The sequence below is a fragment of the Pteronotus mesoamericanus genome, unplaced genomic scaffold (assembly GCF_021234165.1).
Source record: "Pteronotus mesoamericanus isolate MK-2021 breed Mesoamerican mustached bat unplaced genomic scaffold, CSHL_Meso_final contig_169, whole genome shotgun sequence".
NCBI classification, from domain to species: Eukaryota; Metazoa; Chordata; class Mammalia; order Chiroptera; family Mormoopidae; genus Pteronotus; species Pteronotus mesoamericanus.
In genome coordinates, this window is record NW_026555068.1 from 10777394 (window position 1) to 10921572 (window position 144179).

At 41.0% G+C, this 144179-nt stretch overlaps 3 protein-coding genes and 1 non-coding gene across 4 annotated transcripts; 2 read left to right on the plus strand and 2 right to left on the minus strand.

Moving 5' to 3' along the window:
* Window positions 1-17098: 17098 nt before the first annotated feature.
* Window positions 17099-17203, minus strand: LOC129064933 (small nucleolar RNA U13). The gene has a single exon (XR_008528544.1). It is a non-coding gene; the product is annotated as a small nucleolar RNA U13 (small nucleolar RNA).
* A 331-nt stretch (window positions 17204-17534) lies between these two features.
* TTI2 (TELO2 interacting protein 2) lies at window positions 17535-25467 on the plus strand. The gene is made up of 7 exons (XM_054566049.1): window positions 17535-18569; window positions 20218-20404; window positions 20955-21047; window positions 22394-22581; window positions 22660-22803; window positions 24192-24354; window positions 25253-25467. The coding sequence occupies exons 1-7, from the start codon at window positions 17923-17925 to the stop codon at window positions 25355-25357; spliced, it is 1527 nt and encodes a 508-aa protein (XP_054422024.1). The 5' UTR covers window positions 17535-17922; the 3' UTR covers window positions 25358-25467.
* On the minus strand, window positions 25446-34520 carry MAK16 (MAK16 homolog). The gene is made up of 10 exons (XM_054566050.1): window positions 34438-34520; window positions 32209-32258; window positions 32008-32117; window positions 31837-31901; window positions 31500-31651; window positions 30724-30778; window positions 27718-27792; window positions 26913-27026; window positions 26178-26243; window positions 25446-26038 (listed from the first exon to the last, which is right to left on the minus strand). The coding sequence occupies exons 1-10, from the start codon at window positions 34450-34452 to the stop codon at window positions 25844-25846; spliced, it is 897 nt and encodes a 298-aa protein (XP_054422025.1). The 5' UTR covers window positions 34453-34520; the 3' UTR covers window positions 25446-25843.
* A 6007-nt stretch (window positions 34521-40527) lies between these two features.
* FUT10 (fucosyltransferase 10) lies at window positions 40528-105852 on the plus strand. Its single transcript, XM_054566051.1, has 5 exons — window positions 40528-40624; window positions 47688-48038; window positions 50390-50684; window positions 94809-95644; window positions 105360-105852. Exons 2-5 carry the CDS (start codon window positions 47958-47960, stop codon window positions 105582-105584), a joined length of 1437 nt encoding a protein of 478 aa, XP_054422026.1. The 5' UTR covers window positions 40528-40624; window positions 47688-47957; the 3' UTR covers window positions 105585-105852.
* The last annotated feature ends 38327 nt before the right edge of the window (window positions 105853-144179 follow it).

A 144179-nucleotide genomic window follows, 5' to 3' on the forward strand; every position in this document is an offset into this window, starting at 1 on the left:
ATGCACCCACAGGAGTCAGGCCCATGGTGCGGGTGATACTCTCACCCCTGCAACTGCTGTGGAAGCTCTCAGCACAGTTGGTGCCCATGCCGGACGGACCTGAGGTGCCGCTGGGGCACTTGTCTTGGGGGATCCTTTGCCTGAGGATGTGCCTATTTTTGCCACCTCCTTCATACTTTCAGAGCTAATTCCTACCTTCCTTAAAGCCGCCATACCCCTGGCCAGCTATCAACCCTATAGGGCCTGGCCTTTTCCTCACTGCGGCCCTGCTTCTTCATCTAGTCCTGCAGCTGGCTTTCGTGTGGGGCGGGAAATGCCTTTCCTAAACGAAGAGCCCTCCCTCTAGTTCCGGCTGAGGTGGGGAAAGGAGCGGGCTGCAGGTTCACTTCAACATCTATGTGCTCCTCCCTTACCTCCCTTTCAGGGACAACTCCTCAGCGTTGGCATGTGGGCTCTGCAATGTTTGCACTAAAATGTCTGCAGATTTGAGCATTGTCCGGAGTTGGAACGACAGGGTAAAATGCCTTTTGGTGCTCCAATCCAGCTAGGCAGCGTGGCACTACCAAGCACAGAGAAGGGAAAACTAGGTGTTTTTTTGTTTTGTTTTTTGCCTGCTCAGATGTGAACTGCCAGTAGCCAATCATGAGCTAAATAGTCCCAAGTTCCAAGTTCATCGTCATCGGTGTGGACTTGTTTCTCAGATCAGCGTTCCTAGAGCAGCTGCCACCTGGCCCAGGCACTGTGCCAGACATGGCGAGACAGGAAAATCTTTGCCTGGGGAAAGGGTGCGGGCACACAGTTTTGGGTAAGCAAGCTCAATGTGGCAGAGGGATCCTCAGCTCAACTGGTGTGGAAATGGCAGCAGGCGTATCTGCGGGGAGGTGATACCTGAGCTGCGTTTTGAGTGACAGAGACAAAAGGACTCTGGGATTAACGGGCCTGTGGTATGTCACCACAGAATGCACACGATTCAGTGGGAAGTCGGGGGCAGAGGCTGGGGTGAGCCAGTCCTGTGTGCTGCCAGACACCTGGGACTTGGGCAGAATCTTGAGGTTTCTTTGAGTCAGGCTTTTAAAAGGTGTGGGCGTCATTTGGGAGTGAAGCCAATGCCTTTCTCTGCACAAAGTATTCATGGGCAGCTACAGTATGCCTGGTACTATCCCCATTAGTGAAAAAGAATTTGCCCTGGAAACGTGTTTCAAAAGGGAAAAAAACTGAAGGAAGCTAGGTGATAATCATATGTACCAAGATTCCAGCTATCTATGGCTAATAGTCATCAATCAAAAGCTAATGAGCACCTGGCCACCAGCTTTTTTCACAAAATAAAATTTGCTTTCCTTTCTATAAATGCCCCTCTGAGTATGAGATTAGGAAAAGAGTGTTGACAAAAACAAATAAATGGTTTACTTCTAATTACACAGATAAGCATCAAGATCAAGGCACGAACACAGATTGTACAGATTGAGGTTCAGTGTCGGCTTCGCTGACCCATAATAGCTTTGGAGGCAGATTGAGCTGTTGGGCAGATGCAGCCATGGCAGACAAAAACCCCAGAAAATTGTCAAATGACTATGTTTGCCATTATCTAGGACCATAGGTTTAAAAAAAAAACACCCAAAACTCCACAGTGGGTTACTTCTTTTAAAGAAACTTATGTGGATGAACCATTTACAAAGTTGGTGATGGAAGTGAAGGGGAGAAACCCCGAGCAGAATTGGAAAATCACTGACTTTGATAGGCTGGGACAATGGGTGCCTTGAAGAATTGTGCCCTCCCACCCCCTTTCCCATCCATTTTTCCATTCTAGCTCGAAGTCACCCATTCCTCACGGAGCTTTTCCCATTCTCACTAGGGCCTGTTAAGCTTCTCCAGCTTCGCTACAATTTACCCCTTGAGCTAAAGCCAACCTCTGCCCTCCATTCTACCACCCTCTTCTGGCTGGCTGGCATCATATCTCAGATAACTTTGGCCATATTACTCATTTATAGGTGACTCTTCTGTTAAAACCATGTGCACAAATTCAGAGCAACAGATGCCATCAAATAGGAAACAAGGACAAAGTGATGACCAGTGGTGCAGGCTTATACAACAAATGCCATTCATGAAAACAAATGAAGCTTGTTTGCCGTGGCTTAGACCATCAAATAGAATTGGATTCTTACAGATACTCTATTTTTTTTTTAAAAAAAATCATGCCTATGTAATTCCTCTTCTAATAAACCAGCATACTGTATAGACAAGGCATGACCAATGTCACCTTGTGCCTTGGCATGGCTTCTGATTCTGTCCCTATGTAACAATCTCAACAACCAACAATTCTGTAGGTGAAGGGGAAACTTGGCAGCATCAGGAGGCACCCGAGTGCAGTTCAATACCTCCTGAGCATTTCAGAGTCCTCATTGCCTCCCCACCGATGCTATGCCACGGCACATTTTTCTTGTTCATCTTCTTGTCTTTCTCATTCCTTTCTCCTCCCTCTTAACTTTTTTACCCTCTTTTTCTTCATCCTAGCCTACTCTCTAATATGACTGAGAGCACCAAGACCATCCCAGAACCTTCCTGATGGGTTGTGATCGTCATGAATGGTTCAACAGATGCCCTGATTACTAAGGGTTTCTATCCAAAAAATGCTGTGAGCTCCCCCGAAGGACCAACTCTGAGTTTCTAAGTGAGAAGGTGGCTGATGTCATCAAAGACAGGAGTAGAATACACAGTGACTTTGAGACATTAAATACCAAACGCAATGTGAGCAAGGCGAATAAATCTTAACCCAAAAGAAGGAAAACCAGATTTGCTTCAGTGTGGGAGAAATTGATCTGGAAGCATAGCGGATGCTTCAGCGGATGGCTTCAGTCAGAAAAAAATCCAAACAGGTCCAAAATACAATAGCGTGACTCCACCTAGCCAGAGAGTCATCCTCTGCCTTCTTCAGCATTGACCAATATCTGTCGAACTATTTTACTCAGATTTTACATCTGCAGAAAAAAAGGCAAACTATAAAAAGTCTCTGGAGTCTTTTAAATCTAGATGATTGAGCCCTGGCTGGTGTGGCTCTGAGGCGTGTGTGTTGGCTCACGAACCAAAGGGCCGCTGGTTTGATTCCTGTTTGGGGCATATGCCTGGCTTGTGGGCTGGGTCCCCAGTGGGGGACCCATGAGAGGCAAACACACAGTGATGCTTCTCTCCCTTTTTTTCTCTCTCCCTTCCCCTCTCTCTAAAAATAAATAAATAAAATCTTTAAAAAAAATTTGGATGATCAAGTCCAACAGACAAACAACTTAGAGGTGGTCTTCAATCTTATGTTTTAAGCATGAATCTCCACGACAAACTCAGACATTCCAGAAATGTGTTGTTTTCTTCCCTTTAAATTGCCCTTGTTCCTTGAACCACCAACTCTCTCCCCTTCCACAGCTTTCTTTCCTCTCAATACTTGAGGAGTCTCCGAGTAACCGAGATCAACCCTCTCCCCCCATCCCTCTGTATACTCCACTTAACCACTGAGCTGCTTGTTCTCTGGGCCCCCTGAGGCTCCGCATCGATCACCCCACTGAGCTTGGTGTGCAAGAAGCTCGGTTAGGGGTCCAGGGCTCAGGCTGTCCAGATCCCACACAGTTGTCTCTGCTGACACCATCTAAGAGTGCTACCCGGAAGCTAAGTTACAGGTCCCCACTCACCTTGGAACCTGCCACCTTTATTCCTTTCAGGTTGAAGAGTTAGTAGAGTGAACCACATACATTCTACACTGAACATTTTGCTCTATTTATGTTATCCCCCATCTATCCATCCAGCCGTCATCAATGTATTTTTCAATGCATTTCAAAGCTTCAGATACCAGTACACTTCTTTTGTGGAATTTTACAGCTAACATCTTGTTTTGCAAGTGAATTGAGAATGACCAGAAATCTGCCTTGAATACGAAGGTAAGCATTTTCTGATACCTTGCTGATAAATTTTGAAAAATAGCTCTGACTTCTGGGTGGTTTTAGAAAAAACTCAGATATGAAATCATTTTACATTTAAAATGTGGTGATGGTGGTAAAGAGTTCTTCATTGCCTCCAGTAACTTCTCACCTTGCTAAATTATATGTTGTGTACCAAGGCAGAGAGAGAGAGAGAGAGACAGAGACAGAGACAGAGAGAGCCACCAGGTGTAGGACGTCCCACCTTTGCCGCACATACTAACATTTCTTGCACAATTAGCCATGGAATATTCTCATGTTGGACTTTTTTCACACCCTAAATTTAGCAAGCTAGAATTATCTTTTAAGAACCACTTTAAGTAACCCTTTTGAAAGAAAAAGTGCCCACAGAAGGAAACCTGAATTTCTCTGTGGTTAGAATGCAATGCCCTCAACTTAATTATTCTGCAAAGAAGCGAATTCTTCCTTCATTAGATGTTGAGAATAAAGCAAAGACAGTAATCCAGGAAATTCATTACACCTTGTAAGATCAAAAGCTAATATTCTGACTGAGACACAGGTGCTGCATTACACACATCCCTGCTTTATGCATTGTGACGATTGTGAACATTGAATTGCATAATTGCCTAAGGTGCCAGGCAGATTTCATGATTTGAAAGAATGGTATGTTGAGTCTTTAAGTGAGATCTAAGGACTTGTTCACTTTTTACTTTTTAACTTATAAAAAACTCAGTTTTTATTAAAGTGAGACATTCCCGTAGAATACAGTTGAAGCCATTTCTTTAAACTGACTTAAAAAGAGAAATGCATGAAGCTAGCTAACACCAATGAAGAAACAGCAGTTTTGAACGATATTTGTTCATAATTGTTAGTTTTAAAAAAGGGGAAGAGCTCAGTACTTGAAAAAGGTTGGTTAGAGAGTCAATGAAGAACTGTGGCCGTGTTTTAGGAAATTACGGTTACTCTCTCTTCTGCTCCTCATTTTGAGGTTAATTTGTATAGTGGAGTAAACATAACTAGCACTGGAATTCAAAGAATGGATCTGGAGCCCAGCTCTGCCTCTAATTAGCTGGGAGACTCTGGCCTTGTGCTTTAGTCTCTTTATGCCTCACTTTTCTCCTCTCTAAAATGGAGATGCAGTGACTACCTCAGAGTGTGGTTTTTTTTAAAAAAAAAAAAAAATCATCAATACATGAAAGAATGTTTTTAAAAGATTCAAAATGATAAGCAATATAAGCCATTTGTGTTTCTTAAGTCATAGAGATTTAGTCCTTCCCCCTAAATAAGAGGGCTAAGTGAATAGTCCATAAGTAAAGCATGTGTATTTCCCCTAATTGTCCTAATTAATACCGTGTCCTTTATTGAACATACATTGTCACTGGTGCTGCACTCAGAATTTGATTTGCTTTACTTCATTGGGCATAGCTCGTATCCACTGAATATGCTATTTGTGTGGAAGTCTGATATGGATAATTGTACATAGAGTCAAATACTGAGGAAAATCAATACGTAGTTCTAACTTTTCATATTTATTCATTGGCCAATGTGTGTTGAGTTCCTGCTAACTGCCAGCTGCTGGCCAATGAACAAAAACCAAAATGGCCCCTATTCCCAAGATATTTATGGTCTAATGGGATAGAGAGATACAAACATAACATATATGTGTGCCAAGAAGGAAAAAGTATGCAGTACCTGCCTAAATTAAACTTGGGATGATAAGAAGATAGAGGCGAGAAAGGCCTTTCTGAGTAAGAGACATTGAAGTTGAGACCAGAAGGACATGCGTCGGGGAAAGATCAGACAGATGTGCATGTGTGGGAACTTTGAGGCAAAGTAGAGCTTGGACTGTTAGAGAGGAAATCCAGTGTGGCTGGAGCCTGTTGAGAGAGGGACAAGGGGGGATTAAAGGGACCCAGGGGTCAGACCGTGTTGGGCCTAGTAGCCACAGTAAGGAGTTTTAATTTATGATAATGGGGTTGAAGAAGGGAAGTGACATTGTGCAAGTTAAGTGTTTAATGGAGATGGGATGGTGGACAAGAAGGGAAGCAAGAGGCCAGTTAGAAGGCTACTGGATTGGTATTGGCGAAGAGGACTGGGGTAGAGATTGTAATAGTGGCAGCAAGGAAAAATTGGTGAATTCAAGATATTTTGGGGAGAGAAAATCAGCAGGACTTGTTAATGATTTGCATGTGGGGAAGGAGGGAAGCGCAAGAATGTCAGTCAGATTTCTGGCTAAAGGACTTGGTAGATGGAATTCAGTAAGAAACGTTACTCAATAAGAATGAAAATTATAGAAGAAAAGCTTTGGGAGCTTTTTGAAGATTGAAATTTCAGTTCAGAGATATAAAATTTACTCATAAGACATACATAAGGAGATCTTAGATAGGAATTGGAATGTCTGAGTCTGACGCCCAGCCATGGGTGTGGGCGGGAGGCCCACACTGAGGGGTGAACATATAGATGGTATCGAAGGCTGTGGGAAGCATGAGATCACCTCCAGAGGGAAGGCTGGCCGTGAGACAGGATCCATGGCACGTCCTGAGGAATGACAGCTTTTCAGGACCAGGTGAAAGCAGAAGATGTGGGAAAGGAGGAAGAGTGACAGAGGCGGAAGGACAACCAGGAGGGGTGAGCTCGCCACAAGTAAGAGAAGAAGGTTTTAGGGAGCGAAAGATCAAAAGTCAGACCGTTCAGCCCTGGCTGGTGTGGTTCAGTGGACTGAGCGCTGGCCTGCAAAGCGAAAGACCACTGATTCAATTCCCAGTCGGGGCACAGGCCTGGGTTGCGGGCCAGGTCCCCAGTTAGGGTCATGAAAGAAGCAGCCAATCAATGTATCTCTCACACATTGATGTTTTTCTCCCTCTCTTTCTCCCTTCCTTCCCCTCTCTCAAAAAATAAATAAACAATCTAAAAAAGAGAAGATCAAGTAAGAGGGATATGAATGTGTCCACTGAATTTAGCAGTTGAGGGGCTATTGGTGGCCTGAGAATGGGCAGTTTTGCTGGTTGGTGGGTTGGAGGCAGAGTTGTGTTGAAAAGTGAATGAGAAGAAGCCATTCCTAAAAGACTGAAAAGAAAAATAAGTGAATCATCTAACTGTATATCAAGTTGGTGACATAGCCATAAAAATTTTTTTAAGTGACTTGATATATAGAATTTGATTGTAACTATCAGATGTAGTCTAAAGATCAAAAAAAAAAAAAGCAAAGAAATCTTACATTGTTGCTATTTTCGTACATTTATGTGTATATTCAGGGCAAAGCAAATAACTAATAATGTTAATGTTATTAGAGAATAATATTTTCGGTGAAAAACAAGAGATATTTGTGTCATATTTAAAAAGTAGAAGCCTGGAATCTTCCATTTAAATTGCAAATATCAATATGAATTCATTATTTATTTTCTATTTCTAAAGGACTTTTTTTTTCCCTAGATGTGTCTGCTAAGCCTGGACACCTAAAATTAATAAAAACCCAGAAGCAATGGCATCCCACTGTTTGGACTTCAGCCTTTAAATAACATTTTCCCTTAGAAGGAACCAGGGCTCTTTGGAAAAATGGTTGATTCAATCCTGTCATTCTAGAAAGCAAGGAGGAATTCCAAGACTACTGAGTCCTGTCAAAAAAACATAGGAGCCCAAATGAAAAGATTCCTATTGGGCTATGCATGTGTTGGGGCGAGGAATATGTACAAACCCCCTGTATCTTCCACAGAATTTTGCTGTACATCCAAAATGGCTCTAAAAAATAAAGTGTATTTAAAAAAATTTTTTTAGACTCCCTCTGGCAAAAGATAGGACACACCCTGGCTGGTACAGCTCGGTAGGTTGAGTGCCGGCCTGCAAACTGAAAGGTTGTCTGTTCGATTTCCAGTCAGGGCACATGCCTGGTTTGCGGGCCAGGTCCCCAGTTAGGGGCATGCAAGAGGAAACCGATAGATGTTATCTCTTACACATCAGTTTCTTTTCCTCTCTCCCTCCCTTCCCCTCTGTCTAAAAAAATAAATAAAATCTTTAAAAAACCCAAAAGATAGGGCAATCTGGGTATGAAAAGAATAATGACAATAAAATAAAACTCATCAAAACTATAAAATTCTTTGAGATCTAAGAACAACAAAATAGGTATTCATTGAAGGCTGCTAGGATGCTAAGCTCATCATTCTAAAAATTGGTAAAGAGGAAGGATCAAGCACTTAATGCACTTTTCCTGTACACGCTGTATTTCAGCGTGATCGAATAACTAGGTAAATTCTATTTAAAGCAAAGTCCCAGGTAAAACATGCAAAGGAAAATAACAGAATTACAACATTGTCATTTCGTAACCCTTAATGAACTACAAGAATTAAGCAATGATCACCTATGGCTGCTAAGTCACTATGGGAAAAGTTGACAGGTAACTTTATATCAGATAAATCTCTCTTCTCATCAGTAAAAGTGGGACTTTCAGTGCCTCCTGTGATACAGCCAGAAGTACACAGCCCCCACCTTTAAGCGAGAAGGATCCTGAATTGAATCCCACCTCTAGATCTAACTAGCTATTTACAGGAAACAGGGGAAATAAAGGAACAAATTAAATGACATCAAGAGGAAGCAATCTGCCAAATCCAGAGTTGCAGTCGTTTTACAGCACAAATGGCCTTGTTTCCTCAATGCATTTTTAAAAAAGGGACGACTATTATAAAGTTTTAAAAACTTGTGAGATATAACCAGGTGCAAACTTTCCATAATAATAATAAGAAAAAGTACTAAGTGATACTAAGTGAGTGACAGTGGAGGAACTGAGAACAACATGTACGGGATTTGTTGTTTTGTGTTTCGTTTTAAGACATTTTACTGAGCAGAGAAATGGAGTGGTTGCTGAGAAGGCATATGGCATCAGACAGAGCATTTTAATGATGGAATAGAGTGAGGGTTTTGGAGCACTAATGGGAGTAATTGAGTAGAGAGCATGGAAGGAAATGCCATTGGAATGAGGTCCCAAGGGAAAGCTTCAGCAGCACCCACACCCCTTGTGAAAGGAGCAGTCCAAGATGCGCTTGGATCATAGACCACCTTAATAAAAACATGCTTGTGGCAAATTAAACTGATGGCCCAGACATGGAAAGGAAACTAAGCGAACTTAGAATTTTAGGAGGGAGAAAGGCATATTGGCATTGCGCTAGAATTAGTACCACAGTTAAAGCTGACTCAAATTTTCAACATTGCTCTGAGTTTTAAAAAATTTTGATGGATATTATGTATTTGTGAGAGTCTTTTGTGTATAGCTCTCTTTATGTTGTGACAAGTGATTTTGGCTCATTAAGGACCACTCGGTGCTTGTTCCACACATCTTAAAAACATGTGAACCTTCAAAATAATTAGTATTCTCTCTAGCCCTAACCAGTCTTCATAATAAATGTTTAAAATGTTGTCACTTCATATGTAAATGAATGTAGTGGTTGCCTCATTCTCCACAGGCATTCAAGGGTTGTAAATATTGTGCTATCGTTTTTCCATTTGGCCCGTAATCAGAAAAGTAGCTCTGTTGCAAGCAGTAATTATCTTACAGTGTGTTTCGAAATCCTATTATTAACCACATTTAGACCATATGAACCTTGAAAGACTAGTTGGCATACTGTCATGCTGTAATCACATCAGTTGTTACTCTCATTAGGGTGAAGAATAGCAAACACTTCTTTATTACTTTCTCTCACTTTTGCTTTTCCTTGTGAAGAGGTTTTCAACACAAATTGTTAATCATATGGTCTTTGGAAAACTGAGAGGCACTGCTAAACGTTTAGCCACAGAATCTCTGGAATTTATTGCATTCTTCCATTTCTCCTAGAGGAAATTCTTTACAATTTAATCTCATTATACATAACCACACTCATACATAATTTTACATAGGTGCACATACAATTGGATATAGGCTTTATAAAAAGGGGTGGTCATTTTTCCCTTTCCATTCTTTTTGTTTTGCTTGGCTCCTCCATCTTCCTCTCTTCCTCCTTTTCCCACATCAGCACCCAGGGTCATCTCTGCTGAGAAGCTGGGGCAACCTCCCACATTCTCTTTTTGCTTAAGTATTTTTAGACCTACACATATGTATGTATTTATATACACAGGCATCCATTTCTTAAAGCATCGCCTTATAAACAGGACATCATAGCATCTCTTGCATCTCACATTCACTATGGAACAGCACCTGGTGGAAACTGTTCCTGTCCTTGGCTTTAGCTCCAATTCTTTTAGTAGATGGCTGGACAATTCCCCAGTGTGGGTATGCCATTGATGAAGCTTCAGTTTGTTTAGGTTTTTGCCCGATGAATGGTCACACAGTGAACCTCTTTGTTTACTCTGGTGGTCTTGAACCCACATCCTTACATGTGGTTATTTGTATTTCATAAGTTCCTCAGGAGTAGCGCTGCCACTAAATTCATTTATTTTTTTTAAGAGGTATTGTCAGAGTGCTTTCCAAATACTGGAGGAAGATGCCCTGGCTTGGTGGTTCAGTTTGTTGGAGTGTTGTCCCATACATCAAGAGGTTGTGGGTTCGATTTCCGATCAGGGCACACACCTAGATTGCAGATTCAATGCTCAGTCAGGGCATGTAGGGGAGGCAACAGATCAATATTTCTCTCACATCCATGTTTCTCTCACATTGATGTTTCTCTCTCTTTCTCTCCCTTCCTCTCTCTTTAAAGTCAATAAACATATCCTTGGGTGAGGATTTAAAAAAAAAAACTAGAAGAATATAAAGTCAAGACAAGAAAGATGAACGTGAAAAAAAATGCTTCCTCCCTGAACTCAAATTGTATAGATTGAATATAGGGGACAGAGTAGTATAAATACCAACCCAGTTGACATTGTTATGAGTTCTCCTAAAGATTGTGGACTTCCCTAGGTCACTGCCTCAGCCTCCGTGGAGGGGGGCATTCGCAAGGTGTACATTGAATGACACTATCGGACTGTGTACCTGGAGAGATTAGAAAGGAATGGTAAAGCTATGAAGAGCACTGGTTTGGGGAGTCGAAGGGACTAGCTTTCAGTTGCAGTTTTACCACTTTCTGTTGTGAGACCTTGGGCAAGTCATCAGCTTTTCACGCTTCAGTTTCCTCATCTGCAGTGTGGAGAAAAGGACACCAGTCTGCGAGGGTGGCTGCGAGCTGAGTGCTTGGAACGCACTAGGAGGAACAGATTATGTCTCAGGCGCCTTCATTATAACCTTTTCCCACAGCTGCCTACCGCTGCATCCCCCAGCAGATGAAAACCTGTTGAAGGCAGGGACTGTATTGAATTCATCTCTGCATCATTACGTACCCAAACTCTAATTTGGTTTTCCCTTCTCCCATCTCAGGGTCCTTTGCTCAGTCAAATCAGCATTGACTAAAAATAAGAGCAATAACAAGAATTTGTTACTAAGGAAAGTTTTGGACTTAAATTAAAACAGTAATACGATAAAGAACAACCGTGGTCCACTACTCGGATTCAACACTGCCAACAGTTGATAATCTTTTCCATACATTTCACAATCACTCCTTTACAGCACCCCTACCATTGAGTATTTAAAAGTGAATTCCAGATATTATTAATTTGTGTATTTCTTTTTTTTAAAAGATTTTATTTATTTATTTTCAGAGAGAGGAGAAAGAGAGGGAGAGAAGCAGCGATGTGCAGGAGAAACATCAATGGGTTGCCTCTCGCACTCCCCAAACTGGGGATCTGGCCTGCAACTCAGGCACATGCTCTGACCGGGAACCAAACCAGCAATATTTTGGTCCACAGTCCAGTGCTCAATCCACTGAGCCACACCAGCCAGGGCAATAATTGTGTATTTCTAACAGAGGTTCTCAAAGTGTGAGCTGGAGAACCCTCAGGGGTTTCTGAGACCCTATCAGGAGGTTTGCCAAGTCAAAATTATTTTTTATAATAATAGTAATATGTTGCTTGTCTTTTTCACTCTCATTTTTGTATGAATGTATAGTGGAGTTTTTCAACACAGACTGAATACTACAGCAGGTCTGAGAATCCAGCTGTCTCCTACTGAAGCAGATGTGAAAGAGAGTTGCAAATTTTTGCAAATCTGTTTACAAAAGTGTAAAACAATGTCCCTCTCTTTGGTTTTTTTTTGTTTGTTTGAAGAAATAGTTATTTTTCATAAAAATAAGTACTAACATTTAATAGGTTTATTGTTGCTATTTTTAAAAGAATTAAATGGATACTTTAAAAGTTTGTCAGTTTTAATTTCTAATATCAAAAATCTATCTCACACGAAGCAAAGCTCTTCGAGGTCCTCACTCCTTTCCTAAACTAGTTTTTAAGTTGAGATTTAATTCACATACCATAGGATTGATCATTTTAAAGTATATAATTCAGTAGGTTTTAGTACATTTACAAGGTTGGGTAATCATCACCAGCTGCTAATACCAGAACATTTTTATCACTCTAAATGGAAAGTCCAACCCGTTAGCTGTCATTTCCAATTCACCTTTGCCCCACTCCCTGACAACACTGATCTAGTTTCTGACTCTAATTTGTCTATTGTGGACATTTTACATAAATGGGATCATTTGTGTCTGGCTTATTTCATTTACCATAATATCTTTAAAGTTTATCCAACATCAGCCCTGGTTGGTGTGGCTCAGTGGACTAAGCGCTGGCTTGAGAACCAAAGGGTTGCTAAGTTCGATTCCCAATCGGGGGACATGTCTTGGTTGAGGGCCAGGTTCCCAGTAGTGGGTGTGTGAGAGGCAACCACACATTATTGTTCCTCTCCCTCTTTCTCTCTCCCTTCCCCTCTTTCTAAAAATAAATAAATAAAGTATTTTAAAAAGTTCATTGAATATTATAACATCTATGAGAACCCCATTCCTTTTTGTGGATAAATAGTAGTCCATTGTACCTGTATACCCCATTTTGTTTCTCCATTAATCAGTTGATAGACTTTTCTGTTATTTCTACTTTGGGCTATTATGATAATGGTGCTGTGGACATTTGTGTCCAAGTTTTTGTATGAATACATGCTTTTAGTTTTCTTGGCTCTATCCCTAGGAATAGACTTGCCGGGTCATGTGTATAACTCTATGTTACTCTATGTTTAACTTTTTGACACACTGTCACACTGTTTTCCACAGAGGCTGCACCATTTTACATTTGAATCACCAATGTATAAGCATTCCAATTTCTTCATAACCCTGCCAAAATTTATTTTCAGTGTTCTTGATTCTAGCCATCCTTGTGAAGTATGAGTCAGTAATTTCGAAGAGTGTAAAAGATTCCGAGACTAATATGATTGAGAGTTGTTTTTCTAACAAACAGCTTTAAAAACCCTTTTTAAAAAAAGACCCAAGTTCACAGATACAGAGGAGAGATTGGTGGTTGCCAGAGGTAGGGTGGAGTAGGGGGGAGTAGCCAAAATCAGTGAAGGTAGTAAAAATGTACAAATGTCCAGTTATAAAACAAGTATGTCATGGGGATATAAAGTACCACATGGTGAATATTGTTAACAACACTGTATTGTATATTTAAAGATTGCTAAAAAGTAGATCTTAAAACATCATATCACAAGAACAAAATTGTAACCGTGTGGTGGTGGATATCAACTAGACTTACTGTGGTGATTTTCACAATATATACAAATATATCATTATGTCATACACTTGAAACTATTATAATGTAAAAAGCCATAAACATAATAACATTAACAATAATTCCACAAAGTTGTGTAATACCAGGGTAATCAAGTTTACCTGGAACAGACCCAATTTATCTCTCTGTACCAGCATAACTATTCATGTCTCCTTTAACTCTCAACATGGCCTGTGTAGATGACAAATTATATAAAAGCTGTACTTATTTGAATCTGTATTCAAATTTCCCCCGTTGACTTAAATATATATATTTTACAATTTATCTATTGAAAATGAGATCCAACATTGTGCTTGAGGTGTCTTAAAATACTTTTACTCTATATCAGTTCTTCCTCTACTCCGTTTCTTTCATGATAGTTATTTATTGAAGAAACTTGGTAATTTGTGAGATTTCCCACATCCTTAGCTTGGCTGATTATACTTAGTTTTGGTATCGTTTAGTTTGTTTCTTGGCCCTCCATATTTCTTCCCCTTCGGTAATTAGATCTAGATGTTTGATTAGATTTAGGTTCAAATTTTGTGCAAGAATATTTCATAGATGGTATGCACTTCTTATTGTATTCCATCAGGACACACACGGTTGTCTCGCTTTAGTGCTGTTAAGGTATTTGATGGGTTCAGATCGTGTTAGTTCAGTCCCGCCAGCATGAAGTTTTCCATCAACATTCTATCGTAGTTTTAACAGAGCCATAGATGATTGTTGTCTCCTCTCGGTGCTTAACTAGAAATTGTGAATACTGACTTTCTAATTCTACCAGTTCTGTTGCATTTGTTACCTGGGCACCCTCTTGTGCACCCTAGAGCAGAATAAATGCTTGATTTTTCTTTCTCATTGACCAGTTTTGTAAATAAAGAGTTGGTTACTTAGCTGAATGATGAGAGATTTTTTCAAGTATTACTATGAATTCATGGATTTGTATATATTTAATATATTTCTATCCATGAGTCATCATTCTTTTTTTTAAAACTCAAATTGTTCCATCTTTGGCCAAATGGTGCCCCTTCATCTTTGATCTTGGGTTCTTCTGACATAACCTCAGTAGTATCTGATAGCTATCTTGCTTTCTGGCAACATAAAATTACATGCAATTCTTGCCCCAGTTCTGAAATCAATCATTTCCTAAAGAAGCCCTGGTTCCTCTTAGTGGTTAATGGCAGTCAGGTTATGAATTTGAACATGTAGCCCTTGGACTGTCATTGCTTTTGCCATTTCAGATTTTCTATTACAGAATTTATATCTAACTTTATTGATTTGATACTTGCATCTCTTTTTTATACTTGTATCTTTTAACCTTTTACTGAAGACCTTGGTTTCTAAGAATATTAAGATACTTATTTGCTACTTTATATACATATATGTAAAATAGACATAAAATATACAATGGCATCTAAATAACCATACCAGTATTATTACCAACAAATATTATATCTAAATGCAGTTTGGTCTCTTTGCCCTTCTTTTTTTGTCCTTAGGATGTGTCCTAATAAGGATATACAGTGAAAATAATGAGTTAAAGTCAGATTCTGACTGTTCCATGAGGTTATAGGAGTAACTCCATGTATACTTGAATGGCTTTTTTTTTCCTCTTAGAAAATGCTTTGTTACTTTCTTTTAAAATTATGGAAAACATACACATGATTCCAAAGACAAACTATAAAGCATGGTTAACAATAAATGAAGTTAACCATTTCTATTAGTTTGTAATTCACACTTCCATTGCTGCTTCTTTAAAATGTAAGCAAATGCACACATCTTTCTAAGAAGAAAGGCAACATATACATGGTCTCAGCCTTGCTTTTTTCCACTTAATATGTACTAGAGTTCCATGGACTTCCACAGAGATGGTCTTCATTCCTTTGTACAGCTGCACAGACCTGCATTGTGTGGATGCATCATGGTTTAGTCAGCCAATCCTGTTGTAAGGACATGTGGGGTTGAACGAACATTTATTGCGTGACTTACATTGTGCCAGGCACTGAGGATAAGTAAATGGTCTCAGGCCTCAGAAAACTTTGTCCGTAGCAGGGGAGACCTCTGCAACACAAGTACTTTGCTCATGAGTGAGTGAGAGCCCCCGGAACAGGGAAGGCAGGCTCCCCCGTGGGAGGGATGCAGTAACTTTTCTGTGGATTGGCATCTTGTTAGTACACGGCCCTTAGTGTGGGAGAATCCCCGTGAGAAGAAATGATTTGTAATGCTTGCAATTGCTTAGAAAATCATGAGTGCTTCCATTTGGTCAGAAAAGGCAAGGCCAAGTGAGAGAGGAAGAGGAGTCCAAACCACAAAAATCCCCCGAAAAGAGGAAAGGCAAGTTAACAATACAGAAGCTGTGGTTTAATAAGCGCTAACACTTGTATAGAATTTACCCCTGTCTAGGGAGTGCTAAGCAGTTTACATATATATTTAACTACTTTATTTCCCATAACAAGCCTAAGAAGTAGGGACTATTACTCCTCACTTTTTATAAATTAAGGCATAGAGAGGTCACACAGTGAGGGAGAAAGGGAGCAAGGAGGGAATCGCAGGTAGGACACGTGGAAGCGGCGCCCTCTCCAAGGCGGGACTGGAGTATACCCGCCACAACCACTCCCTGGAGAGGAGAACCTACTCGCGACACCTCCCTCCTTACACACACCCCCACATCCCGCCGGGCTTTCTCTGGACTTGGGGACTCGGAGGCTGGAGGAATCCCAAAGCCAGGAGGCAACCTGCGGGGTGCATGGCGTTTGCTGCGCCCGCCCAGCAGCGCGTCCAAGCGGCGGCAGCCCCCCAACCCTCACCCTCTACCCCTACCCTCTACGGCTACCAAGCCGGCTCTCCGACCCCTCCCGGTGTCCGACGCCTGTCTAGCCGTGCTCCCGCCCACGCCTTGGCTCCTTTGCCAACCCAGACTCCTCCTGTGTAGCTTCAAATAAGAAACTATATAAAATCACGGGCAAACTTCCAAGACTGTCCAGGTACTGTAACCGGCCCCTGGGTCATCTGGACACAATTTCACCCTCAGAGAACCCACAGCAGGAGGACAAGCCATGCCGACGCAGTAGGAGACCCACTCGGACAAAGGAGTCGCACGGAGCCATGGCACTCTTCCCCATTCAAAACCGCACCAAAACCTTTTTGCAGGGCAAAGCTGCTCCCCGGGTCTCCGGCGGCTGCAGGCGCCGCCTGCCGTCCAGACCCAGCACCACGCGCAGCTGCCCGCGGGCACGTGGCGCCCACCCCCGGCGGAGCTGCCCCGAAACAGGCTTCGTGGCCCAGACCACCCGGCTTAAGTCTGGGAGGACGGCGCGGGAGTCAGACGCGTTTCCACCTTGGGACAGGACCAAGGCTCTCGTCCTCCCAAAGCCAATCGGCGTTCACTTCAAAGAACTAATTGCAAAAATGGGACTAATTTTACGTAAAAACCAGCCGTCACTTGTGAAGAATTTTAGCTCACTATTAACTAAGAAAACAGGAACAATGTTCTGACAATTTTGATGATAATAAGAAAACACAAAAACTCCAGTTCCTATGAAACCGAAAGCTTATATGATATGGATCCTCTGAGTTCACGTCAGACGGGTAATGTGCCAACGTCGTAACAAGGTTTAGTGGGAGGCACAAGTCACACAAAAGCGTGAAGACCCAATCATCACACTTATGAACTACAAAAGGATCGAAAAAAGAAAATGGCTAAGGATCCTCGGATATGATCCACTTACTTCTGAGATAGGGTGACAAGTATAGTCCACATGTATCAGTATTGACACACAAAATCCTGTATGTATTTAAAGTATCACTGAGAGTTTGGGATTTTTCTCTTGTTTCTACCTAGTAAGTGGAAACAGAAACAAAATTAGCGAGCGGATTATTCTCTATGCAAATTTTTGCCATAGCTCCACCCTTTAATAAATTCTGAATCGTTATTGCTTTACGACAGTAGGTCGTGAAATGGCGAATCGTTGACGCAGTATTAGCGGAAGCTATGCTTGTGCTTTGCGGCAACGACGTTAGCTAGGTCCGTATCCTGATAGGCTCAGAGTGTGTAGGAAGCACTTAGGTAGCAGTAGTGGTTTTCGTATCATGTTTTAGGGGTCGTTCCTTAAACTTGTTTTGTTTTGTTCTGAGGCTTCAGGTAGGCAAGAATAATTTCTCTACCTCGCTGTTGGGAGTCTGAGATTGTGTTACTACTCCCAGAGAAGTCCCTTTCCCTTTCCCGCATCTTTCCTTTATGCACACCTTACTCTTAGGCTGGTTAGACTCGCCCTCCTTTCGCCTAGATGTGTCGCCGTTTCAGTTGCTTTTAGTCCTGCTCTTTGGGAGAAGTCCAGCGTCCAGTGATCTTTCCTGCCCTCGTTAGCGGATCCCCTCCCGCCGTCACTTGCAGCAGTCAGGAATGGAGCCTGACAGCTCTCCGGAGTCCCCATCGCCGGAGGGCTCTTCCTCGCCTGGAGAGTGCCCTTCTTCCGCCCTCGGACCGGCCTTCTCCCAGATTTTGCACCATCTTACCAGCCAGGGGCCCCGGCGGAGCGAGGCCAGAAATGCAGCTCTTCAAGACCTCAGTGTTCTCGTAGAAGCCACAGAGTGCGATAAGTTATTTGAGGGGAATGGCGCGTCGCTCGGTGGAACGCCCGAGATGCTGGGGAAGGTGGCGAAAGCCCTGGAGAAGTATGCAGCCCCAACCAAGGAGCAGGAACGTGGAGGGGATGGTTTCTCTGCAGTGGCAGAGAAGGCGGCGGCCGTTGGGTTACTGTTTATGAAGCTGTTGAGGAAAGTTGAGTCTGCCAAGAATTCTTTGGTTTGCTTTTCATGGAAGACAGTCCTACGACGTTTGGCTGGACCCATCTATATTTTTGCCGTCACACACAACCTGGAGCAACCATGGACCAGGCCAGCATCTCAGGACGTTGCTGGAGAGGTGCTCGTCTTGTTGCTTCAAGTTGCTGAGTGTGGTTCTGTGGCAGGATTTCTCCACGGAGAAAATGAAGACGAGAAAGGGAGGTTTACTATGATAATGGGGCTTCTCAAGCCCGATTTGAATAAGTGAGTAACCCTGCCACCGATTTGAGATCAGCCCGTTTTAGATTGCTGGAGCTCAAAGGAACCTTGGTTTCTTCATCAGTAAGATGGAAGTATTTATTATAATAGCAGATCTCTTAAGGCCAAGAAAGGTTGTGACTTGCTGTAAACGGCATAACTAGATAGTGGTAAATTTGACAGGAGCACCCAGGTCTTCAGACTCCGTTTTCTACGGCTCTTTCCAGTCGTCAGGACGACTGCCCTGGAAACTGGCAGTTCTGTCTCATTTATGTAGACTTAACTTTCTAAAGCTGGGTGGGGATGGGAGTTTGGAGAGGATTGAAACTTACGGTTTGAACTTAAACTTAGGGATGTTGAAACTCACCGCTAGTAGATAGGGATAGTTGTTAGATACGGAAGCAGTGTTTGTGATGAAAATAAAACCTTTATCTTTTTCGGGATGAAAATGAAAGCTTTAGATTGTTATTAGATGAAGTATTCTTTGTGAGTTTTCACTCGTATGTTAGTATTTGTGATGAGGGACATTTGATTCAACCAAAAGGTCTTTGAAATTTGGTCCTGTCCCAAACCTCCACGAAGACATTTGGCTCATGCCAACCCATCTACCTAATCCCATGTGTCATGACCAGTAAGACTATCCAGTCAAGAAGGGTTGTTATTGGCAATACAGTCACAATTATTGGAACAAGAAAACATGATAATATTTTATGTGTTAATCCTGTAAACCAGGAGTATAAATAAATGTTACAGGCCCTTAGAACCCAGGGACATTTCCTAAACATGGACATTGTTGACAGGACCAAATGTCAAGGACCATTTATTGGGATCAAATGTGCTTATAGATGTTTTGGACAGGACCAGATTTCAAGGACCTTTTGGCGTAGACTGATTATCTCCATGGATGTTTCTGATAGGACCAAATGCCCTGCAAAAGTACCTGTCACACTGTAGTAATATTAAAAAAAAAAAAGTGCACATAACTTATTTTACTAGCAGCTTGGAACTAAAAGGTTTAGTTTTGAGGCCGATGGTGCCTCCTTTTATTGCTTCTGAGTAAGGCCAGGTCAGATTCTCTTCAGATCCTCTCTCTGAACCTCAGTTTTATTATTTGTAATATATAGGTAATATTTAGGTAAAGATAACTTTACCTGTTGCAGTTGTTTTGAAGATTAGTTGAGTAATTTGTGTACACTAATAAGCTACGAATACTGTTCAAATATTGGTTCATTTGTTCCCTTATAATAATGATAGTGTGAAGACATTTCTATTACTCATCTCTCCCTTCTCAAAACAATGATAATAAATAGTAATAATATGAAGACATTTCTATTACCCATGTCTCCCTTCTCAGCATACCTTCACTATGACCACCTCCACCATCACCGCAGATCCTTTACATTGCTGGGGTTATGAATCACTACTTCTCATTGGATAAGCTTTACATCCAGAGCTCTGGGGGAGTATTAAATGTATTTAGTGTAACATCTGTAAGTTATTTGGATCCAAATCTTAAAATGTATGTTGTAATATCAGGAGTTACCTTATGTGGGATGTATTTTTTCCAAAGACAAGGAAATACTGTGTTTAGCTGAATTTTCCTTGCTAGTTACCACCATGTCACTTTATTTAATTTGGTTTCACATTCCTGTAGGGAATCCTGGAAGAATAACCCTGCCACCAAACATGTTTTCTCATGGACTCTGCAACAGGTCACTCGACCCTGGCTGAACCAACATCTAGAAAGGATACTTCCCCCATCATTGCTCATCTCAGATGACTATCAGACTGAGAACAAAGTCCTGGGTGTACACTGCCTCCATCACATTGTGCTTAACGTGGTAAACAACCTCTGCTCTATCATCTGTATTGATGGGGTAGACTGAGTCATATGGCTGTGTCCCATTCATGATATTCCCATTTTATTATTGCCTATGTTTAATATGTTTTATGAACTGGCTTTCTATTAATGCTGTCAGATAACTACAGTCACTTATTTATTTATATTTTTTCTCTTTATATTTATTCCATCTGCCAACCTAGTAAAAGTTATATCACATAGGTAATATATGTATAAAAAACATGGGCTATTATTATGCACATAAAACATAGGCCATTGCCAAACTGAATAGCCAGGCTTTGATTAATTAACAGTTGACTTTCAAGGAACAAAAAAATCAAACTGAGAGGGATTATACCCAAATGTGCAATCTATTACTTGAGGAAGTTTGCTTGTTTCTTAAACTGTGTATCATAGAGCTTTTAAAATATATATAGAAGTAGAGAGGGGTACAATAAATTTCATATGGCCATAACTCAATTTTTAAAATTATCCACATTGGCCACCGTTGGCTAACTTTCCTTTGATTTGGGTCATTTGTTTGATTGCAGCCTGCTGCTGATTTGCTCCAGTATAACAGGGCCCAGGTCCTGTACCACGCCCTTTACAACCATCTGTACACACCGGAGCACCAACTCATTCAGGTAATCACAAGATCTGTGGATAACTGGCAGTCTGAATTTTCAAATCTGAGAACAAGGTGGCACTACATGAATAAGAATAGTTGAGATGTTGTCTTCTTGGAGAGTGCGGATGCTAACTAGAAGCCATTGCCAAGCTGAAAATGGTGGTAAGCAATGACTAATGAAAATACCTCAATACCAAGCAAGCATCCACGTTCTTGAGGAGCCACAGAAAAGCCAGTGTTTTGCCTTCACCTGGGTCCGTTACATATCACTTGGAGGCAGCTTTATGTCAGAAAAAGTTCTATTTTTAAGTGCCCTTCCTTCTGTGCTTCTTTATTATCAACACACATTAAAACCTTGTATGTTGGATATGTTAGTGTCATTTACTCTTTCATCCAATAGACACTGAGGACCTACTGTGTGCCAGTAACCATTGTAGGTTCCAACAGTGAATGAATCATACAAGGTTTCTGGCTTTAAGAAGCCCTTTGGGAGATACTTATGTAAATATATGGATATTTATACATAGGTCTACAGTACAGAGTGATACATCTGTTAAAAGAGGTTTGTGTGAAGTGCAGTGGTTGTCCAGCAATAGGGAACTCACCAGGTTTGGTGGTGGTGGGTGGTTTTAGGGGGAATCCAGAGGAGGTGGTATTTACTTATGAAGGATAAATACAAGTTCCTTAGGAGGGGGGAACAATATTCTCAAGACACAAGAAACAAGTTATATAAAATTAGAGGTAGAAATAACCATGTTTCTTATTTTATGACTACCCACCCATAACCCCTCACCTTGCCACCTTTTTAAAAATACTGTTTTAGGCATTGAGAATCCAGGTACTAACAGAAAGGTTAGGACTCTTGAAATTGTGTTTAAGAAGAAAAAAACACTACCAAATACAAGAAAACCAGAGCCCAGGAGAGCTAGAAGGGATTGCCTAGACAAACTGAAACTTCAGACAGGGTGGTTCAATTGGATACAAATGAGGACCACCTTACATTCTCTTTAGGAGCAGTTTTAAGTACAGGTTTGGTAATGTGTAAGCACATTGCTTGGATTTAGTAATTCAGTGACAATAGACTCAGACTCTTAAAATTGGGGTTAAAGTCCCAGCTCTGTCTTTTTCCCATTTTACAGCTTAGAGCACAGTGGGGAGAAGGTATTAACTTATTTGAGACTGTCAGATGGCGATAATGTAAAAAAAAAAAAAAAGAATATAAATATGCACTTACTGTATTACTAGTATGTTGGAATTCTATGACAGGGCCCCCAAAAATAGGTGAATAAAGTTGCTAGAAACCTCAGTGAGTGCTGTGAAGGCAAACGGATGACGGTAGTTCTTTCCGTTACTTTCTCCTAGGCTGTGCTGCTCTGTCTGTTGGACTTATTTCCGGTCCTAGAGAAAGCCCTGCGCTGGAAGGGAGATGCCGCTCGACCCACCACACACTGTGATGAGGTCCTGCAGCTGATCCTGACCCACATGGAGCCAGAGCACCGCATTCTCTTACGCAGGACCTATGCAAGAAACCTTCCAGCTTTTGTGAAGAGGCGAGTGCCCGGGCTGCTGGTCTGGCCAGATTCCTTGGCTTCATCTCTACAGTATCACGGTTTCTCTTTTGTTTGTAGATTGGGGATCCTAGCTGTCCGGCACTTGAAGAGGCTGGAGCGAGTCATCCTTGGTTATCTGGAGGTTTATGATGGGCCGGAGGAGGAGGCTAGATTGAAGATGCTGGAAACCCTGAAACTTCTCGTGCAGTATACTTGGCCAAGGTATGCCAGCCAGCCAGTGTGTGGTAAGCAGGGCAAAACCAAGAGTTCTCTTCAGAACTGTCCCAGATGTACATGCAGTACAAGGTATTAAGGCCATGCCATGTATTTGAATACTTCCCATTTTACACGCCTGTTGAATTTTGAACTGAGAAAATGGCATTTGAAAGATAAAATACACCCACTGTTGTTTCAGGTGTCTGTCTCTATAGATGAATAATGAACATTAAATTTTAAAAGGCCATTTAGAAGTTCCGTATACGAGACATGCCTAAATTTGTTCCTCCCAATGTGTTTTACATCTGGTTGAGACCAGAGCACTTCATACCACATGACTGAACAGTGATCAGGAGAGTATTAATTGAGGATGTGCGTGCTTAGAAAGCATTCCAACTCTGAAGAATAGTGGACTAAAATAGAAGGAATAGGTGGATAAGTGAAACCAAATCAAGTTAATGCTGTCAGGCTTTTAGACAGCAGAGACCAGCATTCCAAGAAGGGACGGACAAGCAAATGTAGGGTTAGGTTAGATGAGTGTGCTGCCCTCTAGGGGACAGGGCCTGGGAAACAGCAGGTGATGTACTGGATGGCGACACGTGGAAGGCTAAGCAGTACCGATCACAGCAAACCGCTTAGTAATTCTCAGATCAAGGTAGGGGATGTAAGCTTTTGTTATAGTTCTGTCCAGAAGTACAGTTTACTTCACTTATTTTCACACTACAAGTTAAAATTACTTTCCAGTTTCCACGAAGGCTTTTTAGTTTTTATTGTGGTTAAAAAAGGTACTGTTTTAAAACACAGTTCAGTGGCATTAAGTACATCCCCAATTTTGTGCAACCATCACTACTACTCACTTCTAGAACTTTTTGTTTTAATCAAGAACCTTTTTAAAAACCTAGTAATAATATGGGGCGCAACTGTTGGTAAGCTGGATCTGGAATTAAATGACAGAAAATGCAAATTGACGCTTAAGTCCCAGAAGCCACATTTATTTCCCTCATGCGATTTTTGACTTCCTGGCCTGAGACTCCTTAAAAGTTAAAGGATTATGGGCCAGTTCCTATTCTCTGGCCAAAAGTGTAGGGGAAATCCCAGGTTTCCCCTTTCCGGAGCGGCTGTTTCCTTACAGAGAGGAACCAGGCTTCAGGAGGGAAACAGGTTTTCCTAGGCAGGCCAATGTGTGTTATCAGGGCAGTATGTTGAGAAAAGTAATGGGGCTTGAAGCTAAATCTGGAGTCTGGCCTCTAGTTCTGCTTCCAGCACTGTGTTCTCACATATTTGACCTCAGTTCCTTCATTTGTGAAATGAGGGCTTTACACTAGTTGATCTTTGAAGACTCCATTTTAACACCCAGAGATTTAGAATATGAACATCTTTCTTCTTGATTCCAGAGTTCCCTGTAGACTTGTGGTCCTACTGAAGGCTCTCTTGAAACTGGTATGTGATGTGGCAAGGGATCGAAGCCTTACACCTGAGCCTGTTAAGAGCGCCCTGTTAGAGGAGGCCACAGCCTGCCTGATTCTCCTGGACCACTGCTCTCTGGGACAAGTGAAGGTAAGGGACAGTCTGCAACTTGGTTTCAGTTAGGCCTCATTATCCTTGAGAGATTCAGACAATTGATTGTAATTTATTACTCACCTGCCTGTCCAAGTCTGTAAATGAAAGTGGAGGGGTGAGGTTCCACCTTGGGAACTCTCTAGCCTTCAACAGAATTTGAGCACAGGTATTCAGAACCGTACAGACCAAAAGGCAGGGTTAGAAAATATCTCTGGTGCTAGGACAAAGAATGGGCAAAAAGATCATGAGCAAGAGTTTAAGTTCTGTTCCTCTCATTCAATTTTTTTAAAAAAGGTGAAATAATGGGCTATTAGCCACCAAGAAATAAAAATATAGGTAGAGTAATTCAGATCCCAGAAATGTTTCCCATTTTTCAGGGGAAACTGCTTTTCCATATTCTCATTTATCTGCATGGGAATTCTTTGGTTTCATATTCCACAAAAGTTAATTTCTCAAAGCCATTAACATATAATAGCTATGTGCATGTTTCTATGTTTCATAAACTATTGCCTCACTTCTTACTCCATTTAGAAATCTTCAATTGCAAAGATGTAAGGCAGCCATTAAAAATTCATACCCTGAAAATATTGATAGTCTAATTTGTTGTTTTATTAGTCTGTTTGGATTAAACTTCACGTTGGCGCTTTGATCTCAGGCAAGTCTCAAAGCCTAGATCCAATCTAATTCGCCTTGGCTGGTATTAAGCTGCTTCTTCAACGTCCAGCAGGACATTGCCAAGTGTGCCAACAGTTTTTACAGTTACACTTGTTCTGTGAATTGCCCCCTTAGTGTCATCCATTTTTTCCTTTTTTGAGCATGGTACCAAGAAAAAAGAACCAAGGTGAAAGGGAAGAAAATAACAAAAATCAAAGTCTTGTCTGGTTTCATGTTTCAGGGTCTCCTGGCCAAAATTCTCCAAAGCTGTGACGACAGCAAGGTGGTGAACTGTATCAGAAAAGTGCAGCAGGTTTCTGAAGGTGCACCCCACAATGGAAGTTAAGATTTGTATTATTTTCCTAAAGAGGAGAGGACTTTCTTCCTATGTAAATGGAACTATTTAAGGAAAAAAGTATTTTTATACTGGACATTATTCTTTAGATCTTCTTTTTCCTTCTTTCCTTTTATTCCAATAGAATTATGGAAAGAACAAGAAAAACTGAAGTCTGGACATTTCTGAATTAAAGTTGGGGGCAGTCACCAAGGGTGGGCATTTAAAATTTAGAAGTATTTACAGCCACAAACTCACGTTAAGCTTCTTGGGCACAAAGTGTCCCTTCAACACATGCCAAAGCTACAAAAATACTCTGTTTACAACTTTTCATCCACTCTCTCCCAAATTTCTTGCCCCACAGAAGTGGTATAAATATAAAAAAAAACAAACATTGTGTTGAATACAACATAAAGAATAAGAGCTGGAGGTGTGTATGTGGTGAGGATAAAGTTCAAAATGTTCAGTTCTGTTATATAAATCATGAATGAATGGAAATCACGTGGCTTTGGCCTTGGCCACTGGCTCTGTCTCCTGCTCATACTCTATTTCCACATACGCTCGCTTTCTCAGCAAAGGCCCTTTCACGGGTGTTTTGCCTTTGCGTTTGGCGTCACGGGCCTTTTCTTCTTCCTCACTGGAGGACTTATCATCCTGATCTTCATCGCTGCCAGCATCCAGTTTATCCATTTCCTAGCGTGGGGAGGGAAAACATTAAGAGAAGTTGCTACATTCATTCCCCAAATTCCACTGTCATCTCTACTTAGAACAAACCAGAGAACTTGTCCGGCCCCCTGCGTTTGGAAAGCCGCCCTTTGCCCATCGGTCTCACCTCAAAATCACTTATGTCACTCTCATCCACCTCATCGTCTTCCACAAACTCTCTTTTTCCCACGTCCTAAAGTAAAACATAATTGTGAACTTCAAAATATATCATGAACATTCATCTTAGACATCCAGTTTATTCTTTGATACATACGTAAGTACTTAACACAACCAGAATGAGAATCTACTTATTAGGCAACTAAAATCTACCTGTTCCCAAGTTTAATACTTCTGAAATCAGTAGGTAAGATTTACAAACAATTCTTTATACGTTCAAGTAAAATTATTAATTTCAAATAATCAAAAAATAGTTTTAGGTAAAGTATGCCTCTGTACCTATGTGAGTATACTGTATGATTAAATACCTGCTTGCCAAATCTACCCTTTTCCTAAAAACACTTATCACTCAAGTACCTCTATGTTAACAGTAAGATTAAATCCTGGTAAATTTCTGTCAGTTCCTTAATGGTCCACTCTACCAGCTGATGAGGATTCTTCACTTGTCATCTTGCCAGAAAGAATGTCAGCGTGCTCACCAGTAAGATTAAAACTGTCAGTGCACGGACCCTGGAGAGCACCACAGCCACTGCTGAACCAGAATTAGTCTCACGACAGAAAAGTCGGATCAGTGATTACTTTTGGTTAGGGGACTGAAAAGGACATCCTGTCTCTTAATTACATTAAAATAAATCTAGTCCTATAGGTTACTGCTTGACAAAGCAAAAACACAGACAAGGCTTACTTCCTCCTCATCGTCTTCATCTTTTTCCTCCGCATCTGAAGAGTCACTCTCTGCCTCCTGCTGTTCCAGGGCCTTGTCGAAGGCATGAATGGGGAAGTTGTAGATGTCGCCATACTGAAGAACATAAACAGATTGGCTTTTACCATATTTGCATCCCACACTTGGAAGTCCACTGTCTGACAAGCATGTAATTTTTTTCTCAGTGAAATGAGAATACTCAATTTGATGAGTAATGTTTTTATACTGTCATCAAGGGTAGAGCTGGCAGTGTCTTTAAAAAGCCCATTTTAACATTAAAATAATCAAACTGGTAAATTCAATGAAGGATGGAAGCAGATCACTTAAAACAGAGTAGTCTATAAAGCCCTTGGATTAGAACAAGTGTAATTTTCCTGACAAAGGGGGAAATAATATGGAAAAAGGAATTTTTATTCATGTTTCTATGTCATTTTAAAAAGAGAATAAAAGTTAATTTTGAAGAATCTTAAAAAAGGAGAATAGGCAGGAGGATAAAAATTGTATGGCTTTTACAAAGAGATCTGGGGCTGTGAGTCTGGGAACAGGATTGGGAGAAATGGCAAAAGGGAAAGGTCTCATACTAACTGGAGTATCAAGGACAACCAAAGCATTCTATGTGCTTGCACCAATGAACTTCAGTGAAGAAGCCAGGGCATATATTATCCCAGGAATAAAATCAAGGTGAACATCTAGCATGTTGAAAAATAAAACCCATTTCCCACTATTTCCACATTTCCTAGTACCACCTAAAAAATGAAATTTCTACCCCAAGTTCTAGCTCTCTCACCGTATCTTGTTTAAGTCTCTCCAGCAATTCCTTTTCAATGGCATTGTCCAACTGAGCAGCTATTAATGCCTTTTCCTGTAAGAGAGCAAAACCCATTTACTTCATTAGTACTCATTTTTCAGCCTGTACAAGAAACTATCAAAGGCTTTATCAGAAAGATGTAATCACTTTTCCCAGTTGCTATTATGGGGCTTCTTTTTTTACACACACAAAAAAGATTTCTTTATTTTTAGAGAGAGGGGAAGGGAGGGACAAAGAGAAAGGAAGAAACACTGATTGGTTGCCTCTCGCACGCCCCCAACCAGGGATCTGGCTCACAACCCAGGCCTGTGCCCTGACCAGGAATCTAACCTGCGACCTTTTGGTTCTCAGGAGGACGCCCAACCCACTGAACCACACCAAACAGGGCATTACAGGGGCTTCTGTCTCTCCAACCAGACATACTTCTTCTTTACCTCAAATCTTCTTAGGAATCTTTCAATTAAAAAACTTTCTAGAATTTCATATATAGCCCTCTAAATTCTAACAACGCTTTTGGTAGATATACAAAGCAGGTAGGTCTACATACATTTAAGTGTCTTAGAAAATTAGCAACCTGAAGCAGACAAAGGGAACAGAGAACTTCACTCATTTACATTTTCTAAAGCCGTGTTAGATCCCATGTGATAGAAAAACAGGTTTAAAAAAATCTCTTCCTTCAATGATCTCTCATAGGAAATGATACGTGGTGCATCAACCTGTTACCACCCACAATCGAGACATAAAAATCTAACTTCAATCTACCTTTCTAGCCTAAGATTGTATATTAACTTGATAGTAAAATCACAGAGGATTTCAAAGTTTACATCCTGAAGCTATGTTAGAATGATGAACAGTGTGGTAAGTCACAGTGCAGGAAGACTGGGGCACATGGGTCAGTTAAGTCTCTTGTGATGTTCTGTATTATTCTCTAAAGAGGGTGCCTGCACCTCAAGAGTAAGCCACTAATATGAGAAAGAAAGTATTCAAAACAAGTGTTCCTTTTTATGCGTACTGACATTGGTGCCTTGACTCGGTCCATAAAGCAAAGAATTGTGTGTCAAATACAGTGAACAAGATATTCTGAGGGAAAAATACTGCACAAAGGGTTTGAAAGTGATGATCTCACTCCTTTATTCCGATTGGTTACGTGGATTTACAGACTGTTTGCAGTAAGATAAGGAGTAGTTATGAAGGTATGCTGATTACTTAATGGTTTGGTACCTAAAAAAAGTTGTAGAGCACTGGCCAGGAAACTCAATTATAGCATTGTCCTGATATACCAAAGTTGCAGGTTTGATCCCTGGTCAAGGCACAAATACGAATCAACAAATGAATGCATGAATAGGTGGAAGAACAAATCGATGTCTCTCTCTCTAAAATCAGTAAGTTAGGAAAAAAGAAGTTGTAGAACTTAAAGATGGCGGTCAGTAGTATGTAACATAGCAGGAGTTTTAAAAAGTAAATACACAAATTAAAAAAAAAAACTCATCTGTTCTTACAAGAGAAAGAGAATATGCTACCAGTGATTTTAAAAGAAAAAAAAAGTTCTGTGGATAAAACATCTTGAAAACGATTCCATTTGTATGTGTCAGTGCTGAAAACATCTTCTATAGAAATTTCAATCATAACTTTAAAAATTTAAAGATATTAATTTTCCAACCCATTTAAAAATCTTCCAAATCCACATTTTCCAGAGGGCTTTAAAATTATTTCTTAGAAATAGAAAATTTTAATTTATTCTGCAAGGTTTGCATTAACACCTGTTTTAATAATTGGTGGCAGAGAATGAAAAAAAAGAGCAAGTACTTAATGCAAACAATCCACAATGCACTTCTCTAAGTACCCCTGACATACCTATCAATTATGAGCCCTTAAAGACAATTTATACTCAGCTACGAACCAGACCAGCACAATTACTTATACCTATAAGTCAAAGTATACATGTATATAACATTTTTAAGTGATATACTGGAGAGTGTATGCTCAAAATTTTATTCATGGGGTGAGTGATCAAAAAGTTTTTAGACCAGTGATAAAATAGATTTGAGATACAGAACTCTGTGATTAATGGAAGCAAAAGCATCACAATTACTGTACTTTGCTGTGTATAATGTGCACTTTTTTGCCCAAATTTTTTAGGGAAAAGTAAGTTTGTGCATTATATACATGGGCATAATGATTACATACCATGTGTATAACCATCCCATGTAAAATGCACACAAAAACGTGGGTGCGCCTTCTACACAGCAAAATACGGCATTCAAGTTTTTCTTGACAGGATATCACAAGTGATCAGGTACATGTCTACTGCTAGAAGGGAGGTAAGCAAATCAAATACCTAAAATGAATGAATATTTGAACTTGCCAGGAAAAGCTAATTCCTGGGTCTTGAAAAGTGTAAGAAGGTTCAGCTTGAGTGAAAAACCAGCAAGGCAGAGGAGCAGGCTGCTCTCTGCAACAAAGGCTGGTGTTTCCGGACTAGATTTTCCATGAATAGCCCACCATTAACATCACTATTCAACTCCGGTCCTAAAGCTGCCTAGGTTACTTCAAAGAAATAGATAATTCCAATCAGTTCCTTAAATTCCATCTAATGTGAAGGAACAGTCTTATATTTCACTGCGTAACTACTAGTGTATTTGATTAGAATGCTCAAACCCTGCTGAGGGTAAAATATAATATGGGCAACATAACAAAATTCTGAAACATTTGACTTCAAGAATTTTAGACCAGGAGTTGTGGATCTCTAAGGTATTCTACTTGTCCTCCATTACATATATCCTCAAAGCACCCACATTGTAACCTGCCCTGAAAGTCATAATCTTAATATGGAATATCAGCGATTTTATGCAACTAATATTGTTATCCATTAGTGAACCATTATCCAGGGCCTCAAGAGTTCATAGACAATAGTGACTACATCTTTTTCGTGAGCCCTACCCTCAGTGAAAATAAAGATGCTATGAATATCAAACAGTAAGTTACCTCTCTTCTTTTTTCCCTCCGCTCCACCTTTTTACTCAAAGGAACAAGTTTCTTCCTAGGGGAAACAAAGCATGTTATCAGGAAACCCAAATACATATGCTATGTGTTTCTTTAAAAAAATGAGAAGGAAAAAAGGATTGGAATTCATTTTGTAGGGTTCAGCTCAGTTCAGCAAATTTTCTAGATAAATGTAGTGCTATAAAAAAAAAAAATCAGACATTTTTACATATACTTTATTGTGGCTGCTTTTGTTTGCTTTACGCATTCTGAGACTCCAGAGGACATTCTCTATGCTAACAATGCTTCAGTGAACTAAGAAAAGGGAATTTTCCGTAGAAGACTGACTTCTTTAGTATCCTCCACAGGTCACAATTCAATTAAGTATGGATTTCAAATTACTTTTAAAAATTAGTTTTCATTGAATTCAGAGTTAAGTCCTTCCATTCCTGGTTATTCACATTTTTTAGGTCGTTTTTAAATCCCTAATTTTAAGACTGCCTCGGGGAGCTATAAACAAAATTTTCTCAAGCTGATTTTCAGAGAGGGTGGGGACAATCAAGTTGTATTATATATACTGTTTTTAAAATCCTGCAAAATCAAAGGGCACACCTTTCATCTGAAGTAAAGTTTCTTCTTAGCACCTCACAAAAGAGTCCCCAAAGTTGAATCTGATAGAAAGCATTACTAGCGGTTTCATAATCTCTCAATTTTATAACATGATTCATAAGGAAATAGATTTAGAAAGAAAGGAAGAAAGAAAGAATCTGAATACTTACTGTCGTTTCAGTGTAAGTTTTCGGATTCTAATTAGGTACTGGGTGATCTTGGTGAATCTCTGCTTACACTTGTGTCGAATGAAACGGGGCCAGTAAATCAGATTTTCATCTATTTGCTCCAGTGCTTTCTCATAGTTTTTATGAAGACGGACCTATCAAACAGAGAAAGAAACCTTGAAGGGCGAGGGTAAATGATTAGGTCTCCACTGTTAACAATACTACGGACCTAATGAGGACGGCTTCAAAGGTTCAATCTAAATATAGTCAAGGAAGAGAGGAAAACATGGCATTTTGCTCTTGATTAATGGGTATTGTAATTTTATGTTACACGCCTTACCCGTTCCCAAAGACGCCTAGGAAAAGCTGCTCTTTCTATAACCTTCATATACAAGTAGCACTGTCCTGCAGGATAAAGTAAATATCTTTAATATTATTGGGAGGGACCTAAGAATATCCTCTGAAAAGCTGTTGAGTAGTTCTCCTGGAATCTGAAAGCGGGGGGCATTACCTTTCTCTTCTTTGATAGTAGCATACTGACTGTTTGCCAAGGGACACGATGACCGATTACACAGTCCAGTCAGACTATATTCATTTCTGCAAAAGCCCTGGGTCTTGGTTCTAGAATGAGAGGAACAGCAAGCATTTTTAAGATGGATTACCAAGAGGGCACCTAAAGGAATATTTGTCCAAGTTCCAAATCTAGACTCACCTTATTTTGAAGGAACAAAATTGCCTGTTTCCCAGCGTATCCCAGATAACCTGCAGGACAAAATATAAACCCATTTCAGTTGCTCAGACCCAACAGGTGGCACATGAGCCCAAGAGGCAATGCTTGAGGGCAGTGCCCTGCTTTACTGAGGAAAGGCGTCTCTAACAAACGAGAGGAGGAAGAAGCGCTTTGTAAAAGTCTGACTTCTTTTCTACACAAACGACAGATTTTTATAGAAAAGTAAATACAAATTAGCAATGACCATAACCCCATTCCTCAGAAATACAATTTCATTAGTATTTATAAATATTTTCAAGTTTTTCTATAAGTGTGTACATTCCAAGAACTAGTATGCCTACATGTATGTTTTCAACAAAATGAGGTCATATTATGTATTTTGTAACTTTCCCTTTCTACTTAAAATGTTCACTATCCATTGTAAAAAGATGCACAGTACTAGACTATTTGGATATATGTACCAGAATTTTATCTCACTGAGGGCAAGGGAAATCACCTATGCTATCCTCCACAAACGGCTTCTTTATTCATTCATCATTTATTGCACACTTAATTAATGTGAGGCACTGACACACAGGAGGCACTCACGCATTTGTTGAATGAAGGCAGGCAGAGTCCTTAAAGAATGTCATCTGTCTAGGTAGGCAGGGAGAAAGATACATACAAAGAGCAGTCTAAGTACAAAGAGGCCTGTAAGAGTATGAGAGCCGCTGAGTGCTTAAAGGAAAAAGCATAAACGTAAAAGAATGGAACAACATTTCTGCAATTTTACAGGATGTGTTTGGCAGGGGATGTTAGGGAACAGGTCAGAGGAAATGAAACTGGAAAAGGAGCTCAGTCTGGTTGGTGGCTTTAAATATCACCGCTAAACTGATGACTCCTAAATTGTTATTTCTTGGTCAAATTTCTCACCTGAGCACCAGACTTGTATTTACACCCAGCCGCCTCCTTGGCACCTACACTTGGCTGTCTAATAGGCATCATATACATTAACACGTCGAAATAGAGTTCTCAATTCCACGCCTCTCAAAAGAATACTGGGCTCCTTCTCCAGTCGTTCCCGCCTCCAGAATAAAACCACCACTGAACTAGTTGTTCAAATCCAAAAATCCCTGATTTGTCCTTTTTCTTTTTCATTTACCCCATCACCAAGTCGTCAATTAAAATGATAAATCATCTCAAATTTATCCATTTCCTTTCATATCCACCATGACTACCTTAGTTGAAGCTACTTTTATTATATTCTACTTTCCTTGTGTTCACTCTTGCTCTCCTTCAAAAACCTTTCACACAACTACAGACCTTCCTCACATGTAAATCACATGTCACTTCCCACTGAATCCCCTAAAACCCTGACAGGACCCCACATGACCTCGGTGTCCTTGGAATATATCCCTCCTCTCCAACCTCCAGATCTTGGTACTTTACTTTCCTACTACCTAGACTGACTGCTTTCCTTCCTCTCCTTGGGGGCAGTTCATTCTCATTCTTTTGATCTCAGCTCGATCGTCTTCCATTCAGAGAAACCTTCCCTGATCAGGTGGTCTGTCCTAATTACTCTCCATCACCTCTGATCTTTCTTTCTAATATTATTATACAGTGCAATTGCTTTTATTTGTTCACTTGTTCACTGTCTCTCCCACCAGAGTGTCCAGGAGAGCAGGTCTTTTGTCTGGCTTATTGACAACCCAATCTCTAGTAATTACTACAACGCACGCAACAGAGTAAGCACTTAAATGTTTCTCCTACAGGTTATTAAATGAATAAATCTAGGATGCTTCTAAAATTATGATCTCGGCACAAAGTGGGACAAATGTAAAGAAAAATCTAAACAGAGGAAAAGCAGACTGAAAGTTGTGTGCGTATGGATGAAAAGGAGACTTAATTTGTCGTCTAAACTTGGCCGTATCTCCCTCCAGCCCCCAACCCCACCTCCACGTCCCCAAAGACCACACGCAGAGTCCGTCACGGCTAGTCACCAGGGACTGGATAAGCCGGCCCCCTGGACCAAGGTGGCGGGTTTTAGGCCCCTTAATCCGTTGGAGGCCCAGGGTAGACACGTGAGAGCTCCAGGCAACCAAAACCGGGGTTCTGGAAGCCTTGCTTTATGAGCCACATGAGGCAAATGGGCCGCCTGAGCACGCGGCTGAGTCCCCATGAGAGCGAGACAACCTGCATAAACCCCGAGTGGCACAGCAACGGGAGACTCACATCATCGGACTGCATGGTGTCGGCATTCCAGCGTGCGAACCTAGATCCCGGAAGCAGCCATGCTTCTTCCGGCAAATCACTTCCGGAACGCTTAGTCTCACCTATCGCGAGAGCTCCGATTTTTCAGACTTGCACACAGCGCCGCCTGGCGGCCTAACTTATGCGCACGCTTTTACGTCCCCCACTACGTCAGGAGCGACAGCGGTGGCCCGCTCACAGCGTTGGTCTTGTCCCGGGCGCACCTAGAAACTGCAAACGTGGCCGACGGTCCGGTGCAACCTCGCGCAGCAGTCGGCCGTCTCTGGAACGCGGAGGCGGACAGCTCCCGGCTCTCCCTAGTCCAACGCGCAGTTTATGACCGCGCAGGCCACCGGGCCTTCTGCCGCCCGACACTGCTCTCGGCAAAGGCGCGGAGTACCCCCTTAGTGCTCACCGTCAATGTTGCGTTGTGTTTACTCCTTCGTCCAATACGTGGATTTCAACCTCGGTTCTCTTTAGAGACTCTCCCTCCCGCGCTTACCTATCCCTACCTCACCTCGCAGACACTCGTGTTTTGGGGCAGCTTTGGGTCCTGACTTTTGAAATTCATGGGTCAGATAATATTTCACATTTTTTGTTAAGGAATAACTTTACCCCCAGCTTTTTCATTTTGGCAGCGGAAAGAAAACCCTTTACGAGTTCATACTGTTTTACAAAAGAAAGGCCTTTTAATACCAAGGATAAGGAAAGCATAATCTCAGAATAAGAATGAGCCCTTACTTTGCCTACCGGATAAAATAATTAATTGTATCATAAATAATATAATTTTGCTGCATGCAGGAGAAAACTGAAGTAGAACCACCCTCTTTCAAAACGTTGTTTTAGCACTGGTTTTTGGAGACATTATCAAAACAAAGCAACTGCCATCTACTAAATACCTTTGGGCAAGTCACTTAACCTTTAATCAAACTTTTTCATTTGAATAACGGGGGTATGTGAGGACTAGAGTTATGTTAAATGCATAGTTTACATTGATTCATAACAAATCATGATTGTTCTCATTAGCCTCGGGCCCTAGACAAGGCTAGTTTTGAGACCAAGGTAAAGTCATGCATACACAAGCCTTTCCATGTCAGAAAAATCAAATTTAAAACAATGTGGAAGAAATAGAAAGCTGGACAGTCACCGCCTGAACCACACCACTTTCCCTGAATTGTTTCAAGGAGGGGAAGTGCAGCATTTTTTCAGTCTGATTGGGGGTAATAACTCTTTCCCTGCTCACCACCAACAGGTGAGTCCTGTGACTAATCCCTTTTTTTTTTTTTTTTTTTAATTTGAGGTATAACCGACACGCAACAGGGGTGTCCAACCCATGGCCCACAGGCCCCTTGCGGACCAGGATGGCTATGAATGTGGCCCAACACAAAGTCATAATTTTACTTAAAACATTAAGAAATTTTTCTGTGATTACATTTCACAATATATTTAATGTGTGGCCCAAGACAGCTCCTCTTCTTCCAGTGTGGCCCAGAGACGCCAAAAGGTTGGACATACAACTTTATATTAGTTTCAGGGGTATAGCAGGAGTCAATATTTGCATTATTACAAAAGGTTTGCCACAGTAAGTCTAGCTAACATCCATTGCCAGACATAGTTATTCATAATTTTTTTCTTATGAGAACTTTTAAGATTTACTCTCTTAGCACCTTGAAATATACAATACAATATTAACTGTAGTCACCATGCTGTACATTATATTTCCATGATTTATTTATTCTATAGCTAGAAATTTGTACCTTTTGACCTCTTCCCCCATTTTGCGCTTGCCCCATCTCTTCTCTCTTTGTTGGCTCTTTGTTCTTTGTTGTTGTTTTTTAGATTCCACAAGTAACTGAGATCATCTGGTATTTGTCTCCCTCTGTGTGACATACCGCTTAGTATAATGCCCCCGAGCTCCATCCATGTTGTCACAGATGGCAAGATGTCATTATTTTTTTATGGCTGAGTAATATTCCATTTGCTTTATTCATTCATTCAAAGAAGCTTGGAGGCCCAGAAGCATTTTTATAATTAGAACAATTTTAGTCCTTTCTAGTTAAGTGGGGAGGACTTCCACCACGTACAGTTTTAAAACCTTTGTGATCTTTCTGTAGGGAATCTCAGTTCATTCCGCTGGACAAAAACAATTTTTTTCCAGAAAAACTTCTCTTCAGCCTTAATGTTGGCCACTTTGGGTGTATCATGCTGCTAGCTATGAAAAGACATCTTTATGATTACTACTGGCTCTTTCGTATGGCTGAAAAGGTTTACTAGGTAACTTCCTAACTCTTTTAGAGGACTTACCTAAGGATCTTCCAGCCTCACCTTGAGGATCTCCTACTTGTTGGGGAGACTGGAGATAAGAACCAGTTTTATTTTCCAATCTGCTAAATTTTGATTCCTTTATATTCCCCCTAATTCCTCCCAATAAAGTGGTCTTTTCTTCCTCCTTGAACTGATTTCTTTCTCTCAATACCTTATAATATGAGCTAAAAGGTGCAAACTGACACTTTTAGCATTCTGCCTAGAAATTATTTTATCCAGATGCACAAGTTCATGTGCTATGTTTTATATCTTCCAAATTACTATAGGTGATACTTCTATGAAATGTTTCACTACTACCTAAGATGTGTCATATTTTTATCTGGTTTGCTATAGCAGCTCTCAATCTGCTTTTTCAGTCCTTGCCTACTACCTGGTTCCAAGGCCAGTGCTACATGTTGTAGATTTTTTAAATTAATTCATTTTTTCACAGAAGCAGCCCAGTTCCAATACTAATTTCCGTATCATTAGCTATTGCTGTGTAACACACCTCTCTGAAACTCAGTGGTTAAGAAAATAAGCATTTATAATTGTTCATGTCTTTACAAGTCAACTGGGGAGTTCTGCCGACCTCCGCCAGACTGGGCTGGTCAGGCCTGGGCTTGCTTGCCCGTCTGTGGTCAGCTGGGAGGGTGGCTGTCGGCTCACTTGTCTAGGGTGGCCTCACATATTTTACAATTGAGTGACTATTGGCTGGAGCAATAGGAGTGTCTCTCCGGGTGTTTTGCTCATTGTGCATCATGGGATTGGTCCATTGTTATACAGCAGGATTCCAATAAAAGCCGTGGAAGCTCGCAAGGCCTCTTGAGACCTAAGCTCAGGACTCACACCCTATCACTTCATGGTGACCAAAGCAAGTCACAAAGGCAGCCTGGATTCAGGGGTAAGGGAACAAACTCCACGTCCTAATGTGGAGCTTCAAAGACACCATTGTAAAAGGAGTAGATACAGAGGCGGATGGAAAATTAGCACCATTTCTATAATCAATGTATATAATTTGAGCAACTACTTATCATACAGTTTGGGGTTTTGTTTTTAACTAAATCCCTTTGTTGAATCATAGGTTATCAGCTGGGGGACACTTAGGAATTATCAGGTCCTATCTGATCTTGTGCATATAAGGAATTTTACAACATCCACAGTAAGTAGCCATTCTGTTCCTGATTAAAAAAAAAAATTCTAGTGTCAGAGAAACTATTATTCTTGCTTTCTGTCTTCACACGTGTAATCAGACAAATGTACATCAACACATGGAGCAATTCCTTCTCAGGGAGACCCAGAAACTGTCACAATGTCTTCCAAAGTGGTGTACATTTCACATTCCCACCAGCAGTGAATGAGAGCCTCCATCATTCCACCCTTATCAGCATTTGGGGTTGTCTTGTCACAAGTGGGCACAGGTAACCAGGTTCTTGGTGATCGCGGACAAAAAATTGAACCAAACACACAGAGTTTATAGCAGAAAGCGAGAAAAAGCAGATTTATTAAGCCACACAGAACATGGGAGCAGGCCAGCTCTGAGCAGAGTGGAGCAGAGAAGAAAAGAGAAGAGCGGAGCAGCAGCAGCAGCAGCAGCAGCAGCAGCAGGGGCAGCAGGAGCTGGGCAAAGGCTGGACTCAGGGGCTAGAGGACTTGTATTCCTTAGGGTAGGTCTCTCTTTCCTTGATTGGCTACTGGGAAAGGTCCCACAATGCTAATTCATTATAATGAAGCAGGGGTCAGGTAGCATCTTCTGTGCGGGTACATTCCTGATTCACTAGGATTCAATGCTTCTCCAGATGCAGAAACTACCAGACTTAGGACAGGGTCTCCGCCCTTTATCCATGTTCTTTATCTCCTGGGGCACCTCTGGAGTTTCCTCCTTCCTGACTATCTCCTGCCTCATTGTTACATATTTTGACCACTGTAATAGGTGTGTAGTGGCATCTCAGGGTTGTTTTATTATTTTTTTCAGGCTTGTTTTAATTGGCATCTTTTCATGAGCTTATTTGTCATCTTTATATCTTCTTTGGTGGAGTGTCCTGGTCTTTTGCTCATTTTTTAAAATTGGGTTGTTTGCTTCCTTACTGTTGAGTTTTAAGAGTTCTTTGTATGTTTTGGTTAATAGGCCTTTATCAGATGTTTCTTTTGCAAGTGTTTTGTTCCAGTATGTGGCCTTTAGTCTCATTCTCTTGACCTTTATTCCTTTAGTGTCCATGGGGTCAGTAGTGATGGCCTCTCTTTTATATCTGCTATTAGTAATTTGTGTCTTCTCACTGTTTTATGGGTTAGCCTAGCTAAGGGTTTATCAATTTTATTAATTTTTTCAAAGAATGAGCTTTTGGTTTCATTGATTTTTTATAATTCCCTGCTTTCAATTTTATTGATTTCTGCTCTAATTTTTAGTATTTCTTCTCTTCTACTTGCCTTGGGTTTAATTTTGTCCTTTTTCTCTAGTTTCCAACAGTGGAGGCTTCGAATATTGATTTTAGATCTGTCTTCTTTTCTAACATTCAGTGCTATAATTTTCCCTCTAAGTACTGTTTTACTGCATCCCCCAAGTCTTAATAGACTCTATTTTCATTTTTATTTCACCCAAAATATTTTTTGATTTCTTTTGAGAATTCCTCTCTGATTTGTTTAATCTCCAAGTATTTTGGAATATTCTAAAATATTCTCAATATTTGGGGATATTTCTGTTATTGACTTAATTAGTTTAATTCTGTTGTAGTCTGAGTGTATTTTGTATGATGTCTATTTTTTAAAATTTGTTAAGGTGTGTATTATGGTCTAGTGTACCTGCCTTTTAATGTACATATGCGTGTATGTTTATTAGGCAAACACCCAGGAGTGGGATCTGTGGGCCATAAAGCTTGCATCTGTTCAGCTCTGTTAGATACTGGTCTACAGCTTTCCAGAGTGGCTGTAACAATTCCGCTCCAGCCACGAGAGTTCCCTTTGCTCCATCACTTTGCCTTCCTTTGTATTGTAAATTTTAAGATTTGTAGCCATTTTGATGGGTGCTTAGCAGTATAGCATTGTCTTGTTAATTTGCATTTCCCTGGTGACTAAGGAAATTAAGTATCTTTTCTTTACTAGCTCTTCAGATTCCTTCTTGGTGAAGTGCTATGTAAGTCTTTGGCCCCTTCCTGTTTTTCCTTGGATTCTTTTTTATTGCATTGTAGAACTTCTTGATATATTCTGGATGTGAATTCTTTTTTAGATATATATGGGTCCTGGAGTCAGGGCCTCCTCCCGTTTTGAACCGTAGATGGTTTGCTTGCCCTGAGTCCAGTCCCAGCCACTCTAGGGTCTTGAATTACTTCCCTAGCTTTATTACCTCCTGTCTAGATTCGGGCAAAATAATTTTAATTGGGTCACCTGCATTTGGAACTCAGTTTGAAGTCAGTTTAACTTCACCAGTAAACAAAACCCAAGCGATCATCGCGCTCAGTCCACTGAACGCTGGTACTGACTAAAGGCCCCCAGGCCTCTCCTTGGCTTAGGAGGGCCTCCGTTTTCCTTAGCAGGTGACTTTGAACGTGCACGGTCTTAGCTGAGTTTAAGAAACAGAAAGTGTCCTGTGACTTGCTTTACAATAGGGTCTCAGGAGCCTCCCAGGAACTTTGAAGAAGGGTCGTGCTGAAGGGCAGACCATGGAGTCCCCGGGGCCAAGGCCCCACTTGCTTTTAAAGAGGAGGCGTCCGTGAAAACCCGGACCCGGGACTGCTGGGCCTGGATGCGCCGGGAGGTCTCCCGCCTTCCCCAAATCTCCTTTCCGCGTCTTCGCCTGAGCTCCGGGGTTGCAAACAGAAAGTGGAAAACCCGGGCTGCAGTGGGCAGAGCGCGCCTCCTGCACCGCGAAGAGGTGAGTGTGAGCACCCCACTGGGTCGCGCTGGAGTGGTGGCTTGGCGGGGGCAGGGTCTTGGTGCCCAAAACCAAAGAGAGACTTTTCTGGTGCCCTGGGAAGCTGGGACGCCGCCCGCGGGACTCACAGCAGAAGGAGACCTCCTGGTGCCCGGAGGGAGTGTGTGTAAGAGGAAGGCGGAGTTGTGTGCTCAAAAACGAACCACGTCTGTCTTGGGAAACCTTGGGCAGCACTTTGCAGAGACACTGCCTGCGATTTAAACCTAATCTGGCTGCTGAAAAAGCCTGGTGGGAGGCAGGCGACTCGCAGGAGCCCCCGCTGGAGGCCAGAGAGCCCGCAGTTCCCACTCCTGGGAACGAAGGTTTTCTGGTACCGCCCATTCGCCACGCAGGAACTTCCAGCCCCTCCACCGTGTGCTGTGGAATGCTTCCCCCCACGTCCTCCCTGAGAATCACTTGTTGCTAGAATTGTGTGAAGGAGCGATTCTGACTGTCAGGCTGTGCAGGGAGTGTATTGTGCACTTAATACAGAGAAGGCCCAGGGAGAGCCCGCAGAACAGCAGGCTTTGCTTATCTACGTGCGAGCCGTTTCCTGGGTATTTTTGTATGCAATTAGTGCCTCAGAGTTGACCTCATTTTGTGTAAGAGAGAGAAATAACATTAGTGTGATTTTAAAACATTTCTGGGGATCTTTGAATGATTCTTCAATATATGGCAAATATCAGGCAAAATGACTTCTTAACACCAACAGCCTGCTCCCTGCTCAGGGCCACAGCTCCCTGAAATAGCTAGGGAGGGTGTTCTGTAAGTTGTGACTTGCATTGTTAATTTCATGCAGGGAATGCGTTATAGACACTCTGCCTGGGTGCAGTGTTGAATGTGACAAGTTGGTCCTCAGGACCTCATTCCCCTTATGCGTCCTTCTCCCAAGACGAAGCTCATGCCCTGTCTGGGGCTTGCTAGTGATGATGTCACACTACATGCAGCTAGGGCGTTACTGCTCTGTGGTCCCCTGTGGTCTCTCAGACGGAGGCTTTGCGCTGGCGCCTGGCCCTCTGCACTGAATCAGCAGCCCAGGTATTTGCACACTGAAGGGGCAGAGCCACCCCTCTGGACGCCGCCCTAGCCTCAGTTCCAGAACTTTCCCCTTTGGTCTGCAAGCCAGAGGCCATAGCATCAGAGGGTCATTAAGGGCCCGTTCATTTTTTAAATTTCTGTAGTCCCTGTTCATTTGCTGCTTCCTGCTAGATGGCAGTACTCAACAGAGAATTAAATACACAGTCTCAACCGTTCCTGTTATGGCTCGTCTTTTATTCATCATTTTAAAACAAGTAGTACGTTTTCAAGTTTTGTCTTACAAACAGGGCTTTTGAAAAAAATTCAAATTATGGTTAAATTCAGGAAATAAACAGTTTGGACACACAGTATCATGTTATTGATATATGTATAAGTATTGTTCATTATGCAGATATTTCAACACATATTTAAATGCTTACTAAATTTGAAATGTAAAGAGTTGATTTAAGTAAGGAATGTACTACCTAATTCAATTACCAGCATTCTACAATAAACATTTGGTATAGTTCCTGAACATGGGTTTTTAAAAATTAAAAAAAAATTAGCTCTTTATTTACAGTGTTATTCAGATATTTATTTCTTTGAGAATAAAATTTGAGTTTCGAAGAGTTAATGTTGAATTATTAAAAAAAGGAGCATGAAGATCAAGTAATCCTAAACTTGTTATATGGAAGTATTTCTTGTTTTAGATTTCCAGAAATCTTAGTTTATGTTGACACGAATTGTTTTGATTAGTGTCTCTTTACTTGATCAGTCTTCCTTCTATGGAGAGTTTCGCTCCTGGACACCATATATGGGATCAGAGAGCTTAAATTCGGGGTGAAACCTCCGAGGATCATCTGGTCCAGCCCTTTGCCTTCAGGCATGTGAAGCATTAGCCACATTTTGTCGGTGTTATTTAACCAGTTCCTCATTTGTGACTACATAAATGATCAAAGCAGATGAGAGATTTTAATTTAGCTCTGCCGGGTCAGAAAATCGTTACAGGGTGACCAACAAGCCTGTATCAGAGAAGGAACAGTAACTAAGCAGATCTTACAAGGAAAAAGAAGAGAAGAGTCCTGTCCTTAAGAAGCTGGCGCAGTTCTTCCTGTGATAGCGAATCTCCTGTCTTGTGCCCCTACCTGGTTTAAACAACCTATTCCTTTTGAATACTTCTATTTGGGGCTTTATATCCGTCATTTTTTGTTTGTTTGTTTTAATATGGGTATATATTTTAATTTAGTTTCTGTATTAAATAGACCAACTAAGTGCAATTGTGTTAGTAATGCATAATTTGAGTGTCTTGCTCTCTAGAATTTAAGAATGGCGCCACCACCTTCCATGCAATAGAAATGTGAAGGTGTTTGGGCTACAACTTCTGTGCCCCCATGAATCGCCCCTGTCCCTCCATAATCACCTGTCTAGATTCACGTGGCTTCCTCTCTCATTATTCTCTATTTGTCTTGCCTGAAACTGTACTTTGCTGAATAGGACTATCTTCCCAGATAGAAATCTGCAACCCAAAGCACTCTTTACATAAAAATAAATGCTCAGCAAAATGTAAAGTCCATTAAAAAAGAGTGAGAAACACATGAACACAAATAAATGTTAATAAAGAAAATTGGGTGAAAGTGGAAACTTGGGGATCATCACACGTGTTTGTCAGATGCCCAAGGGACAGTTGCAGCACCAAGGAAGTATGCAAATTAACAGACTAGGTCAGTTTTCTAATGTTCAACTGTTATTTTACATGCGCCCAATAAAGCAACTTTGGAAAGTGCCCTAAAATTCCCCAGCTTCCTGCGTCTGTCCACTGCCGTAATAGAAAAGGCACGCAATGATATGGATCTAGATTTCCTGGTTTGGCATCGGGGAGGAGTACGGCTTCCCGAAGTGGGCAGCCTGGAAAGCCTTGGAGACCAGGTGGGACAGAGAAAGAGGTGGGGGCCAGAGCCCAGAACGGGAAGCTACATTCCAAGACCTGCAGGAACAAAACCCTTGTGTGGTGGAGAAAGAGATAAGGAAGCTCGAGAAGTGGGGTTGGGCCAGGTAGTGTTGTTTTCTAAACTAATGGGATTTGTCTGTAGCTTGAAATCTTTGAGGAGCCATGGAAGGATTTTAGTAAGAGGAGAGCGAGTCAATCTACATTCCAGAAACAACTCTCGGGCTAAGTGGAGAGTGCAAGGGGTCAGACGGGTGGGAACACAAACGATCGGACTTTTGGCGTAACGGGGTAGGAAAGAAGGAGCGTTGATGAGGACAGGTGGAATTGAAGGGCGGTAGTTCAAAAGCGCCCGGGGAGTTGTCCAAAGACCTTTCCCTGAAGCCCGTGGCGTCATCCGTCTTCCCCACGCAGCCCCCATTTGAATGGTGTTCTGAGGATTTATACACTATAAAATGAAAGCACGTTTTGGGGGGTCAAACCTACTTGAGCAATTATACTTGAGTTCGAATAATTTAAGTTGGGTAGTCAGATACATTCCTTTTAAAGACTCCCTGGGAGAACCTTAGGCTCAGTTAAGGCAGTGGCTTATTAACCCAATCAGTGACTAGAGCAGAGAGATCAAAGGAATCTTCTGGGAGCTTTGTGCCTCCTGCCCCACCCTTTTCCCCTGCTGGACACACAGACTATCATAGTAGGAAACCCCCTTCTATCATCCAGGGTTGGTTTCTCATTTTACACTCAGGTGCAGGGCAGAATCATCGCAGTCTCATTCAGAAACCTTCAACCTACGCCGTGGACTGGCCCTGCGTGGCTGCACTTTGAAGCTGGGTAGCCTCAGGCTGCTCATTTGCTTTAAGATACTCAGTCTCTCTTTTGTCCATTTTAGTTCAAACTGGAGTTTGAAGTTTGGAGACATTTGAAATTTTTTCAGGGTGAAAGTGTTGCTGGTTTGGGTGGAATAGCACTTGTAGGAGTGCAAGGTAGTCACGCTCAGCTCCTGATCCCTGTCTGGGCAGCAGATGGCCAGCCCCAGGCAGCGCACACCAGCTGCGCGATGCATCTTAGGAGCTCAGCTCCAGGGTCAAGAGGGTTGGTTAGTGAGAATCCATTTCACATGTCATCTACACGGTTGTCTGAACACACACACACATGGCTCCATCCTGGAAAGGAGTTGTCTGGGGCACCCTCTTGGAGGACTCAGATTCCGCCTGCAGGCAGCGCGGAAACAGAAGGGAGCTTTCCTCTTGGAGTCCCACTGCACTGGAGCTTGGTGGCCTTCACGGTGCTCTCTGCAAGCCCATCTGTCCCAGCAGTTGGAGGACTGCTGACTTGATGACAAGCTCCTGGGTAATGAATACCACATATTAGATTGAGATGCCCCAAGGCCTGGTTAATGGCTGCATGCTGTCCGTCATGACACCGTCTACACTAGCCGGCACTGTGCTTTAGTAGTGGGTATCGAACCACGGCTTGGCCCCTGAGACCCCAGGCGTTGAGAATATAAACTCAACTGAGCTTCTGTGGATGGAAAGGAATTTCTAACTTTAAATTCTTTTGTTATATTTTGTGCAGCCGTGTAAAGACTTTAAAAGCCCCTAGGATAGGCCTGAGCTGTGTGGTAGCTGTAAAAATATCCTAACCTATGTCCTCACATTTTCTCTCCAACTTTTGTTTTCCTGTATTCCCGACTCTCACACTCCGAACAAGCTGACCGTGTTTTTCCTGTTTCTTTCTTTTCCACCGCTCTTGCAGCCAAATGACCTGATTTCTAGCCCCACTTCCACCTTTAAAAACTGTATCTTGGACAAATCACTTAAACTTGCTGAGGCTTGGTTTCCTTATTTGTGGGAACTGAGAATAATATCTGCCTTGCCTACTTTACAAAATGGCTCTCAAGATTGAGGGGAGTGATACATCTAAAAATCTTTAAAAAATCATACCGTTTTATAGCCATTTAAGGTGGTAATAGCCTCTCATTACCTAATCTGGGTTACATTAATTGTAGCTATAATAAATTGGTTTTGCGTATAAAAATATTAATGTGATCTTTCTGTTCTGCAAGGGAAATAATGCAAGTTAGGGGCCATGCTAATCTTCTCTGTGTTTGTCCACTTTTAGAATATATGCTGCCAAAGCAAGCACAAAATAATGATAGTGAACAGTTATTGTTTACTAAGAAGAAACATAGGCTTAGGGAGACTTAGTAACTGGTCCAAATTTATGTTAATGTAAAATGACAGTCAGGACTGAATCCAAGGATCCAGCTCCACATTTTGTGCAGTTAATAGCTGATAGGGGCCTACGGAGTAGGAGAGGTGCTTTTAGGTTTTTACAGATTCTTATTACTTTTTTCCCTGGCCGACAGAACTATTCTATACAAGCTTTTGTTTTTTGGTTTTTTTTCTTCTGTGATTTAAAAGATAACCTGTGAATATTGGCATTACCTGGTAGGAATTTTATAGTTTTAAGTGTTGAAAAATATAAAAAAAATACATGAACTTTAGAGTCTGACTGGTTTCTAAAGTACTTAACAAAGTTACTGTCTTGTGCAAGTTACTTCCTTCAAACTTAGTTTTCTCACCCTTAAAAGTGAGGATAGTAATTGCTACTTCATGGGGCTGTTGGCAGGATTGAATAAGCTCACATATGCCAAGTACTTAGAAAGGGACTCCCTTCTCATAATAGATCAATCAACAGATATTAGTGACTTCTTTTTATTTTTTTGTTGGCAAAGTGAGTATTTCTCTTTTTGATATTCCAGTTGATCAGACAGCAACACACTTTATGTGAATTCAACTTCATTTTCCACATAAAGATATAATAAAAATTATAATAATATTTAAACATAAGATAGCAAAGAATTATTGGATATTTATGTACCAGACTCTGAAACAAGTGTTTTATCATTCTTATCTCATATAATTGCCACGGTAACTCTTGGGTTAGGTAGCATTATTATCTACATTTTGGAAATTCAGTTATGGAGCAGCTAGGTTGAACCAGCCGGGATTTGAATCCCTGCAGACCTACCATAGAGCTCATTCTCTTAGTCACTGTGGATTGCAGGAATTCCATGGACCAAAGAAGAAAAATGTACATTTCGTGATTTCTGAGACTAAGAGTCATTTTGTTGCTGAAAGAAAAAAATATCCTGGACCTAAAAGCAAATCAAGGTAGATCCTTAGGAGAATACACCTTTAAGACCAGGGTTTTTAACCTGAATTTGACATCATTTTTAGATTCCTAATTATATCTGTAATTCTCTATGAGAGATACACAGTCAGATCTTAGAATCAGATCTTTAGAGTACTTTAAAGCAATGCTCTACACTCTAAGATCGATCCTTGCTCTGGTCTCAACTCCAAATTTATTCAAGGCTTTTAACTTTAGAGAATCCCTAGAATAAAAGGTGTTCTGTGGGACTTAGTTCATTTTTAAAAGTTTCGAAAAGATTATCCATTTCAGATAGATGAAAATCTCATTTGAAAACTTCCAGAGAATTACATTGCCCACATAACCCGCTGCTTTATTACACTTGCCATAAAGACTAAACAAAGGAAACAATAATCGCAATTCTTTATGTTGTGGCTAAAATCATTTTGCTTGGGAGGAGTTGGGGCCAGTGAGTCATTATCTATCGTTGATCAAAGTCTGAACCTTTTATTTATTTATTTTCCCCTAATTTTTACAGGAGTAGGTGGATAGTCCTTAGTCCTGGTGATTTTACTCCACTTCTCTACTTTGAAAGCTAGACAGAAGGAAGTGACTACGTGTAAATGACTCCTGGAATTCAGTCTTCTGGTGGCAGAGAAAATTAAGTGGAAACAGAATTTTAGACTCGAGACCTGATTGTGGATCTGTCACTCTGCTCCGATGGGCTGTATGACCTCGAGCAAGTCACTTCACCCCTCTGGGTTTGGTTTCCTTCTCTATGAGTGAGGACTACGTGATCTCAACGGTTCCTGTTAGTTGGAAAGTTTTGTGTTTGTACATAGTAACCCTGAAAGATTACATTTATTAAGTCTGCACTATGGCTGAAAGACTTTTCATTTACTACAGAGTTTTTGATGCCTTCTGGTCTGAAGAATCTCCAGCTGCTCTGATGATAGCATAAGGAGACTGCATGCTGTTCCCTCTCAATGCCAAGCCAGGCCCGCTCGGTCCCTCGGATCCCAGTCCTTCATGGAGACCAGGTCTCAGCAGGCATGGCAGTGGAGGAAGCTGGCACCCAGATGGTTGCTCTGCATGAAACTGTCTCAGGCTACGGGCCGCCCCGACAACACCTGGTAACCAGGCTCGCCCTCTGCCAGTCACCCAGGGCCGGGCAGCATGGTGCGCATTCAGAGGAGGAAGCTTCTGGCATCTTGCCTGTGCATCACAGCTACCGTTTTTCTGCTCGTCACACTCCAGGTACCAAGGATTTGGGTAGTGCGTGTTGCTTCCTGGGTATTTGCCACCGTTCCTGCCCCTCCCTGTTCTCTCCAAGTACTTTACTTTTTGCTTTATCTCTCAGGATCAGGGATTTTCTGTCTAAGGCACTGGAAATTCTTTTTCAACAGATGAAAGTGAGGGTTAGTGAGTGGATGTGTCAGGGAGAAACAAGATCAGTGATTAGGGGGTCCGTTTGTGACTCTTGTAGGACCTTGGTGTCAGAGGAAAGCAGTGCTCGGTCTGTCTTATTGGGGCAAAATTAGATGGCTTCCTCAAAGTCCCCTCCTGTGATCACTTCTGAAAGGTGGCATTCCTGAGGAAGCAGTGACTATTATGAGAACAAGGTAGTCTGTTCTGCGGAACACAAACATCTGCACAAATAAATTTCTCATTCCTGACATATGGTACTACACCAGTGATTTTCAACCTTTTACATTTCATGGCACACATAAACTCATTACTAAAGTTATGTGGCACACCAAAAAAAAAATAAAAAAATAAAAAAAATATATTTTGCTGATCTGACAAAATCAAAATCATAGGTATAATTTTGGTTGATTTACAAAAAAATAATAATAGTAATTACCTACTCCTTTTGCTCCGAAGTGACTTTTAAAAAAATCAGGTGCCTATACTTGTATATAAGGATTTCTGGTACCAAGAATTAACCAATCAGTTGCAACCTTATTATGCTGTGACGTGACCCATCAGGTGCAACTCTGTTCTATGGCCTATATATTTATCATTCCAGACAGGACATTCACATTGGTGGCTATTGTTGTGTTGGCTGTTGTCTCTTTTCTAAAATAAGTTTTTATTTATTTACTTTTATAGAGAGGGGGAAAAAAGGGAGAGAGAGGAGGAGAGAAACCTCAGTGTTCAAGACATACATCATTTGGTTGCCTCTCGCATGCCCCCAACCGGGGACATGGCCTGCAACCCAGGCATGTGCCCTGACTGGGAATTGAACTGACCACCTTTTGGTTTGCAGGCTGGCACTCAATCCACTGAGCCACACCAGCCAGGGCTGTCATTTTTTATTTGACAAGCTAAGAGAAAAGATTTAGTGTCCTTGACTAAACAGCCAGGTGTTGCACATTTTAAAAATTCTTGCAGCACACCAGTTGAAAATCACTGTATTAGACAAAGGACTGTATCAAGTAGGATGACCTAAAACATTTCTTGAGTCTTCCCGATTATTTCATTTAGTCAGATACATTGATCTTCATTTGCTGATTTCAATTTAAAGTAAAAATTACACAGTATTATTAAAAGTACAGATATGAATTCATATATATTTAGCACCCATTCATGTCCATTTCATAAGCTAAAGGACTTTTAAAGATCATTTGTGGATGTGACTAGTTCAGGTGTGGGGCTGATGGAAATGGAGCGGCTCTCTGGGCTTTCTCACTATAGAGGGTCCACCTCCCTTTCTGATTAGGACTGAAAGAGATACAGATAAGAGACAGCCTGGCTCTTTGCTTCTACCACTTGCTGCTGCCGGACCAGGGTTCTGGTCAGAGGAGAAACTTGACTCCCTTCTTGTCTATCTTGGAGGTACTAGGTAGGACCTGCTTGAGCAGGAGAGGCTGGAGTTTCCTGCTTTTTTCTATGGGAAGTTATGAGAGAACTTTGACCTTATCCGATATTAACTTTAGTACTTTTCCCAGTTATAAGAAATGCCTGTGTCTAAGCTGAGAGCATTTTTTTTTTAATGTTAGAATAAATTGCCATGTATTTGGTATGCATATCATTTCCAAGCTTCTGGAATATGAGAAGAGGAATGGTTACTAGAGCTAAAGCTTCATCTGGATCTTGGTTTCAGTTTGTCACTGATAGGATGGTTTGGACTGTTTCCCAGTCTGCACTGATATATTGTCTGCTTCAGTGTTCAGAGATGCAGCAATGCTATTTTTTTTAAAAAAACACTGAAAATGAAAATATATGATCGAGGTCTGTCTGGAAAAACTCCAGCTGTTGTTAATATAACAAGAATGGTTTGTGTGACATCAGTGTAACCTGGCAGCCAAGGAGGGTGGACTGGAATGCACATACGTGAACAATGACGACTTCACTGTACTTGTCAGTGGGGGCCGTTGAGTGCGCTTGTGTACTGTGTGTCCGTCACAGCGATAATGGCTGAGTGCAACGACTGTCCTCCAGAACAGTATAATTCATGTGCATTGTTTTAAATTGCTAAGTGTGTGGTAATTTGTTTCAGCAGCAACAGCAACTTGAAAAGAGGCCTAAAATCATCAAGATGAATAGGAGATGTAGAAAAGGAAATGAAACTGTTTAACTCTGGTAATAATTGTCTTTTCTTTCAGGTGGTGGTTGAGCTGGGAAAATTTGAAAGGAAGACGTTTAAAAATTCCAATTTGCGAGAGGGGCACGCAAAAATGGGGGAAGAGCCTACGCATGTCTACCCGTTCCCTAGAAAAGAAGCTCTGACCCTGAAGAGGAAAAAACAGCTGGAAACCGATGGCTACCCCATCATGCTCTGGTGGTCCCCACTGACGGGGGAGACTGGAAGGCTGGGCCAGTGTGGAGCAGACGCTTGTTTCTTCACCATCAACCGGACCTACTTACATCATCACATGACCAAAGCGTTCCTCTTCTATGGTAGGTAGGGCTTTTGCCCTCTCCCTTTGTTTGCTGACATCCTTCTCTAAAGCTGAATTACTGCTTACTTACCAAGGAAGAGATGGTGGACCCCCCTTGAAAACACTTGAGCATACCTGATTTCCTTGGCATTTACTCTGTGGGAGGCCTGAGCATTTAGCAAATATGAAAAATAAATAAAAGGGGGCGTTGGCCGGTCTACTGGTATTTATAGGGGAGAAGAGATGTTTCTTCTCACCTTTTCACAGTTGGGTTCTATGTTTACTGAATTTGGTATTGAGGGAATTGGGTTGATGATATTGCTGATATCAATTCAGAATGCCCCAGGATAATTTGCCAGGAGATTTTGATTACCATAACAGATGTTCATTTGGGCATAAGCCAAACACAAATTTTTTTAATGTCATTAGATTAATCAGAAATAAAAAGATTGCCCAGCATCAGCTTTCAAGAGCAAGTTGGTATTCATTCCTTCTTGAGGCAGATTGTATGTCATGCTGGGATTGAAGGGCACCCAAACCCAGCGAGGTAGAGTTAGTAAGATGCAAGTAGCCGTTAAAAATACAGAGCTCCTTGGTGATGAGTGGTAGGAACAATCAGGTATGAATGCACATTAGCAAACTCAAGCAAGTGTAGGCAATGTTAATCAGTTACTTTAGGAAGTGGGTGGAAGGAAATCTATTCTGGATTGGTGTGCGCGTGTAAGTATGTGTAAGCATAGCATTGGCTTTGGAGAGGCAGGACTGAGATTGGGGTGTAGAGCTGAGTCATTCTTGGTGTTCTGCTTAACAACAACTTAAATAAAGTAGAAAATGGGTTCATCAGGAGCCAGGATTAAGGTGGGCTATATGAATATGCCCTGCAGTTGGTCAGGGTTACAGAGCAATGGGCAGCAGTGCCCCCGTATAGGGGAGGAGCCAGGGAAATTCCAGGTACTCACAAGTGTGGACATAATGGAGTGCGGGTCCTCCCTGAAGGTCTGCTAATGTCCCGTCCACTTCCTTTCCACCTCTGCTCTTAGAAGGGAACCAGCATAGCTCGGAGGAGCAGAGGGCTATTTAGATAGGTCCAGGCTGGTGGCTAATTTGCCCCGAGGGGAGAACAGCCACCTGAGTGGTGTCAAATGCTTATTTTGAACATCATTTGATGACAGGGCCCAGGGAAGGTGTAATGGAATATATGGAACCGTATCATGATACCTTTCTAAAACCTAAAGAATTCTGAATTTTGAAACATAAAGCTCTGAGAGTGTGTATAAGGGATTATGATTTTCTGGCTTTGTTTTGAGATGAAGCAAAATTAAATGTATGAGTTCAGTTTCCCAGACTTTAACAGAAGCCACTAGAAATATTGCAGTTATACACTAAAACATGTAGACAATATCATGGGTACTTATGGACCCTGTGACAAAGCTTAAGAAATAAAAGAGTACGAGGGAACTAGAAACACTCTGTGAGCCCCTCCCCTACCCCATCCATTTCCTTCCCTCCTGCCCAGAGGGGACCACAATCCTGAAGTTGCTGTGTGTGCATGTGTGTGCATGTAGACATACACAATCACATAAATACCATGTGCCATCATTCTTCTAAAACTTTTCTAGGTATTGGGTTGGCCAAAAAGTTTGCTTAGTTTTTTCCATAAAATAAAAAACACCCTTTTCGTTTTCACCAATGACTATTGATTTGGATGTTTTGAGTATGTTGGCTATCTCCCATGTGGGGTAACGTTGATTGTTCTCAGTTAATGTCTCAATTTGATGGCTCTCAACTTCTGCTGGTCTACCCGGCCATGGAACATCTTCCAGTGAGTATTCTCCAGCACGAAACTTCGCAAACCACTTTTGACCTGTTTGGTCGGTAGTCACAGCACCTTCTCCATACACTGCATAGATCTTTTTTTGCAATTCAGTTTTGCTTTTACCCTTTCTTGAAATAATAAAGCATAATATGCCAAAAATGTTGCATATTCTCTTTCATCTTCAGTATTAAAATGGCTACACAAAAATTTTGGTAAGTTGTTTTTTAAATGCATGTTGATATGAGAGCTGTCACAATACATTCTAACAAAATTATTCTGAATGAAATTAAAGACAACTAAGCACTAGAGCCATTTTATGGAAAAAACCAAATGAACTTTTTGGCCAACCCAGTAGTGTAATATGTTGACTTTCTGTCACTTGATTTTTCTTTTATGTGGTTTTTGAGGTTTATCCATGTTGATTGCTTACAACTCCAGTTCACCCATTTCACTATTGTATAGTATCCATTGTATTTATATGTCACATTCCATTAAATAATTTTCCTGTTGTTGAACACTTAGGTTATTTTACAAACCTTGCTTATGGCAAACAGTGCCACAATAAACAGTCCATGTACCCGTGTGAGATTTTGTGGCTTTTATACCCAGCAGTGGAAATTATGTTTATTAGCTATTGTCAAACCAATACCCAAAGTGGTTGTATTACTGTCAGTATCTTTTAAACATTTAAAACTTTTTAAACATCCTATACATGCAATATAGCTCCTATATTTCCAAAAATGTGCTTAGATTGTTACTTCTTGATTTTTCAGTTTTAGACATTATATATTGATTTTTACTCTGGAGATGAGTATTTAAGTTTCCTTCCTCACCCCAGCCCCAACACACGCTCGATTTCTCATCCTCATATCCTTTCCAAAATGTCATACATTTTAGATTGATTAATATTCAGTGTATTCATCATGATGTAGTCATAGTGAACCAGACTGCTTGTAGTGTACTAAGATTAACTTTCCTGCCCAAGTTGTTTGCCCTGGAGTAGCATCAGATATTCTTAAAGAAATGCCTCCCCAAGACCCCTGGCTTGCTCTAGTCCACAGCGTTTGTCCTTTTTCTCTGGTGCACAGCTGCCGCCCTGGCTCCCCATCGTTCTGGGGTTTCCCTGTGCCTCCCTCTTGTGTTGCCTTATCTGTTAACATTTATGCCTTGTCATCCTCTTTCTTGGTTTATGTCTTTATTTCTGCGTGTTGTGAGAAAGGTTCGGAGAAGATAAGTTTTTAGAGACTTTATATTTGTGAAAATGTGTTCATTTTACTATTACTTTCATTGATGCTTTGGCTCAGCATAGAAATCTAGGGTGGAAATCCTTTTCTTTCTAACTTTTAAAGATATTTTCCCACTGTCTTCTAGCTTCCAGTGTTAGTGCTGAGGGATCCAAAGCTGCGTTTATTCCCCATCCTTTGTACAGGGTGCTTTTCTGTTCTCCTCTCCTCCTCTGGAAAAATATAATTTTCTCTTTTTCACCAGTTTGGAAATTCAGTAATGGCTGCTTTAGTGTGTGTCTGTTTCCTTTTATTAAGATAAGTACTTGAATATCCAGTTGCCAGAAAGTCTACAAAAGCAGCGTTTAGCGTAGTGACTTTTGCAGGACTCACAGAGCTACAGGTTTACACACTTAATTTTATTAGTACAGTAAGATTCAGTTCTCTCAGGGATGGACTTGCCTCCAACCAAATTCTCAGAAGACTAATGTGTTAACCAGACTGCTTCTGGTTTGATTTTCATAGCTCAGATTGTGTTACTCTCTGCTCCTTAACCACCAATGATTCTCACTGAGAACTGAAAATGTGCCATTTTTATTGTGCTGGCTGTCAAGGCTCTGTGCAGCCTCACTCAACCTGCCTCCTAAACTTAACTCCTGTTAATTCTATCAACTAAACCCTGTGCTCAAAAGTCAAAGTGGAATAGTCACCGATTTAGGCATAAGCCACAAGTGTTCCTGACTTAGCACCATTGCCTATTCCATTTTTGTGTTCTCAAGTGTCCTTCTTAGATTTGTCCCGCCAACATAATCTACTGAATACCTACCGTATGTTTGCCAATGCGGACGAATAATATAGTGTCTGATGCCACAGGTTAGTATCTTGCGACAAAGATGTTATCCAACTGCAGTGCAGGGCTAAATGGCATTTACACTGTGAGAGAAGTGCCAGCAAGTCTTATGGGATCTGAAAGAAGGGAGGGTGCCCCTATGATGGCGGGGTTCAGGAAAGGCTTCGTAAGGCCTCCTTCATGAAAAAGGAGACATTTGCAATGAGCCTTGAGGGATAATGGAATTGGATCGTGCTGGGATTGGAGGAGATTTCAGTATGAAGAACAGCAGGAAGGGAGCCGTGGAGGTAGACATTTGTGGTGTTACCTGAGGTGCAGTAAGGCGAGAGCACAGTTTTGTGTAAGAGAGAGATAAAGATCGAAGGATGTACTGGGACCGTGGCATGGAGAATGTTGAGCGTTGGCTTAAGATTTTGTATCCAATTATGGGATGGCATCATGGAGCTGCTGAAAGTTGAGTGGCCTTTTAAAAGGCTAGTCGTAAAAAAGAAGAAAATCTTATCCTGGGCGACAGCATGGATGGACCTGGATAACATTATGCTAAGTGAAATAAGCCAGTCAGAGAGACAAATACCATATGATTTCACTCTGATATGTAGAATCTCAGGATATGTAGAATCTAGTGAATAAACTGAACTAACAAGCAAAACAGAGACAGACTCATAGATAGAGAGCAAGATGATAGCTCTGCAGTGGAGGGGGTTTGAGAGGTGGAGGGATCAAACAGAAAAGAAAAAGAACTCATAGACACAGACAACAGTGTGGAGGTGGGGGACGGGTAGAGGCTGAACAGGGTATAGGGGATAAATGATAATGGAAAAAACGCAATATAAAATGAACTATTAAAAAAAGTCAACAAGTTTCATGAAAATAAATAAGTACCCAACTCAAATATAACACCTATGAACCATCCTTGATTCCCCTCCATTAGATGCAGCCTCTCCTCTTTAAATGGACATAGAGCATTTCATTTCTTTAACATCATTAAATTGAGCATCTACTATATGCCAGGCACAATACCAATCACAAATATGGTAACTATGGTTTTGCCCTGTATGGTCTTCTCTTCCCCAGTAGCGTACAAAGTTCTTGATACCGCCCCTGCTTCCTGTATCTAGCATAGTGCCTTGTGCACGGTAGGTACTCAGGAATAGTCATGGAGACTGAGAGTTGTGGAGGACCTGAGAGAAAGCCTAAATTCCTCTTTGTAAAGGTGAGAAGACCAAGGCTCAGGAAGGTTAGGGATGTGTCAGGACCACGTGGGAGTTAGCAGTAGCGCTGGACAGAGAACCAAGATCCCCGGACACTCTTCTAAAGAGTGTTGATCCAGGACTCTTTATTTACGCCATACTTGAGTGTACACTCATGGGTATAATTAAACCTGGACATTTGGATTGTGAAATTGCTTAAGGTGTATGGATTTTTTTTCCTAACAAATTGAACTAGAAATTCAGCTCGTTAATAAGGTCTGTTGAGCAAAATAGAAGGAAGGCAACACTTTTCTGTCTGAGGGTTCCAAGTTCTAATTAAGTAGGTCACTTGAAGCTGCAAACGGGCCACTGGTGCAGCAGGATTGAAAAGGAAAAGGCAGGGAAAATGATTCAGGCATCAAAAGCTGATGTAACTAAGGGAAATGGAAACTCAAAGGGTTATGAGACCTTGAAGCTTCTGTAAACCAGAGTATTTTTTAATTTCTTTGTTTGCTTTGTAGTCTACTTTTTCTCCTTCCTAGAGATGATTCGTTTAGTTAATATAAGCACATCTGGAGGTAATAAAGACTTTCACCAGTGAAATATGATGAAGGCTGTTTGTTCTGAGCCATTTGTGAAATGCAAGGCTTTAGCTGCATTAATAATTCTTTCAAAAATTAAGCAGTCACAAATGAAGAAGTTATTATTTTTTGAACCCAAGAGTCCATAGAGCTACTGAAGTTAGTGTTGGACACTCTCACTGTTGTGATTTCAAAATACAACCCTGTGTTTTTAAACAGTTTTCTTGAAATGTGTCTATCATGAAGGAGGGCTTGGAGTACCCTTGATGGGAATGGGTGGTTAGGGTAGGGAACTGTGTTTTAGGTGAGCTTCGAAATAGAAATTTAATCAATATAGGCTCATGGAGAGAGAGAAAGTAGCTACTGAAATAGTTTACTTCCTTAGGAACACAGATGTTAGCATAGCTTGATGAAGTCTGGAGGTTATGAAGAATATTGCTGGTCTTTCTTAAGGGACAAGTACAGAACAGCTCTGTAGGGCTGAATTCTACGAGACTGGAGGGAGTCCTAGTGCCTCCAGCCCTGGGAGCAGCCTCCTTGTCCCCCACTCCCTTGGGTTTTCAAGCACTTTCTTGAATGTGATCTCATTTGCTTTTGAGAACAGCTTTATAGGTATGAATTATGTCTGTTTTGATGAGGAGGAAACTACAACAGAGTTAAAGGGTCTGTCCTAGGTCGTACTTACTTGGGTGGTAGGAACCAGCACTTTCTCTTAACAGGAAATGTGTGAGATAATGCAGCCCAAATTATATTTCCAACCTTGGAGAAGACTTAGAGTAAAGGAATAATCAGCAATGGGTAGTATCATTCTGGAAGACTTCTTGAAGGACATGAGTTACGAGGAAGGTTTTTAGAAAAGAGGTTGTGGATATAAGAGGAGAGTGAGGACACAGAATTGTCACGAGCCAAGTGACAGAAATCAGTGTTATAGTAAACTCTGGGGCCTGACAGGTTAATGAACAAGGGGTTCTGGTTTTCAAACAATAAAGAGACACATTACCTATGGATTACCAGTTCTCAGAGATGTGTCATAGTAAAATACATTTAGAACAAGTGGTAGCGAGTGCAGTAGACATTTTCTTTGTTGCAGAGAGTACTTTGGGGTTTCTCAGTGTCTTAGGGCAGTCACATGCAATTAAAAAGAGAGGGACGCAGGGGTGGGAGCCCAGCTGTTAGGACAGGGCCTCTCAACGGTCAGTCCTCGGGTGGAATCCTCATCCCTCAGTGTCTAGTCAGTCTTTCCCAGTTCACCAAGCATTGGTCAGACTAATGAACTAAATGGTGTCTATCTAAATAGGCGGTTCTTGCTTATACCAAAAAGCTGATTTATTTTGAGTGTCTTCCTCATAACAGGAGCACTACTGTTCATCATTCAAGGTACCTCCTTCCAAACGCCAAGCTGGCTAAAAAAAGTGGATGAGAATCACAAGGTTGCTTAGTGAGCTGAGAATTACAGTAAACACTTGGACGGTCTTGAGGGTTGGAAGAGATAGCCTGATTAGCTTCCTCTGTCCCTAAGAGACGCTAGTAATGATCACTGCCATTATCAGTACCTCTTCTGTGCCAGGCACCAGAGATGCACTCTTCATGTGTTCTCTGATTTAAAATTGTTACAATACTGTGCCTTACCCTCGGTATCTTAGCACTGAGGAAACAGGCCCAGAGAACTAAGCGATTTGCCCAAGGTCACATAGACGGTAAGTGCCTGAGCATGTGCCCAAACCTGAACATCTGTTCTTAATGTTTTACCTCACTGCCTAGGCCAGAGGCTAAGAGCATGCATGCTAGATTCAGCATCTTCTTCCTTTGGAAATGCTAGATACCCAGCGAATCCTGTTATCATTTATCTCTCCCGCTTGGAGGTTTCCTTCCATCATTTACTCTTTTGTTTACTCATTCCGTGTTAGACATTTCATTTGTTTGTTTATTCAATCATCCATTCATTTGTTCATTTATTCAGGGCCTTTCTCATGAACAAACATGATATATGGAATGAAATAAACAAACAGAGGTTTCAAAGCAAAACAAAACAACCAGAAAAATAATGAACTATAATGCACTGGTTTGGTGCAGCAGTAAATAGTAATTATATTTGTAATAATGAAAGCACTGGTTTGTACACTAAATCAAAAATGGATGAGAAGACAAATGTGTGTGGGGAAAGGCTGATAGTGGAGAGTTAAATCTACATCTTCCATAGCAGCAAGACAATTGCAATGATCTAGAACTGAAAATTTAAAAAAAGTAGCATGTTAAGCTTGTTTAGAAATATTTGAAGTGTATATACAGAAGAAGTATGTGAAGGGATTGGAGCGGTGGCTTCTGGCGTGTGGAAATGGGTCGGGGGGAGAGGACACACTGTCGTCTTATGTTGCTGGCCTGATAAAATGATTTCACTTTTCAAGCTATACACAGCGTTAATATGATATAAATACAAATTTAACTAACAAAGACATTTTGTCTGAGGAGATGGTTAAGTAAGACAGTGAGCACAGTTATTAATAATTTATCCAATTTCCAGACTTTTTTGCCTTATCAAGATCCCTTTTCGGAAGAGCATTAATGATACAGAGACATTTGTATTTCTTTGAGCTAAGGTACTCATTTCCTTCCATGAGAGAATGGCACATTAATAATACTTGATTTTAGATCTTTCCAGTAAAAAGTAAATCAACTGAATTTTGCTAGGTCTAGTTTTGTTTACGGACAAAGGCTTGAGTAAGCCTCATAACGTCTAGTTTTAAGGGTTGTTCAGTCAGGGCTAGCCATTCTCTTAGCTCCATTTCTGACTCAGTCCCTCCCCTCCTTTTAAATACTCTCTCCTCTTCAGTAGCGTGTGATAATATAAAGAGTAAAGGAAGAGCAAAAGTGCCTGGAAATCTGAAAGCATTTCTAGGTTAACCTTAAAAATAGGAAAGGAAGCCGAGAAGTGACGAGTGCCAAAAGCCAGGCATTTTCCTACTGGCTGGCATCAGGAGGCAGGGGCAGATTTCATTACTGCAGTTTCAGCTGTTTGGGCCAATGGATATGTTGGCCCCGATCCAATTCTAGGCAGATTCTCTGACACCCAGGAATCCTTTGAGACAAGCTGGCAACTCCATTTTTTAGCAAAGACAACCACATCTTTTAGGCACTCAAAATAAAACTATGTAGCTTTAATTGATATGTTCCTCTTCTTAAAAATGATAAACAAAACAAGATAAAAACAACTTAAGCTGAGGAGTAAGTATAGCAGACCCATTGTTTTTACAGAGTTTACATTCATCCCGTCTGGATAGTTCTAGGGCGCAGATTGGAGCCTCCTGGCCTTTGAGGGATGCGGCTGCTGGGGAGAGTCACATACCTGCTGGGCAAGGACCAGCAGCATCCCTCCTTCCACTGGCTTCGTGTTGTAGGCTTGTTGAATGTGCGGGAACTCTCTTGAAATATTAAAAATTTTGTTTTTTAGTGGGAAAAATCCTCTCTGAAGGAAGTAACTAACTAGTGATGACCACGGAAATGAAGACAAAGCCAAGGGTTCAAGAAACAATGGTTATTAGGCAGAAGATGGCTATTTCAATAAAAAGTAAAACAGTGGGTGAACTTACTGTTTGGATCTGTGCGAAATTGTCCACATAGCTCCATTTTTAAAAGGAAATCATATGCTGCAATATTTGCAATTGAACGACTCTTAGGATGGCTCAGGGTGTGTCCCTTGCTCATGTCAGTGTCTGTTCTTTATTCATTTATACAAGCATCTGTGCAGCCATGTGCTAGTTGCTGGGACTGTAGGGGTAAACACAACAGGCTCTGCCCTCATGAAGGTTATGCAGCATGTCAACAGGATGCTACTAGATAGGAATAAGCTCTTTGGCTTTAGACAGCGTAACCAGGGAGGCCTCCCTGAGAATGTAACATCTGAGGTTGAGACCTGAAGGGCGGGAGGAGACAGTCCTGGGAAGACAAAGCGAATTAATTTCAGGTATAAGGAACAGTTGATACAAATAAGAGAGGGATGGCGTTGGATGTGTAGGAGGGTTAGAAAGAAGGTCACCGTGGCAGAATACCTTGGGTGCGCAGGAAGCTATGCAATGAGATTTGAATGGGAGACAAGGGCCAGGGATAAAGGGCTCCATAAACCAAGGCAAGGGGTTTGGATATACTCTAAGTGCAATGGGAAAATTTCAGGAGGTTTTAGGCAGGGGTGCTATGATCTGATTGATGTTTTGTTCTGTCCTAATTTATGTTTTGAAAAGATCCCTCTAGCTTCTCCTTCAAGAATGAATTTGAATGTGAAAGTGGAAGCAAGACACAGATCCTATTAAATAAGTGGAAATGATATTCTGGATTAGGGAGGGAAACAGTGGAGAAAGAAAGAAATGGGTAGATTTGAGATGTGATTTGAAGGTAGAATGGATGTCTTGATGTCTTTGCGGTATCTATTTTCATAGATGCAGCTGTCCAAAGAGAAAAATTACCTGTGCATATTCATTTAATTCCTTGGCCTCTCAGACACTTTGTTCAGCCTCCTGTTATCAACTTACCACAACTGTGATGCATAAAGAACATAAATGCAGCTATTCATTTCCTTCCTGATGGGTGAAGAAAATATGTCAGTAGATTATTGATCACTAAATATTTTGCTTCCACAGGAATATAAATATTTAATTCTTCAGGTTATTGACATCCGCACATTTTACTTTCCTGAGCATAGACATCTAAATTTGATATCCAAATCATTGGTAACTCTGTAGTTCATTTACATGTGAGTAGCAGTGATTAAAATCTTAGTGTGCAAATGGTAGTCCCGTAATTCACTGTCAAAGACGTTAATGGCTAAAAATGTAAACACAGCTTTCCCTAGACTCATTCGTTTACTGATGAAACCATTGGCATTTAATCAGAAAATCTAGGAGAAAAATACCCAGTGTCATTTATATTGGTCACCCCTCCCCCCTCTCCCCCTACCTAAAAACTCTTTGGAAAGTAGGCCATCCTCTTTAAAAAAAAAAAAAAAAAAATGGCATCTCCTTACTTTTGGTGTAATAGTCTTGATAATTCAGTTCCCTCTTTGTCTTAGCTGGGGTTCCCTAGAGCTGGAGCTTTGTTGGGGGTACAGTCCCAGGTAAATAGGGGTGAGGGGGGAAGGGCCGTGAGGCCAGGACGGTACTGCTTCACCAGGAGACACCGCTGTGCGGTGGCTCGGGAGGGGCTGGGGAAACGTGTCTTAGAGCTGGGAGGAAAGGGGGAGAAAAGTGTCTTTAGCGGTTCCTACCTGTCTCCTTCCTGTCTTTCATTGGTAGTGGTTCTCCAATCTAAATATACATCTGAGTCACCTGGAAAAATTAAAAGAAAAATACCACATTTTGTTTCCTGCACCATGACAAATGAACATCTCTGGAAATGAGGTTCGGGGCTCTTTATCAAGCTTCCTAGGAAGTAAGGATGTGGTCAGTTGTATGTGTGCATGTGGGGGGGGCGGGGTGGGGGGGTTGGTTAATCAGACAGCTGCTAGATGATCTCTTAGGTGGCTTCCACCACTAATGTTTTATAACTTAATATAAAATCTCTAAGTTCCATCATGGAAATCTGTAGATGTATCTTTGGTTTTATATCCTGTCGTTTCTCATGTATACCTATGAGTTATGAGATGCTTAGTCTTTGATAACAGAATATCCAATTATAACTTTATGCCTTTGGGAAAATAAAATCCTCTTTGCAACATCTGCCTTGTGACAAAGTTTCCAACAATGTTTTCGGTTAGAATTGGAAAACAGTTTGTAATTGAAAATGTGAATTTTGATGATTCTCTCGCAGGAATTAGGCAATCAGAGTGTTCTTTTAGCCACCCGGGCATGATCTAGTCTTTCAGGAGCACTTGGTTATTGGACCAATAAGGCATCTGGTGATGTCTGAAAGTGTCAGAGCCAGGGACCTCTGCTTAGAGTAAGATTCTTATTACGTAGCTGATGCTGAGAAAAGCCTGGATCTAGGAGGACAGAAATTCCTCTCTGCTCTCTCCAGCCAGCAGTGCACAGACCCAGAACGCACATTTTCTGGGGGAAATTGCACATGTTGCCATAAAAGTGTAAACCTGTTGAGGCTGAAGAGGGATTTGGGGTCATTTGACTTAGCTGTCTGTGCAGTACACATGTCCCTAGATTCCTTTAAAACAATCCCTTTCAATCCCCCTTTGATCAAGGACTCTAAAACTCCTAGTTTTAGAGACTTGAGTGGCCCATATTCTCTTTATTCTCAAGGCAACTAAATTCTAGTTTTAATTTTCATACTGACATTACGCAGTTTGCAAGCTCCCTGGTTAAGTTGTCCCATAGTTTTACATGAACACGGATACTCATACTAATTACCCATGTTTTCTACTTTAGCCTCTCAATTTAGTTTTCCAAACACTCTTAGGTTGGGTCACCACTATATGGAGAAGAGTTGAAGGCATAAAGATGAAATGAACATTTTTGTTTTTCAAGGCAACCAAGTAACTTCTGCTTTTGCTCATCTTATAACTTTGATCCCCTTAATCAACGCTCTCTCTCCGAGGGTAATGTTAGCTTTGGTGCCAGAGCACCACGAGGCTCATGCAGCAGTTGGCTCTTTCAGGCACAATCAGTGTATTCAGTGGTGGTTGGTGATGGTGTTAGTGGTGCAGGGGGTGGTGAGTTTTTAGCACATGGGAAAAATTTGCTAGGCTTAAATAGGAACTGGGTTACTTCTTCTTTTTTTTTTTTTTTTAAATTAAGATCAAGTGTCACTTCTTATTGTTGCCTATCCTCATGCCTCCTCTGACTTACTGGTCAGCATTTCTGTCATCGTCTCCTCCTCTTCCTTCTCAATTGTTTCATACATGTCTGTCATCAATTATAGAATGAACATTACTCGCTTGTAACACCCCATCATGCTGCATTTTATACTTTACAGAGATCATGGTGGCCTTTTTTGGTGGGAAGTTCGTGGAGTGATCTGTGCTATAACCAAGCTCTATGCCCCAGATTACTTGAGAAACTCTGCGGCATAACGGAAAGACTTGGGGCCTGAGAGTCGGTGAGAGGAAGGCTGACTTCATCTCCACCACTTATTACATCTGTGGTCTCCATTACTGAATCTCCTTAAGCTTCGTTTCTCATTTGCCATGTGAAGATAATAATTCCATGTTAGGTAAGGTTTTTGTGAGGTTTAAAGAGAATTGATGTAAAATGCCCGGCATATTGCCTGGAACACGGTAGATGGTCAATATATAATGACAGAATTTAACATAATATTTTTATGTTGATAGTATGCCTTTATTACCATTTTGATGTCCATGAGATCTATAGTGAGGTCCCCTCTTTGATTTCTGACATCAATAATGTGTGTACTGTCTCTTTTTTTCTTAGCCTCGCTAGAGGTTTATTGATTTTGTTGGTCTTTTCTGAGAACCAGCTTTTGGGTTCATTGATTTTTTTCTCATTGATTTCCTATTTTCCATGTCATTGACTTCTGCTCTAATTCTCATGATTTTGTTTCTTTTACCTCCTTGGACTTAATTTGCCCTTCTATTTCTAGTTTCCTAAGGTGGAGACTGGGTTATTGATTTTAGATCTTTCTTCTTTTCTAATATATGCATTCAATGCTGTAAATATATCTCTAAGAATGGCTTTCTCTCTATATCATAAATTTTGATAAGTTGAGTTTTAATTTTCATTTAGTTAAAAATAGTTAAAAATTGACCTTGAGGTTGCTTCTTTGACTTATGTTATTATTTAGAACATGATGTTTAATCTCCACATATTTTGGGATTTTCAAATTACTCCTCTGTTCTTGATTTCTAGTTGAATTCCATTGTGGTCTAAGGCAAATATTGTATGACTTCTATTCTTTTAAATTTGTTAAGGTGTGTTTTATGACCAGAATGTGGTCTATCTTGATGAATGTTTCACATGAGCTTGAAAAGAAAGTACATTCTATTGTAGCTGGATGAAGTAGTGTGTAGATGTCAATTATATCCAGTTGATTGATGGTGCTGTTGAGTTCAACTATGTCTTTCCTGATTTTCTGCCTCCTGGACCTGTCCATTTCTGATAGAGGGCTGTAGAAGTTTCCAACTATAATAGTGGATTCATCTGTTACTCCTTGCAGTCTATCAATTTTGCCTCATGTAGTTTGACAGTCTTTTGATATGTTTATACATGTTAGGGTTGTTATCATTGTTATATTCAGATAAGCTAATATAAAATTAAAGAGCAACAATAATAGGATTATAACAGATTTAAAAACTAAACTAACAGAGACTTTTTGGGGGTAAAAAGGATTTCCTTCCTCGCTGGTTGAGGGCACTCATCTGTTTTGGAGGACTGTTACAGAAGAAAAGTTTAGTGTTCATATTCAACTTTGACATTCATAATAGGATATTGCTGTAAGACAAGAACAGCCTTCTACGCTGCTGCTGTTTGGAGGATGAGTCAGCCCTGGGATCTCCCCAGCTACTCTCTCAGTTCTCTCCCCAAAGCCTCCTTCCCCAGACTCTCTTCAGGTGTCTCTAGCTCACTCTTCCCCCACCTTTGCTGAAGCCCAGGCTGTGTACTAGATATTTTATATAAAAATAATACAGAAGATAGAATAGGAGGGGATATTTCACAACTCATTTTATGATGCCATTATTACCTGGACATCAAAACAAGACAAAGAGGCTGAGACAAAGAAATATGGCCCAAATGAAAGCACAGATCAAAGCTCCAAAAATAGAAGTAAGTGATGAGAAGATAGCCAACCTATCAAATGCACAGTTCAGAACACTGGTAATCTGTATGCTCACTGAATTGGTTGAGTATGGTTGCAAAATGGAGGAAAAAGTAAAGGCTATGCAAAGTGAAATAAAGAAAAATATACAGGGAAACAACAGTAAAGGGAAGGAAACCAGGACTCAAGTCAATGGTTGGGAGCAGAAGGAAGAGATAAACATTCAAGCAGAACAGAATGAAGAAACAAGAATTCAAAAAAATGAGGACAAGCTTAGGAACCTCTGGGACAACTTTGAATGTTCCAACATCCAAATCATAGGGGTGCCAGAAGGAGAAAAGGAATTGCAAGAAATTGAAAACTTATTTGAAAAACTAATGAAGGAGAGCTTCCCCAATCTGGCAAAAGAATTAGACTTCCAGGGGATCCAGGAAGCTCAGAGTCCCAGAGAAGTTGGACCCAAGGAGGAACACCCCAAGGCTCATCATAATTCCATTACCCAAGATTAAAGATAAGGAGAGAATCTTAAAAGCAGCCAGAGGAAAGGAGACAGTTACCTACAAAGGAGTTTCCATAAGGCTATTAGCTGATTTCTCAAAAGAAACCCTACAGGCAAGAAGGGACTGGCAAGTAGTATTCAAAGTCATGAAAGACAAGGACTTACATCCAAGATTACTCTCTCCAGCAAAGGTACCATTTAGAATGGAAGGGCAGATATAGTGCTTCCCAGATAAGGTCAAGTTAAAGGAGTTCATCGTCACCAAGCCCTTATTATAGAAATGTTAAAGGGACTTATCTAAGAAAAAGATGAACATCAGAAACTATGAACAGTAAAATGATGACAAACAACTATCAACAACTGAACCTAAAAAAACAAAAACAAAAACAAACTAAGCAAACAACTAGACAAACAGAATCATAGAAATGGAGATCGGAGGGGTGGGGGAGAGGTGAGATTGGGGGAAAAAGAACAGGGAATAAGAAGCATAAATAACAGGTACAAAATAGGCAGGGGGAGGTTAAGAATAGTACAGGAAATGGAGAAGCCGAAGAACTTATATGTACGACCCATGGACATGAACGAAGGAGTGGGGAAATGCTGGGGGGAGGGGCGTTGCAGAGTGGAGGGGAATAAAGGGAAGAAAAAAATGAGACAACTGTAATAGCATAATCAACAAAATACATATTAAAAGAAACAAACCAACAAAGAACAGCCTTCTAGAGTCAGACTGTTCTCATAAGGGTATTTTCTAAATTACTCTAGCTCCTGCTTTAACATAACACAAACTAAGGCGAGTGCTCAGCTCATGCATGTCTCCTGCTGAGAAGATACTCCCTCCAGCTGGACAGCTCGGCCACAGGCCTGCTGCTCTGTGGCGGAAGGAAAGGGAGAAGGCCTTTTGCTCTGTTGTCCTAGGTGTTGGCGGAGAAAGATTTGAGAGAGAGAAGAGAAGGCAGGTAGAGACCAGTGTTTTATATTTTCTCTTGTCAACCCCAAATTCTGCCTGGGGGTCAGACTTTGAAGAGGAGACATTAAAAATATCTTTAAAAAAAAATTATTTATTTATTTATTTTTAGAGAGGGGGAAGAGAAACATCAGTGTGTGGTTGCCTGTTGTACACTGTCCCCCGGGGGCCTGGCCCGCACCCCAGGCATGTGCCCTGACTGGCAAACTGGTGAGCCTTTGGTTCACAGGCGGGCCCTCAGTCCACTGAACTACACCAGCCAGGCTAAAAATATCTGGCAAAGCAGGGAAAACCACTAAGACAAGCAGATCCTAAGCTAAAGTGTGGGGTCTAGCATGGTTAAGTTGGTCAGACTGACATAGCCAGGCAGGGCGCTTCTGGTCGGCTCTCCAAGCTTCTGTTGGGTGTGCCTGCTTACTGTGAAGGTGCAAAGTGTCCACAGGCAAAGGCTGGAGGCAAATGCCTGGCCAACCTCTGGAGGGTGTGTGGCAGAGACTTAGGCGCAGGGCCGTGGTACCCTCCGGGTTGTCCAGGACAGCCCTGTTTTCACCTGCAGTCCCAGCATCCTCTCCGGTCAGTGCCCTCTGCCACTCTTCATAGTGTCCCAGTTGTACCATAAATGATGCGGCCATCCTCAAGAGGTGTCCTCCCAGTGAGCAGTGAGGGAGACTAAGTCACCAGGGGAGCATCCCCAGGCCCTTGCAGGGCCCCTGGGGACCAGATGGCAAGTCACACCAGGTACCAACTTTAGCTGCAAAGGCAGCTGGATGTCCACTGTGAGGTCAGAGGAATCAGAGAACAACACACCGGTTCTAGAACATCTCCTCCACTGGCAGACATGCTCATGAAGAAGAGGGGGAGAGGGAGGTAGAACCCGAGAAATCTAATGGGCATTTTTGGCTAGAGAGACTGTATAGAGCCACAGGCTTAAGGTGATTGGTTAGCTTTCTGAATTGGTGAATTTCTATGTGATTTTTTTTAATGACCTCTGTGCGGCTTGGGACCAGAGGGTGAGTTAAGGCAGGCTTTCCTACTCCCTTACCTGTTCACTTGCCCACAGGAAGCCAGAACGTGAGGAATTAGTTCAGAACTCACTGAGGTGAACTTGATTTCCTAAAACCCAATAAGGTAAATTTTGTGGGCTCTCTAAAATGTTTCACCCAGCGAGAGGGGGACACTCTGAACGCAGGCTCCGATTCCAGCTGGTAGCCCTTGATCCCGCCTTCTCTTCTCCTTTCTGTCTTGCCAACTTCAACCAACCTAAGCTTCCCTGAGTGGAGGGAGCCAACATTCCCTGGAGAGACAAAGGTCATTTTAGCAAATATATGTATACAAGCCTTTCCCTTAGACAAAGATACAACCCCCTGCTCACCTTCTCATCACCTTCTATCCTTGTCCGTTTGTTACCCACCTTGTCCAAGCAGCGCGGCACAGTCCTCTCTGTCTTCTTACCCTGCCCCTTCTCAGCTCTCTGCACCACCAGCTCAGCTTCTGCTCAATTAGGAGTGACACGCCGCCACCAAATCCTCCCGCTTGCTCAGTAAGATGAAGGCATTTGCTAGTCCTCATTCTATGTGACTTCTCTGTAACCTTTGATATTGTGAACTTTGTGGTTCTTCCTTAAATAGTCTCTTTTCTTTGCTTTTCCCACCCAGCATTTCTGGTTTTTCTCTTTCTTTGTCTCTCTGGGCTGGTGGTTCATAGCTCTGTCAGCCTAAATGCCCCCTTCTTATATAACAATATGTAATTTGAAAAAAACATATAATGCCCCATCTGTAATATAAATGAAAATAATTTATATTTAATGGGTACGCTTGGCCATACAGACAGCATGACGAAGTAGCCCAACGCAGTGCCTCTACGTAGACTCGTTGATTGTGACTGTGGGTGTTCCCTACGCAGAGCCTGCAAAGCCTGCACTGTAGACTAATGGGCGAATGGGAAGCTGGCAGGCAGTCCCATGAGAAGTGCTGTGATTTTCTGAAATGATCAGTAGCTCCGGGCAAATGCTAAACAACAGTCTGCCGTCCCCTTCATTTACATTTCTAGAAAATTCAATGTAAATTGAAACTAAGCAAGAAATACAAGCCTTGGTGTTTCTGTGGAAGATGAAGTTAGATGCCAGGCCCACATAATTTAAAACAGGTTTTTAACTTTCATGACATGTGGCGATCGGGCCGTTTCTTCTCTGGGGACTGCGCTGTGCCTCGCAAGGTATGCAGCATCCCAGGCCCCCCGCCCCGCCCCCCCCCCCCCCCCCCCCACCATGGAACGGCGGTGGTGATCCCCAGTCACTGTAAGGTACCTGCCCTCATTTCTCTACCTCTGCCACAGTCCCAGAATCCCACCACGGGGTCCTGCTCAGCAGTTTCACTACTGCGGCCCCGCGGCGTTTCCTCCATGGCGGGGGCTCCGCCCGTGTGCAGGTGACGCAGTAACGCACTTGGCCATTCAGACCCCTCTCCTGAGCTCCATATTTGAATAACCGATTGTCTGCTTGGTATCCAGTTTATGGGTCACGGACGTCACCTCCAGACTCAGATGATGCCCGCGAGGTGCGTCCGTTCAGGCAGGTCAGGGAGCCAGGTGTCTTCCTTGGAGCCCTTTCTTGCCCTTCTCTCTGTGGGTCTCCAATCCAGCATGAAGTTCTTCTGATTATATTTCCTAAAAACTGAAAATATGTTCTAAATGTTTTTTTTTTTTTAAATCTCTTCACTCTCCCAGCCTCTGCCTTAACATTTTTACTCTAAACTGCCATAACCTCTTCCTAGGGCCACCGCCATGGCCACCAGCTCACCCTGTTGCACCCAGTCAGCCTCTTCTGAGCCCGTCCTTTGACTTTCTTCCTCTGGCTACGTCTGTTTTCCTGTGGTCCTTTGTAGTTTCCATGCTTGGTAACACATGCTACCTCCCCTCCAGAAGGTTTCTTCTCCCTCTTTATTCTGTTTATGCCGCTCAACCTTCAATCTCAGCCTGTGCCACTACCTCCAGGAAGCCTTCCTTGACCTCTCTAACAAGCTCAAATCCCCTGTTACAATCCCCTGTCACTGGATTTCATGACATGTTTGAATTCTGGCATTGCATGTATTTAAGTGATTAATTGCTTAATGCCTGCCTTTTACCCTGTTCCATAAGCTCCATGAGAGCCGAGGAATTTTCTGATTTTACTCACTGTTGTATCTCCATACCTTGCACAGTGCCTGGTACCGTGGTACACAGTAGGCCCTCAATAAGTGCTGAGGATTCCTGAAACCTGAAATGAGATTTGTTTGGCCAGAGCAGCGACCTGTTCCATTTTACGACAAGAGGGGGCAGCAGAGAGCTGCCAGAGTAGTGGCCTGGACTCTTGTTTGTCTTCTAGGTTAGAAAATCCGGTTTGTTAGACTCTTTAATCAGGAGTGGAGAAAAGGAGAGAGAAACGTCCAAGTGGAAACTGAGAAGCAAAAGAACAGATAATCTGGAAGGAAAATGGAGCAAGAATGAGTCACTGGAGTTAGGTAGAGGAGACTGAAAAGGGGTCCCCAATGTGACTTATGCCTGGTATTGCTTCTCGCGAGGTCTCTCTAGGGCTGGAAAGAATCTTGGCACAATATACGGGAAAGCCCTAAGTATGCAGACAGGGTAGTAAAGAAAGGGGATGAGCTAGTCTCTTCTTGCTGGCCACAACTTTGTTTTGGAAGCTTATGACATGGCCTAAGCTGTGGTAGTTCTATCCCTTGATGGGGTATGGGACAAATAGGTGGGACATGGGACACTGGGAAGAAAAAGAGAAGGAAACTAACATACCCTAAGTACCCCCTGTGTTACAGGCACAAACTGGTTCTGTAAGGTCAATATTTTCCTCATGCCAAAGGTGAGGGTGCTGTGGCTCCGGGTTACAATAATATACTCCAAGTCACTTGGATGAGGTGTTTTTAGCCCTAACTGTCTTGGCTCAAAAGCCCATTGTTTTTTCTCATATACTCTGGTGACTTCTTAAAGATTTCAGTAATGGCACTTTTTTACTTGCTGTGCCTAAAGAGAAATATACCCATTTCAATTATGTGCCATAGTCGTAGGTTCAGAATTTATACTAACAACTATTATCCCTGTTTATGGATTTGTTGGCTCTTGGGAAATTAAGGGTGTCATAAACACAAAAGACTGCATTTTAATTGACAGTTTATAGTGTCCTATTGTGAGCAGTCTCAGACTTTGAAGTGTCCAAGTTCCATGTGGCATGTTTGTGAGGGTAAAAATTGCAAGAATTGTTATCTTGATTCTGTGTAGAACGATGCAAACTAATCATGAGGTTTTCTTAGTGTTAATCAAGGGAGTGCTAATGTAAGAACTAGGATCTCTGCTAACAGATCATGAACCAAAATTAGAATGAAAAACTTAGCTAAGGAATTCTGACCTTGAATATAGCCACCAGAGAAGGAACATTCTTGTGAAACCCTTTAAGAGAGCACTCCTCAGTAGAACACAAGCCACGCTACTTTAGGTATTGACTCTGGCTCGACTTGAACCCCCCTCCCGCACACCCCCATCTCTTTGTGATTGGCAAAGCCAGAGTGGGAGGGGAGGCACTAGACCTCCAGGTCCTGGAGAAATGGAAAACAGTGAAGTCAGAGGAAGCACAGGGCACTCTCCCTGTTATCGAAGAGCAGAGGAAAAAAATCTTGGAGCTGAACATTACAAAAGTTTTGGCAGGGAGAAATGTGTGATTTTATCAAATAGTAAATAATGCTTAGAAAGAAAATACATTCTTCTCATTGCAAAGAAAGGAGTGTGGTGAAAAGCAGATGTCATCTACTTTTTTTTTTTTTTTCCTCCTTTTCAGAAGGGGAGAAAGCATCAGGGTAGACCTTTAATTATTTAATCTCTTTGAGCCTTTAGCCATTTAATCTCTCCATTTTCTCTTCCAAGAATGATTTAAATCACATCACCTGTGTTGCCTTGTTCATATTTTGTTAAATATTTGGTTTAATTAATTACTTAATGACAACAGTTATCACTTTCCTATGTGACACTTCATCCCTTAAAAGAATGCTTTTGATTGCCCACAAATACCAAATGAGCTCTGAAATCAGTCACCTGCCAGATTCACAGTGTTTTTATGAGCATTTATCTACCTGTCAGTCTTCTGTTTAGCACTATATTTGATTCTGTACGCATACATGCCCCCAAGCAATCAAGGACATGCAGTCAGATGGGATCTCTGCCCCAGATGAATAAGCAATTGTTTAGGGCTGGCCCTCCCATCAAAACGTTTTGGATCCATAACGAAACCATAGTAAAAAATAAATAGATCAATTCTGAATTCTGGGTCTCAGAAATAGGAGACTGAACCTGGCGAGGATAGAAGACCCAAGATAAAGAAAGAAATGTGACATGCAAAGATTTAAGTAAATTTCTAGTTTACAAACTTTAACATGCTTTTCCAAAAAGTGGCACTAGAGGGCAGTATGTACAGTCAAACCTCATAATGGAACAGGCTATGGAATTCTTCCCATTTCCAGTTATGCTTTTGATTCAGGTTGAAATATCACTTCTTAATTCTGTTGATTACATTAAGTAAATAAAGAGAAAAATACATTGAAATCACATGCCACCATAACAAAAAATATCTTAAAGAGATGAAGACTGTTAGTTTTTAGCAAAGTAATATATTTAATGGAAAAAATCATATAGTATTAAAAGGTTTTTTGATTAAAAAATGAAATTTTCTTCCCCTCTGCTCTATATTTCCTGTAGCTTCTTATGGAATTTTTATTCACATTTCTAAATAATATGTGCATACGTATATTTCTTGAGACAAGTGGCTATTCAGTATATATTTTTTATCCTCACCCAAGCCCATGCTTATTGATTTTAGAGAGAGGGGAAGGGAGAGAGAAAGAGAGGGAGGGAAATATTAATGTGAGATTGGTGGCCTCCCATATGTGCCCTGATGGGGGACCAAAACTATAACCCAGGCCTGCGCTCTGGCTGGGACTTGAACAGGCGACCTCTCAGTTTACAGGACAGCACTCCAGCCCAGTGAGCCACACCAGCCAGGGCTATTTGGTTTAATTTTAATGAATTCCCCCAGGCATACATATTTATTCTTCACCCAAATCTACCTGATATAGTCAAATTTTATTACAGCAGCAATCACTCTTGGCTATATGACTTATAATTTTAAATTTCCATTATGGTACATTTCACCCAGTTTTGACAACTATCAATCTTTTCTTGTTTGTGTTTATCTCTGCATTCCTCTTCCCTCTCCTAATTATTTAAAACAATTTCATGACTGTGAAATATTGCTCAACATAGAGCCAGTGATTATATTTCCTTTTTTGATATTTTATTTACCTAGAGCTCATAATTGTCTTTTAAAAATATGCTTAGGTTTAATTACTTATCATTAACTTATTTTAACAGTATTCCATCAGCTATATCAAATACCTGTGTATATATGGAGCATTTTTATGTCTATAAATAACTTTTAGGTACATAAATAAAATTTAAATAAGTGGTCAGGTAATCTATCAATATTCTTTCTTGTCAGGGAACATTTTTTCTGCAGCTTCCTCCTTGTTCTCTAATCTTGCTGAATAGTCTTATCCTGCAATTTCACACATCCTAGGAGTTTCTCCTTCTCCTTCTCCTTCTCCTCCTCCTCCTCCTCCTCCTCCTCCTTCTTCCTCTTCCTCTTCCCCTCCTGCCCCACCCCTCCCCCCTCCTCCTTCTTCTGCTTTATGATGGATCTCCTCTTTCCTAGGTCTGGTTTCCACTTTCTTGACTTACTCCCTTGAGCGGCTACAGCCCATTTTCTGTTTCCTGAGAAGAGTATAAGGAAGTTCAGGACTTGAGGGTGGGCATCATCCTCCCACAGAATTTCCAAGGGTTTGCTCCATTGTTTTCTAGAATTCTGATGTCATTCTGATTCCTTTTCCTCTGTAAGTGAACTTGATGACCAGTGAGTCCCATGGCCAACTTAATTACAGGACAGTGGCTTGCAGATTTTAGTTAGTGACTGTACAGCTTCATGTCTTTGGAGGAAAGCTCCCATGAACACTAGCTAAAGAGTACTGGTATCTGGAATTCAGTTCATCTTCATATTAGCTGATTACTCTTTGTATCTAGTAGTATTTTGCTTCCTATTTCTTTACAAATAACCAGTGTCCTAAAATTTTGTGTCTGATGATAGAGCGAAGATAGAGCGGCCACCAAAATGATGAGGTATGTTGAGACAGAAAAATAAGGCAGGCAACTCCATAGAATATAACAGAGTTTATTGTGGAGTAAGTTACTTACAGGGATAGGATCAGAGCTGAAGGCGATTCAGAAGTCAAGGCTGTGGAGAAAAACTTCACTACCAAACAGTTATTACAATAAATGTTATATAGTACAGCTTATGCACTGATGACTGACAAGACAAAAGGACAGAGCATGTGGTACATGCCAGGAACTGTACATTATGATGGAAGATTGCTTAGAATTGATGCTAACACTGGCTTGACGTTTTCTCAGTTGTCATGCCATTCTGGCTGTTACTGATGAGAATCTTTACAGTTACATTGTGTAAGCTTACAGAACATAGATAGTCATTAACTATACAGCTTGTGTATGCTGGCTGAGAATAGTTAGGTTAGTCAGAGTTCACAGCACGAAAAACTTTAATAAAAAGAAATCGGGCAAAAGATGGAGTCAGTCTTGTTCACAACTACATCTGTACACTCATGATTCATGAGGTGGCTTGATGTGCATCTCTTTCTTCTGATGGGACAACCTTTCAGTTTGGAGGTGTGCCGACCAGCTCTGAAAACATATTTCATACTGTTCAATAATCATGTCATGTTTTCTGATCTCTATTTTAAAACTATTAAATGGATATTGGATTTCTTAGATTAATTTTCTACATTTGAAATATTTTCTCTTTTCTAATACTTTGTCATTTTATTCGGCATTATGACATGTTTTATTTTCCAACTTTTCTATTACCATTGAAAGTTCTAATTTCTTAATTTCTTTTTTTCTTTTACTGTTTTGTGTATGGAATAATGTAACATTTCTTTGATTATATAAATAATAATACTTTAAGATTATTTCCTGTATTTCCCATATTTTTAAGATTTCACTTCTGTTTAATTCTCACTGATTTATGTTAGATGTTTCTTATACATTGTCTGAAGATCTTTGATTGTTTTTATTTTAGAATCAAGCTTGAAAGAGCTGATTGGAAAGTTTGGGAGATTCTTGTAAGACAAGATGGTTTTGAAGGAGGCCGGTTGAATCTGCTTCTTCCCCTTGGGGGAATCACTAAATGTGAAGACAGCAAGCGGGGGTCATTTGGGGTGAGCTGCTCTGGTTTTGAAAGGAAGTGTTTGAGGAGCATAAACCCAGCTTTCCATATTCTGGGAGCTGTGAGGGATAGGTCCGGGGGGCTCGATTCGTCCTGTTTTCCTCTAATTCTCCTCTTTATAGCTCTGAAGGCCACCCTGCCCTCTGTTGTACTCAGTGCAACCAAGTGTGGACTCTCATTTTAAAACACTGAGAGAACAAACCTCCACTCTTCCGGCTGGAAGTGCACCTGTCACAGGCTACAAGTAAGAGGAAGGGGACCTGGGAGCTTACTGCCTTGTGATTCAGTTTTTCATTAGTCCTAATTTTTCATCCCTCAGCCCTGCTGCCCCACAGCGCCTGTCCCCTCCGTCCTGGGTTTCGGCCTCCGGGACTCAGTCGGCCCCGGTTTCGGCCTCCGGGACTCAGTCGGCCCCCTCCTCCCCGTCCAGAGCACCTTCCCGTCCAGAGCACTGAGTCCACCAGCTCCACAGCTTTCCAAATGGGCTTTAAGTCCTTTGCGACACTCAACCTTTTTCCAGTTCTTTGTCCTTATAGGTGTTATCATTTTTAAAATGGTCTTGTAGGCTTTAGTTTTTAAATGTGTTTTTCCTTTAGTGGGGTTTGAAGACGGGGAAGAGATGAACTTGTGTTGCACTAGGAGGGCCGAGTGCCTACTCACCAGAATGAGCCAGGTACTGAGCTCTAAGCTTTCCTTACCCTGTCTGCGAGGTTAGGCGTTGCTAAACAATGGGGTTATTCAGGACACTTGCCAAAGATGGTAAGGAAGGCCGCACTTAGGGGGAGACGGTTGGGGTAGATGTGGGGCCCGTGGCAATGGGGCCTTGCCGTCACGGGGAGAGGTTGGAGAGACGGCACGGGCCAGTCGGAGTTCACAGCCACGGAACAGAGTGGGGGTTGGAGGATGGGAAATTACTAACAGGAAACATCACAGGGGAGGGGTTCTGGCTAAACCTACCCAAAAAGGGGTCTCGCTGAAGGCAGGCCAAGGTGTTCCAACATCGCCCCGGGGGGGTGGAGTGCCGACGGGAACCCAGGCAGATGTGAAGGGGGATAGATAGGGAGAATGAAGGATTCTGGCTAAACTGATTTAGGATTTTTGCTAAAACTGGACCGTGTGAGACAACCATGGAAAATCAAAAATCAGGGCCTCGTTTCAAAAAGAGCTCAGAGAAGCCTGTTTAGAGTTTGGTCAAGGAAAGAATCTTTGTCAGCATCCAAGGCAACTTTTGGGGATTAAAAAATAAATAGAGGAGGAAAGAAGGCAAGGCATTTTTGGGGAAGAAAACAAGGCAGAAAACAAGGCAGCTAAATTAAGGGAGATTTGTTTTAGTTTAGTAACTACAGAGCTTATGCCCTTTGAAAGAAGGTTACCTACAAATATGTCACATTATTTTATTTAGCTCATTTTAGAGGGTGTGATCTACACGGATGATCATTGCATTAGGACCTGCCTTATTTTGATAGGCTATTCTGGCAGAGTGTGCCTTTATACAGTATCATTGTGACATTGTTCGCTTAAATTCTCTCTGACTTATTTGACACATTTAGTACATTTGCAAGAGTTGACTAGAGAAGGACAGAGATGGAAGAGAAAGAGAAACAGTTTGTTGTTTTCCAAGATAGGAGTGCCAGCACTTAAAAATATATAAATGAGCCCTGGCCAGGTAGCTCAGTTGGTTAGAGCATCATCCTGATATGCCAAGGTTGCAGGTTCCATCCCTGATCGGGGCACGTGCAAGAATCAACCAGCAAATGCATCAGTAGTGGAACAACAAATTAATGTTTTTCTCTTCTTTCCTCTCTCTCCAAAATCAATCAATAAAAATGTATTGGGGGACCCACTCCGCCAAAGCCTGGAATTATCTTCTGGAGGGGAGTTCCTTGTAGTACAGACTTCCCCACTAGGTGAGTGTTCGAGGAACCCCTCTGTATCAGTGCACCAGCTGGCATTGTTGTGAGAGGCTGCGTTCAGAATCAGTGAATTTTGTTTGAAGACTTTAAATGCCTTGCCCATTTCACCGTGGGTGATTTACGAGCGCACCTGCCCACACCACACTGAGTGTTCAGCAGTCTTTGACCAAAAACGGCATGACCCCTGTACCTGTTCCACCCCATCTCGCCCCAAGTGACTTTTTCATGTTTCCACGGATGAAGAAAGTCCTCCAAGGGAAATATTTTGCCAGTGTGGGAAGGTGAAACAAAAAACAGCAGAAGCACTAAAAGGCACCAGAATCGACGAGTTCAAAAACTGTTTGGATCAGTGGAAAAAGGTCTCGATAGACGTATTGCATCAAAGGGAGAGTACTTTGAAAGTGAGTAAAGTTAAAACATGTAAGAATATTTTTTTATAAATACAGTCCATTTTTTCAGTCCCCCCTCATATATAAATGAGTAAACAAATGAAAAAGTAAATAAACAAAGCTGTCATGGCCTTCTGTCTCTAGGAAGCGAAATGTTCATTCTGTGCTTGTCCATTCCCTCATGCATAGACCCCTCGCTCCAGCGCCGCGGTGCCCAGGGTCTCCTGAGAGCTGTGATGTGTGATGTGAGAGAAGGTTCTTACTTGAATAGGTCAGCTTGGTGGCCTTTGGGCCAGGGGATCCACGCAGATGGGAGCAAAGGTAATGGCCAGCCTGATGCAGCCCCCGTGCGGTGCTCCGCAGCGAGGCTGATGCCTGTGAGTGAGTGAAACCCCGTGGTTTCAGAGTCTTGCCGCGCATGGCTTTGTCGTGGAAGAGTGAACCGACAGGGTCCGACCGCAGTTCCAGGTGTGTAGCTGTTGCCGAGTGTCAGTTTTTGAGGCCTTTTTAAGGTTTCACACTGCCTTATAATTTATTCCCCGGGCTTAACTTTTGTTGTCCTCGGCCCTGTATGTAATGTCTTTGAAGACATTTTGAGGCCTTATTTGAAAAAGTATTTTGGCAATGATTTCAAAGGTTGTCAGTTTCCCTACAATTGAGGATTTTACTGTCCCAGGTTTGGGGGCCAAAGATGATAATGAGTTTTAAATACAATGCAGTTATTTAGTCAATGCCGCTGTATTAACTCGGGTAAAATGATTCATGTTGCCTGCACGATGCACACGTGAAGGTGATACTGACCCTTCTTGTCCACACAGTGAATGAGGGCTGGGGAAGTGTCTGACGCCCCATCCGAGCTGCGACTGCTGACCGCCTCAGCAAGTGCAGTGAAGAGTGTTTGAGTTTCAGAGCTCTAGTTAGAGCTGGTCCTAAAATGGTATTCCAGATTACTCCCTCTCAGTTTGGCCTATTGTTTTAGATCTTAAATGGAGATTTCTGAAGGTTCTTTTTTGAATTAACTAATGGTACTGTGCAGTTTTTCATTTTGAGATAGAGCCATGCAGCAAAGTTGAAGCCAGCACATCGCCTTCAGTGTATCTGCTAGTGAATAGATTAAAAGAAAATAAAAATACTGCTCTACAGTTCACTGTGGCTGAGTTCCAGCTGTGCTGGAGACGAAAATCACTTCAGCATTTCCCTGTCCTGCTCCTTCCTCCTGATTCGGTGTGGTTGTGTCTTAATTTTCTTATGTACCTTGGATCAGGGAACGTGCTGTTTTTCTCATAACGTCATTCACCCGCTCTAATCCTCTAATTCCTTTCATGCAAACTCAAAGATCTCCGAGGTGCCATTATTTTTCCTGAGCACTGGCTCCAAGTTACTGGGGGAGGATTCATTTTCAAGGCTTGGCATCTGAATGGCCTGGACCATAACACCCAACAGCTATCCACTGCTCATTATTAGACAAACGGGACTTGACAACGTGGTAGGAAACCGAAGTGAAATGGCTGTTAGGTGGTCATCAGTAACAGGCGGCATGCCCGAAGGACCTGGCATGGGCAGACGGTGCTGCACTGGGGACCCTGCCTGCCAGCTCCGCTCTTGGGTTGCAGAGGATGGAGCTGGCTCTGGTGTTTCACCGGGCCAGGATCTCAGCTACTTGCTAGACTTCATTACATTCCATCAGATGGGAGAGTTGACCCAATAACTTTCTATTTCCCAACTGGGAAGTCATTCTGCGACGATGTTTGGCTCTGTTTTGGTGCAGTGCAAAGAGCCACTTTACTGGCTGACAGGAATCAGCAACATTTGGCCCATGGAAATGTGCATGCAGGCACACACCCAAAGGCACGTGAGTCCTGGCCCTTGCCGGTTCTGTATCAAGTGGGAGACTGGCTTTTCAAGAACTTGAGAAATTTCCAGTGCAAATTCGTTGATGCCTCCCTGCAGGCCTTTCAAAGGTTGGACTGCATTCTTCTCTTCTTCTCCCACGGTCACCACCAGTAGGTGGCACCTCGCTCCTGTGGGTGCTACACTCTCCTAACTCAGGGCTGTTTAGCAACAAAGCAGATTCCATCCGTTCCAGCCTCAGATGCCAACTATTTGCAGTGCATACCGATCCTCTGGGCAGTGTTAGAATCATGAAAGGAGCAGGGAAATGAAAAGTGATGGCTTCCTTGGATCAGGGCAAGAAAACACTCCCAAAATCAAGTACTCAAGGACTATTTCCCTGGGAAGGATCGCTTAATGATGCATTGAATGACATCTGTTTGGGTCCTCTGGTCTCCTTCCATCTTGGAAGTCTGTGCCTCTGTTCCCTAGTCTCTAGCCAGCTCTCAGATGTTACTTACCTTGAAGTAAGTAAATACGGCATCAAGGTCAGAACGGAGACCCCCTCCTGAACCAAAGCCGCCTTACACATTTTTATTAGATTAGGTTCCGCGTTCAGATTATCTCTGTCCTAGAAGCTGTTTATGTTGGGCTGCTGGATTGCATTATTTAGAGGCACTGAAATCTACACCACCTTCCTTTCTATTGTGCCTCTGGTCTTCTAGTCTTTTGATGAATTTGTGGTTATAACAACAACAGAATAACATAAAATGGGAGAACATATTAGCTATGCTTTTTTTCCTCTATTTCCGGAGAAGGAATCTGTACAATTTCCTGTGATGAAGGACTATACGAATTGTGAGTGAGTCTTGAGTTTATGGCACGCATAGGGAGTTGGAGTGGTGTGCCGCTGCCTTAGAGTCCTGCCAAGTGTACAGTTGAAAGTGACCAGAGCTGTTTGATCTGCCCCACGTCCCACAAATCCCTTCCACAGCATCCCTAAAAGAGTGTGGCAACCTGTCCTCAATCTTTAGGGTGATGGAAGACCTCACTAATCAACAAAACAAACAAGCAAGGAAAATATAACCAGCAAAACTGAAAGAAAAAAGAAACCAACAGAATCAAGAGGGAAGGCGGGGAGGGCGAGGGGGTGGGGTGGGGCCGGGAAAGGGAAGGGAGGGGTCAAGTCAAGGAACAGGTGTAAAGGACCCATGGACAAAACCAAAGTGGGAAAGTATAAGGGGGAGGGGGCAGGGGAAAGTGGTGGCGGGAACATGGAGACAAATGTATTTGAACAATAAAAAAGTAAAATAAAATAAAATAAAAATAAATAGAAAAAACTCTTGAAAGGTGGAGTTTATGTATAACAAGTGCACACATTTCAAGCCAGCAGTTGGTGACAACTTCACCCATCACGATACAGAGCATTTACCCACTGCAGAAGGATCCTTGTGGCTCTTTGTAAGTCAGTCTCCCGCGACTTCCCAGCCTCGCACCGCTCCACCCCCACCCTCCAGCCACGCCCCGGGAGACGCAGGCCTGATTTCTGTCAGGATAGGCTAGTCTTGCTAGTTTAGAGACTTCATATAAATTGAATTGTGTACTATGTACTCTTTTTTTTTTGGTCTGGCTTTTGTTGCACAGTATGTTTTTCAGTTTCCTTTATTTTCTGATCAAGAGATGAAACTGATTTTTTTAGCTCACGTTGTAAACTTACATGGCCAGGAATAAGACTTGACTGAACACAGTTCATGCTGCCTCTGTCCATGCGGAGGCTGTTGAGGGTTGGGTCATTTTTTGGATTTGATGGGAGTGCGGTCTGGGACTGTCCACAGGGAGTCTGGGACCGACCGTTCTGAGGTGTCCAGGACTCAGGATTTCCTGGGATGCAGGGTTCTGCCACCGACTGGTGGTAAAAATTGGGAGAAGGTGGTCATGCTAGCCCCTCTAGCAGGTGCCATAAAGAACATTAGGGCATGAGGGGCGTGGGCTTCTAAACAACAGAGGATGGGCAAGAAAAATGGGCATTTATGTGCCCTCACCTTGAGGCTCTGAGCCAGAAGGGACCCACCTCTGCGAGTGTCTCCTGGACGGATGCCGTCTCCAGCTGGGCTCGCATGCGTGGCTTCCCCGCTTTCAACGGAGGTTTTGAAAAACCTTTTGTATAGTTTGGTTTCTTATTTTATTAAGGCCATATTATGTTTTATTACTTTTCTGCTTTCCGGAATACTATTTTAAGAGCTCTGACATTGCCAACATTTAATACTTTGCGATGTAATCAAGATTGTGAAGTACATATTTGAAAGCACTACGATTAACACATTAAATTAGTAGTTATTATTATTTCAGGTATTTGGTTTGATGGGCTCCAGCTTGATTAATGTGTTTAATTTTGAAAAATTCAACCAATTTTTTCAACTGAATTAGAAGGCGTTGTTCTAACACAGCTTCCCTGAGGATGCATGCTCATCTCTTATATTTATCTGAAATTACTCATTAACTGGATGTTAGTAGAACACATTCACCTGTTGAGGTTCATGTAATCTATAACATGCCAGGTTTCTTTTGCAGTGTATGAAATCCCTGGAAGCTAACTGTGCCATATAGTTTTCCACATAAATTCTGAAATGCGATATTTATAAGCATGCAGGATTCCAAAGGTAGTGTTTTTTAAGTAGCACTGGGGATGATATGGTAGTTTTGGAGAGTATCTGTGCACCTTCACATACTATACAAAGTCTGCGAGGCTTTTTTCATGCTTCTCTTCAGAGAAGTGTTTCTTTTAATTTTTTATGATTTTTAAAAATTATATAAAAAATTATGTAAAGTATGAATATATTACTAAAGCAAAATTTAAACAGTAAGGAAGTCTAGCAAGCAAAAATAATGAAATTTCATCTTTTTTTCGTTGGTCCTTGTCCTAGTTAGATTAATGCCTATTTTTCCAGAAGTTTTATATACAATCGAATTCAGCCTACAGTTTTGCCTGTTATTTTGTTTCTCTTATACTGAATCATACTATAGAAATATTTTTTTCATTTAAACATATAATTTACAGTTCTTTTCAGGTTAGACTATCTAAATTTACCTCATTATTTTTAAAGCCATAGTGATTCCGTAGCAGGGAGGTACCTACATTTATTTAACCGCTCCTGCCACTGATTATTTAGGTTATTGCTTTTGTTGTTGTTGTTGTTATGAACATGCTTCTTTGTTTCTGCTCACATGTCCTATGATTTCCTAGATATCTGAGAATAGTGTCACTGTGTTGGTGGATAAATTAAATAAAAAATTTGGTACATACTGCCAAATTGGCCTTGAAAAGAATGTACTGACTTCCCTTCAAGTTTTGAATTCTTATTAACATGGGAAAAATTTGAAACAGAATAAAAATGGATAATTAAATTTCACAAGCTCAGACAGCAAATTCATAATTTTCTCTGCTTTTAGTAAATCTTTTTGATTGCTTACTTATACATTTGATTTGTATAAAACTTCTCAGAAAAATTTAAGATGCGTGGCTTATTGATTTATTTCCTAGTTATAATTTCTTGGACTTCACATGAGCTCAGAATTAGCATGAATTTTAACTTTCTTTTCCTATGACTGGCTGCTAAGAAATGCTAATGAAAATGTGGTCAGCATGGAATAGTCAAGAAGTCACCTACACCTAAAAATTCCAAAGCTCAGGTTAAAAGTCTAATTCTTTAGCATTTTCTTAATACTCCATTTTTTAAATAACTCACTAATTCCTTCTCAAATCATTGACTCTGTCAAAATTGTTTTTTGCAAAGAATTAATTAACTGGAATAATAAGTGCCACAGTGTTGCTAAGATTTCGTTATTTGTTATGAGGTGGTAGTATTACTTACTAGTCTACCATGAAGTGTTATCATAAGTACTTAAAATAAAACTATTTGCCAGAGTAAATGAGGCAGCAGAAAGTGCCTAGGAAGAGGTAGTGATTTTCTCATCAATGCACTTCAGCTTTTCCTCCTTGACTTAATATATCCTGTTATGTTCACAGAAACCTATCAACCTCAGTGGGTAGAGATGCACGTCATGAAATCAACAGCTAGGGGTGTGAACTGAAATCCCTGTTTGCTTTTGATGGGACTATTGTAATTTGCAGATGACACTTGTATAAATGGCTTTCAATACTTTGTCGGAATCTTAAGACTTTTTTTAGAATGCCCAGAGATTCCACATTTGAGCTCTATCTCCTCGACAAATACTTGGTGTTAGCATCCATTTCTGCTTTGACTTCTTGTCCTCTATCTCTTATTGCCAAAATCAACGAAGGCCTGATTTCTGCACAATAAAATTTAACAATGCATTTATTTATTCTCCAAATATTTTTGAGTACCTACTGTATTCCAGGCTGTATGTTAGGTTTTATAGGCAAAGATGAACAAGTCACGAGTCCTGGAAGGGGGGCCAGGCAGGTCCACACATAACCGCAATTGAGTGTGATAAATGCTGTAGTTAGGTCAATACAAAAAGCCACAAGACAGCTGAAGAGGGAACAACAAGAATGAGGAGGCGGGCAACTTGGAAAGCTCTTCCTGCAAAAGCATTCACCTCCTAAAGATCCAGAGTCAACAGCAATTTAGCCTGTTTTAGAAAAAGAGCAAGAAAGGCCTCACCTACAGCCCAGCTTCTCAATGCAGCAACCTGCAGACTTCCCAGACATGAGGCTGCAAGTCTAATGCCGTCATCCTTCCTGAGCATTAGGCTGCAGGTATGAAGAACCAGACCCCAGTGGCTGAGCAACCCAGGCATTTATTTATCGAATCTGCCAGGAGCCTGGGGTAGGCAGACCTGCTTTGTTCAGCAGTTCAGCAGGTCATGGCAGACGTCCTCCTACTCTGCCATTCCTCCAAGTGGTCCTCTGAGGACTGTGGTAGCTGAAAGCTCCGTGGCCGCAGAGACCTGAGCACATCCAACAGCCCCCCTAGACTTTGTGCGATGACGTCCCTGTCTGAGCCCCTGCATTTTCTCCCTCTCGTCTTGTGCTTCGGCCCCTGCGCACCTGCTCGGTTGCGGGTGATGTACTTGCATGGGCCGCAGCTTTGGAGAGCAGGGACAAGTTGAGCCTCAAAGGCGCCTTGCCCAGCAGGCCTCCGATGTCAGAGTGTATGCGGCAGTTTTCATTTACAACCTTGAGGCTCATTCTGTTCTTTCTTTGACCCATTGTCTCTACTTGATGAGGTGTTTTGGGACAGATGTCATCTGTCTTTGAGTATGAACAATATAACATAAACTAATATCACCGTAAATTCTTTTTTTAAGACATCAGTAGTGACTGTACTGAAGAGTTGTACTATGTTCTTATTTGAGTCTTACACATATACGGTCTCACATACTGACACATAGATACACACCTGCCATTAATATCGTTTTTCTTTGGGAATATGGATGGTGTTTCTTCTCCTCTTCCTTCTGCCCTCTGCCCTCTTTTCCCTCTTTTATGTTTTAAGTGCAATAGAATTTTTTATATTGAGCATACACTATACTAGAAATTTGGTAAAAAATGAAATGAAATAAAAATTTTAGGAAATTGTTTTTGTCCTCTGCTTTATGTGTTCACTGTCTCACTCTTTCCGACTGCCAGAGGAGAGATGGATAGATCTTATTTTTTTATAATATCAAACCTGGGCCTATAAAATATAATTTACACATTGTATTAATAAGGATTCCTAATGTGGACCTAGAATCCTTGACCAAATTTGTTGTTGTTTTGTTGTTTCTGTGATGAGACACATATACATTAGAAAATTAAGCTGGGAGTATCCTAGACATGGTTAACTTTGGGGACAGTGCTTTATTCTTCACCATTTCTCTCTTGGGTAGAGAGGTTCTAAGATGATTCCATGGAGCAGAACACTGGAGGTTTGGCAAACAAGAGTTTATTTTTCCAGGTCATAGCTTCCAACTAAGGCCAAATATAGCCCAGAGGCTAAGTGGAATGTAATTAATGATTTGGCAGTTCCATATCTACCTGATGGGTAGACTTGCTTTAGAAAAAGCACTCATTTGGTGTATTGATCATTCAGAGGATATAATTAGCGTGCAGACTGACTGCAGTATTCCGGATTAACTTCTGTAACACATCCCTCCAGCGAAGAGTGTAAGACACCTAGATAGCGTGCACTGAAGTTTTTGTTGTTATTGAAGAGGTCAGCTGTATCAGATGCCCTCAGATACAGTGCTGTTTCTCGAGCCACTTTTCAGAGTTTAAGTTTGTCTCACAAAGTGGAAAAATTCAGGGAATATTGAAGTGACTGCATACGCTCAATGTGATAACACTACATGATCATTAGGAAGAATAGGGCAGGTCCGTATGCACTGATACGGACATATCTCTTCATAGAAGATGTCGGGTTCACAACAGTCTATGTCGTATGTTTTCGTTTATGTGAAAAAATTTCTTTAATTCTAAAAAGCATTTTTCTTTTCTAAATGTTCACATCTCTGAAGTCAGCATGCGTGGCGCAGTTGATAGCCTCCCTCGATCACTGCCAGCCGGGTGGCAGCAGTCACGCAGTTGTGCCCGCCTGGGTGGGCTGGACGGGGCTGTCCTTCCATCTGGCATAGTGGGACAAGATGGCCCTTTGATGTTGCCATAAGCAAACCATTTAAGGACCATCTGAGTAAAGAATATGACTCAAGCTGGTGTCTAAAAGCTTTCTTTGACACCTGGTAATGCCAAGAGTGCACAGGCATCAAAGCTTGAAGATCGGTGTGAGAGGTTTGGAGGAAAATCTCAGAGACGATAGTGGAGCAGTTTTCTAAGTAATGCTCTATTGCTAACAGTCTTAAGGGCACAGAGCAAAATATTATATTGAAAAACACTGATAACAAGTTTTTTGTCCATTATGAGTTTATTCTGGTATATGCTGTAAGTTGGTGGTCTAGTTTCATTTTTTTGTAGGTACCTCTCCAGCTTTCCCAACACCATTTATTGAAAAGAGTATTTTTACTCCATTGTATGCTCCTGCTTCCCTTGTCAAATATTAATGGACCATAGGAAGATGGGTTTATTTCTGGGCTCTCTCTTCTGTTCCATTGATCTATGTGTCTATTTTTAAGCCAGTACCAGACTGTTTTGATTACAGTGGCCTTGTAGCATAGTTTGACATCACGTATTGTGATCGTTCCTACTTTGTTATTCTTTCTCAAAATTTCTGAGGCTATTTGGGTCTTTTTTGGTTCCATAGAAATTTTTGAAATATTTTTTCTAGATCTGTGAAATATGCCATTGGTGTTTTAATAGCAGTTGTGCTCTTGGTGGGAATGCAGCCATTATACTGAGTGAAATAAGTCAGGGGGTGAAAGACAAATACCATTTGATCTCACCTATAAGTGGACCCTAATGAACAAAATGGAACCAGAGTCATGGAAACAAGGAACAGACTGACAGTGACCAGAAGGGAAGGTGGAAGGCGATAAAGGTGGAAAGAAGGGGAAGGGACTAGTCAAGGAACATGCATGAATGACCCATGGACACGGACAACAAGGTGGAGAATGACTGTGGGAGTGGGGGGTGGGCTGAGTGGAGAAGGGCAAGGGGGGAAGATTGGGACACCCGTGATAGAATAACAATAAAATATTTAATAAAGAAACCCCACTAATGTCAAAGATTCAAAAGTGATTCAGAAGAGTTGGACTTAATGTGAAGACATTTTAGAAATTTAACGATTTAACATTTTTTCTAAGCATTCATGAAAGAGATAAATAATAATCTGTAAACAAACCTAAAAAGCTCTTTCAATAACTAAAAATTCTAAGTATAAGAAAACATTATGTCATAGTTAAGTTGGAAATACTTTTCTTAGTGACATGAAAAATATGGTGCATCTTGTAGTTTATTTTTCCTAGATTTAATAAATGTGATTTCCTTCCTTCCTTCCTTCCTTCCTTCCTTCCTTCCTTCCTTCCTTCCTTCCTTCCTTCCTTCCTTCCTTCCTTCCTTCCCTCCCTTCTTCCTTCCTTCCTTCCTTCCCCCTCCTTCCCTCCCTCCCTCCCTCCCTCCCTTCCTTCCTTCCTTCCATCCATCCTTCCCTTCTTCCCTTTCTTTCATCCTTCTATCCATTTTTTTTGAAAAAATGCAGAACATAAAAGAAACTGTTAACAGAAGGGAGAGACCCGGGTTTCCGGTGCATGGGACACTTTTCCTATATAACTTTTTGCTCACTTTATTTTTATCAAAGCTATACATACTCTAAGTTTAAATAGCAAATAGTTACCTCCTGAGGTTACCACTTGTAGGACTTACATGACCTCTTTGGTTGTTATCACCAGATCTCTAAGTAACATGGTAATACTACTATTTCATGATTTTTCAGTATTAGGTGTTATCTATCGACTAACCTTGGAAGATGAGCATTTACTCTCTTACCCTATCCTTGTCAACACACACCCTTCCTGTGTCTCCACCTTTCACTTATATTACCACATTTGATCAATGTTTGCTCTACATCATTATGACTATGCAAATGATATTCATAGATGAAACAGATAGTACATGGATTCCTTTTCTTATTTGCCCTGAGTTAATAATTGGGTCATATTTATTTTCTTTAATTGCTTGGTTTTTCTATGTACTCATCAGAAATTCAGTCCCAAATTCTGTGGCCAGTCAGAAATAATGATTCGATTCTTTCTCCTGCCAGGGCTAATTGTATTTGTGTTATTCCACTTTGAGCTTCAGCTAATGGTTTAACATTTACATTCATAATCATAAGATCCCTGGGGCTTATTTTGTTCATGCTTAAAGCCCCAGGGTTCCCAGCCTAATGCTCCCCACGTAGTAGGACTCAGCAAAACCCTCCTTTTTAGGAGTGGCTGTTCTTCTTGATGTTTGTGGCCAGGTTTCCTGTTTCCAGGTGTGTGAGCTGTGATAGAATCAGAATGTGAGATGGGAAACACCTAATGTGGCTTCTAATAGCAAAGAATAAATTCTCCACGTGCCTTGATAGATATCACAAACCCAAACCCAGGGTTATGGAGCTTTGCCATGGAAGCTTTATGTCAGGGTTCTGCAGAGCGTTCTGGGGCTCTGAAGTGGCTTTGCTAACAGGGCCCTTGGTGACATCAGCTCCTGTGTCTTTCGAGGAGGGGAGGGCCTTGGGCTCCAGTGCAAACTGTTACTCCTGCTCGTTTCTTCCTGGTCTGCATGACGCCTAATCCTCACTTTTTCTAATTATTACTGAATTTCCTTTTGTGTTTAGATTTAGACACTGTCAGAGAACTTTAATATGCTGTTAAGCTTATAGCAGGGAGGTAGCAATAGTAATAGTTATCTCGAACACTGAAAGTTGTTTGAGCTTTATGAAACAAATGATTTAATTCAAGACAGGAAATTAAAACAAACTCAGTGAGGTCACTATGAGTTTAGCTCCGGCTGAGGTGATTAACAATAGATGTGATTTATGAACTATTGCTATCCCCTAAAATGGTGTTTTGCCCATTGTTTCATAAGCTTTCACATCTTTTGGCCTTAGAGGTTTTCATTTCCAATGGGTAAAAGGCTCTGTAGTGAAATCTTCTAGCAACAAGCATGTCTTTATCTCTTTTTACATTAAATGTCAAGAAACACAGTGGAAAGGATTTGTAATTTGTGATAAAACTTAGAATGAGGCCAAATACAGTTTTTCTGAAGACCTTCACCTCCACCTCATCATTCTTTGTAGCTACCTGGGCCATCAGTATTCCGTATATTTTAATTAGCAGCTCAGAGAAGGAACTTATAACATAGTACCTGAATGAGGAATGTGCTATTGGTTTCCAGTAATTTGATGGTTCCTTAAAGGGAGTCTCATTTTCCAATTTTATATTTTCCCCTCTTAAATGGGAGACTTGCATTATTTCTGTGTCCACATTCTTGCCAGATGGAGTAAGAGAAATAAACAGAAAGGTGATTCTCTGAGGGGAAATGGGAACCTGGGATGGTGGAAACAAGGGGGAAGAATTGTGATGAAATAGTATTTTTAGAAAAATCAAGGAGCAAAAGAGCAAGAGAAAACTTGCAGCGCAACCTGGAATACTAAGTTGCAATCAGATGGAAGTCCCATGGTTTTGAAATGGGTTTCTGTCTGAGTCAGCCTCACAGGAAAACAAATTATTCTAGGTATTCCAAGTAGTGGGAATTTATTACGGGAATTGATTACAAAGGGGTTGAAGGGCAAGATGGAGCAACAGGGGGAGGTCGGAGGTTATGCACAATGAGTAAGTGGAAACATCTCAGGGGGAAATCCCTTTATGCAAAGAGGGGGATGGCTGGTCTCCAAGGCTCCCCTGTTGGAGGGGAGCAGGAACCCGGAAGTCGACACTCCCAGGTCACTGCCCCTGCCGCTGTGGCTGTCGCCGCTGTCCACATGCTCCGTGTCTCCACTACAGGATCACAGCCCCCAGAGCTGCAGCTCTCTTTGCTACAAGAGGAGGCGCTAGGAAGATGTTCCTTCTCCCCTCCCACCTTCCAGTCGCCCTGCCGTGCTCCCGTTGGCGGGGCCTGATTGCAAGCCCGTTGGCAAGCGATCCTGAGAAACGATGTTTACAGGGCCTTAGCCTTGGACAGGACAGGACATAACAAACAAACAAACAAACAAACAAACAAAAATCTGCATTTGTGCTCTTGGTTTAAGGAATCGCAAAAGGCATATCAGGCCCTTGTTTAAGGAAGAGCATCAATTCCAGTTGCCAGCCATGCTTGGGGAGGATGAGTGGCAACTTAAATTAGAACAGTAGAGCCCTTAGACTGGGCCAAGAGGGGTCTGTCTACTTTGGTCTTCCTCCAGCTATGGGGAGCCCGTGGGCCACGGTTACATGGCCACTTGTGGCCACAGGGCCTGTGCCCTCTGCCTTAAGCACCCACCCCCAGGGTTCCCTGCCCCGGAGGCCAGATTGGGGCCCACTCCAGAGCCCGCACTGGCCACGTCCCTGCTTTATCTTCCCAAGGGCAGGTGGGTTTGAAGGTGTCCGGGGTCGACTGCAACGGTGTGGACTGTAAACGAAAACGATTGCACTGGAAACTTGTTAAAAACGGGGTTTTGTGTTTTTTTTTTGAGCTACTGCAATAGAGGACAGAAGCTTCAGTATAGAACTGAGCCCAACACCCGGCCTCACTCCCAGCAGGAGGAGAAAACGGTGTTTTACCTGCGGCAGTCCCGAGTGATTGGAAGGGGAGGTTTGAGGGGTTAAGTGAGGGTGAGTGGGCGAGTGAAGGAGAATCCTCTTCCTTCTCCCCTTTTCACGCCATACCAGGCCCCGAAGAAAATTATGAATCGTGGCACCAAAGGGCGTTAGTTTTGAATATATGTTATCCCTATTTGGTAGGAACCATGGCTTTGCACATTTAAATGAAATCACAAGGCATATGTGTTAAGGTAGAAAGATAAAACATTTAACAGCTTGTTACATTGATTGATAGCTTGTTATATTGATTTATAGCTTTTAAATGTTTAGGCATATGTTACGCGGGACTCTATTTGTGCTCTCGCCTCAGGCCCTGCCCTGGTAGGCAGGGAGTTGCAGAGTTATTGACCGGCCTACAGCACATGCTCAGTCAGGGGGCTTGAGAAATTTCCAGGCCCAGGGCTAGAACGGACAGATGCCTAATTGAACTTGTAGAATTGATAGAGGGCTATAACATGTATAATTAAGAGAGGCCTATGTGACAGAATTGATTAAGGGGCAGATAAAAGGACTCAGGGAGAGAGATGATGGCAAAGAAGGAAGAACGTGGATCTAGAAGTTGGTGTGAGAGTGTTCTGAGTGCAGTGGCCTGCCAGCGCCCCTCTGAGGGGGGCAGAGACAGGCTGCACGCTCCACAGTGTGTGTGTGTGGCACGGACCCCCGTGATCCTTGGCTAGAATTTAGCCTGAGGTAACAGGAGCCTTTCCCAATCACCAACCCCATTCTTTCACATTTTTCGTTAACCCTCAGGACCTCAGAGAAAATAAATGACCTGATGGGGTTCCAAGGGAAAGTCGAGAAAATTAATGTGAAATGGCTTTAAAAATAGCAATGAACTATGCAAATGTTAGATGATAATAAATGAGGCAGCTGCTCGCTTTAAACTGTTGTTTTTTATTTTCCCCCTCAAAAGTTTTCATTCCCTCTATGGAGAGGAGTTTTTCTTGGTGGCACCTCATTTGATGGGGCACAGAGATTCTTTTTAAAAACAGGAATTACCTTCGCAGGCCATTTCGTGGGAGCACTTTTTCCCCCCCAGTTAAGGCTTGCTGTCTTCCCAGAGGACTATGCTTAAGCTGGGTGATATTTTTTGGGATATTTCTTGGGAGTGCCAAGGGCAAGTTATTCAATAGAATCAGCATTGTAGCAGGTGCTTTACCATGAGTCAGTAGGAAAGTTCTGGTTCCCACCAGGGGTTTTTAGCTCCAGGTAAATGACTCAAACTTCATTTGTTCAGTGGGGTTAATAACATGTGTTGCTCTTTATTTTTACTGGATTATCTTGAAATCACAAAAGAAGAGTATATAATCCTGCAGAAGAGAAGGAGCACAGAAACACATATCGTCAAGTATTGTTGCTCTTATGCTTATCAACTGTTTAAGCTCAGTCTCCATAGTCAGCAGACTAGCATCATTTGCCAGCATTAATTTTATTCCATTTGTATTCCGTGGCAATTTCCTTTGCAATGCACTTTAGTGCTTAAGATCTATTTATCAGCTGTTATTGAAAGGAAGAAATAAATTTGTCAGTATTCAGTAAACACAAAATAACCCAGAGAAAAGAAAGTTTGAATCTGAATTTGTTAAATGTAAGATCCAGTAAAGATAACTAGTAAACCAATCGCATGGAAGTTAGTCACATTTATTTTGGATTTGTCATAGGTTAGTTGATTTTTATTTCTTTAAAGACCTCACTTCCAACCCTTCTTATAGAGAGCCTTTCCCTGGAGTCAGAGAACGCTACATAACTCGGTTGTTTCCTGAGCTACATCCCATACCTTTTAGGAATTGCTCAATATCAGTACTCATATACTAAGCCATGATATCCTTGGTGAAGTATGCCAGGTCTGTTATGGTTCTAATTTCAGGGTTCTCAAATGTTTACCATCTGAAAATCTAGGTTTAGGGGAGGAATTCACTGGGCAAAATGGCTTTTTTAAGAAAATCGTTCCCCAGAGCATTTTAGTTTGTAAGACTATAGAAAACCTATTTTAATGTGTATATATATATATGTGTGTGTGTGTGTTTGTGTGTTGTGTAACTAGGAAGTATTTTTTAAGATAGCAAATAATGGGACATGTTCCTGGAAAGCCAGGTCCTTTTAACTTTCCTCTCTATTAAAGAGGCATTCCCCACTATTAAAGATATAAAGCCCCACTCCTGCAAATTAAACAAAATTCAGATGGATGTAGGTATGAGAACCACACACACATAAAAAAAGCTGCGTTGCTTTTTAGTACATGAATATAAATCAGTGTTTCTTGCTTAGATTCCGCAGGCGTTTTTGCTACCACAGATTGCACATGGGAGGAACTCAATGCTCTCCCGTCCTTACAACATCAAGGTTTGAACAGCAGCTTGGCTAAAGGTATAACGAGCCTGTAAGCCCTCATCTCCTGGTTATGATGAATGAGGCTCATTATCGTGGCGGCTGTTTGGAGTTTGATTCCTGCTACCAGCACAGCCTGAGTGGACCTAGATAGCGGCCATGAAAAGGTCTAGACAGAACCATTTGTAGTTTTTGTAGTTTCTCCTGTGCTTTACTGATGCAGGCAGGCAGAGATGACATTCAGGCCCTCTCCATTACCTGAAGCATCGGAGGCAGGCTGTGTGTCGTTCTGTTTTCCAGCTCCGCATTTTGGGTCCTTCCTGTGGCACACCCGGGGCGAGCCACGTTAAGCATCAACCATGTGCCACATAATTATTGGTAACAGACAGCCACTGGTATTTGGGTCACTCACTCAAGATATCTGTATCTGATTCTCCAGTTAATTCCAGACCCAGTTTCATTTTAGTCATATCTCCTCCATCTCTAATCTTACAGTTAGATCCTTACCTATGACTTGCATGGATTGGATTGTAGTTCTTTCTTTCCTAGGCAGATGGCCTTGATTCTGTGTTGTGCCATAGGTGGAAACTTTATGTTCTAACTCAAGTTTTATGGGTCCCAGTTCCCATTCATTGATTACTTGACCAGCCTAAAACCTTTTTTTTTTTTTTTTTAATCCTCACCTGAGGACATGCTCATTGATTTCAGAGAGAGGGAGGGAGGGAGACAGTGAGGGAAACATTGACATGAGCAAGAATCATCTGTTGCATCTTGAATGTGCCCTGACTGTGGACCAAACCTGCAACCCAGGCATGTGCCCTGACCAGGAATCGAACCCATGACCTGTCAGTCTATGAGATGATGCTCCAGCCAACTGAGCCACACCAGCCAGGGCCAGCCTAGAATCTTTTGGAGGAGCAACCACTTCAATGTAATAAATTACCTAAAATTCTTTTCTCTTTCATGTCCTTGTTTCTCCCTTAACCTTTGCTGACCATCCAACTCTATGTACCAGTAAATCTCAGTTGTGTGGATGAGTACTCTTTTTGATGCTAAAGGTCATATATAGAAAATGCCAAGTAAACAAAAAACATTTTTAGATATTAATCTTTTATTCTTTATCACTGAGAATAAAAGTCTGTTATCAAGACAGTAGTACTTTCTTCAGCAATTTCTCTGTGCTCAGTAGACTCTCGTATGTCTTCTAACATAATCTTATTTGATCTTTAATTGTTTAAAAGCCTTTCTTGATTAATTGATTTCTCATTGATATACTGTTGGCACCAAAGAGATTATATTTATTTGAGCGTGTGTCCTGGTATCAAATAATTTTTATGAATTCTACCAGATAATATGTTCTGTTTCACTACAAGCATTTATTTGGTGCTTTTCTTCCTACTGGGTCCTGGAAGATGGATTTTTTTTTAACCTTTTTTTTACATTTAAAAAACGCAAATCAGGGGCCACAAAATCGTCAATGTCAGGAACGCTTTAGGAATTCTATATTATGTGCTGTGATATTGTCTTAATTCTTCTTTCTCAGTTATGGAAATAAATTCTTCCGACTGGGTCCCCACCCACGCAGCCACGACACGATCGCGTACCACATCCATCACTTCTGTCTGCACGTTATCACATTCCAGAGGTTTCTCAATTAATTCTGTGGAAGCTAGAATCACTCATAATTATAATCTTTTTATGCCTTCTTTATTTCTTGATATGCTTGTTAATTCATGTCCGTCCTGCAGTGGTCTGTAACATAGTGCTATTATCAGCTCTTTGTCTTTAAAAGCCTCTTGACTACCACTTTGACTAAGATTGATTAACTGCACTTTGTTGAAATCGATCATTTGGATTAAAAAATCTATCCTGTATATTTGTTCTGGCTGCTTTTGCATGATTTCACCTTTTTTCAGTTAATCAATCTGCCAAACTGATTGCTTTTCCCTTTTTGGCTTCCTTTCTCTATTCTTATTAAAGAACTGTCTATTTCGTGTGTCCTCTCTTAGACAACACCCCCAGGAAGAAAAGCCAATTGCAGGAGGCAGTGGAATAAATTCTCCCTTTAGATCATGGCTCCACACCGCTCCCATTTCCCTTTTCATTACATGAGAAAGCCAGTCCTGTCCTTAGTGATTCTCTCCCGGGGCAGTTTCCAGGGTGAAAGCTTCATGACTGACTGCAAGGCACTTTGCAGACACTGTAACGTGCTTTTTATTTACAGCTTCAAGCTCTTCTGAATTCAGATCTTACCAAGGGAACTCAGACTTAAACACCAAAATTCTTTTGGATGTACTAATAGTTTCTTTTCTTCTCCTAGGTACTGACTTTAACGTAGACAGCTTACCTCTGCCTCGGAAAGCCCATCACGACTGGGCCCTTTTTCATGAAGAGTCTCCAAAAAACAATTATAAGCTCTTTCATAAACCAGTCATCACTTTGTTCAACTATACCGCCACATTCAGCCGTCATTCCCACCTGCCACTAACTACCCAGTACTTGGAGGGCATAGAAGTTCTGAAGTCACACCGATACCTGGTCCCTTTGCAGGCCAAAAACAACCTTCGAAAGAGACTTGCGCCGCTGGTGTATGTACAGTCAGACTGTGACCCACCATCAGACAGGGACAGCTATGTTCGAGAGCTGATGACTTACATTGAGGTCGACTCCTATGGGGAGTGTTTACATAACAAAGATCTCCCTCAGCAGCTGAAAAACCCGGCCTCCATGGAGGCCGATGGCTTTTATAGGATCATTGCACAGTACAAGTTCATCCTTGCTTTTGAGAATGCGGTTTGTGATGACTACATCACAGAGAAGTTCTGGAGACCTCTGAAACTGGGGGTGGTCCCTGTGTACTATGGATCCCCCAGCATCACAGACTGGCTTCCTAGTAATAGAAGTGCTATTCTCGTATCAGAATTTTCCCACCCTAGAGAACTGGCAAGTTACATCAGACGACTGGATTATGATGACAGATTGTACGAGGCCTACATGGAATGGAAGCTGAAGGGTGAGATCTCTAACCAACGACTTGTCACAGCTCTCAGGGAACGGAAGTGGGGAGTGCAAGACATCAACCAAGACAACTACATCGATGCGTTTGAGTGTATGGTGTGCAACAAGGTGTGGGATAATATTAGGCTTCAGGAAAAGGTAAGCGAATCAAGGTGCTACGGTAGCCGTCTTGATGGCGTCTGCCTTCCTGCATCCTTTGAGGTTGCCATGAAGTTCCCTGTCATGTCTGTTTTCCTAAAGGCCTCAAACTCTCCTTTATTTTCTCTTCTGGATGACACAATGCTGCATGAGCTTGGCAGTGAGTCGGAGGTTGCAGGAGGATGGAAGAAGGCCAAAAAATTAAAAAATAATTAAAAGTTTTGAATCTCATCCTTTAACCTATAACCTTTCTATCTGTGCTGTGGTTTCTGCCTGACCCTTCACACTCATGCCTCACAGGCTGCTGTTTTGAAACTTCAGTTCACATACACAGTCAATTAACCTCTGTCTTTCTTTAATTCTTGCTCTTTCTCATCATGCTTTTTAACATGTAGAGAATATTCAAATAATGTTGGGAAAAATCCTTAAGACGTCTTTTTCTTAAATTTTTATAAATATAGTTCTTATTAATGTCTTCAAAGTTCTAGATACTTTTAACATTTGTTTATTTGCTTACTTTATCACTCATACCAGAAATGGTTCCACATTTTATATATATATATATATGTCTGAATATTTAATAAAATGATTTATTGAAATAAAAAGAACAGTTTTGATTACCATTGAAATTTTTTATTTTTATTATTCTTTTTAAAATTATATTTTTTGATTATTCTATTTACAGTTGTCCCAAATTTTCCCCCTTTACCCTGCTCTACCCAGCACCCCCACTGCCTCAGGCAATCCCCACACCTATGTTCATGCCAATAGGTCATGCCTGTAGGTTCTTTGGCTACTTCATTTCCTATACTGTACTTTACATCCCCATGGCTATTCTGTAACTACTGATTTCTACTTCTTATCACCCATTCGTACACCTCTTCACCCATTCCCCTAAACCACATTCCCATCTGGCAACCATTAAAACGCTGTCTGTGTATCCATGATTCTGTTTCTGTTCTGCTTGTTTGCTTAGTTTGTTTTTTAGATTCAGTTGTTGATAGATGTATTTATTGCCATTTTATTATTCATAGTTTTGATCTTCTTTTCTTAAATAAGTCCCTTTATCATTTCATATAATAATGGTTTGGTGATGATGAACTTCTTTAGTTTTCTCTTGTCTGGAAGCTCTTTATCTGCTCTTCGATTCTAATTGTTATCTTTGCTGGATAGAGCAATCTTGGCTGTAGCTCCCTGCTTTACATCATTTTGACTATTTCTTGCCAATCCCTCCTAGCTTGCAAAGTTTCTTTTGAGAAATCAGCTGACAGTCTTGTGGGAACTCCCCAGTAGGTAACTAACTGCTTTTCTCTTGTTGCTTTTAAGGTTCTCTCTTTACTTTTAACCTTTGGCATTTTAATTATGATGTGTCTTGGTGTGGGCCTCTTTGCATCCATCTTGTTTGGGACTGCCTGTGCTTCCTGGACTCTTATGTCTATTTCCTTTACCAAATTAGAGAAGTTTTCTTCCATTATTTTTTCAAATAGATTTCCAATTTCTTGCTCTTTCTCTTCTCCTTCTGGCACCTCTATGATGCAAATGTTGTAATGCTTGAAATTGTCCCAGAGGCTGCTTACACTCTCTCTGGTTTTTTTTGGATTAATTTTTCTTCTTGTTGTTCTTATTGGTTGTTTTTTTACTCCTTATATTTTCCAAATCATTGATATGATTTTTGTTTTCTTTCACTCTTCTGTTGATTCCCTGTAAATCATTCATTATTTCAATTAGTGTGTCTTTCATTTCTGACTGGATCTTTTTTATGCTGTTGAGCTCCTCACTAAGTTCCTTGAGCATCCTTTTAACCAGTGTTTTGAACTCTGCATCTGATAGATTGCTTATCTCCATTTAGTTTAGTTTTTTTTCCTGGATTTTTGACCTGATCTTTCATTTGCACTATGTTTCTTTGTCTCCTCATTTTGGCAGCCTCCCTGTGTTTGTTTCTATGTATTAGGTAGAGCTGCTATGCCTCCCTAGATTGCTATCATGGCTTAATATAGTAGGTGTCCTATAGGGTCCAGTGGCATAGCCTTCCCTATTACCCAAGCTGGGCACTCAAGGTGCATGCTCTGTGGGGGCTGAGTGTACTCTTCTCTTGTAGATGAGCCTTGATTGCTGTTGGCAGGTCAATGGGAGAGATTTTCCCAGGCCAGTTAGTACAAGGACTGGCTCTGCCCACTGACCACCAACCTCCGCCCTCTATGGAGGATCAGCTCTGCAGGGGCCCACTTCACAGAGCAGAGCTTGCTTCAGCAGAGTTCTAGAGCCTGTTGGGTTTGCCCCTTGAGCGTGTCACTTGTGGAGGTGGTTGGGTGGTGGTGCTCCGATGTGGTCTGTAGCTGTCTACTGGCTGGGCAGGCTCTGGTGTTTCCCAGGTGGTACAGGCCAATGTCACCTACTGCCTGTATTATTTCTGGGGTGACTTGGCATAAGCTATAAAGTGATCTGCAGATTGCTTCTTGTGCTGGGTTTGGAGGTGCACAGGTCAGGCCAGGCTGTGAACCAATGCCAGCTGCTGCTAGTGCTGGGCCTTGGGCCACTTAGCAAAAGGAGGGGATGGGGACTTGCTGAGGACAGCTGTTTCTTGTTTGAGAGGATTTAGGAAGGTCTGAAGCATGAGCCAAGATAAGCCATTCATGTGGAAAAACCACTGTCTTGAGTGGGCCCGTATGCTGGGTGGGGAAGAGCCTCAAGAAATCACCAAGGCAGGGCAATCAGTGTGAGCCAGGTTGATGGAGTCTCAGATATGGCACCCACCTGCCAGTTTTTTGGGTCTGTGGGGAGAGGGTTCAGAAAAGGAACCATGGCCTCTGCCCCCAGTTCTGTCTGGGAGAAAGCTGTCCCCCCGCTCTTGCCCTGAAAAATACTTTAGTTCCTCCCTGTATGCCACTGGTGCCTTTCAAGTTGCTACCCTGGAGCTGGAGTTCACAGGGAGTGAATCTGAGTAAGTTCATGTGTGTGTTCTTTAAGGGGAACTGCTTGGGACTCCAGAAGTTTCTTCTACTTACTCAATATCTGGTGGTTTTTGCAGCCAGAAGTTGTGAGGACTTACCTTCCTGGCACTGGAATCCTGGGCTGGGGGGGCCTGGTTTGGGGCTGAGATCCTTTGCTCCCAGGATATCCCTCCCAGTTTTCATCCATCATACATGGATGTGGGACCGGCCAATTCCGCATATCTGCATCTCCACATCTCCATGTTTCTACATCTCCTCTTCTCTGCCCCTCCTACCAGTCTGGATGGATGTGGTTTCTTTAATTCCACAGTTGTTGGACTCCATTCAACTCAATTTCTAACAGTTCTGAGTAATGGTTGTTCTATAGTTTAGTTCTAATTTTGATGTGGTTGTGTGAGGAGGTGAGCTGTGTTCTCTATCTTGACTGGAAGTCTTCAGCTCTTTTTAAAAATGAGAGGCCCCAACATAGCACTTGGCTATTACCCAATAGTCCTTTGGCTGGCTACCATATACACATAATATTTTATATAAATTCTCCAAAGGCAAACCATTTTGTTAAATATTTAAATGTTTGTTTTGACCAGCATATTAATTTCAGGTCAAAAATAAATCTAAACAGTGTGTGGAATTAATTTTATGTATTGTAGTACATACTATATAAGGTTTTTATATACTAAATATGTCTATGTTTAGACAAATTTAATATTTGAAATTATTTTCCTAATTTAACTATGAAATTTTAAATTATTTTATCTGATTTTATACATTTTTACAACACATTTCATAAAATCATTTATTTTAAGTTGAGCGGCTTGTTCAGCAACTGGAACACTTCATATTACATCATTCTTTTCAGAGTATGCATCCTGATTACCAATGACTTCCTTTATGACCTTATTTATAGGGCCACAACACAGCAAAAACCAAAATACACATACTACTGCAAAAACACATGGGGAAGTAGAAACCGTATTAATTGCCCATGCTGTGGGAAGTATTTATTTTCAAAATATGTCAAGGCAGAAACAACTTCTGAGAGCGATGATTGGCCTGCTCTGTGTTGCCAGTTCTTTTCAGGTTTGGAATTTATGTTCACGGAAAACTGAAAGAACCGCACTAACCCTGGCTATTTCAGCACCTCACAGAAGCCATTTTGGAATGATTACTGGGGGACTGGAAAAGGGGGGCTAGCAACATTGGAAAAGAGCTTTTTTAAAGATATAGAATACATACATTCTTGTGTTTCCAACAGAAAGAACTAACTGATTTTCAGAGTGCTTGAGGCTGGTGTGATTGAACGTGCTCTGTGGAGTCTTGGAAGAAACATCCTCAGAGCAGGCTCTCTTCCACTAGGCTCTCTTCTTCCCAGAGTGGTGGTCAGTGAAGATGATTACAAGGCTTTGCTTGCATTTCAATGAACTTGTTATAATTCTTTAATGCTAATGTGCTCATTATTGAAAAGCAAAACAAAACTTACCATGAAAATAAATTAAAGGCTATTAGACCAGTTGCTTTAATTTGCATTTACATTACAAGCCTTGTTACAACTTTTATAAGACATGCCTTAAAGCAAGCTACTTAAATATGCTTTTTCACTTTTTCTCTTTCAGCCAAAGAAAAGCTGAAAGAAATAATTTGATTTCCTCTGTGATTCTTTTTTATCTTGCAGCTGATAATAGTTTAAATCATTGTACTTCGATGCAGAAAATCTTATTAGAATATCAAATGCATTTCTCCTTTGTCTATTCTGTTTTTCCCCTCCTCTCCCTCTTACACACATACAAACCCAGTGTGTTATCTAGTACTGTGTGAAGAATAGCAGCACAAGCCTAGGGGCTTGAAACAACACATACTTGTTGTATCAAAGTTTCTGTGAGCCCGGAATCTGGTCATGGCTTAGCTGGGTGCCCGGGAAGGCTGCAGTCAAAGCGTCAGATGAGCCGGGTTTTCATCTGGAGGCTCAACGGGAGACTGGTCTGCTTCTACACTCACGTGCCTGTTGGCAGATTCAGTTTCTTGAGGCTGTAGGATCGGGGGCTTCAGTTTCGGGCTAGGTGCAGGCCTGAGGCTGCCTTCAGCTCGTAGAGGCCTCCCGCAGTTTCTTGTGATGTGGGCTCCCTCATCACGGCCGCTTACAACAAAGCCAGCCAGGGACTGAGATTCCAGCAATCTTATTTATGTAATCACATACCTGTAATTGCAGACACCCTTTCACCTTCTGTTGGTTAGAAGTGACAAGGGGCAGGGATTACACAGGGCGTGACCACCAGGAGGCAGCCATAGGCTTGTTCTTGGTGGTGTTTGCTTTATTTGTGCAGCAGAAAGTTTTCCCGTATTAAAGAGGCCACCATGAGTTAATTTAGATAGTTAAAGTACATTTATTGATAAATGCTCCTGTTTTCAAAGAGGATAAAATAGGAGAGACAGCATGCAATCATGAGAAATATAACTGTATGGAATTAGTGAAATTTAAAAAAAATTGCTTTATCGAGGTGTAATTGATATACAATAAACTGCATATATTTAAAGGGTACAATTTTATTAGCTATGACATATGCAAATACCTGTGACATTATCACCACAATTGAGATGACGAACAAACATTTCTTTTATCTTTCAAAAGTTTCTTCGTGTCCCTTTCCACTGCTTTCTTCAGGCACCCATTTGCTTTTTGTCACTTTTGACAAAAAAGCTTAGGCAGTTTTCTAGAAGTTTATATAAATGGAATCATGTAATGTGTATTCTTTTGTGTCTGGCTTCTCTCATTCTGCACGATAATGTTGACATTCATCCACAGCATTGATACACATATTAGCAATCCATTTCCCTTTATTCTGAAGTTTGGAAATACCAAAATTTGCTTGTCCATTCACCTGTTGATGGACATTTGGGTTTTTTTCCAGTTTTTGGCTGTTACACATAGAGCTGCTATGAACATTTATGTGTAAGTTTCTCTAAGGGCGTATACTTTCATTTCTCCCCTGAAAATACCTAGCAGTAGAGTGGCTAGATCAATAAAATATGTTCGACATTTTGAGAAACTGCTGAACTGTTTTCCAAAGTAGTTCTATCTTACATTCCTGCCAGCATTGTATGATAATTTTATTCATTAATAATTGGTGTGGTCAGTTTTTTTAATTTTTGCCATTCTGATGGTTGTATAGTGGTATCTCACAGTGGTTTAATTTACATTTCTGTAGTAACTAATGATGTTGAGTGTCTTTGAATGGTTTATTCGTCATCTATACGCTCTTTGGTGAAATGTCCCTTTAAATATTTTGCTCATTTTATGAAAACTGAGCATTGCTAATCTTGAGTTGTAAGAATTCTTTATTTATTTTAAATACAAGTCATTTGTCAATTTTGTCATTAACAAAAGTTTTCTTCCAGACTGAATTTTTTTATTTTTTTTAAATTACAGTTTACAGTCAATATTATCTTTTTATTTTCTTTACAGTGTCTTTTGAAGTGTAAAGTTTTTCATTTTGATGAAGTCCAGTTTGTCAATTTTTTCTCTTATAGTTTATGCTTTTGAGGACTTGTTTAAAGGTCTTTGTCTAACCCAAGGTCTCTAACAGTTGCTTCTACTTTTCTTCCCAAAATTTTGTATTTCTAACTTGTACATTGAAGTCTATAATCTACTTGGAGTTAATTTTTATAATATACTATGATGTAAGAGTTGAAGTTTGTTTATTTGGATACCCAGTTATATCCACACCATTTGTTGGGAAGATCATTTTCTTCTGGTTGAATTACCTTGGCTTCTTTTTCAAATAAATACATATATATATATATATATATATATATATATATATGTTGTCCTATATATATATATAGATATATATATATCTATATATATCTATATATATATATATCTATATGGATCAGTTTCTGAATTGGTCAATGCATCTGTGTTTGAGCACTGTAACTTTATAATAAGTCTTGAAATAAGGTAGTGTCAAACTTCCAACTTTGTTCTCTTTCAAAAGACAGGCTGATTACTAGATTGGTGTGGTGATTACATTGTAAAGCATATGAGTATTGAATTATTATACTGTACACCTGAAACTAATATAATATTGTATACAGCTATACTTAAATAATAAAAAATCATAAAAAAGTAGTCTTTACTTTCTGCTTTTTCCCTTCCCGAGAAGCACTCACCTCCATAGTTAGCTGATTATTTTGGTACTTACTCAATGTTTGTAAATAACATGCTTATACACTATTTTTTAATTAAGAGATGCACCTTGTTTTATACTATTATTTGTTTCTGTTGCCTGTACATCTTTTGTTTCCCTCTAGTTAATAATTGTCTTCTTGTTGGGTTATTTTTCTATGGACTTATCACTAATTTAATTCTTGTTGATTGTTTAAATCTCCTTTGAAGATATTCAAATATACCAGTCATCCAATTCATTTCAAGTTGTTGAAGCAATCTCTTGCAGAGAATTTTCTCTGCAGATATTTCCACCCTGGCTGGTGAGTGCTGGCCTGTGAACTAAAAGCCCGCCAGTTCGATTCCCAGTCAGGGCATGTGCCTGGGTGGCAGGCCAGGTCCTCCTTTGGGGGCGTTCAAAAGGCAACCTATTGATGTATCTCTGGAACATCAATGTTTCTCTCCCTCTCTTTCTCTTTCCCTTCCCCCTCTCTAAAAATAAATAAATAAAATCTTCAAAATGCTCTACTGGATAGCATCTTTAAAAAAAAAAGTTATTTCCTTGAATACTTTTTTCTTTCCTCTCTCTTTTTCGGAACTCCTAATATTTGTCTATTTGGTCCTCAGAGACTAGTCCTCTAATGTGAAATGACCAATCAGGTGGTCTAATATTCAAATGTTTTTTCCATTTCTTTGTCTTTTTCTAATAATTTATGGATTGTATCTGAATCTCAACCCTTTTATTAATTCTTTCATTTCTCCTACTATATATTTAATTTCTAAGGTCTCATTTCTTTTGGTTCTCTTAATATTTCCTTTCATGGTTCCTGATTCTTTTTTTCATTTATCTTCTTTTATCTCTCTTTTTTAAAGTTTTCAAAAATTTCTTCTTGCCTTTCTCTGTTTTTTCATTTTGGTGACTTTCCTTGGATGATTTGTAGTCTTGGCAACCTGCCCATATTAGTGTGGTTTGATTGGCAGCTCTGAGTACTAGTGGGGCATATTGGCTGTGAGCTTCATTGTAGGGTGATTTGACTGGATGGTTTCCTTAGAGAATATCCAAGTTATGTCCCGGACATGTTGTGTTCCCCAAAGAAGAACTGTTCATTTTCCTGACTCTATTGTGTGGCCTGGCTACTAGCATTGTGGGAATGCTGATAGTTTCTATATCTGATAGTCTCAATATCTGATGTGCCTATGCTCACTGAATCCTTCTGTTTAGAGTACCAGCTCTGCCTCATGTTCTCCAGGTCAAAGATCTAGTGTTTTATTTCTCTGGAGAATAAACTGTAGTTTTTCATCTGATAAGAGAGAGGAAGACACCTGGTCATGATGAGAAGTGGAAGGAATCTGAGTATCCAGCTGCTTTGTAAGCAGACTTTCTATGAACTCTTCTTATTTTATTGCCCTTTCCTCCACTTCCAGGAGTGTCTGGTGCCTCTGGAGCCTTTAGGGCTCTGCAGTATAAAAATAGACCAATTCCAGTTCATCCTACTGCTGTTTTGTTTTTTTAAAATAAGTGATTTACTATTTTTCTATCAATTTTCTAGTCTCTAACATGTTGTTACATGTCTGCCCTCTTCCATTCTCCTAGTTCTTACAGGTTCGTATTTTCTTAGAATAACTCTTTTACTCTCACGTTAATGGTGTTTCAGGAGGGAATGAAATTACATGTGTGTGCAATCTGCTGGAGTGTATCTGTCTTCCTCTCTCTTTTGCTCTTTTTCTCTCATTTCTTTCCTTTCTTCCTTCCTCCCTCCCTCCCTCTCTCAGAAAATCATCAGAGGACCAAATCTCAAAAGGGTCTTGTAGGCCACTGTAAGGACTTTGACTTTATCTTGCAGTGCAAATAGCTGCTGAGTTTAGCCTGCATTGGATCAAGGGTGGAGTCAGGAAGACTAGTTAGGAGACCATGGAAATACCCAAGAGCTTGGATCAAGCCCATTGTGCTATATGTCTTTGTAAAAGCATTTTGAAGGCTGGGAGGTGTTATGCAAATGGTAGGTGTTACTGTTTTGTGCAAACATCTTAGTTTAGGGGACAGTTGAGTGCAGTAGAACTGCATTAAAAACAAGGGATTGTTTTTAGAGGTACATGTGGCAACATGAATACATGTAAAAACAGTATTTGGTTGGAAAGTAACAAACAGAATGAGACTTATGATAACATATAAGTAAATTAAAAATAAATGCCCAGAAAATGAAACCACATTAAAAAACATTTCCATATAAAGAACTGTATTAAATGCACTAAAATGTTTGGGGAGGGTGGTAGTAGCAGTGGGATATAAAGGAAAGGAAATAAATAATTCACTAAACAAATAACAAGGGGGGGTAGCTTTAGAATCTGGAGAGAACTAGGTTCAATCGAAAATCTGTGTAAAGTGCTTCAAAAAGTGTCTAGTGCACAGAACATTCTCAATAAATGTTAGATATTTTCTATCTACTTCAACTATTCAACTGTATAACTACTGAGTCTCTTTAGAGTGAAATATTTGCTTTAGAGAAGGTATGTGCTGGGTTCTGTTATTTTGAGGCTGGGATGTGGGGCCTGGCTTCCGTAGCATGTGTTTTTAATCCTTTTGTTCCCTCTTCTCTCAATACAGGGCTTACCACCCAAAAGATGGAAGGCAGAAGTTACCCACCTGAGTTGCCCGGAGCCTACAGTGTTTGCTTTCTCACCTGTGGCTCCACGTTGGAGCTCCTTGCGAGGGATGTGGATACCCAGCTTCCAACAGTCGAAGAAAGAAGCCCAAGCACTCAGGTGGCTGGTCGACAGGAATCAGAACTTTTCAGCTCAAGACTTTTGGAGCCTAGTATTCAAGGACTAATTTCAAAAAGTATCAGAATGATATAGACCACAGAGTTCTTGAGGTTTCTTCTCTAGGTTGCCTTAGTATTTGAATGTAATAGCTGCTCCGTTGACTATCCTTTAGGATAAGAATTGCTGCAGTCCTCATTATGAGCCCTGTGAAACAATAGATGTGAATGACCCTTAGCGGTCATCTCTGTATCTTTTATATGAAAAAGGTAAATGCAGTAGTCCTCCCTTATCTGTAGTTTCGTGTTCCATGGTTTTAGTTACCCATGGTCAACGCAGTCTGAAAATATTAACTGGAAAGTCCAGAAATAAACAATTTGTAAGTTTTAAATTGTGTGCTGAGTGGTGAAATCTCGCGAGTCCTGCGCCGCCCAGCTGTGGACGTGTATCGCCCCTTTACCCAGCGGCTCCGCACCGTAGTTGCTCTCTGCGCCCTTAGTCACTAGTCACGTAGTAGCCCACGCCGTCTCAGTTATCAGATTGACTGTCACAGTGCTTGCCGTCAAGTCACCCTTATTTTAGTTCCTAATGTCCCCAGAGTGCAGGAGTAACCCAAAGAGAGCCGTAAAGTGCTGCCTTGAAATGAAAAGCTGAAAGTTGTCAACTTAAGCCTTTTTATCATCTCGTATCAAAAGAAGATGGGCAAGTAAGTACAGTACAATAAGATATTTTGAGAGACAGACCACATTCATATAGCTTTCATTGCCCTATATTGTTATAATTCTCCTATTTTATTATTAGCTGCTATTGTTAATCTCTTACAGTGCCTGATTTATAAATTAAACTTTGTCATAGGTATGTATGTATAGGAAAAAAGCAGTATACATTAGGTTTGGTACTATATGGGGTTTTAGGCATCCTCTGGATAAGAGGGGACTATTGTATTTCTCACGGACACCGGTTACCTTCAGCTTACATGGCTGGACCCATGCGCCTGCTGCCTCTTGTCAAAATTTACTTAATGTAGAGTGAGTGCCTTCCTCACTGAAAGGGGGCAGAGGGTAGAGCTTTGGATTCTAGACACTCACCTCACTGTTCGCAGTTTATTGGTATTTGGCAAACTCAGTGTCCTGATGCTTAGCACAAGCATGAAATGCACGAGAACTTGGCAGTGAGAGATTCCACCTGTCGGTCTCCAGGGATGTGAGTAATAAAAGCCGTGTGAAGTTTATCCATCTACTCTTCAAGTCAAAGGGACATAGGCACGTCTCTACCTTCTCCATACTCTGCCACCTCTGTAACCTTATTTTTATTTTGCCCTGCGTCCTCTCCTGCATGCTTCCCCCCACCCCCAACGTGGAATGTCTTGCTAAACCTTTCTCCTTCTTGAGTGTTTGATCAGTGAGATGATCCCCATTGTTCTTTCTACTGCTGAGCAGAATAATAATTGTATGATTCTGGCTGGACAGCGTGTTGTATAGTTGGATCAGTGTGAGAGTGGACATGAACGTCCCGAGGAATCCCAGTTGTGTGAAGCTGACTTGTCTTCTTAGGATGGGATGCAGCCTGTAGTAGTGGGCAGCCCCACTGGGCTGTGAACATTCCCTGTTGTTTCTGATCTGTCACAGACAAAACTGCTTTGTCTACAGCTTCCACTGGAGCTCTGTGAAAGATAAAGAGAAACCAACGGCTCACATTTTCTAGGTGATGCAGAATCCTGGTGCCACCCCATGTGCCATGGCTTTGGTATTCTTTATTGTGGAAAGATACGAGCTCCAGAGGACTGGAAGAGTCGCTGATACTCACGTCCATGATGTAGCAGAAGGGGGAAATTTAGGGGAACTCCTGCATACCACTCCCCTTTTATCACAGGCCAGCGGCTTTCTGTGCCTGCCTCCAACAACCTTTTTCTTAAGTAACGCTCTCTCTCTGGCTGGCCAGGGAAATGAGGACCAGAACCAGCACACACGCTTAGAAGCAGGAAGGGTCACATTGCTGTTGCCCTATGACTGGGTTCTTTCTCAGTCTCAGCTCTGCCATTAACTAAATACGATTTTGTACAAATCTCTTAGCCTCCCTGGCCCTTAGCTTTGGTACCTAACAGGAAGCAATTGGGTGGTTTTTGAAGTTCTCTGTGTAATGTTCTTTGTTTATAAAAATTTAAGGAATTTAATTTTGTAGGTGTTTTTATTAAGATACTAACAAATCATTTCAGAGCCACTGTGTTTTTCAAGGGAAGCACACTGTTCTCTGGAGGAAGAAGCACAGTTATCGAGTAGTATTGGGGATGGAAAGGGATTTATCTCTCTGCCATTTTACCTGATAATATCAAAAGAGCAAGGATTAGCAAGGGGGGTTGTTTGTTAAAGACTGGATTATTGCATATTTTCAGTGAGGTATTTCTGTTGTTGTACTCTTGAAAGAGGGCCCAAGATACAACGTATGCCTCTGGCGAGCACTGTCCTGGAGGCTGTCTTGTATGATGGCGCTGAGTTGCCACAATAACTATTTGAGGTAGATAGGTTTTCCCCCTTGGTTTTATAATACAAAACAAAATCCATTTAACCACGGTGGAGTGGAATTTTAAACTGTTTTTTTTTTTTTAATTGAGAGAAAGTTTTTGCTAGTAGCTTCTTCTTCTTGTGGTCAAGGTCGCCAAGTCTCCTGGGCAGAGATGACCTGCTCCAGTCCCAACCTCTCTGTCAATCCCCTTACAGATGGCGATGCAAGGTCGGGGGTTCTCTTTGTTCTGGAGGGAGGAATTTTTTGTGTTTGAAAAGGGTAACATCTTCATCAAACTCCTTATTTATGGAAAAGTCAAAACCTATTATGGGGAGAAGTATTAATTGGATAGCATAGGAGCCCTAGGCTCTCTTGGGAGCAAAATTATTGAGACTTAGAAACCTTTCTTCCTCACTGTATAGAACCTGTTTTCCCGTACATCTTATTTTTTTTAAATCTAACCTTTATTGCATTTTTTTCCCTTACCACTTAGTTGCCTTTTACCTCCCTCCCCTCAGCAATCTCCACACTGCTGTCCGTGTCCATGAGTCCTTTTTCTTTTTTGCTCCATCCTTCCCCCCCAACGTCCCCCTCTCACCCCAGTTGGCATCCTGCTCTCCATCTAGGAGTCTGTCACAATTTTCCTTGTTAGTTCAGTTTGTTCATTAGATTTCACATATAAGTGGAATCGTATGGTACTTGTCTTTCTCTGACTGGCTTATTTCACTTAGCATAATGTTCTCCAGGTCCACCCATATTGTCACAAAAGGTAAAATCTTTTTTATGGCTGAGTAGTATTCTATTGTGTAAATGTCTCATAGTTGTTTTATTCACTCATCTACTGATGGACACTTGGGCTGCTTCCATATCTTGGAAATTGTAAATAACACTACAATGAACATAGGGGTGCTTATGATTTTACATATTAGTGTTTTGGGTTCCTTTGGATATAGTCCCAGAAGTGGAATAGCTGGGTTGAAAGACAGATCCATTTTTAATTTTTAGAGGCATCTCTATACTGCTTTTCACAGTGGTTGCACCAGTCTGCATTCCCACCAGCAGTGCATGAGGGTTTCCCTTTCTCCACATGCTTCCCAGCACTTGTTATCTGTTGATTTATTGATGATGGTTATTCTGACAGGTGTGAGATGAGGTCTCATTGTGGTTTTAACTTGTATTTCTTTGATTAGTGACATTAAGGATGTATGTCTATTGGCCATCTGGGTGTTCTCTTTGGAGAAGTGTCTATTCAGTTCCTTTGTCCATTTTTAATTGGGTTGTTGGTTTTTTCTGTGCGTGTAGAGTTTTGTAAGTTCTTTATAAACTTTGGATATTAACCTCTTATCAGATGCATTGGAGAATATGTTTTCCTGTTCTGTGGGTTGTCTTTTTATTTATTAAAGTTTTAGAATTGCAAAAAAGTTGTAAGACTAATATAATAAACACTTAACTCTTCTTCAGTTACAGTCATCAATACATACCATTTGGCCACATTTGCTTTATCTCTTTTTCTTTTCATTTTTTTTTTTTTTTTGCCATATTGAAACTAAGTTGCCGACATTGAAATATGGCTCCCCTTTATCTCCTACAGAGGGCTTTCTTCTCAATAACCACAACTCCGTGATCACACCCATGAAATGAAACAATGATACAATAATATATAGTCCATATTCACAGTTTCCCAGTTTCACCAATGATGAGTTATTATAGTCTCTTTTTTTCCAATTCAAGATCCAATTGAGGATCACACATTGCATTTGTTTCTTATATATCTTCAATCTCTTTTTAATTCAGAAGAGTTCTCTTGCTTTACCTTGTTATTTTTGCTTTGTTTTTGGTCTTTCCTAGCACTGACATGTTTGAAGAGTCAAGACCACTTGTCCTATAGAATATTCCATAATCTGGGTTTATCTGATTACTTTCTCATATTAGATTCACGGATCCCTTTTGAGGTTTAATGTTACTAGAACATTTCTGGTGGGCTGCAGAGACCCTAATCAGAGAAGACACCAACACCCCTGAGTAGGGGACTCACTATTTGAGAAAAGAGAGTCTGGGCCATGATTCAGGCTTGACACCAGATCCAGAGGATGGTTAGTTTTAGGTAGTGAGGGGTGTGTGTGTGTGTGTGTGTGTGTGTGTGTGTGTGTGAGAGAGAGAGAGAGAGAGAGAGAGAGCTGTGAGTGTCAGACTGCAAGAATGAGGAGGAGGAGGAAGCAGAGGAAGGGTAAGAAAAATGAAAACTAAAGATATATAAAGAGAAATATATGTGGTTTAAGAGCAGTAATGGTGGTAGAGAATGGGGTCTTCCAGCGCACAAATTAATTTTTTCAGTTTCTTTTCTCTAAGGCCTTTATTGCAATATAACCAAGAACAATTTGAACTAAGAGGCCCCAAAAGTTCTTAGATTTATTAGAATAATTAGAAAGGGAGATAAAAATCTTTGCAAAAGAAAGATGGAAGCTCATATTTTATAAAAAATGTGATTTTATTACCTGTGATAGTGAAGCAGGACATATCAATTACATGCATAGCTTATCCAATGCTGTATAAATAATAAAGGACAGACCCAAATTTCAAATCCAGGATTCTTTTGTTTGTACACGTTCTTTCTCCTCTAATGAGAGATGGAGGTTGCTGTAATTCTTTGCAGTACCCCTAAAAAAAAAAAGTCCCTTTTCCACACTGATATGGAAAACCACACAGTTTTATACTTAGAGCTTTTAAAATAAATATGAAATTTTTTATTAGTAGAAGGGAACTGGGAAATGAATCTATTTCTTTTTCAGAAAACTTTCTTGTGATATTGGAATTCTAAGTAATTTGCTTTGGCTGTATTCAACACGAGAAGGCCCACATGTTGGCCTTGAAAGATCCCCTCATCTTTGGGAAGGCCAGGATTAGGTGCCACCTCACCTGATTTGTTTGCAGGGTGCTCACGTAATTCTGTACAAATAAGGACTGGCACTTCCCCATTGTGCGAGCCAGCAGAGCCGAGCTCGCACAGCACCGTGACGTAGTGATGACCTCTTAGTGTGAACAACAAAAACTGAGAAAAAAATAACATTAGAATCTTGGAAATGTTGCTACAGTAAACCCTAATTACAGCTGTGGGAAACCAACTTTCAGGTTCAAAGAAAATAATGTGTGATGTCATTTCCTAGGCCATTGTCATTATGCCCGCCCCCCTCATACAATCCCAGGCCTAAGAAACCCAGATGTGATTAATCGAGTCTGTGACTCTTTCTCCTTTGATGCTTATCTCAGCTTTCTTTCAGTTTTTCAATTTTGGACAACGTGGCTCCCTAAAATTCATATTATAACCCATCTTTTGAAAAAGCAATACCCCCAGATAAACTTTATAAGAAGGGGCTTTCACATTTTCTGAAAGTTGGGGGAATGACAATGACAAGGAACAGAGGTTATATGGATAATGAAGAAAAAGAATGAAAAAAAGCATTTTATGAGGAAATATAAAAATAGTATTAATTTGGTGAGGTGTGTGGTAGGGTGAAGCTGATACACAGTCATAGTTCCAGAGAAGCCTTCCTCCAGGCCTCTTCACAGAGGCCAAGGTCTCACTTTCAGTTTAAGGAAATCCCCAAACAGGAAATAAGATGTTGCAAGCTTTGGGCTCCGGGACAGACTTGAGAGATAAATTTCAAAAACCTAAAAATTACTTGGTGACTTCTTGGCTTCTGAGGGCAAGTAGCTGAGCCAAGGGGAGGCCGCCCTTCCTCCGGCTGCAGCCGGCTCAAGTGCCCAGTCTTCCCGCTCCTCAGCCCGGAGCCAGTGTTCCAGAAACACAGCCACATTCCTCACCTCCGCACAGGACCTCTGCTCAAGTTGCACAACCCTTCAGCAATCTGGAGGGTCACTCGCGAAGGGTAGGGAAGACAAGGAGAAACAACCCCTAATCTTGTGCGGAATAGAAAGAATCTGTTTTGGCCGGGGGTGGTAGAACTCAGGGTTTCAACAGTCTGTTCTCAGCGCTGGCAGCCTCTGCGATGACCTTGGAAAAGACCTTGTGTCAACTTGATCGGAACCTCCAGACAAAACATGTGAGTTCAGCCAAACACTTGAATGTTTCCCACATTTGCCTGTTTAATATCATATAAGGACAGTCTTCAATGTGCTGGGCTTTAATGTGACTCTCAAAAGAGCTGTTCCGAAGGGGCCCCTCCTCACCCCATTCCCTCCTTTTCCAACACACCCACAAACAAATTATGGGGAAACATTGGACAGAGCAAATATATCAAGCTCTCAGATGATTCACTTATTACTTAGAATACAGTGGAGTTGGATTTAGATTAATTTGGAGATGACTGGAAACCTCAATGTGTCCACCAGGATTTACAAATCTTTTAAAATGTTGTTCTCCTCATATGTGTTTGCTGCTTCCCAGTGAGGCGGAGAACTTGGTTGCAGGCTGTGCACAGCTCGTCTTATATTTTCATGTGTCACTTATTTCTTCAGGGCACTGCCCACTGGGATAATTGATTAATCTGAGGTAGTCATTAATTGTTTGATGTCTGTTACATAGGAGGGTAGGATGATCCCAGGGTAAATGTAATTTGAGAATAGCCGGGAGTGAGTGACAGCATCGCTGTTCTCTCGGCTCCCACTGACTCCAGACATTCAAAGTGAGCTTGGCAATTATCTAACTAAGGAAGAAAGGAGCAACATGTGGTTTTTCCCAATGGGGGATTTTATTGCCCATTTGGGTCCCTTTGTTTATTGCATCTCAAAGAAACCATGACAACCATATTCGTCTCTACTTCCTCTCCCCTAGATGCTTCTTGTTCCATCTGTTCGATATTTACCAGTGAAGTCAACTTTTTGTTTCTTTCTCATTGTAAGTGGAAGTCTACTTATGTGAGTTCATTTTTTTTTTAAATAAAAAAAGTAAAGAAAAATTGAAAGGTGGTGCTTGGCTTGATAAACTGTTCAACACCTTCTATACACTTTTTCTTAATTTTCGCTGGCATGAGACATGTTCATTGATGTGATTTATCAGAAAGTGTCTGTGCAATGTGCAGAGATGTATCATGCCAGGAACACAGAACAAGAAACCCTGCGTTGTAAGAGTGTATTTGCTTGATGAAAAACTGCCTCTCCTGTGTGTAGTCACAGTGACGCCTATATAGATGTAACCTTATCCCTTTCTACTTCCAAAATCTCAGGTAGTGGCAGTTGGGGACACCTCTCTCCTTCCTCACCAGGTGGTTTTGTCTTTTTCTCAGGCTTTTTTTTACAAGCTTTATAAGGTCACATGGCTCTTTGATGAGACCTGCACCCAGAAAGCGGTAATTAAAGGAAAAAAATCTATGGAACAACTCCAGTGGGACAGTATTGGCACTTTTTTTTTGTGGTGTAGGGCACCCTGTTATCAATACACCATCCTAGCTTGTATCTAGTTTTGCCTTTGCTATTAACTACTTTTGTGACCTCGAGCAAAGCATTTAGGTCAGTATGAACCCCAGTTCCTTTGTATATAAAATGAAGTAGAACTGGATGATGTAAAGCCCCAAAGACCTTTACAACAGTGCTCTTCTGATTCATGCCAAAGCACTGAGCACTGGATAATGATTTTGCTAGTTTTCCTCTCCTACCTTTTATATGCAGTCGTAGCCTCAATTATGTTCTTAACTCACTCTGTAACCTTTCTCATCGATCCTGTCCACTTTCCACTGTCAGCTGTCATTCACGTACTTATGACTTAAAACATTTTCAGAATGAATTTTACTGCATAGTAATTATGTAAAATGTGGTATACCAACTTCACATTCAGTGAAGTTTTCCCAATGTAGACAGCTAGAACATTTATATCACCCCAATATGTTCCCAAGTTCCCCTTTGTATTCAGCACTCATCATTCCTGGCTCTAGACAATTATTACTAATCTGATTTTTGACACCAAACATTTTTTCCTCCTCAAAGCCATGCTTGCAATCATGATAAACTACCCACTGGCAAATGACATATGTGCATCGCAGGCCCCTTGACCTTAGTGAAATGGAAATCGAGCTCTTTCCCCGTAAATCTCTCAAATCACCAAAACTTTACATATGAGATTCATCTATATTCCTTCCTTGCCTCCTCTTTTCATATTAATTCATCCCACTTAGTAATGTACTCCATGAACGTATTCACATCTGTTCCTTTCTTCTGCAACTGTTTTGGTTTAGGGCTTCCCAGTCTAGTCCCGCCAGTTTTAGGAGTTCCATGATCTCTTCCAAGGTCATACCCCACATCCTTCCACCTCCCAACTCAGGTGACTTCTGCACAGCCGTTTCCCAATATGTTTATATGGTGTGAACTATATATTTTACTCGCTTCAGGGTCTTGGTCTCTATAAAAACTTTCTCTGGGAAATTAAACACTTCCTAGTTTAATATCATTTAATAACCACTTATCCCCTTAGGGGGACAGTAGGTCCTGGTAGAACCCGTACCTGATTTTCCAGGCTCACCTGTTCCTCCTCCATCGTTAGTATGCCCTGTGCTGATGCTGTACGAAACCCATTATATGTTGCCTGAACACTCCATGCTTTCTTCATACTTCTACATCTTCACATACACTTTTATTGCCTCTGCCTGGAATATCAGTTTGATGAATCCTTCTTATTCTTCAAGATTCAGCTCAAGTTATTTCCTCAGTGAAGCCTTCCCTAATATTCTCAAAGGCTATTACTCTCTCTTCTTTTCTTTCCTTACACATTGTGTTGAAATCACCCAGGTAATACTCCAATGTGGAAAGGGAGGGGGTAGTACAAACAACCCATTCTCCCAATGGTCTTGACAGTTGATGAGTTTATAAGTACATTCTTGCATGTGTGTACATGGAAGAAGAACATGTTTAACAGGCTTTGACTTTTGTATTAAGTTCTACATTCTAGCTCATTTAAGAGTTTTAATGAGTTGCAACTCTGAGAGTGTCTTCTGCCACATTTCATTAAGTTCTCCATCTCCAGTTTCTTTCACCGGTCTGGGACTTAGTATGTTCATTGTCTTCCGTTCCACACTCACGGTCCTGCTTCTTCTTGGCAGGGGTATGTCCTTGAGCTCTGTCAAGGCCCCTGCGGGATGCCACCTGAAGTGGAAGGAGAGAAGCCTCCCAAGTGTTCTGGACTGTGTAGCATCTGCAATCTGATTTGCATGTTTTGTAGATTATCTTGATAAGATATCGTCTGTTCCCTGCTACCTTCTCTTTCCTGTGTTTAGTATGCTCTTGACCTCAGGAGGAGAAAAGCAAGATGAGAAAAATCCATCTGGCTATATTTATAAAAGGACTTATTACATTGTAATATTTATGATCTGTTTACATGTCTGTCTTCCAGAGACTGAGTTTCTTGAAGGCCAGATGGTGTTTTTTTCTGTATACCCCTAGTGCCCAGCATAGTGCCTGGCAAAATCAATCAGTGAATGAATCTCATTTATGAATTTGAGTCCTGGCTATACTTCTATTACCAAAGTTAATGATTTAAGTAGTGTATTCCTCCTTAATTAAAAGCCTGCTCGTGAGTAAATAAAAATGTGTTTGGATATCTACAAATATATTTGAATTTAAAATATTTTCCATTTAAAATTAACTCCAAGTACAGGCAATAATTTCCTGATGCCTGTAATTCAATGCATTATTTTTTAAAATAGAAATTGGTATAATTAACTTGTCATGTTTTATTGCAGGTAGTAGACACATAGATGTAATACACAGGAACAAGCAATATTTGGAGAATGTAGGATACATTAAAAGAGAAGAAAATAAATAAAAGAGAAGAAAATAAGCAATCAGAGAAAAGGCAACCAAACAGTGTACATGTTTTTCTTTAACACATTCAAAGAGGAAGCTAAGTGTCAGTTCGGAATGCTGATTGCAGAAAGCAAGGTAGGGACCCTTGTTTTTCTCAGGGAGTAGAAGAGCCTGGATGGGTTCTTTTGTTTCTGTGCAGATGGTGACAAGCCCGGGATAAAGAACACCTGGAGATCAGCTGGATTTTGATACATGTTTGTTGAAGAGTAGATTGTATTGCTAAGTGTCGTAAAGTTAGGTAAAGCATTCAAGAAGTTCTTTGGCAATATATATGCCTTAGGAATGCCAACAGTGTACTATAATTTCAGGTATTATGGAGAGATTATACTCACTAGTCAGGGGCTAAAATCTCTTAGAAGTTAACCCTAACCCTTTGCTGGCTTTGGGTAACTGTAACATTCGTATGGGAAGTCTATATTCCCTGTGTTTCTATAATGTGTATCTATATGATGCCTCAGGATATTCCTAAATTGTATCTCACATGCTGGATTATCTTGTCCTGGGGTTCATGTCTTTGCAGTCTCTATAACTTGGAATAATTCTGCCATGTTCCAAACATTTTTACATATGGTTGTGATGTGATTTGAGTCTCAAAGCCACTTTGTAAAGTTAAGATATTACCATTCTGATTTTTGCAAATGGGAAAACAAATACACATGTGCCAAGTAAAGTAGTCAAATTTATAGAGCATGTAAGTGGCAGAGTCCAGATTTAGATCAAAGTTCATGATATTTTGTTCTACAATATACTCTTTAAAGAAACAGAATTATTCCATAGGTTGTACTTATTTCTGTTAGCTGACAAAATAACGGACTGCAGCATTTTGTTGTCATGGAATTGGTCTCTCTCTCTCTCTCTCTTTCTATATATATAGTGCTATATTCTCTATATCATCTGAGTATTATGTCTATTCTATGTTGGTCCTCCATGGAGTATATGATCCAATGTTCAGCTTTTAAAAATTCTTTTATACCTAATTTTTTTAATTGTAATTTACATCCAGTGTTATTTTGTGTTAGTTTCAGGTGTATAGCATCATGGTTAGACAACCATATACTTTATAAATTGTTCCCCCAGATATTTCCAATACCCACCTGGCACTGTAAATAGTTATTATAATATTATTGACTATATTCCTTGTGCTGCATTTTACATCTCCGTGACTATTTTTTGACTACCAACTTGTAGTTCTTGACCCCTTCATTTTTTTCAGCCAGTCCCTGCCTGCCCCCCCCCCCCCCCGCCCCGCCACCCTGCTGGAAATCATCATTTCCAAGGTTCTGCTTTTAATTGGTGCTTATAGGGATGGGTTTGTTTCTTGATGATGTGAACCAGACCCTCAGACTATAGGAGATGGGCATCCATTTATCTAGTTACCCAAAACAGTTAAGGTATGTACTCCAGAAGGGAAATTTAGCTCACAATTAGGATACCTGAGTGCCTCTCAGAGTTTTCTCTTTTTTCTTTCCTTTGCACTGAGTGGTGGGCTATTATTTTAAAATGTAGTAAACACTAAGTTCTCTAATTGCTTCATTATTAACATCTTTCCTCTTTCTACTCCCCACTGTTCCCCCTACCATCATGCCCTCACAAATTTCACCCCTCAAAAATTGAATATAAATACATTAAAATATACCACATATGGCGATTAATTGTCAGAAGATCATCCAGACTCTTAATCTCAGGCCTGTCTTGTAAATGATGTAAATCCAATTCATCTCACTCTCAAGCCTCTTTGAATTTTAGTGGCTCAGTCACCCTGTGGTAACATTGCTCTTTTCTTCTGGGTAATTTAATAAAATGATGAAATTACTTCATATACATTTTTAATTGCATCTCTTTAGCTAAAATAGGTTGATGTCAAAGAGTCTTCTTTCCTGAATCAAGTGCAAATGTGTTTTTAATACAACTATATCAGTCCCTAAGAAATCTACTGGATCAACGGAATACTCATGAAAAATATGCCCTGTTGGCTAAATCATGAGTTCTAATTACATTAGACAATTTCACATTAAATCTCTATTTTGATGCTTCTTATTATTCAGCTCTATTTATTCCTGGGACCCATGTTATAAAAATGTTTTAAAAACCAGGCCATAAATGAAATTATCTTTAGGTACTAAGTAACTTATTCATGTATGAAGGTAAATTGTACTGCTGACTTTTACTGAGCAAGGGATTTGCAGACTGTCTCTGGGAAAATTTGGTAACTGCTATCTTGGGTTTTCTGTCCTTTTGATGTGTGTCTACAGTCTCTAAAGGCACCTTAGATTTTAGCTGGAACATTCACTGTCATGGCTCTGAAGCAAAAGCTAATTTGCTTTTCTGCGTCACTACGTTCATCTGTGTTTTTGTTTTGCTTCAGTAAGTGAAGGAAAAAGATCAGGGCATTAATCTCTCACTCCATTAGAAGGGCGCATTTCCGTTTTCATCCAATTAGCTGCTGTAATTTGAAGCTTTTGGTGCCTGCTGATAAGGTAGGGGGCTGGAAGCACTAAAGGCGGTGGAAAGCTTTCAGAAGGTGCACTGTGGGCTGTTATTATGAGTCTCACTCAAAAGATCAAGTATCAGGTTTGCTCACCCCAGGCTTATCCTCAAACCCTTGTATGTTCATTAACCATCGATATGTGGTTACTCAGGGAGGGCAGGTGAGGCTCTAGACAGAGCTTCTGCAAGGTCTCAAGGCACGTGGAACCAAAGCAGCCAGCAGTGAGTTCAAATCTCCTTGCCCTGCTTCTTCTCGGGAGCAAAGGTTTTAAGCAGCTGCCTTCTTTCCCTCTTTTAAAACCTAAGAGTATCAAAAACCTAGAAACTTTAATCTGACTCTTTTTTTTTTTTCACATTTACTGGTATTTTTTGATAGTAACAGGACAGAAAGAACAGGAAAAATTTGAAATTCTTTGTTGAGAAAGATACTAAGGCCTTGGAATTCCAAGGTCAGCAGAAAGTTTCACAGTTAATTAGACGTGTCTGCCATGAATAAACCAGCAAGAATCTGATTTGCTGGTGTACAATTTCCATAGTACTCTCTTATACCTTTATCTCTAGAAGCCTGAAGAGACTCCTGAAAATTCTCAGCATAATGGGAATTTCTTCTTCAAACAATATGACTGAAGAACACATATTTCTTAAAATAAGGCCAGATATTCTCTGAAAATGAGCCTGAATATGAAAGTGAATCTGCTTCAAATTTTCGAGTTGGATAATTTGTTTTCTGGAATGATCTCCCATTTTTCCAAGGACAACTCCAGCATCGAGCAGCTGTGAGGAACTTCTGGCCAAGATGGAGATGCAGGTAGATACACTTTGCCTCCTCCCACAACCAAGAAGGGCAACAACAAATTTAAAAACAAAAAATAACCAGAACTGCCAGAAAATCGAACTGTATAGAAGTCAACAACCAAGGAATTAAAGAAGAAACATGCATCCAGACTGGTAGGAGCTGTGGAGATGGGCAGCTGGGATGTAGAGAGCACGCAGCAGGGCAGCAGCTGGTGGACCAGGAGGTCTCATATTTGCATGCAGATAAACCGGGAGGGACAGCAGGAGAGCAAGACAGACTGCACAACCCAGGGTTCCAGTGCAGGAAAAGAAAGCCTCAAAACCTCTGGAGGTAAAAACCTATGGGGGTTGTGGCAGCAAGAGAAACTCCCAGCCTCATAGGAGAGTCCATTGGAGAGACCCCTGGGGTCATAGAGTGTACACAAACCCACCCACCCTGGAATAAGCACCAGAAGCGCCCACTTTTCTTGTGGGTAGCAGCGGAAGTGACTGAAAGCTGGCCAAGAGCCAAGCAAGCAGCATTGTTCCCTCTCAGAACCCTCCCCCACGGACAGCATCACAACAGTGACCTGGGTTGCCCTGTCCTGGTGAATACCTAAGCCTCCGCCCCTTCTAACACAGCAGGCATTCTGAGACAAAGATATATGGCCCAATGGAAAAAACAGATCAAAGCTCCAAAAAATAGAACTAAGTAATGAACAGTAATTAGCTTATCAGATGCACAGTTCAGAGCACTGGTAATCTGTATGCTCACTGAATTGGTAGAGTAAGGTCACAAAATGGAAGAAAAAGTGAAGGCTACGCAGAGTGAAATAAAGAAAAATATACAGGGCATCAACAGTAAAGGGAAGGAAACCGGAACTCAAATCAACGATTGGGAGCAGAAGGAAGAGATAAACATTCGAGCAGAACAGAATGAAGAAACAAGAATTCAAAAAAATGAGGACAAGCTAAGGAACCTCTGGGACAACTCTGAACATTCCAATATCCAAATCATAGGGGTGCCAGAAGGGGAAGAGGAATAGCAAGAAATTGAAAACTTATTTCAAAAACTAATGAAGGAGAGCTTCCCCAATCTGGCAAAAGAATTAGACTTCCAGGGGATCCAGGAAGCTCAGAGTCCCAAAGAAGTTGGACTCAAGGAGGAACACACCAAGGCTCATCATAATTCCATTACGCAAGATTAAAGATAAGGAGAGAATCTTAAAAGCAGCCAGAGAAAAGGAGACAGTTACCCACAAAGGAGTTTCCATAAGGCTATCAGCTGATTTCTCAAAAGAAACTTTGCAGGCAAGATGGGGTTGGCAAGAAGTATCCAAAGCCATGAAAGACAAGGACTTACATCCAAGATTACTCTATCTAGCAAAGGTACCATTTAGAATGGAAGGGCAGATATAGTGCTTCCCAGATAAGGTCAAGTTAAAGGAGTTCATCATCACCAAGCCGATAGTATATGAAATGTTATAAGGGACTTACCTAAAAAAAAGATGAACATCAGAAACTATGAATAGTAAAATGACAACAAACTCAAACTATCAACAACTGAACCTAAAAACAAAAACAAAAACAAATTTAGCAAACAACTAGAACAGGAACAGAATCACAGAAATGGAAATCAGAGGGCTGGAGGAGGGGCGAGAATGGGGGAAAAGGTACAGGGAATAAAAAGCATAAATAGTAGGTACAAAATAGACAGGGGAAGGTAAAGAATAGTATAGGAAATGGAAAAGTCAAAGAACTTATGTGTTCTTATATAGTAGGGGAATGCTGGTGGGATGGGGGATGCAGGGTGGAGGGGAGTAAAGGGGAGAAAATATGGGATGACTGTAATAGCATAATCAATAAAATATATATTAAAAAAAGAAGGAAATAGGAAAAAAAGAAGCTGTGAGAAATAACTGCACAAATAAAATACCTTCTACACAAAGAGAAAACGCAAGGACTTGAACACTACGGTCAATTACTTCTGAGAGCAACTAGGGTAAAATGGAGGAGTCAGGTAATAATCTTGGGGTCTAGCTCTCTCATATTTTAATTCTTTGACCCTTTCCTCATCAGTAAAGTAAAAGGTTTGTATACTTGGTAACTGTTAATACCTCTTTTGGTTTGAATATTCCATGATTGGTGAGGCAGCATGTTTCAATTTAGGACTAGAAAATATTAAGCTTGTGCATTGCCATTCTTGCTAGTTTATTCATGGCTGACTCCACTAATTAATTGGAAACTTTTGGCTGACCTTGGAATTCCAAGGCCTCAAAATCTTCTCAACACAGAATTTCAACCAGTCACTTATCCATCAGATGAAGACAAAACTTAAATGCCATTTCAAATAAAATGGACAGAGATGTAGTGACAAGACAGAGGACTGGACAGAAATCTGCTTTTACACGTCTGTGTAACCTTTGAGAAGTCAATGAAGTTTTAAAATTAAATTTGATATGGGTTTTTGTGTGGTAATAAATTTTCATTTCTCTGGGGTGAATGCGCAGAAGTGCAGTTGATGGGTTACATGGTACTTGCATATTTTAGTTTTTAAAGACATTGGCAAACATTTTCTGAGTGGTTCTAACATTCCCACCAAATATGTATGAGTGATCCAGTTTTTCTGCATATTCCCCAGCCTTTAGTGTTCTTGCTATTTTTAATTTTAACCATCCTGATAGGAGGTGTACAGTGAAATCGCATGGTGGTTTTAATTTGCATTTCCCTAATGGCATTAATGTTGAACATCTTTTCATGAGATTTTTTTGCTGTCTGTGTATCTTCTTCTAGGAAATGTCTCGATGTCTTAGTCCATATTCTAATTGGATTGCTTCCTTTTTTACTGTTGAGTTTTGAGAATTCTTTATATATTCTAGATACTAGTCCTTTGTTGGATAAGTAATTTACAATTTTCTCTCATTATGTAGCTTGCCTTTTCATCATTTTAATAGGGTCTTCTGTAAAGCAAAGGTTTTGATTTGAATTTATCACTTTATGACCTTATTTTAATCATATGTTATTTAATGTCTTTCTATTTATTTGTGTCTTTACTTCCTTTCAGTAGTGTTTTGTAGTTTTCAGTGTATGAGTCTTTTGCATCATTAGTTAGGTTTTTTACTATTTCGTTATTTTTGATATTATAATTGGAATAATTTTCTTAATTTCTTTTTTAGCTTATTCATTTTGTTGTGTGTATATGCAACTAATTTTTGTGCAGTGAATTTGTATGATGTGACTTTACTGAATTTGTTTATTACTAAATTCTAACAGTTTCTCTATTAGTGATATATTTAGGGTTTTCTACCTGTAAGATCATGTCATCTTTGAACATAGATAATTTTACTGCTTCCTTTTTCATTTTTGCACCATTTATTTCTTTTTCTTGCATAATTGCTCTAAAAAACAGGCTAGAATTTTCAATATTATGTTGAATAGAGGTGGTGAAAGTGGGCATTTTTGTTGTCTTCCTAATCTTACAGGAAAAGCTTTCAGGCTTTTATCATTGAGTATGATGTTAGCTCTTTTTTTTTTTTTTAAATGCATTTTATTATGTTAAGGTGATCATCCTTCTGTTCCTAGTTTGTTGGGTGACTTTTATCATGAAAGGGTATTAAATTTTGTCAAATGCCTTTTCTATATCAATTGGGATTCCCTCTCTCATAATCCTGTTAATGTATTCTGTATTTTAATTGATATTTGTATGTTGAACCATCCTTGCCTTCCAGGGACCAAATTACCCTTGGTTATGGAATATAATCCGTTTAATATGCTTTTGAATTCTGTTTGCTAGTATGTTGTTGGGGATTTTTTCAGTATTCACCAGGGACATTGGCCTTTAGTTTTATTTTCTTGTTGTGTCTTTCTCTGGCTTAGTATCAGAGTAAGGCTAGCCTTATAGAATTAATTTGGAGTGTTTCACTCTCTTCAATTTTTGAAAGAGTTTAAGAAATATTTGTGTTAACTTTAAAAAAATATTTGGTAGAACTCACCAATGAAACCATCTTTATGGTCAAAGGATTTTCTTTTCTTCTTGGGAGGTTTTAATTACTGACTCAATCTCTTTATTTGTTAAGGACCTAAGTCTTATGTTGACACCCTCACCCCTAATACCTGAAAATGTGACTGTATTTGGAGATAGGGCCTTTAAGGTAGAAAATTAAGTTAAAAGGGGGTTGTTAGGGTGGGCCCTAGTCAAATATGACTGTTGTCTTTATAGGAAGAGATCAGGACATACACAGAGACACCATGTGTGTGTGTACACAAAGAAAGACCATGTAAGGACACAACAAGTAGGTGGCAGCCTGAAAGCCAAGGAAAGAGACTTCAGAAATAAATAAAACTCGTTCACCTCTTGATCTTGGACTTACAGCCTCTAGAACTGTGGGAAAATAAACTTCTGTTGTTTAAGCCACCCAGTCTATGGTATTTTGTTATGGCAGCCCTAGCAAAGTAATATGTAGGTCTATTCAGATTTAATGTTTTTTATGATTCAATGTTTGTAGGTTGTATATTTCTGAGACTTCACTTATTTCATCTAGTTATTTGATTTGTTGGTAGGCAGTTTCCATAATGTTCTTTTATATTCCTTTATATTTCCATAAAACCAGTAGTAATATCTCCTCTTTCATTTCTGACTTTAGTTTCTGTGGTTGTTGACTAGAGTAGAAAGATTATCATCTAAAAGTTTTGTGCCTTGCTCAGCTGTACCTTTCCTGGAACTTTGGTATTTTCCAGTTGCCTGCTTCTTCAGCTCCAAGTCTAGAAGGCATTAGAAAAACCCTAGGGAAATCTTCACTGTGTCATTTCTTGGGTGTCAAGTTTCCTAGCAAGTCTACCTTCTCTCTGTCTTTAAGATTCTTTTATGTTTTTTAAAATATATAGAGTGAAGAGTTTTTAGTCATATCTTTCAGGAGGAATATGGAAAAATACTTCTCCATTTTCTTGGGCATAGAAGTCTCAATTAATTTTTATAGTTACTTGTTGAAATGTGGGGACTAGACTAGTTTATCTCTAAAATCCTTCCCTGGTGAGTTGTTCTTTGGCCAGATTTTTTGATTTTAAAATGACTAAATCCTAATTAAGCTTCATCATCCTACTCTGCCTTTAGAGGAATCTTCGGTTTCTCCAAAGCTTTACATGGTGAGGGGTGGAGTTCAAGGATTAACTTCTCCTCTCTTCTTTTTCTCCCTGCTGGTAAACATCCTCTGTGGGCTGGATGTTTCTGCAGACCTTTTCTAACATTCTGGTTACCCTAATGCTAAACAGGGGCCTAAGTACTGGCATCAGAGGTTCTGCAGAGAGTGTCTGCACCAGGGCTCTCTCCTTCCCACCCTTCTTTCCCTTTTGGCAACCTTGTCATTGCCTCAGCCTCCTGCCTTTTCCCTTTGATGTCCCTACTAAGGTCCACTGTTGGGTAGACAACTTGCCTTAGTTCTCTTCTCGCATCAGGAATAGTTCTTTCATATTCCACTGTGATTCTGTGACTTCATCTGCCAATTGTCCACCTGGTCAGAACTGTTACAGACATTTCTTGGGTCTAAATCCCTAGGCTCTCTGAATTCCTCAACCCCCCATCCCACAGATCCAGTGGTGTGTTGCAGCCATCTCTTACTGGCTCATTTGAGCCAAATAATACATTTTTTAAAGGAATTTTGTGAGCTGGTTGTTAAAAAACAGCCACGATTAAAAACTGAATTACATAAATCTACAAGTAAATAAATTATTCAAAAAAGAGATAAAAACATTCAAAATGTATGACTTCCTAATTATTTCACTCCAGCTCTCTCTTATCCAGGCTCTGGCAGTGATTTCCATGCTGCATCTGTGTGGTAGAACTGCAGAGCAGTGCGCCACTGCACACGTTCCTGGCCTCACCAAGAGTGACACCACCTCAGTAGCTCAAAACTGGGCATGGCAACATGGCCATTGGAAAGTGCCACCAACGAGGACTGGATTTATTGTTTTATTGACTATCTAGACTTAATAAAGTGGTGGGGAAATGTTAAAGTGTATTAGATTTAAACTTTTGTTGTGTCTGTAGCTGTTACATTATGCATAGCCCAAAAATTGAGAGAGAGAGTCTTCCAGTGTTCGAAGTTATTATTCAGGTCCACAAAGAAGTCATCCTCATATGACTCAGTGAACATGTATGTGTTTGTTTCCCTGTGGTCTCATTCATTAATGTAAGCAAATACATCAACCAACAATTATGGCAGGACTACATTTATGCCATCAACACCATGAATGGCTTTTTGCTAAATTGCCTTCTAATCAAACATTTATTCATGGCTGTTTTTTTCAGAACATGGTTGAATTGCAATTATAGATTAGCAACGGACACAAGAGTTTGGCAAAAATAAGCAAAAGGATTCTGTGAGAATAAGTTTTGGTATGCAATTTACAACAAAACATGTTGCGCACTTTATTATTTATAAACCATCTGCTGTACATCCTTTATATCAACAACATTTATTTATATATATATATATATATATATATATATATATATATATATTTACTAATGTATTTTTTGCCCAGCAAGCTGGTTGTTAAACATTTATCAGCATACCACTGCTCAGACCCTAATCCTTATCAAGGTATTTCAGACACCTCACTTTAAAAGGTTCCTTGGCCAACCAGAAGATTCACTTAAGGCCGAGTGATAACTGAAACAGTTTGTTCATTTTATTTTTCTCAGAACCTCCTTATAGAAATGTGTGTAAAAATGAAATCCATCAACTTGCCAGCAGGTGTCACTGTGGTGTAGGGCCACAGTCAGAAGGATTCCAGATTTGTGCTTCCTGTAAAATTATTGGAGTTGAATTGCTTCCAATAAAGTTCCACACTGAACATCTCCTGAAGTGTCTTTATGGAAAGACATGTCACATCCAGGTTCCCTGAAAATGTGCAGCACTGTAACAGAGGCATAATCTGCTGGTTCTGTTTGTTTGCTTGTTTCGTATTTTTAACTCATATATATGTTCAGAGAGCCTGAAATACCTTTTGTTTAGCTCTAGAACTGGATATAGCTTTGTTATTCAGAGTGTGTTTCATGGACCAGCATCACAGTGTTACCAGGGAACATGTGAGAAATGCAGAACCCCAGGCCCTCCCTAAGCCTACTGAATAAGAACTTTCATTTTAATAAGGTGAGCAGGAGATCTTTATGCACATTCAAATGTGAGAAGCACTAGTATAAGTGCCCCATGTGTTGGTGGTTACCATGAAGCTACAACAAGATGGAAAAATAACTTTCAGCCTCATTGGTCAAGAGAATGAAGTGAGTGGGAGAGGGACACTTCTTGAGATGTCTGATATTTTCCTTAGTACACATTAGATTCCCTATCCTTTTCCTTTCCTTTATTTTTCCCCCTGGGAAGAAGAAGCTTTCTAGATCTTTTCTTGCATAACCCGGCCCCAGCTAACTTCTCCAGTTATCTCTTGCCACCTCTCTTCCACACTGCATTCAGCCACATTAGCCAATGTGACCTTCTTAAAACTCCAATCTGATTATGTCACCCCACTGCTTAAAGTGGCTTTTTTTGCTTTTAGGACATGGACCAAAATGTCTACCATATTTAACAAGGGCTCCTCAAATCCAGCCATCTCTCACTTTGTGTTTTCCCCCCTTAGTACCTCTCTCCTTCTTAGACTCAGTGAGCCAGACCTAATGGGAGTTTTGGTGATTTGTCTTGGTTTAGGTCTCATACTGCATCTGCCTTTCAGTGGATAACTCTGTTGCTCACTGATAAATAGAAAATACATTTTATAAAGATGTGACTTTGTATACATTTTATAGAGATGTGACTTTGGCCAGAAGTTCCTTCCTTTTTTTTTACTGTTCTGTTTGTTTGTTTATTTTGTTTTTTAGATTCATTTGTTAATAGACATGTATTTATTGTTCATATTTTCAATCTTTTTTTCCTTCTTCTTAAAGAAGATTTTTTGACATTTCATGCAGTACTGGTTTGGTGGTGATGAACGCCTTTAGCTTTCTCTTGCCTGAAGAGCTCTTTAGAAGTCCTTTTCTAAATGATAGCTTTACTGGGTAGAGCAATCTTGGTTATAGGTCCTTGCTTTTCATCACTTTGAATATTTCTTGCCATCCTCTTCTGGCCTGCAAAATTTGTATTGAGAAATCAGCTAGAAGTCTTATGGGAGCTCCCTTGTAGGTAACTAACTGCTTTCCTCTTGCTGCTTTTAAGATTATTTTTGTCTTTAATCTTTGACATATTAATTATAATGTGTCTTGGTGTGGCCCTCTTTGGGTTCATCTTGTTTGGGACTCTCTGTGCTTCCTGGGCTTGTATGTCTATTTCCTTCAACAGGTTAGGGAAGTTTTCTTTCATTATTGTTTCAAATAGGCTTTCAATTTCTTGCTCTCTTATCCTTCTGGCACTCCCATTATACAAATGTTATGCTTGAAGTTGCTGCAGAGTCTCATGCTATCCTAATTTTTTTGGATTCTTTGTTTTTTCTTTTTTGCAGTTTTGGTGTTTTTTGCTTCCTTATATTCTAAATTGCTGATTTAATTCTCAGATTCATCTACCCTACTGTTGATTCCCTATAAATTATTCTTCATTGCAGTTAGTTACTCTTCATTTCTGTCTGTTCCTTTTTTTTTATGGTTTCCATGTCCTTTTTTATGTTGTTGAAGTTCTTACTAAGTTCACTGAACATCTTTATAACCACTGTTTTGAGCTCTACATCTAGTAGACTGCTTGTTTCCATTTTGTTTAGTTTTTGTCCTGGAGTTCTGTTATTTTATTTGGGACATGTTTCTTTGTCTCCTCATTTTAGTAGCGTCCCTGTGTTTATTTAGATGTATTAGGTAAAACTGCTACATCTCCCAGTCTTGATAGTGTGGCCTTATGTAGTGGGTCTTCTATAGGGTTCAGTGGCACAGCCTCCCTGCTCACCTAAACTGGGCACTCAAGGTGTGCTCCCCCACCCTCTGTGGGCTGTATGCACCTCTCTGTTGTAGTTGAGCCTTGACTGCTGATGGCACATTACTGGGAAAGATTTACCCCCAGGCCTATTGACTGCAAGGACTGGCTGTGACTACAAACCACCATGGCGGATCATCTGTGCAGGGGCCACCCTACAGAGCAGCATTTACCTCACTGGGGCTCTGGTTCCTGCTGAGTCTGCTCCTTAAGTGTGTCACTTGTGGAGGTGGGTGGGTGGTGCTTCAATGTGCTCTGAAGCTGTTCACCAGGTACTGGCTTTGGAGCCTCCTGATAGGTACATGCCAAGTCAACCGCTGTCTGTGTTCTGCTCGGAGTCACCCAGCATGAGCTACAAAGTGCTCTGCAGAAGGCTGCTACTTGTGTTGAGCTTGGAGGTGCCCAAGTGAAATCAAGCTGCAAATCAAGGTTACCTGGGGCAACTTAACAAGAGGTATGGGGTATGCAGAGGCTATATGCTGCTTCTTTGAGATTTTAGGAAAGTCTGAAGTATGAGCCAATAGAGACCATTCATATGGAAAAATCACTGGAAATGGCTTGGGAGGGCCAGGAAGATGGATGGGGTGGGGTCTCAAAGAATCATCAGGGTGTGAAGAACACTGTGAGCTAGGTTGATGGAAACTCAGATGTGGCTCCCTCTAGCCAGCTCTCTAGGGGTGAGGGGTAGGTCTCAGAAAAGGAGCAATAGCCTCTGCCTATGCTTCTGTCTGGGAGGAAGCTGCCTCTCCAGCTCTTGCCCTGATGCCAGACAATTCAGTTCCTCCCTGTGTTCCCCTGTTTCCTTTTAAGTTGCTGTGCCAGTGCTGGAGCTCAGAGGGAGTAAGCCAGAATAAGTTTGTGTGCAGGCCCTTTAAGAGGAATGCCTGGGACTCAAGACGCCCTCTGACTAACTCAGGACAACTCTCACTGGTTTCTGCAGCCATAAATTATAGGAACATCTCTTCCTGGCACTGGAACCCTGGGCTGGGGAACCTGGTATGAGACTGGGAGCCCTCACTCCTCAGGGAGGCCTCTGCAGCTGAGACATCCCTCCTGAATTTTTTCTGCCACATGTGGGTGTGGGACCAGCCTGTTACATGTCTCCATCCCTTGTACCAGTTTTGATATGGCTTCTTCTTTACATCCCAGGTTGTAGGACTTACACTAATTTAGATTTCAGGTGGTTCTGAATGATGATTGTTCTGTAGTTTAGTTTTCAAAAGTCTTTTATTTTTGAACATCAGGTTGCCACGGTTTGATTCTGCACAAACTCAGACTTGAAGATGAAGTAGAAGAAATTGGAGAAGAAATCTCTGTTGTCTATGGGAAACAATGAGCTGATGCCAAAGAAACTAGGAAATGGAGGAATTTAATGGTAGTGAGTTGTTTGTTATTTTTTAGCTTATCTATTAAAGTCTAAGAAATGGCTAAGGCCCTTTCCTTCCTTATGATCCATGAGTTTATAAAAATAATATTATTGATGCAGGGGAGAAGCTAATATGTAGCCAAACATTCGAAGTTTTACATTTTCTTTACATGAAAAAACGTTGTTGCTTAGGAGCAAAGGTATATCTTCATTCTTTTCTTCATTCCGTTCCCTGCTTATATAGCACCTGCGCTATGCAATGTCCTGTGTTTTCTTAAGCCAGCTACAACACTTAAACATACCAAACCTTGGTCCCCTGATGAATTTATCCTCCAAAGCTTGCAAGTTAAACTGTCTGCTCCTATGGGAAACCTTCCATGATTTATTTCCTATGAAGAATTCCTCACTCTTTCCCTACTTTGATGTATATAGTTTTATTCACACTATTTAGTTTAACACATAGTTAATTCAATTGAACAAATAGGTGTTAAGCGTCTGCCCTGTTCCAGGCAATGTGCTAAGTGATTGAATTATAAATGTGGAAAACCACACTGCCTTCCCCAAAGGGCTCATAACCGATTTGGGAAGTCCACTCTAGATGGACAAGCTAGAGCGAAAATCACAGACTTGAAGTATTATAACGTGCCTGGGAAGCAGCCTCTGGTTTGGTCTGGCTGGAGCACAGGATTTAAGGAAGGGAGGGAGAAGGAGCATGGGGGGAGATGAAGGGAGAGGCAGGCAACAACAATAATATTAATATTAACTACTATTACATTTATTTGCCAGGCACTAAGCAAATACTACAAAGTAGTTCACATTAATACAGATTAAGTAACCTGTGCAAGAGCACACACAATTTGTTAATGGTGGAGCTAGAATTTGACTCAGGTATGGTGTGGTGTGAGAATTCGAATTTTATTTTAAGTAAATCATTAGGCCAACAAGCATTTAATAGACACCTTCTATGCATGAGACACTCTTCTAGTTAATGTGCATGTCTGTCTTCCCTACTAGTCTGTGATTTCTTTGAAGGATGGAAATCTTCTTATGTCTGTTTGTGTTAATTCGATATCTAGGAAAATGCTTGGAAAGAAGTAACTGCTTAAGGAATTGTAATTCCTTTTCCCCTTTTCCCACCCTCGTTTTGCTTAAAGCAGAGCCCCTCTATTTAAGGATTAAAGCTCCCTCTAATCGCTAAACTCCAACATCTTCCTCTCACCTCCTCCCGTTAGAGTTAAGTATTTGCTGGTGAGGTGATTTAGAAGGTAAAAAGGATTGTTATTCTTTTAGTCTCCCTTCATGCTTTGCTTAAGTGAGTCTTTGGACAGAAAACAACTAAAATGTTCTTTGAAGAGGAAAGACCCATTTATAAGAAATACCAAAAGGCTAATGTTGTATTGATGGCAGATAGAAACGTATTAAATCTTACAAGAACACCTCATTATGAACACTCATAATTCTTGGCTGGCCTCATTTACTTATGAGTGAAATGAAAATGAGGAGGGTGGGTCAGCTCTTGCTTTTCTATAACATTGCTGGCAGCACTGGGAACTCCACATCACATCAGGTGAGGAAGGGGATAATCAGCCCAGTGTTCCCTTTGCAGTAGCAAGAATTTGTGCCATAGAAGTACTGGTTATTGGTCCAGTAGCAGAATGAGAATAAGAAGTGTTAAGGAAAAGGAAACTCCCAGCTTTCTAGCTCCTACGCAAAGGTAACAGTCTCTCTTTTAATAGACATTGTGAGGTTGAATTCTGTCTAAATCTGCCATTGCTTTGCTTTCTGAAAACATACTTAAATATAATCATTTACTCCTAGACCCTCTAAATGTCCTATATTTCAAATTTCTCATAGATAAGCATGATTGATTGATAGTATTATATATTCCCCAACTTATTTATTCTGAAATATTTCTTTCTAAAAATTTTCCATGTGACTCCTAGAGATGAGAAAGAAAAGAAATTGGGAAATACAAGACGCTTGACACAGAAATCTAACACGTGGTACGATGTTGGAGGAGCAGAGAAGGTTGCCAGTGTGTGTAATTCCTGGTTGTTGTATACACAGCCTGTCTTTGGAAAAAGTACAAAATATTTAATATTATATCCAATAGATTGTCTAGGCTAGGGGTCCCCAATCCCCAGGCCGCAGGCTGGTACTGGTCTGCAGCCTGTTAGGAACTAGGCTGTGAGTGAAGCTCACCTAAGCTCTGCCTCCTGCCTCCCACCTTCTTCCACAAAACTGGTCCGGGTCCCAAAAGGTTGAGGACCGCTGCTTAGCCATTTCATAAAGTACCTAAATATTAGGTGAAATATCAAGATTACCTTAGGTAATATGTTAATGAGTGAGTTTAGGACTATAATTAAACAAGTGTGCAGAGGTCTCTATTGATGTATAGATGCCTGCCCAGCGTCCCTTGCTCAGGGAAATGCCCTCTCCCTTCCTTCCCATGTCTCGAGTGTCTACTGGGGGTAGATTTTTAGATCAGGTCTCACCAAAAGCATGAAGGTGGACAAGACAAGCAGGTACCTGTGCCAAGGGGCTGTTAACTCATGAATTGCCCTTTAAAAAATATCTGTGCCTAGAGACCACTCTCCACCACCAATGATGCAGAGTTCCCCTATGGGGCCACCCACATGTGGAAGACTAGCCACAGCTGCAGGCTTCTGCTTTCCATCTCACACCCGTATTCTGAGATTTCTGCTGAAGTGAGCAGCTTTTCTTGTGCTTACAGACGACACAGAAGCTCAACTGCCCTGCATAATCTCTCAGGATCCAAGCACTCCATGCATTCATAGATGGACCTAAATTTGGACACAACTCGAGCTCAGAGGAAGTCTTGTATCAACGGCGACTCTCTGTGAGTTCATCAGATGGCAGTGGGGGTGCTGCTCCTTCTCTGGCAGCCAGCCCTAGAAATTCTGTTTCACCAAAAAAACATTTAGGCTGCCTTGAATGAGTTTATCAGCTTTGGGTCCACTGGAGAGATAAGAGAATAAACCACGACTTTTCCCAGAAAAGAATAAAAGTCTAAATGAGAAGAGTTATTTATACTTTTGGCTGTCACCTTGAGCGGGCAGTTAAGATTGCCCTATTGAGTGGCCTCCACTTATTAATAGAAGAAGTGAAGAAAGAAAAATGGAGTTAATGTTGCAATGAAGACATGACAGAGCCTCTGGTTTCCAGGATCAGCCTGAAATGAATTAAAGCCAAATTATACCAACAAATCTGTCATATGCTGCCCTGAAAACAGGAAGTCTAGGCTGGGCCAACAGGAATTAGTCACGGCACATACTGGCAAGCCCTACCAGACCAGGGAAAGAAAAATGTGCTTCATCTGCAAAAATTAACTTTTGGAATTTGTGCAGTGTTTTCCATTACCCACTTTCTTTTCTCCAAAGGCCAGTCATCAAATATACTTGGCTTACTTCTGCTTCTGCTGCACCATTAAGTGTATGAATTTGTATGGGAAATGGAATCTGAACTCGCTGTGTGCCCTTGGATAAGTGACCTCATCTTTCTGGACCACTTTCTGAAAAATAAGGTTGGCATCGCGTGGTCCTGGGACTTCAGTGTATATGGGAATTATGAAATAATATATCAGACATTTATTATGTACTCACAAAGTGCTCGGTACTGTGCTGAGAAATGGTGAAATGAAATGAAGACGATAAAGTCTTTTTAAAGAGTTATCATTGTCTGCAGGGAGATGTACATTTAAAAAATTATATTATAGAAAGAGTGATAAGGTCCACAAAGATGTACATAAATATTAGGCACTTAACAATGTGTGAATGTGGGTTTTTACCTGCCCCAGAATTGTAGCCAAGGCCCAAAGCGGAGAACGTCCTACATAGACCACATTCCAAAGAAACTGGTGAGCAAATGAGGCCAGCAGTATGTCCACAGGGCTGACGGGGAGGGGCCAGAGCCATGCTGGCTCTATTTCCTCCTACCTCATCAGGAGAGGGGGACAGGAAAGTCAGGGAGTCTTGGCTGAGTGAGTGGTGCAGGCTCTAGATGAGAGACTGTTGCCTCACATCCCTAAATCCAGCTGAGGAGAGGTCTAAGAGAATTTCTTATAAGACTGGAAGTAACATCCAGACGTGGAGATGGCATGCCATTCTATGACTGGGCATGTGCCAAGCAGTCAACTTTCCAGAAGCACTCTACTGCTCCTGTGCACGTCAATGCTTTATGGGTTAATGGAGGAGTGTTGAAATCCTAGGACAGAGCTTACAATTTCCCTTTCAGTCCCAGGATCTCACAAGGTTTGGGGATATACTTAAATAACAGAGTTTAAATCTAGAAATTTCTGAGGATGGAAGGTCACTGGAGAAATGAGAGAAACCTAGAAATTTCTGAGGATTTCTATGTTAACAAGCTTAAAAGGGTTGTAGGGTCAAGCGTTTGGGGAAAAGATGGGACAAGTTGCACCTTATCTCAGTTCTCCCTAGGCCTTAGAGGGTGTAGGATAGGGCTCTCGCTGTCCAGGTGGCTCCACATGAAAGGATCAGGTTTAACTGAGAGGCAGTGACTATGGGCTTGCCTAATGAGTGTCAGCAGCAAACAGTATACACTGCTCTTCCTGGATATGCAGCTGGGGTGTGTGGGGATTGTGGCACCCTTCTGGGAGAGGTCCTCAATTACAGAGGGTGCGGGATTAAAGCCAGACTCTTCCTAAGAATACCATTCACACCACTTTCTTGGAAACCAACAGCATTGGCTGGAACTAAATTGAATGCAGTGAGTCTAGGGAGAGACCCTTAGCAAGGAGACTTTGCCTTGACTTTCCCTCCCACCTCTTCTCAACACTGGAGGAAACTAAGGTTAGGAAAAGAAGGAGGAACCCATGACTTAGATAAAGATCCCAAGACTTTTTGGTATCAAACAGGCCCTGGAAATTTATTGAATCTGCTCCATTTTGTTAGGGGGCTACCACCCCAGGGGAAAGAGGGAATCAGCATAGCTCAGTTGAAGGTAGTTATTAGAGTAAAAATCAAAAGTTTCATATTTATTTCCCAGTAAGCTGAGAAACTTTAAAATTAAGTTAAAGTATCATGACGGTGAGGCTCTCTCTGCCTGGGAACATTGAAGGACTCAGAATCCCATAGAGAAGGCAGGCCCCACTTGCTTTAGGACAAATTATAGTTCATACGTGATACAGGTATGAATAAAATGCTAGGGGAAAGTGGAGGAGGCCCAAGTAATTAGAGCTGGACTGCTATTTGGATGAGGTGATATTTGAATTGGGGATGAGAAATATGAGAGAAAGAAACAGGGTGGCCTTCCTGGATACAAGGACCAGAATCAGCAGGACAGAGAAGGTAAAGAGAGTAAGTAGTTGGGCCGTAGTTGGAACAGAGAAGAGGAGGTGGGGAGTGTGGGAACTAGCAAAGAATTCAAGACTTTCCCAGTTTGGCTTCGTCTACGTTTTGAGCTTTAAGGATTGTGGACTTTATCCTTGTTGACAATAAAAAGCCATTGAAGTGTTTGTGAACACATTTTAGGATATTTTAAAGATATTATTCTTGCTATATTATGGAGAGAGAGTTAGTGGAAGAAGAGACAACAGAAAGGGTGAGCAACAGCAGGATTTGCAATAGCTCAGTTGAGAAGTAATGAGTGTTGGAGATAGAACATGACAAGGGGAATGAAGATCAGGCCCAGCTCTGAGAGTTATTTGAAAGAGGCTAGAGGATGGTAAGAGCTGAGTAAGAATGAGTCAACTCTTACTTCCAGTTTGATATGTTAAGTAGATGACTGTGTTACAAAACATGAGGAGGAAAACAGATTTGTGGGAGAAGGAGGAGAGAGGGAAAATAATAATAACCCACATTTATTAGGCATCTACTTATGTACCAGCATTTTTCTGAGTGGCTTACACATATTAAGTTATTCAATCCTTACCACAACCTCATGAATAGATACTATAAGTATCTCAATGTGTGTCAGATCTAAGGTGCTCATTTGATAATCAGATAGATGTAGAATAGGGTTTTGGAAATCTCCATCCTGCATTCAGGAGGTGGGTTTTGGCTGGGCACTTGAGAGCATTCCATAGATAGCAATCCTTGCCTCCCAAAAGTCTTGTAACACCAAGACAGACCCTGTGAATGTGGGAACTCCACCACTAAGATAGCAAGGAGGAGAGAACTGTGACGGGATGGCTAGCTGCTCACCATGATCCATGTTGTCTTCGTCCTGGGCACCACATAGGTGATGTCTCCTGGGCTTCCTGGCAGCTAGTATGGCTGGTTGATTTCTAGCTACACTTGTGTGAGCAGAAGTGATGTGGCCATAGGATATGACTTTCCACATGGGTTTTTCCAGGCTCCTTTCCCTTCCAGCTGGCTGCGATTGAGACCTCCAGGGAGACATCACCTGGAGGTCTCAATCACAGGTTGTTGACAAAGCCTCCGTCAGCCTGGGTCTCTGAGTAACTGCGTAGGTCTGAGCATACTTCCCATCACCATCAGTGCTGATGACTTCAAATTGCCCTGCGCTGTTAGGTGAGCAATACATGTCAGTTGTACTTGAATCATATATTCCTGAGTCTACTTGTTACAGCAGTTATCTACTCTTACCAAAGCAGAGAGACCTACAAAAGACAATAAGAAGCATTAAAGGATGAGAATTTATCTATGCATTACATCTTATGCAGAATTCATATTTCCTTCACAAGGGAACCTAGGCTAGATTTGTGGAATAAGTCAATAAAGTGACTTTACTCATAACATTTCTCATGAAATGGGTAAAGATTTAAATTCTTGGGTGACTCTTCAAAAACTGTTTCCCTAACATCCCTTCTCAAACTTCTGATTTGGTCTGCTGTAACTTGAATTAGGAGCAAGCCTAGAGTGAAACTCCTATCACATGCTGAAGTAAGCTCATTGCTTACTTCAAGGTATCTTACTTGCACATGTTCTGCTCTGCGCAATACATCAGGGTCCCTTTCTTTGCAGCCACAGCACAAAGTGAAGGTCAATCAGCACATAATTGTGGGAACATTGCTGTGTTGAAAGCTGACTTCATTACCCTTTGTGAGTGCTACTTGATATTGACTGAGGCATCATAAGGAGAAAAAAGCATAATGCATCCTGCATATTTTGCAATATAATGTACTGTGATTACTGTAGAGGATGTATTAGAACTTTGGTTGAAAATAAAATACCTTTTCAATAGCATTTTGCCCAGAAATATTGTAATGGGATTCTCAGACACAAAGCATACTGTCCAAAACATTAGGACACACATTTCAGACATTTTCTAGGGCCAGCTGCTAAGTCATGATTCAGACATATGCCGTACTGCAAATTCCAGCTCAAACCACTGGCAACCTTTAACTCTGTATATGCATGTGTGTGCATTGTGTGTGTAAGCATGTGGCATGTGTGTGCATGTGACATGTGCATACACACTACCCTGTGAGCAGGAGACTCACAGCCTGTGCACAGGGAAATGAAATGGCCAAAGGGACCACTAAATAGGCCTCACCCACTTGTAAAATTTCCATTCTCAGTGTTAAGACAAGCTTGGGTGGCAAAATGATTAATTGTCATTTCAACAAGACAAAGCCCCACATATCTGAAAGTCCCACCTTGGAAACAAGACCTATTTCACTGAGGTCCAAGGGAGAAATGAAGGAATGCAATGCACGCCCCTCATCAGACATGTCTGACAGACAGCCAGTCTCGTAAATTTCACATCAACTCAGTTTGGCCTCTAAACCAAATCTGCCTTAATGCTATTTGTAGATATAGATTGCTGTCTTTTTCATTACCGTTATCAAATGATGCATTTGCGGCTCAGCTCTGAGCTCCTTGACCCATTAAGTGGATTAGATTGCCTGTTGCCTTTGTCCTTTTGGCTTTTGCTGTATCCTCAAATATTCTACCCTTCTGTGCTATGTATATAATATGCATGCATTATTATGTATGGCACGCACATACATGCCTGCAATCCTAATTAGCCCAACGACCCTAGCCCCTCTGGTTTTTAAGAGGACTGTGTTCAAATCTCTTATCGGAGTCATCAATCCTTCCCTGTAGCAGCAGCAGCAGCTGAAATCCTCTGAGATATGGCATGTCGCAAGCCCAGCTCAGGGCTCCTTGTAGAGCTACACTCAGCAAATTGAAGATCATGCTCCCTATTAAGCTCCTGGCTGGCGCATCATGGTAGATTCATTTTCAGGAGCAGCTTATGTCCCCACCCCATCTCTGTCTTATGCTTGGTAATAGCCACTCCTGCCCACTGGAGCTGCTGCTAAAAAAATGGGCTCAGGACAAGGCTTGATGATGTTACTGACCTGAAAATATGCTTGTGTATATTTGGGGAAGAGTTGAAGGGGGAAAAATAAAAGAGAGAAACAAACATCAAGGGTTCAGTCCTGACTTTTGAAGCCAAAAGATAGTTCCATCAAGGCTTACTGTAAACACAATCAGCCTCTGCAGTTGGCTAATATTTATTGGGGGTTCACTGTATATGTTGTACTATGCTGGGTATTTGGGATGCAGTTGTGAGCAAGACGGGTGCTCTCAGCAGCAGCTCATGAAGGAAACACATAGTTAAACAAGTAATCTTAGTAAAGGATAGTAGCAATTGCTACTGCATGTGAAGTTTTTATATGAGCATTCAGAAGGGGACCCCTAAGGTACTCAAGGGTAAAGGGAGCTCTGATCCCAATTCCAATGTGTATGTGTGTGTGGAGGGGTGTGGGTGGGGTCCCACACACCACTAAGCAATTCTCAGGCATCAGCTTGGTGTCCTACAATTCAACCCAATTCTGACCCTATCTATTCAGAGACAGCATCACTCCCCAAAAGTTAAGAGCTCAGTGATATAAGACTGTCCCCTGCTCCCTTCAGTTGCCAGTTGCAAGTCCAGGTTGTCACCTGTGCTTCTAACTGATCAGCTATTCAGGGATTCTAGTGACCTCTCCTTAGGTTCAATTAATTTGGTAGAGCTGCTCATGGAACTCAGAGAATATTTTACTTACTAGATCATCAGTTTATTATAAAAGGATATAACTCAGGAATAGCCAGATGAGAAGAGATACATAGGACCAGGTATGAGGAAAGAGCACAGGGCTTCCCACACTCTCTTTGGGCACCATTACTTCCCTGAGTCTCCACGTGTTCATCAACCTGGAAGCTCTCTGAACTCTGTCCTTTTGGGTTTTTGTGGAAGCTTCATCACAAAGGCATGATTGATAAAATTCATTGGCTAAGTGATTCATTCAACCTCAGCTGCTCTTCCCTCCTTGGAAATCAGGGGGATAGGAATGAAAATCCCAGCCCCCTAGTCACCTACGTGGTTGGTTGTCCTAGTGACCAGTCCTCATTATTCTGTGTGTTCCAAAAGTCACCTCGTTAACATAACAAAAGGCACCTTCATCTTTCTCATCAGGAAATTCCAAGTGCTTTAGGAGCTCTGTGCCAGAAACAGTATAAAAACCAAGTATATATTTCTTATTAGAAATAACAATATCACAGGGGGAATCAAGGAAAGCCACTGTGAGGAAGTGCCAGTTAGGCCGCGATGTGGCGGAGTGGTGGAAGAGCTCCAGGAGGGCTCTTTGTTTTTGGAAGGTGGCAGGAACACTTGTGGCTTGTCTCCAGATGCCACCATCAATCCCTTTCCTCACTCACAGGCTTGCCACTCCCCCATCGAGAAGTGGAATCTATTTCCTTCCCCTTGAGTCTCAGCTGAGCTTAGTGACTTGCTTTGATAATGTAATATGGCAGAAGTGATGTTCTGGAACTTTGGGAAAATCCAGTGAAAGAAGACCAGCTATCTTGAGACCACCCTGCTGTGAGAAGCCAAAGTCAGATGAAGACATGTCATGGCAAGAGAGATTGAGAAAGAGAGAGAAATAGAGGGAAAGAGAGAGAGAGAAATAGAGGGAAAGAGAGAGAGAGAGAGCGGGAGAGAGATATCAGGTAGTACTATGGCCCCAGATGTGTGATCTTGGGCCTGATCCACCAGCTCCAGCTGCTTTATCTGATGCCAAACATACAAGGGTATCTAGACTGGTGCTGTGACTCATTCTTGGCCAGCAAAAAGTAGCAGAAGTAATAATGTATAATTTCTGAGCCTAGAAGCCTTGGAGCTTTTAGCTGGGCCCCTTAAAAAGCTTACGTGTTTGAACTTCCCTCTTGAAATCCAGCTGCCATGCTATAGGAAGCCCAAGCCCTGTGGAGGCCACTGGTGTGAAGTTCCAGGTGAGTGCTCAGCCGATAGCCAGCATCAATGCTAGCCACATGCATAAGCATTTTGTTCTTCAGCCCAGTCAAGGTTCAGATGGCTACTCAACAATCACATATAAGAGATCCCAAGTGAGAATCACCTAGCTTGGGTCAATTAACCCCAGAACCATGAAAGGTAATAATTGTTGTTTTAAGCTATTAAGTTTTGGGGTGATGTATTGTGTAGCAGTAGATACCTGGAAGAGAAACTGTCCCAGCTATTGTTTAATTTGAAAAAAACTCATTATAAAACCTAGTGTTCCAGAAGAATCTAGACTGGGTCAACCCAAAAATATTTGAAAAATTTAAAGGTAGTATGCCAAGCACCAAAAGGCAAATAAAATACTTTAGGCTAGTAGGAAATAATTTGTAAATTGTCTCATTATCATTGATCATGATCTTATTTTGATCTATTTCTCGTTGGGTTATACTCTCCCCCTAAGTCATTCTGAGAAGTGAAGATGTTGAATCTAGTGGAAGGAGGGGTATAATTCTACCTCTACATACAGAAGGGTGTATCACATGCCTCTTTTCCATACATGTTAGCAATTAAAGCATTGGTCAATCTACCAATAAGTTTAATGATTCTTTATACATGACAAATAAAGTCCATTTTCTTAGGTGCCCTAAGCATTTCCTAATACAGTCTTTCTAGTCAGTGGGTGGGAAAACACAAAGCTCTGAATGGGAAGAAACTGTACAGTTCATCACAGTTTTTAGGACACAATAGATCCTTAGTAATTGTTGAATGAATCATGTGGGAATTCAGTACCAAATGCTGGTTACCACCTCAAGTCCAAGTGCATCTGTACTTTCTGCAACTGTTAAAAAATGATATATGCCACGAGGGCCTACTTGCAAGTCTGAAAATTCTTCAATCAATGGCAGGACCAGGGAGGCCGGAATTGAGAGTGTTTGAGATATATGTACATATATGCATATATGTTTGTATACATAAATGTATGTATGTATGCATGTATACAATCTGACTTCCATCTCATTCTCCTTGCAATTTTTCCAAGGTAATATGTTAGACATTGTAGGGCTTGTATAAATGTCTGTTCCTAGCCTGAGTGCCCAAGATTCTGAATTGCTCTATCCTCCCTTTTGTAAAAGAGCGAGGAAAATAGTGTGTTGTACAGTAGTTGAAACTTCAGAAGGAAAGATCCTCAATAAATACAAAACAACCTAAAATAAAATAATCCCACGCAGTTTACTGTGCCACAGAATTCTTACATAGAAACTCAGACATAGAGCCATAGGAGCTGTTCCAAAGCATTATGAACAGGCTATTTATGCCTACAGCCTCAAAGACCTACCTCCTCAACTCATCTCCTACTCTGCCTGGAATTCCACCATTTAATGCACTTCTTTGGGACTGGCATCCTATTCGTAAGACATTTGTCTGCAAACATATTGCACAAAAGGAGGTATTTAGCCACTGGATAATCAACAGACAGCAAGACCATGAATACATGGGAGGATGTTGAAGTAGGGCTCAAGGATGGAGAGGGGAGGCTGGAAACCCTCCTAGGGGCTCTGCGAGGGGAAATGAAGGCTTCTGGGACCTCATGGCGGGGGCTCCGGGTGCTGAGGGCAGTGCGATGGACGGAGGAAGAAGACATTGAACACCTACACACATCAGCTCAAAAGCTGCCTTCACCTGGAGAACTGGACAGAATAATTAGAGTGAATCTCTCCACCTAGGCACATAGGACAGTGGGGATGGAATGGTGAGAAAACGGGAGACATGGAGGGATTCATTGCTATACTTTAATGTGTATCACTTTTTGTCGTATTCACAAACATGCCTCATTTTTGCTTTAATAAAACAATTTTCAAGACCTGCTAGGCTTTTATATATTATTTTCACTTACTGACCCTTGCTGTCACCTCAGGGAGGAGATGCTTCCACTTCATAGCCACGATCGCTCTGTGCTTACCAAGGCAAAGTAGAGAAGATGGAAACTAGTCATGCAAAGAGAATCTTAGAAAATCCTCCTGACCTCACAATTGCCTCCAGCTTTGCAAGAGTAGGCAGAACAACTTTTCAAGCTCAGGTCAAAGGGTTATCCATTCATACAGAACCTTTCTGATCCCCATAATGACTCAGATCACACAGAAGATAGTAGGTTGGTGACAGGAGATAGAGGATAAAAACCTTCACTCCTAATATCACCTGCCTATTAACACTGGCTGTGCTTTCACGTAGATCTGGGTGTTCTTGACATTAGGCAGCAAAGATAATCCACTTCCACACAACTAGACACTGTCAGGAAAAACCAAGGTTGCATGAAAACTAATAATCTCATGTCTATCTAACTGTAACATGTATGTTATCATAAAGATGTCCCTGGACTTAAATGGTCCACTGAAAAGGCAGTAGCAAAGGGAAGAAAGAAACACATTTGTTAGGATTTTTTTTTCAGAGACAGGTTCCTAATTAGCTTAATGAAAACAGGAAACATTCTTTAGATGCCAGGGGATCTCAGGAAGCCAAGACCAGTGTTGCAGACTCCAGGAACAGCTGCAACAAGCACCAAAAGTCATCACAACCACTTCTGTCTTCCTTTTTCATTTGTTTTTCTGTTTCTCTCTCATTTTTCTCTTCAAATTGAGTTCCTCCTTTTCTCCTGAAGACAAGGCAGGAACCATAGTCACAAAGTGCTCTGAGCTTCAGCATATATGTTTTAGGCAATGGAAAGATAGATATTGGTTTTAAACTCTGGCCACAAGTCCAAAAATTGTATGAAGGGTCTCTGATTGGCTTACATGAGACCAGGGTTCATGGCTGGACCAATCAGCCTGGGCCAGAGTCACACAATGTAAATTGGCTGTTCCTGAGGGAACTTCGTGAATGATGACTGTGGGAGTAGCAGTGAGGGAGTGGGGGTGGTCGGGGTGTACAGCCTCCAGGAAAACCAAACACTGAGGCAGGCAAATGATGTAGCCAGTAGAGAGGGCCAGACCTAAATGCTGATGTGGGTATAACATGACTACTAAGAGACCCTTTCTCCAGGAACTGTGTCCACAAATCCTGTTTAAATATCCCTCTATTTTAAGCTTCCCAACAGAGACCCTCTTTAATGAAGACTGAGACTTCACTGAAATGTGTCCCCACCAGACCTTCCTATCTTAGCTGCCTGTACTTCATGGTTTCACCTGCTGTCTCAGAATGACATCTGAGGAGGGGACGAGAACACTGATCCTGCATCCTCAGGCCTCCTCTTTGTGACCATCATTGTTGTCTTGATATGACCATCAGCCTTCCCTGGGATTGAGGGGAGAAGTTTGGGAATAGTGCACAAAGAAGTACTTTTGCCATTTAGCAAATGCTGCGGATTTGCTCGGGTGTTTAATCACCCATGGAAACCATTTGTTTCAGCAATTAAGAATTTGGATGTAGGGCATTTCTAGGGATTAATGAGCAGGTGGTTAAAACTAACTGCTTACAGCTTTGTCAAGGGCTGTTTATCAGCAGGAAATAACCTGTTCCAAGGTGACTGATGGTATTTACTTGGAAAATTAGACAAACAAGGACATGCCTTCATTGTGAGTGATTCAAGGAAGACAGTATAGAAAATGCATTTCTTGGGCAAGACTAGTTTCTGGATTAGCTGCTAGAAGTATTTTGCTCTTGGTTTTACACACTTAAAGTAACTCTTGTTTATGTGTACCATAAAAGGTTGAAATTATAAAACAAGAAAAATACCTGCGTCACTGTTGTACAGATATCAAATCCTAAGGCTCTGCAGGGATATGAAGTTGTATGATACAGTGGAAAGATGAATAGACCCTTACCTTTGTGACGTGGACATGTCATCGCACTTTTAAGTTTATTGATGTATAAAGTGAGGCGTGTGGAAGGAGTGATTTTAGCTCTGCCATTTTACAAGGGTAGCTGCAGACTAATGTCATCAAGGTGTCAAGAAAAACTTTGATGCTGTCCAGAATATGATGTTGTATTTGTGTGATGCTATTTTTCCTAAGGCAGTCAAAGAATTCTGCACACCCCAGTTACACGGGCTACTTGGCAACATGTGTTCATGACTGAGTCAGTTGCCTGTGGAACATCATGTTTCCTACTCTTGTTAATTTCATCTCGGTGCCTGATATGCCCACTCTCTTGGTGCTCCTCATCTGGCCCTGTCCACACAAAGCCCTTTCTATTAACAAATCAGAAAGGGTAACGCATAAGCCCATAGTCATTGGATGCCAGATTTGGAAGATGGTTCTGAGTAATGGATGGACTGTTGATAAAGGGAGTTGACACAAGTGAGGATATCACAGGATGGAGCTCCAGGATGCCCATGGAGCTGGAAGGGAAAGATAACTTGTGCCTAGTGAAACCTGGACAGCCAGGACAAGAAAAAATGGCCCCTTCTTAGAAAAAGCAGGTCAGGAGCCGTGGTCCCTTTGTCGTGTTAGAATGATGAAATTCTCTTCTTCAAGAAACAATCTTCTCCAACCAAAGATGCATATTGCATTTTGTGCATCCAAGCTATGCATTCAGTAGGTATTTTATGATG

Bases quoted from the DNA above. Each gene is read 5' to 3' on its own strand.
- MAK16 (XM_054566050.1), bottom strand. The intron at 30,779-31,499 runs GTAAGTATTCAG...TGTTTCCCCTAG, and splicing joins AAACTTACACTGAAACGACA to GAAGAAACTTGTTCCTTTGA. The intron at 27,027-27,717 runs GTGAGAGAGCTA...TATGTTCTTCAG, and splicing joins AGAGACTTAAACAAGATACG to TATGGCGACATCTACAACTT.
- FUT10 (XM_054566051.1), top strand. From the start codon at position 47,958: ATGGTGCGCATTCAGAGGAGGAAGCTTCTGGCATCTTGCCTGTGCATC. The intron at 48,039-50,389 runs GTACCAAGGATT...CTTTTCTTTCAG, and splicing joins TTCTGCTCGTCACACTCCAG to GTGGTGGTTGAGCTGGGAAA. The intron at 95,645-105,359 runs GTAAGCGAATCA...CTCTCAATACAG, and splicing joins ATATTAGGCTTCAGGAAAAG to GGCTTACCACCCAAAAGATG.
- TTI2 (XM_054566049.1), top strand. From the start codon at position 17,923: ATGGAGCCTGACAGCTCTCCGGAGTCCCCATCGCCGGAGGGCTCTTCC. The intron at 20,405-20,954 runs GTAAACAACCTC...GTTTGATTGCAG, and splicing joins ATCACATTGTGCTTAACGTG to CCTGCTGCTGATTTGCTCCA. The intron at 24,355-25,252 runs GTAAGGGACAGT...TTCATGTTTCAG, and splicing joins GCTCTCTGGGACAAGTGAAG to GGTCTCCTGGCCAAAATTCT.